Source organism: Hylobates moloch, unplaced genomic scaffold (genome assembly GCF_009828535.3).
Source record: "Hylobates moloch isolate HMO894 unplaced genomic scaffold, HMol_V3 SCAFFOLD_20, whole genome shotgun sequence".
Lineage (NCBI taxonomy): Eukaryota > Metazoa > Chordata > Mammalia > Primates > Hylobatidae > Hylobates > Hylobates moloch.
Window position 1 is genome coordinate 75380 of NW_026652295.1, and position 130532 is coordinate 205911.

At 44.9% G+C, this 130532-nt stretch overlaps 1 protein-coding gene across 11 annotated transcripts; it reads left to right on the forward strand.

Annotated features, from left to right (window-relative positions):
• Window positions 1-51582: 51582 nt before the first annotated feature.
• On the forward strand, window positions 51583-120469 carry DUSP22 (dual specificity phosphatase 22). Of its 11 annotated transcripts, none has more exons than XM_032140373.2 (8): window positions 51763-52268; window positions 65462-65495; window positions 72653-72735; window positions 95054-95103; window positions 105431-105505; window positions 107681-107852; window positions 108314-108386; window positions 120142-120469. In XM_032140373.2, exons 1-8 carry the CDS (start codon window positions 52248-52250, stop codon window positions 120183-120185), a joined length of 552 nt encoding a protein of 183 aa, XP_031996264.1. In that variant the 5' UTR covers window positions 51763-52247; the 3' UTR covers window positions 120186-120469. The 11 variants fall into 11 exon arrangements, with proteins under 11 accessions (XP_058288269.1, XP_031996264.1, XP_031996263.1 ...); XM_032140372.2 differs by lacking the exon at window positions 120142-120469 and adding an exon at window positions 110353-110897; XM_058432286.1 differs by lacking the exons at window positions 51763-52268; window positions 120142-120469 and adding an exon at window positions 51583-51595 and having other exon boundaries at window positions 108314-110897.
• The last annotated feature ends 10063 nt before the right edge of the window (window positions 120470-130532 follow it).

Consider the following 130532-nt stretch of genomic DNA (forward strand, 5'->3'; position numbering starts at 1 on the left):
GACCTGCTTTACTCATTTGTCATGAAAAATCGTGAAGGATTTTGAAATGTGAAAGAAAGTGTGAGTGATGTCTATAAATCTATATATCTACAGTTGACCCTTGAACAACGTGGATTTGAACTATGCAGTTCCACTTATACACGAATTTTTTTCAGTGAAAGTTACACGGACTGTGCCTGACTCTCTTGCCTTCTCTTCCACCTCCTCTACCTCTTCTGCCCCTGCTAATCCTGAGACAGCAAGACCAACCCCTCCTTTTCCTCCTCCTTAGCCAATGCAAAGATGATGAGGATGAAGACCTTTATGATGATCCACTTCCACTTAATGAATAGGAAATGTATTTTTTCTCTTCCTTATGATTTTCTTAATAATGTTTTCTTTTCTCCAGCTTACTTTTTGCCAAGAATACAGTACATAATACATATAACATAAAAATATGTTTTAATCCACTGTTTATGTTGTTAGTAACACTTCCAATCAACAGTAGGGTATTAGTAAAGTTTTGAGGGATGCTTAATTTTACCAAACATTTAAAGAAAAAGTAATACCAATCCTACTCAAACTATTTTGAAAAACAGAGGAGGAGGGAATACTTCCAAAATCATTCTATGAGGCCAATATTACCCTGATAACATAACCAGACAAAGACACATCAAAAAAAGAAAACTGCAGGCCAATATCCCTGATAAGCATTGCTGCAAAAACCCTCAACAAAGTATTAGCAAACTGAATTCAACAACACATTGAAAAGATCATTCATCATGATCATGTGGGGTTTACCCCAGGGATGCAAAGACGATTCAACATAAACAAATCAACCAATGTGATCCCTCATATCAACAGAAAGAAGGACAAAAACCATATGATCATTTCATCTGATCCTGAAATAGAATTTGATAAAATTCAACATCCTTTCACAGATAAAAACCCTCAAAAAACTGGGTATAGAAGGAACATACCTCAACACAATAAAAGCCATATGTGACAGACCCACAGCTAGTGTCACACTGAATGGGGGAAAACTGAAAACCTTTCCTCTAAGATCTGGAACATGACAAGGATGCCCACTTTCACCGTTATTCAACACAGTACTGGAAGTCTTAGCTAGAATAATCAGACAAGAGAATGAAATAAAGGGCATCCAAACTGGAAAGGAAGAAGTCAAATTATCCTTGTTTCCAGAGGATATGGTCTTATGTTTGGAAAAACCTAAAGCCTTCACCATAAAACTATTAGAACTAATAAATTGAGCAAAGTTGCAGGATACAAAATCAACATACAAAAATTAGTAGCATTTCTATATGCCAACAGTGAACAATTTGGAAAAGAAATCAAGACACTAATCTCATTTACGATAGCTATGAATAAAATAAAATACCAAGAAATTAACTTAACCAAAGAGGCAAAAGATCACTACAATGAAAACTATAATACATTGACGAAATAAACTGAAGAGGACACAAAACAATGGAAAGATATTCCATGTTCATGGACTGGAAGAATTAATAATGTTAAAATGTCCATATTGTCTAAAGCAATCTACAGATTTGATGTAATACCTATCAAAATACCAATTACATTCTTCACAAAAATAGAAAAACTAATTATAAAATTTATATGTAATCACAAAAGACCCAGAATAGCCAAAGCTATCCTAAACAAAAAGAACAAAACTTGAGGAACCACATTAACTGACTTCAAATTATACTACAAAGCTATAGGAACCAAAACAGCATGGTACTGGCATAAAAACAGACACATAGACCAATGGAACAGAATAGAGAACCCAGAAACAAATCCATACATCTAAAGTGAACTCATTTTCAATAAAGTTGCCAAGAACATACATTGGGGAAAGGACAGTCTCTTCAATAAATGGTGCTGGGAAAACTAGATATCCATATGCAGAAGAATGAAACTATACCCCGTTTCTTGCCATATACAAAACTCAAACTGAGTCGAATACTTTAATCTAAGATTTCAAACTATGAAACTAGTAAAAGAAAACATTGGGGAACTCTCCAGGACATTGGTCTAGACAAAGATTTCTTGAGTAATACCCCACAAGTACAGGCAATCAAAGCAAAAATGGACAAAGAAGATTACATCAAGTTAAAAAGCTTTTGCACAGCAAAGGAAACAATCAACAAAGTGAAGAGACAACCCACAGAATGGGATAAAATATTTGAAACTATTCATCTGACAAGGGACTAATAACCAGAATACATAAGGAGCTCAAACAACTCTATAGGAAAAAAAATCTAATAATCTAATTTAAAAAATGGGCAAAAATCTGAATAGATGTTTCTCAAAAGAAGACATTTAGATGACATACAGGTATATGAAAAGGTCCTGAACATCACTGATCATCAGATAAATGCAAATCAAAACTACAATGAGATATCCTCTCACCCCAGTTAGAATAATTTATGTCCAAAAGACAGGTAATAACGAATGCTGGTGAGGATGTAGAGAAAAGAGCACCCTCATACACAGTTGGTAGGAATGTAAATTAGAACAACCACTATGGAGAACCATCTGGAGGTTCCTCAAAAAACTAATAATAGAGTGCCATAGGATCCAGCAATCCAATCCCACTGCTAGATATATATCCAAAAGAAAGGAAATCACTCTACTGAACAGATGTCTGCACTCCCATGTTTATTTCAGCACTATTCACAATAGCCAAGATTTGGAAGCAACCAAAGTGTCCATCAATAGATGAACAGATAAAGAAGATGTGGTGCATATACACAGTGGAGTACTATTCAGTCATAAAAAAGAATGAGATTCCGCAATTTGCAACAATGTGGGTGGGACTGGAGGTCATTATGTAAAGTGAAATAAGCCAGGCACAGAAAGACAAAGTTTGTATATGCTCACTTATTTGTGAGAACTAAAAATTAAAAAAACTGAACTCATGGAGATAGAGAGTAGAAGGATGGTTCTCAGAGGCTGGGAAGGGTACTAGGGGGTGAGGGGAGTAGGAGGGATGGTTAATGGGTACAAATATATAGTTAGAATAAATAAGATCTAGTATTTGATGGCATAACAGGGTGACTATAGTCAACAATAATTTATATATTGTTAATAATTAAAAGATTATAATTGGATTGTTTGTAACACAAAGATATGATAAATGCTTGAGGAGATGGATGCCCTATTTACCCTGATGTGATTGTTACACATTGTATGCCTGTATCAAAATATCTCATGTACTCTGTAAATACATACACCTATTATGTACCCACAAAAATTAAAAACTAAAAAAACAAACAAAATATTTTGAGGAAGTCAGAAGTTATAGGCAGATTTTTCACTCCACAAGGATCTGCACCCTGACCCTTGCATTACTGGAGGATCAACTGTACGTCTATATCTGTACATCTCACCCACTGACGGTATCCTCACTATTCTTTTACAACTCTGTAAGTTGTAGAAAATGGATAATAATGTGAATTACTCTTGTTCATATAAATGCAAATTAATTGTGTCCCCATTGGGATACAATTGACCATTGCCCTATGGAAGAGCAGTTTTATGGCTATTTGTAAATTCATTTTATAATTCCTTATTCCTTGTATATAAATGTATGGCTCTCAGAATTCTCAATTGAACCCATTGCAACGTTTAATTAATGAGTGAAATAACATCTTTGACATGTGTTCATTTTATATTTACATAAGAGTCTGCAAATCACCCTTTAACACATTTCATCACTACTCTTGAGTTCACTCTTCCCTCCTTCATAAAGCCGCATCACCTTCTGACATGAAGCAAACCCTGAAACAAGGTCTGCAAATCACAGGCTCATGATGGGCCCAGATTCTCTGCAAAAAAGAAAGGACATCAAATAAGATAGATGTCATAAAGTGATTACCTTCATTATGAGCAGTCTGGAAACCCAGTCTTGGTAGTGGTTTGAAGTCATCAAATGTATATACTCCCCTTATATAAATTTTACAGTTGTGTAGGTATGTTAGGTTGAACCATATGAAATTGCTGTTCTACAGGTTAAAGTGTTCAATATCAGCAAATCCCCATGGTTTGACCTAATAAATATGTATGAAATTATAACACTCATACGGATGTGTATGTAGAGATACACAAAGCACGCATTCATACAGAGTAAAACTACATCATGAGTGAAAGTTATGGGCTAATTTAGGTGTAAGCAGAAAATCATGTTTCTTAGTGTATGTGTTTCTGTTCCTTTAAACTCTAATTTCTGGAAGTTTATGTGAAATGAGGAGAGGAGTCTGTGCTGTATTGTGGGAAACTTATGAGGCCAGGAATTAGGAAACCTACAGTCTCACTTGCTCTAAGATGTACTCATCCCTTTAGTGGACATTACTTTAGTAAATTTTTCTTGGATTCTGAAGGATTGTACAGGGTCTCATCTGTTTTTTCCTGAGGATCCAGAATAGATAGGAGATTGGGTTGAGTTGAAGCTTAAAATTACCTGTTTTCCTTGTGTTTTGTTTCTTTCAGTTTTGAAGAAAAATATTTCCTGATATAACCTTTTTTTTCCTGATTGGCCTCTTTCTACCAAACTAAGAGAGCAGCAAACACAAAATGCGGCTGAGATTCCATTTGGCAGGAATCCAGTGATTCTGAGTTTGACTCTCCACATTTTGCAGAACACTCCTCCTGACTCACAAACCTACACTCCCCCATGTCCATCATGGTGAAGGTGCCAACATGACGCTAATGACTCACACGCACCAGAGGAGGGTGACACTAGACACACTCATGGAGCCACTCGTGCTCGGTTTCCTAATTATGGGAAAGACTTGTGTTGAGTCATCTTCATGTTCCCACCTTCTCCTCTGCAATGTGTGTGACCTTCCAGCACAGGCACCAGCCCCTAGAAATATGTCAGCCCATTTGGCCAATATGGTGAAACCCCGTTTCTACTAAAAATACAAAAATTAGCTGGGTGTGGTGGTGGGCGCCTGTAATCCCAGTTACTCGGGAGGCTGAGGCAGAAGAATGGCTTGAACCTGGAAGGCGCAGGTTGCAGTGAACCGAGATCACGCCACTGCACTCCAGCCTGGGTGACAGAGCGAGACTCCATCTCAAAAAACAAAGAAAAAAGAAAGAAATATGTCAGCCTGTAAAATCTGTCTCCAGAGAAAGGGAAGAGAAGGAATTACCACATCTTGGCATGGGTTATAGTTGGTGAAGTTTACTATTGTGTACAGAGGAACTTGAATTTTCTGTAATCATTAGTAGTAAGTAAAACATGCTTCTTAATGGAGTGACTGTTGTGGAGACATAGAGAAATACAGAAAAAAAATTATATATATGTATATATTTATATATATACATATATATGGAACAGGGTGAGGGAGAGACAGAAGAGAAATAATACACACTTTTTTACATAATAGCTTTACAGAGGTATAATTCATACCATAAAATCACTCGTTTAAAGTGTGAAATTCAGCATTTTTTAATACTTTTGAAGAGTTGTGTAACCATCATGACTACGTAATTTAGAACATTTTTATCACCTTCAAAAATAAATATCCCACACCTATGAGCAGTCACTCCCTATTTTCTCTTCCTCCCAGCCCCTGGCAATCACTAATGTAGTTTCTGGCTCTGTGGACTTCCCTTTTTCAGACATTTCACATCCATGGTCTGATACAGCATGTGGTCTTTTGAGCCTGGCTTCTTTCACTTCACATTTTCAAGGTCTTTGGGGGTCATCGGTGCTGTGCCATGGATAAGAACTTCATTTGCTTTTGTGGCTAATAGTCTCTTGTATGGATGGACCACATTCTGTTTAGTCACTCATCAGTTGATAGACATTTGGGTTGTTTCCACTCTTTGGCTATTACAAAAAATGCTGCTACTAAGAACATTTATGTACAAATGTTATGTAGACATATGTTTTGATTTCTGGGGTATAAACCCAGGAGTAGAATTTTTAGGTAATATAAGAACTCTGTTTAATATTGTGGGTAACCGACATACTGTTTTCCAAAGTGGCTGCACCATTTTACATTCCCATGGTAAACTAAGAGGGTTCCAATTTTTCATGTCCTTGCCAATACTTACTATTTTTTTTGAGATGGAGTCTCACTCTATTTGGAGTGCAATGGTATGATCTCGGCTCACTGTGACCTCCATCTCCCAGGTTCAAGCGATTCTCCTGCTTCAGCCTCCTGAGTAGCTGGGATTACAGGCAAGCACCACCAGGTCCGGCTAATTTTTGTATTTTAGTAGAGATGGGGTTTCACCACGTTGGTCAGGCTGGTCTCGAACTCCTGACCTCATAATCTGCCTGCCTCAGCCTCCCAAAGTGCTGGCATTACAGGCGGGAGCCAGCGTGCCTGGCCAATACTTACTATTATTTGTCTAATTATAGCCGTCCTCATGGGTGTGAAGTGATGTCTCATTGTGGTTTTGATTTTCACTTCCCTAATGGTGGATAATTTTTGGGCATCTTTTCATATTCTTATTGGCCATTTATATATCTTTCTCAGAGAAATGTCTGTTCAGATCCTTTGTGCATTTTTTTTAAAAAGTTTATTTTTCTTTTTATTATTGAGTTGTAGATGTTCTGTACTTATTCTAGAAGCAAGTTACCCTTCTATTCTGAATATATTTGATCTGCAAATATTTTTCCCATTTTGTGGGTTTTTTCTTCACTTGATGGTGTCTTTTGCAGAACAAAAGTTTTTAATTTTGATCAAGTCCAATCAATCTTTTTTTTTCTTTTGCCACTTTTGCTTTGTTGTTTTATCTAGGAAGACTTTACCTAACTCAAGGATATTAAAATTTACCTTTAGTACTTCTTCTAAGAGTGTATAGTTTTAGCTCTCACATTAAGGTTTATGATTTGTATAGATTTAATTTTTGTGTATGTAAGAAAGGAGTCCAACTTTATTCTTTTGCATGTTGATATTCAGTTTTCCCAGCACCATTTGTTAAAAAGATCTAAAGAGAGGAGGGTAATACTGGACCTACTCATAAAACCACCTGTGCTTGATTTTCTAATTTCTAATTTAAAATTATATCTATGAGTCTAATAATTTTCTAATTTTTAAAAATATTTTAATTTTTAATTTTGTGGGTACATAGTAGGTGTATGTATTTATGGAGTACATGAAACATTTTGATACAGGCATATAATGTATAACAATCACATCAGGGTAAACGGGGTATCCATCTCCTAAAGCATTTGTCATAGCTTTGTGTTACAAACAATCCAATTATAATCTGTTAGGTATTTTAAAATGTACAATAAATTATTGTTGACTGTAATCACCCTGTTGTGATATCAAATACTAGATCTTATTCATTCTAATATATATATAAGAATACATACGTATATTCTAATTCATATATATACATATATATAATAGAAAAGAAATATATATATTTATTTTTTTATTTTTTTCTTTTTTTTTTTTTTTAGATGGAGTCTCTCTCTGTCACCCAGGCTGTAGTGCAGTGGCATGATCTTAGCTCACTGCAACCTCTGCCTCCTGGGTTCAAGTGATTCTCTTGCCTCAGCCTCCCAAGTAGCTGGGACTACAGATGCATGCCACCATGCCCAGCTTATTTTTGTATTTTTAGTAGAGACAAGGTTTCAGCATATTGGTCAGGCTGGTTTTGAACTCCTGACCTCAAGTGATCCACCTGCCTCGGCCTCCAAAAGTGCTGGGATTACAGGCATGAGCCACTGCACCCACCCATTCTAACTATATTTTTGTACCCATTAACCATCTTTCTATCCTCCCCACCCCAACCCTTACTACCTTCTGGGAACCATCGTTCTCTTCTGTATCTCCATGAATTCAATTGTTTTAATTTTTAGCTTTCACAAATGAGTGAGAACGTGCAAAGTTTGTCAGTCAGTGCCTGGCTTATCTCACTTACCATGATGACCTCCAGCCCCATCCATGTTACAGGATCTAATTCTTTTCTATGGCTGAAGAGTACTTTACTGTGTTTATGTAGCACATATTCATCTATTGATGGATACTTAGGTTTTGCTTCCAGATCTTGGCTATTGTGAATAGTGCCGCAATAAACATGGGCATGCAGACATCTCTTCAGTATAGTGATTTTCTTTCTTTTGGGTGTATGCCTAGCAGCGGGATTGCTGGATTCTAGGGTAGCTCTATTTGTCAAAATTGATCGGACACAAACATAAGGATTTATTTCTGGACTCTAAATTCTGTTCCATTGATCTACATGTCTGGCTAGTACCACACTGTCTTGCTTACTGTCACTTTGTAGTAAGCTTTAAAATCAGGAAGTGTGAATCTTTCAACTTTGTTTTTATTTTTCAAGATTGTTCTGGTTATTCTTGGTGCCTTGACTTTCCATATGAATTGTATAATAAGCTTGTCAGTTTCTGCCAAAAAAAAAAAAAAAAAGCCAGCTGGGATAATGATAGGGATTTTATTGAATCTGTAAATCAATTTGGGGAGTACTGCCATCTTAACAATAAGTATCGAGTATTCCAATCTATGTTCATGAGATGTCTTCCATTAATTTAGATCCTCTGTAATTCTTCCAATGATGTTTTGTACTGTAGTTTTCAGTGTAGAAGTCTTGAATTTTTTGGTAAAATCTATCCTTAAGATATTTTATTCTTTTTGATACTATTATAAATGGAACTGTTTTCTTACTTTTATTTTCAAATTGTTCATTGCTAGTGTATAGAACCAACTGACTTTTGTATATTGATCTGCTACCCTGCAACCTTAATGAACTAATTTTGTATGCCTAATAGTTTATTTTGTGGCATGCTTAGAATTTTTAATATTAGATCATGTCATCTACAAACAGAGATAATTTTACTTCTTTCTTTCCCATCTGATGTCTTTCACTTCTCTTTCTCGTCTAATTGTCCTGGCTTGATCCTCCACTGCAATGTTGAATAGAAGTGGTGAGAGTGGACTTTCTTAGGGTGAAAGCATTCTGTCTTTTACCACATATGTAACGTTAGGTGTGGTTTGTTTGTAGATTCCCTTGATCAGGTGGAGGAAGTTCCCTTCTGTTCTTAGTTTTTGTGTGTTTGTTTTATGAAAGATTGTTAGATTTTGTAAAATGCTTTTTTCTCCATCTCTTCAGATGACCATGTGGTTTTGGTGTCATGCTATTAATACAGTGCATTACATTGATTGATTTTTCAAAGTTAAAGCATCCTTGTATTCTTTGGATGAATCTCACTGGATTCAGTTTGTGTTTTGTTGAGGATGTTTGTATTGATATGTATAAGGGATACTGGTTTGTACTTTTCTTATGATATCTTTGACTGGTTTTGATATCAGGGTAGTACTGGCGACATAGAATAAGGTGAAAAGTGTTTCCTCTTCTTCTCTTTTTAAGAGTTTATGAGAGGGTCTGGGCATGGTAGCTCATGCTTATAATCCCAGCACTTTGGAAGGCTGAGGCAGACGGATCACTTGAGATCGAGAGTTCGAGACCAGCCTGACCAAAATGGGGAAACCTCATCTCTACTAAAAATATAAAATTAGCCAGGCATGGTGGCACATGCCTGTAATCCCACCTACTCAGGAGGCTGAGGCAGGAGAATCGCTTGAACCCGGGAGGTGGAGGTTGCGGTGAGCCGAAATCACACCGTTGCACTCCAGCCTGGGCAACAAGAGCGAAACTCCATCTAAGAAAAAAAAAAAGAGTTTATGAGAGATTGGTGCTAATTCTGCATTTGATAGAATTCACCAGTGAAGCCATGTAAGTCTGAGCTTTTTGGTAGGAAGTTTTTAATTACTAATTAAATCTCCTTACCTGCCACGTGTCTATTCGTATTTCTTATTTACTCTTCTCTCAGCTTTAATAGTTTGTGTCTGGTATACACATGTTAAAATTAAAATGTTAATTTGAAGTTTCTCCCCATTCCTGTCATCTACCTATCCTCCTTATTACTTGGGCTCATCTCCTTGACAGCAACTATAGGAAAAACAAGAAAGCAAAAATACTATCTCTTTACGTGTGACAGATTCCTTTGGATTTTGCTCCCCCATGGCTTCTTTTGATACGCTTGGTCTCCTAGCCCCTCCTCTTTAAAACTTCTCGACTCTAGAAAAACACAGAAGAAAAAGACTGAGCGAGAGAAAGAGAAAGATTGCTCTAGTGAGATTTGAATCTTTTCTGTAGTGCCACATGGATAAAAAGTAGGCCTATCAAATGTCACAAACGGGCTTGACCCACTTGGCATCTCAAAGCCCTTACGGCATGTAACTGAGAGCAAAAGTGTGATGATTCATATCTTCAGCAGAACTGAGAACGTGAAACTCTACATTGCCTTCCTCCTTAGAATTGTTCAGAGGAAATGTTATTTCTTCCCTGAAAGTTAGTTGCAAGTTTCTTTCCTTTCTTACTGAATCAAATGTCACATATATTGATAGATGACCACCTTCACACAGAGCTAGGTAAATAAGATTATGATTCTTATATTAATTCCAGAGTGATGATTTGAGAAAGAGAGGAGATAATCCATCATTTCATCCTTGCAACAGAAGTCTCAATTTTGTTGTTATTAGAAGGAGATGAATTATTTTTCCTTTAATATACTTTAAAAACAAAAACCAACCACCATCAACAACAAAAATACTCTCTAAGCTTGTGTTTAAACTGCAGCGGAAAAAACTATTTTAGCGAACTGAGCATTTTCCTAGTATTACCTCGCCTCAGGATTTCAGTTTTCCGGTGACTGTGGCAGTGCCTTGTTATTTTTAGGGATTCGACAGCCTTTTCTGCAAACCGTTCCCTTAAACTCTCCCTCATCTACCTCTGCATTATGATATCTCATTTATCAAAAAGTTTCTTTTTCTCTAAGATGAAGCTGGCTTATCTTTATTCAGTCTAGAAGATTTGATTGCACAGAAATGATCTAATAGTTGCCCACTGAAGGATTTCACTGCACCTGAACTCATTCAAAATGCTTCTTGCACTATTGGGTTATGAAAGGAAGACCAACAGTCTCTCCACAAACTGGACTGCAGCTTGTGATTTTGCAGTTAACTCCCTGTGGAACCCTGAAGTAATAATTTAATCTCAATTCTAGACTTTTTCTTATCTTCTCATAAAAGCTGATATTCTTTGTCTCTATAAAAATAACACTTGATTACCGATAGAAATGTTTTTGAATGAGCCTTTCAAACATTGCCAGTCTTGCTCCACCAGCATTCCGATGCCTGTATTGATTTTTTGCTCTATTTCTTTACTTATAAACTTGTTATTTTGAAATAATTTCAGACTTACAGAATAGTTGTAGAAATAGTACGTAGGATCCTTACATTTCCTATGCCCAGAATCACCAGATGTTAATATTTTACCAGATTTGCCTTCTCTGGATTAATGTTTTTGATAAAGCAGTGATCTCTACAATGGATTATGGAACACAGATTCCCATTCCATCAAGTGGCAGGCAGTCAGCACTTTCTTAGTTTGTTCCTGTTTTCCTTCTAAGTTTTGCATGCTTCTTAAACCCTGTTTCAGAAAGTCAAAGAAACATACCTTCTCATTCATTTAAACAACACTGAAGGACCTGAAAAAGCCTGTCCCTATTTCATAACTGAAACAAAAACACATTTTAGCATGTCAGTCTGATATCGTAAGCCACACACAGGAGACCCGGGGTCGATGTAGAGTGTCTAACTCTAGAATGGTAAGCCAGGTATTATCATTTCTATTATTCTATAAATTACAGCTGACATGCATGTATGACAGCTTAACACAGATATTAAACAGACCAAAGAGACTTTCAATTTCTACCTACAGTGACATTTATCTCAATGGGTAAAATCGTAATAAATCCAAAAATCTTAGAAATGCCATGAAATATTTATTTTCCAGTTGGAAAGGAAATTATATTGACACCATAATTATGCTTTATTTTCCTTTATCATTCATGTACCTCAGTTGCACAGAATCAGATGATTCACAATTCTTGTTTCACCACACACTTCCCCACTGGTCCATGCATGGCCCTTTTCTATTAATTTACTCATTTATTTATTTCTAATAATGCAAAAAAAACACCCATGAACCCACCACCCATCACCACTGATCCATAAGCCAGGACTATGAATTTTTTTTTTTTTTTTTTGAGACACAGTTTCACTCTGTCGCCCAGGCTGGAGGGCAATGGCATGACCTTGGCTCACTGCCACCTCTGCCTCCCAGGCTCAAGCAATTCTTCTGCCTCAGCCTCCTGAGTAGCTGGGATTACAGGTGTGTGCCACCACACCCAGCTAATTTTTGTATTTTTAGTAGAGACAGGATTTCACCATGTTGGCCATGGCTGATCTCGAACTCCTGATGTCAGGTGATACCCCCCACCTCAGCCTCCCAAAGTGCTGGGATTACAGGTGTGAGCCACCGTGCCCGGCCAGACAATGACAATTTAACTAACATTTTCTGCTCCTTTGTGATCTTCTATCCCTGCTTCCCCCCACCTGACTCGCAGGCTGGTAACTGTGACCCTAAATCCTTGTCTATCATTCCCTTGCCTCCCTTTTTAACATGGGGTTTTCAGTTTGTGTCTCCTGATTAACAAGCCGATTTGTTTTATTTTTAAGTTCCTCCCAGATCCCACTCAGATATGCCTTTCACATCTTTGTATTAGAGGGAATGGCTTGGCTCATCCATTTTGGGGAAATTACTTCTTCATTTATTCATACTTAATTCTTCATTTATTCAAACAGGGTTTAAGAAGCACGCAAAACTGGCAAGGGCAGAGAACAATCCCGTCTCAAGGGACAATAAAACCAAGAAGTCCTTTTGTGGGCTGTCTCGGTGTCTCTGTGACACGCCAGCACTGGGCGGCTCCTCCTCCGTGAGCTGGATCGTGTCTGTGGCTGGCCAAGCCCATGGTGAGCAGCATCAGGAGTTTCCTTTCTGAGAGCTTTTCTGCATGATGGCTAAAATACGAATCTGTATTAAGGAGGTTTTAAAGAGGGGAGGCTGACTTTGGGGGCTTTTTGCCTTCTTGAGGTCAACGAAAGTTGGTTCGGCAGGAAGGGGGCATCCCAGGATAGTGGAAAGGACATTGGATTTAGAGCTGAGAGACGTGAACTGTAGTTTCAGTTCTGCTGCAAATAGCTGTGTGACCTTGAGCAAATGATTTCTACCTCACTGGACTCGGCTCCTCTTCTGTAGAATACACATTTGAACCAAATTATTTCTTTTTTGTTTGTTTTGTTTTTGAGAGAGGGTCTTGTTCTGTTGCCCAGGCTGGAGTGCACTGACCTCCTGGGGTCAAACGATCTTCCCATGTTGACCTCTCAAGTAGCTGGGACTACAAACACACACCGTCACACCCAGCTATTTAATTTTTGTAGAAACAGGGTCTCACTATGTTGTCCAGGCTGGTCTTGAGCTCCTGGGCTCAAGCAATCCTCCCACCTCGGCCTCCCAAAAGGCTAGATTTACAGATGTGAGCCACCGCCCAGCCCCAAATGATTTCTAAGGGTCCTATCAGAGAAGGAACTTGGGGAAAAAAATAGGTCAGGGTCTCACTGCGCTTCCTTCATGCATTTGGTTGTGGAGTCAACACACACGCCATTGGGTTCCTACAATGTGCCAGGGATGCAGGAACTGAGTCCTATCACTCTGTGAAGTACAGTGTCCTACAGTGTATTTTTCAGTCTGTCTGACTAAGCTGAGATCTGCTTATGAGCGAGGACACTGTCAAGCCTCCACTGGGACTAACTTAAGCAAAGGGGTAGATTTGCTGTAATACTACAGGAGTTGGAGTATTTCATAAAAGTCATAAGCAGGAATAAAACTGGGCCTCAGTAAAAGGCTAGAGACGTTACCCTGAATGTGGAGGGGAACCAGAAAGTCACCTCTCCGTTTCTGTTTCCATGTCTTTTTGGCAGCCTGCTTTGTTCTTCACTTTCGCCGTAGCTGCTACTTCATGGAAAATAGCCTCTACAACCACAGTATTTTATATAGAAGGAGACAAACTCTTTCTAAGTCTCCATTCTGAATTCCTAGGGAATAATTGTGATTCCCATTCCAATCCACTCTACGGTGGCCTGGCTGGCATGGAGGTTGGGGAGGTTAAGGTCAAACAATGGCCTTTCATCCTTCCACCATGAGAATGAGATGGGAGAGACACACCTGGGAAGGTTTCGTGTCCTCCAGCTCTGGTAGGGCCTGTGATCAGTGCTGGTTTGCTCATCTCTCTGGCCCGGTGCTAGCCCAGAGTGGGTACTCAGAACCTACATTCTGAATGAATGAACACGTGAATACAATCAACTAAGAGTGAAATTATAGGTAAAGAAAAACATACCAAGTGAACCCCACTCTTGGCTTTAAGAGGAAATTAAAAGAATATTAGCAGAAGAGAATAAGCCACACAATTTTGAAACAGAGCCTCCTGGAAGGCATGAAACTCGACACGTGGCACTATGCATTCACAGTTTACAGCCATGTGTTAGTATCGTACAATAGAGAGAACGCGGTGTGTTTTCTTATAAGGTATCAAACAAGTAGGAAGTGATGACAGAATGACATCTCGAGTTTTCAGTGACTTAGAAGTCTTTCTCAGAGCTTTACATGTCCATTTCAAAATACTGATATCAACAAAGAACGACCAATGAGGACAGAGAGGCCCGTTTGCATTCTCATAGCCATGACCCTAAAATCCAAAGAAAGTTTCTAACAGAGAATCGTGGCATTTTAGACTAAAGTGAGCCTGTCCCAGCATCTCATTCTTTGCCCCAATTTTACAAAAGAGGTTAAACTACTTGCTGCCAGCTAGAGACAGAGGGGACCCCTGCCTGGCTCAGTGTTTTGGAGAATCTTGAGCTTCAGTTGTCACCAAAGCCATGTGTGGATGACCTCGAAAGCTGCACCTGATTTGTGCGTGAACACTTCATTCTCCCAGGCCTGGCTAACAAGTGCTACGTCAAAGTTAGGATGCACGGGTCTGAGCCTTGCCAACCAAGTCAGGGCCCCAAAGAGGCCACAGGTTTATATTGACACTGTCTGCCAGGCAGGCAGCACATGGAGACACAGTGGTAGGAGAGTGGGAGAGCTGTCATTTTTTTTTTTTTTTTGAGACAGAGTCTTGTTCTTGTCGCCCAGGCCGGAGTGCAGTGGTGTGATCTGGGCGCACTGCAATCTCTGCCTCCCGGGTTCAAGCGATTCTCCTGCCTTAGCCTCCCAGGTAGCTGGGATTACAGGCATGCGCCACCACACTTGACTGATTTTTGTATTTTAGTAGGGTCAGGGTTTCACCATGTTGGCCAGGCTGGTATCAAACTCCTGACCTCAGGTGATCTCCCTGCCTCGGCCTCATAAAGTGCTGGGATTACAGGCGTGAGCTACCGTGCCCAGCTGAGAGCTGTTATATTTTATGTCAAATTGTATTTATTTCATATATACTTCTATAAATTTATCCCATGATTTTGTTTAATATTAAATTATATTTAACATACATTATACACACACTTTTGTGACAGTGTTATACTTTCCATAATTTATCTATTTCATATCTCATGGAGACTTTTTAAAGAAAGAAATCTTTGACATTAAAAAAATGTAAGCTGATCATGATCTTAAATCAAGTCTAAAATTTTAACTTAGATCTAAAATTCCTTGAAGAATAAAGTTTGTAAGAAATTTCTCAGCTGACAATTCCACACGTGTTATTGAAGGACAACATATCTATTTACAGAGTCAACACATTCTCCTCTAAAACACTAAATGTGTGCTAGAAAAAAATACTTCCTGGAGAAGTGGTTTCCTTTCTGAAATAATTTTATCTTTTTCTGACTGCCTTTGGTTGACTAATCATGAGAAATCTCCCCTTGATGTGGTAATTCTAATTCTGACGCTATCTCCATGGGGAAAAGAAAACTTCCAATTTCTCTTTAAGAGGAAGTCAGTGCCTCAGACAGATAATCACTTCCCTGGAAGAACATCTCCACACAAGTGGATTTTTTTAAGTTTAAGAAGTTAACTTTGTAATGTTTAAAAATGAAAACTGCTGCTAGATTTAATAAGCTTAGGAGGGAAGCCCAGTACACCTTCATCACTACTCATCGGGCTGATTGCTTAGTTCCAGCCTCAGGTGGGAACGGGAAGTGCTAATTAGGCTTCCAGGAGGACACCCACACTGACAAGCGTGCATCCAAGTCCTCTGCTTCTCCAGAACTAAACCTGGCATATCTTGATTTCAGCCTTGCCAAAGCCCTGCAGAACTATTTTGTAAGGGTATTGGCTAATCTTTGTTTGCTCACTTTTAAATGTCTTTCGTGCCTAAGGAAAATCAAACCCATTGTTGTTGGGGTTTGAGAAGGTAAATTTACCACACCTCTGCCAGTTACAGCTTTAAGACCAGGTACAGAAAGCAGATATAAGGCAGTGTATTCGCTTTATTTCTGGTAAGGCTGGGTTAAAAACTCTCCACTTGGACCCAAGGTCTCAATGGTCTTCCACTGAACTTAACCAGGCCCACCCACCCACAGGCAGGACAGCTGTGGGCCTCCCCCGACAAGGGCTGCACCTGGCTCCTTGGGCTCACCCCATGGAGGGGAGGAGGGCAGGTGCATCCTGTGACCAGGCTGTTCTAAAAAATGATGAGAGAGAGAGAAAGCAGACCAAGGGGAGGGGAGTGGTGAACCTTTACACAGTGACCCCAACCCTTAATGAGCAGCAGAATTAATCATCTATACTGACGAGTTAGAAAGGGGTAAGGAGAAGAAAAATGTTTTTTCCAATATCTGAAAAGTCAGGCATTTCCTTTTTCTTGGCAGAAGCAGGAGCAGGTGGGGACAAGAGAATAGGTCTCCCTTTGGTTGGTCACTCCAGTGGGTCACTGCAAATGCTGTTGTGCACACTAGGCTTTGCCAAGTGTAGCTTTGCCCATAGGGCATCAAAATTTGAAAGCCCAGAAAAAGCTTTATTTGATTTTATAATTTCAACTTGTATTTTAGATTCAAGATGTACATGTGCATGTTTGTTACATGGGTTTATTGCATGATGCTAAGGCTTGGGGGTGTGAATGATCCCATCAAACAAGTAGTGAGCATAGTACCCAACTTGGTTTTTCAGCCTTGTCCGTATCTCTCTCTCCTGCCTCTAGTGTCCTCAGTGTCTACTGTTCCCATCTTTACGTCCATGTGTACCCAATGGCCAATGCTTAGCTCCCATTTATGAGTGAGAACATGCAGTGTTTTGTTTTCTATTCCTGTGTTAATTAATTCACTTAGGATAATGACCTCCAGCTGCAAAGGACTTTTTTTTTTTTTTTTTTTTTTGGTAGAGGTAAGATTGTGCTCTGTCGCTCACTGCAGCCTTGACCTCCTGGGCTCAAGCAACTCTCCTGCCTCAGCCTCTTGAGTAGCTGAGACTACAGGTGCATGCCACCACACTTGCCTAAGTTTTTATTTTTTACTTTTGTAGTGACAGGGTCTTGCTATGTTGTCCAGACTGGTCTCAAGCTCTTGGCCCCAAGTGGTCCTTCCACCTTGGCCTCCCAAAGTGCTGGGATTACAGGTATGAACCATTGCACCTGGCCAAGTTCATTCTTTTTTATAGCTGCATAATATTCCATGAAGTATACGTACCATATATTTTTAATCTGCTCCACAGCTGATGGGCACCTAGGTTGATTCTATGTCTTTGTTATTGTGAATAGGGCTGTGATGAAGTTTCAAATGATCATTTGAAAACTCTGTGAAAGCCATTATATCTCACCTCTTCAATAAACACTCTGTTCCCAGTACTGCCAGCATGGTCCCACCAACAGAGGCAATGAGCTGAGCTCCAACCTCAGACCAGGATAGGTACCAGCAAAGATGAACAGGACTGGGGACCCAGTACCCCTCTGTGGGCATGGGGGCAGGTAATCGCTTCCTCCTCCCCTCTTCCCTTTCCCTGCTGCTGACACTGGTGCCTCTTTTGTTTTGGGAGTCTTTCCTTGTTGCTTGTCCCTAACATCAAAATTACAAGCTAAGAAGCTGAGACAGAAGGATTTCTTTCAAATTAGTGTTCAAATTCTTTCAACGGTTATTTATTGAGCACTTACTATATGCTATTCTAGTAGCTAGGCATGCAGCACTAAACAAAATAAAATTTACATTCTGGTGGAAAGAAACTGTGGTGACCAAGTAATTAATCTCTAGAGAGAATTTCATGTATGTGTGCATTTGCCTTTTATGTGCTTCCACATAAATCAAGCTTGTCCAACCCATGGCCCATGGGCCACACGCAGCCAGGATGGATTTGAATGCAGCCCAACACAAGCTTGTAAACTTTCTTAAAACACTATGAGATTTTAAAATTTATTTGCAATTTTTTTTTAGCTCATCAGCTATAGTTAGTGTATTTCATGTGTGCCCCAAGACAATTCTTCTTCCAATGTGGTCTAGGGAAGCCAAAAGATTGGACACCCCTGCATAAATCAACATATTTATAAGGCACATTACAGGTACTTTGAGGATTCTCATTGAGACAGTTTTTCAAGGGACAATTATTACAAGAGGGCTTAGGTGACAAATCACAAACACCAGCAAGATTTACGCAATGGATTTATTGACCATCTAGGCTGTGCAAGAGACGCTTTCGTTTTAAGGCTTTACTGTATTGCAGGAAGCATATTACAACCACAAACTGATTGCTCTTTAATGGTCAAAAATAAACCCCAAACTTGCATCTTGGTTTTGTTTTAACCAGTTAGCTAAAAAGCAAAAATGAAAGTTTAGATAAATTTTATTGTGGTAAAAGATACGCAACATAAAATATACCATTTTAACAATTTTTAAGTGTACAGTTCAGTGGCATTAATTGCATTCACATTGTAGTGCAACCATCACCACTCTCCATTGCCAGGACTTTTTTCATCTTTCTGAACTGAAACTCTAACTAATAAACAATAACTCCTCCTTCCCTCCACATTCTTGCCCCTAACAATGACCATTCTGCTTTCTGTCTGTGAATTTGCCTAACACAGTTACCTCACATAAGTGGAACTGTACAGTATCTGTCTTTTTATGACTAGTTTATTTCACTTAGCATAATGTCTTCGAGGTTCATCCATATGTAGCATGTATCAGAATTTTATTCCTTTTTAAGGCTAAATGATATTCCATTGTATGCATATACCGCATTTTGTTTATCCATTCACATACTGATGGATATGGGGTGTTTCCATCTTTTGGCTATTGAGAATCAATCTGCAATAAACATCATACAAGTAGCTGAGTCCCCACTTCCAGTTCTTTGGTTATATATGTAAGAATGGAATTACTGGGTCATGTGGCAATTTTACACTTGACTTTTGAAGGAACCACACCAAACTGCTTTCCACAATGACTGCACCATTTTAAATGCCTGCTATCAACGTACAAAGGTTTCAAGTTCTCTCCACCCTTGTAAACATTTGTTTTGTGTTTTTAAAATTATGTAGGTGTAAAGTCACCTAGTAGGTGTAAAGTGGTGTCTCATTGTGGTTTTGATTGGCATTTTTATAATGGTTAATAATGTTGAGATTAATGACCAATTATTTGCAAATCTTCTTTGGAGAAATGTCTATTCAGGTCCTTTCTCCTTCTTGTTTATTGGGTTATATGTTTTGTATTTTTGTTGTTGAGTTCTAGGAGTTATTTATACATTCTGGATATTAATCCCATTCCAGATATATGATTTGCAAATATTCTCTCCCATATTCTGAGTTGTCTTTTACTTTCTTGATAATGTCCTTTGATATACAAGTATTTCGATGAAGTCAAACTTATCTAAACTTATCTACTCTTCCTTTGTTTCTTGTGCTTTTGGTATCCTGAAAATCTACTACTGAACTCAAGATTATAACAGCTTATTCCTATGTTGTCTTCTAAGAGTTTTGTTTTAAGACTTTATTATTTTAGAGGAGTTTTAGGTTCACAGCAAAATTAGGTGGAAGATACAAAAATTTCCCATGTGCCTTTTATCCTACATATGCACAGCCTCCCCCACTATCAAAATCTCTCCTGAGAGTGGTACATACAATTAATGAACCTACGTTGACACACCATAATCACCCAAAGTTTGTAGTTTACCTTAGAATTCACACTTTGTGTTGTATATTCTACAGGTTTGAACAAATGTATCCATCATTGCAGTATTATACAGAATCTTCTCACTGCCCTAAAAAAATCTTCTGTGGGCCGGGTGCGGTGGCTCATGCTTGTAATCCCAGCACTTTGGGAGGCCGAGGTGGGCGGATCACGAGGTCAGGAGATCCAGCCTACAGTGAAACCCCATCTCTACTAAAAATACAAAAAATTAGCCGGGCGTGGTGGCGGGCGCCTGTAGTCCCAGCTACTAGGAGAGGCTGAGGCAGGAGAATGGCGTGAACCCGGGAGGTGGAGCTTGCAGTGAGCCGAGATCGCGCCACTGCACTCCAGCCTGGGGTCTCAAAAAAAAAAAAAATAAGTGTCAAAGTTTTATTATTTGATCCTTAATAATGATGTGGTAGATATTGAAATCCAATTGTCTTTGCACTGTTTGTGGAAAAGACTATTACTTCCCCCATTGAATGAACTTGGCATCTATGTCAAAAATAAATTGGCCATACCGGGCACGGTGGCTCACGCCTGTAATCCCAGCACTTTGGGAGGCTGAAGTGGGCAGATCATGAGGTCAGGAGATTGAGACCATCCTGGCTAACACGGTGAAACCCCGTCTCTACTAAAAATACAAAAAAATTAGCCAAGTGTGGTGGTGGGCACCTGTAGTCTCAGCTACTTGGGAGGCTGAGGCAGGAGAATGGTGTGAACCCAGGAGGTGGAGCTTGCAGTGAGCTGAGATTCGTGCCACTGCACTCCAGCCTGGGTGACAGAGCAAGACTCCATCTCAAAAATAAATAAAATAAAATAAAATAAATTGGCCATAGATGTATGGGTTTATTTCTGGACTCTCATTCTATTACATTGGTTTATATGTTTATACCTAGGCCAGTACCACATTGTTTTGCTTTTTGTAACTTTGTAAGCTTTGAAATCAGGAAGTGTGACTCCTCCAAATTTGTTTTTCTTTTTAAAGATTGTTTTGACTATTCCAGGGCCCTTGCAATTGCCTATGAATTTGAGGATTGACTTTTTCATTTCTGCAGCAAAGTCTGCTGGAATTTTGAAAGCGATTTTATTGAATCTATGTATTGCTTCAGGTAGTATTAACACCTTAACAGTATTAAGTCTTCTAATCTGTGAACACAAAATGTCTTTCCATTTATTTATTTAATTTCTCTCTTTAATTTCCTACAGCAAAGTTTTGTAGTTTTCACTGTACAATTCTTTCACCCCCTTAGTTAAATTGATCTCTAGGTGTTTATTCTTTTAGAAGTTGTTATAAATGGAATTGCTTTATTTTAATTTTCTTTTTTGATTGTTTATGGTTGGTATATAGTAACACAACTGAGTTTTTTGTGTTAATCTTGTAGCCTGTGATTTTGCTGGATTTGTATTCCTGTCAACTCTTTAGAATTTTCTATATATAGGATCATGTCCTCACAAATAGAGATAGTACTACTTTTTCCTTTTTCATTTGAATGCCTTTTCTTTCTTTTTCTTGTTTAATTTTTGTGGCTAGAACTTATAATGTTGAATAGAAGGAATGAAAGTGGGCATCCTTGTCTTGTTAGGCAGAAATCTAAAAAATCTTACAGGAGAAAACTTCACTATTGAGTATGATGTTAGCTGTGAGTTTTTTATAATTGCTCTTTATCGTATTTAGGCAGTTCCTTTCTATTCCTAGTTTTCTGGGTTAAAAAAATCATGAAAGGGGGTTGAAAATGCCTTTTCTGCATCAACTGAGATGAGCATGCATCTTTTCCCCTTGTTATATTAATTTAATTGATCTGTTACATTGATTATTTTAAAATTTTGAGCCACCTTTGCATCCTGGGTTAAATCCTACTGAATCATGGTGTATAATTCTTTTAATGTGTCATTTGATTTGGTTTGCTAGTATTTTGTTGAAGTTTTTGCATCTCTATTCATATGGGATATGGGTCTATACTTTGCTTCTGATGTCTTTTTCTAGTTTGACATCTGGGTTATGATGGCCTTATAATATGAGTTCCCATAAAAAGTATTCCCTCCTCTATTTCAAGGATGGGAGGAAGAGTTTATAGAGAATTGGTGTTAATTCTTTAAATGTTTAGTATAATTTACCAGTGAAGCCATCTGGCCTTGGACATATCTTTGTTAGGAGGTTTTACTGATTCAATCTCCTGTTTTATATTTGTTGAGATTTTCTATTTCTTCATGAGTCACTTCAGGTAATTTTTGTGTTTCCAGAAATTCATCAATTTAATCTAGGTTATCTAATTTGTTGGCATACAGTTGTTCATAGTATTCTCTTATAATTTTTTATTTCTGTAAAATCTGTACTAATACCTCCACTTTCATTTCTGATTTTAGTTATATGTGTCTTCTCTCTTTTTGGTTTGCTGCTTTAGCTGAAGACTTGCCAATTTTGTGGCACTTTTTAACAAGCCAACATTTGGGTTTATTGATTCTCTTTTTTTTTTTTTTTTAAACAAAGACTCGCTCTGTCACCAGGCTGGAGTGCAATGGCGTGATCTCGGCTCACTGCAACCTCCACCTCCTGGGTTCAAGTGATTCTCTTGCCTCAGTCTCCCAAGTAGCTGGGACTACAGGTGTATGCCACCACACCCAGCTAACTTTTATATTTTTAGTAGAGATGGGGTTTCACCATGTTGGCCAGGATGGTCTCTATCTCTTGACCTCGTGATCCACCCACCTTGGCCTCCCAAAGTGCTGGGACTACAGGCACGAGCCACTGTGCCTGGCCTATTTTTTTCATTCTCAGTTATATTTATCTCCATTCTAATATTTATTTCCTTCCTTCTAGCTTTACAGAAAGAAGTTTAGTTTTCTTCTTCTTTCTTTAGATCCTCAAGGTGTAAAGTTAGGTTTATTGATTTGAAATCTTTCTTCTTTTTAAAGGTAGACATTGGCCAGGCACAGTGGCTCAGACCTGTAATCCCAGCACTTTGGGAGGCTGAGGCCAGAGGATCACCTGAGGTCAGGAGTTCATGACCAGCCTGGCCAACATGGTGAAACCCCATCTCTACTAAAAATGCAAAAATTAGCTGGGCATGGTGGCGTCCACCTGTGATCCCAGCTACTTAGGAGGCTAAGGCGGGAGAATTGCTTGAACCCAAGAGGCAGAGGTTGCAGTGAGCCGAGATCACACCTCTGCACTCCAGCCTGGGCGACAGAGTGAGATTCCATCTCAAAACAAACAAACAAACAAACAAATAAAGGTAAGCATTTACAGCTGTAGATTTCCTTTTAAGCATTGCTTTTGTGGCATTCATAAGTTTTTGTATGTAATACTTAAGTTTTTAATCATCTCAGTGTATTTGCTAATTTCCCTTGTGATTATTTCATTGATCATTGTTTGTTTAAAAGCATGTAATTTAATGTCCACATATTTGTAACTTTTCCATTTTTCCTTCTGTTCCTGGTTTCTGTTCCTGGTTGAAGGACATACTTTGTATACTTTCTTTTAAAATTTGTTGAAACTTGTTTTGACTCAACATATGATCCATCCTGGAAAATGTTCCACCAGCATTTGGGAAGAATCGTATTCTGTTTATGTTGGGTGGAATGTTGTGTACATGTCGATTAGATCTAATTGTTTATTATGTTGTTCAAGTTCTCTGTTTCTTTACTTATCTTTTGCCAAGTTGTTCTATCTATTACTGAAAGTGGGTATTAAAATCTCCAACTATTATTGTAGAACTCTGTCTCCCTTCAATTCCACTAGTTTGCTTCATATATTTTGAGGCCCTGTTTTATGCATATATGTTTATCATTGTTATATCTTTTTAAATGAATTTATGCCTACACTTTTCCCAACACAAGTCTTGCTATCAAATATTTTCATCTCTGCTAATGTTCTTGGTTCTTGAATTTTCATTATGATGAGTGCAACTGAGCCTCTTTTCACATGATTAAAAGTCATTTTTTTCCTTTTTCTATAAACTTAAGGCTCATGGCATTAGCTCATTTTTTATTTTAAAATTATCGTTACACATAACAATTATTTTATGCTATTGTTATAATAACATAATTATGTTATCTTAATTTACTAGAAAAGTTACTTCTTAATTCCAATCTACTTTGTAAATATTCATTTCCCAGTATGCCATTTGTTCCTTGACTTGTTCATAATGGCTTTTTCCATGCAGAAATACTTGACTTTCATGTATCTGAATTTATAAAAGTGTTCGAGTTTTGTATAATAGCTGATGAGTCTTCATTCAAAGGGTGTTTTGAAACATTTTCCTTAAATGATTTTAGTACTTTTCTTATTTCTTTTTTCATTTTTTTTCACCTATTATTAATTTCTTCAGAACGTATGCTGATACAAAGTGTAAGGAAGGGATCTATATTTACTCACCTTTCTGGGTGGTTTTCTAGTTATCCCAAACTATATAGTAACAAGCATATTCAGTTAGCTTTGATGTGATCTAATTGTGAAAACAATGTGTTGTATCTGCTGAAGCTGACTTCCACTTACCAGAGAATTTTCTAGTGTAAGACAATGCAGCTGTGTCCCACATTTCCTTACCAAATCTGTCCTTAGTAGAAAAGACATCTAAGGATTCCTAGGTCAGCCAGGTAGATAATTTGTCAACAAGTCAATATTCCTGTTTATTCCATTCTAACCTTCTGTTACAGGTTAGGAAACGGGGCTTGCTATAACCTGGACTCTATCTGCACTTCATTTCAATGATTGTAACTTTTTACAGCTTTCAGTGGGCCACTGCCTTGAAAACCTGTTAGATGCCATTAGGTTTGCTTTTTTATTTTTATTTTATTTTTTATAAATGAAGAATGCAGCCCTATCGTAATCTGCTGTGAGACCACCCCAAGATCAACCATTTATCTACTGAGTTGTATCTCTGACTGTTTTCTATTCCTATTATGATGTGCTACCCATCTAGAAGAAAATATTTATAAATCACATACCTGATAAAGAACTTGTATCTGCTATATATATAAAACTCTTAAAGTCCAACTGTAAGAAAACAAACAACCATTAAAAATGGTAAGTTTTTACAGACATTTGAACAAAGACAATCATATGAATGGCAAATAAGCACAGAAAAAGATATTCAACATTATATGTCATTAGGGAATAAGACATCACTTGATACTAATTAGGATATCTCAAATTACAGATGATGACCAAGCCAAGTATTGGTGAGGATGTAGAATAGCTGGAACCCTCATTAATTAGTGGAGGGAATATAAGTTAAACACAGTCAAATACAAACCTGCTACATGATCCAGGCATTGAACTTCTAGTTATTTACCTAAGAGAAACAAAAGCATAAAATATGTACATAAATATATATGGCAACTTTATGTGTAATCACCATAAATTAGAAACTACTTAAATGTCCATTAACAACTGCATGGATAAATAAATTGTAGTATATTCAAACACATACAAAGGAGTATTCATACTGCTCAACCATAAAAATGAATTAAGTATTAATACATGCAGCAACATGAATAAATCTCAAAATAACTATGCTGTGTAAAAGCAGGCAGACAAAAAGAGTCAACAAAGTACATGATTTCATTGATATAAACTCCAGAAAATACAAACTACTCAAGAGTTGGTATGGAGTCAGCCGGGCGCAGTGGCTCACGCCAGTAATCCCAGCACTTTGGGACGCCCATGTGGATGGATCACTTGACCTTAGGAGTTCCAGACCAGCCTGGGCAACATGGTGAAAACCCGTCTCTACTAAAAATACCAAAAAAAATTAGCTGCGCATGGTGGCACATGCCTGTAATCCCATCTACTTGGGTGGCTGAGGCAGAAGAATCGCTTGAACCCAGGAGGCAGAGGCTGCAGTGCCTGGAGACCGCATCATTGTACTCCAGCCCGGGCAGCAGAGTGAGATCCTGTCTCAAAAAGAAAAAAAAAAAGAGTTGGTACCGAGTCTATACGCAATGGGGGAGCCACTGGAGGGTGCTGCCCATGGTGCTGAGTCTATATGCAATGGGGGAGCCACTGGAGGGTGCTGCCCATGGTACTGAGTCTATATGCAATGGGGGAGCCACTGGAGGGTGTTGCCCATGGTACTGAGTCTATATGCAATAGGGGAGCCACTGGAGGGTGTTGCCCATGGTACTGAGCCTATATGCAATGGGGGAGCCACTGGAGGGTGTTGCCCATGGTGCTATGTTTTAGGGCTCTCTGGAATTAAATGTAAAACTGCATTCATAAACTGATATTTCTGGGGAAAAAATTTCAAAATATCACTTCTTGGGAAGGCTAGAATGAACTCTGTGGTACTGATGGTACTGTATTAGAGTTGGAGACATCAATATGAACTCAGGTTAGCTTAATCCAGATGGACAGATATAGAATAATTATAGCCATGTGTGTCCATGAGTTAGTGCACAATTTACATCCTAGGTCTGCCCACTGAGAGGGCCTTGAGTCAGTGAGCCCCCAGTGGCAATGGCATACCCAGTGCCAAGGTCAACAAAAGGAGCCAGGGTTCCTTGGAGAAATGGCTGACTATGGGACTGACAGGGAAAATACAAGATAGACCCGGAGTGTCTTGCAGTGCCGGCAAGAAAAGAAGTACCAATAAACAGAGCAACTGGGATGTGAACAAGGGACACAGGAGCCAACTTGGAAGAGCTCCCAACAGCCAAAGCTGAAACCATTTGAACAAGAAAATAGAGAACATACTATTGAATTATAACCCAAAGTGTAAAATAAACATCGTGAGTCCATACTAACATAAACTGCATAAACAAACCGAGAACAGACAAATCTTTCATATGGAAGGATTACAAATAATTGATGTAATACCTTGCCCTCCAGGAGATGTGCTTAGTCCTCCCTCCCCACCTCTGCCCGCTCATGCATGTGGGGCTTTGCTGGATGGCTTGCTTCTAAAGAGTAGAGAATGCCACATTTTGTTTCCCCATTTATTCATCAATGTGCCTTTGGGTTATTCCTATTCTTGACTAATTTTGAGTAATACTACTATGAACACGGTTATAAAAATATCTGATTGTGTCGTTGCTTCCAATTCTTTTGTGTATCTCTGCAGAAGCAGAATTTCTGGATCATATGGGAATGCTATGTGTAATTTTTTGAGGAACTGCCATGCTGTTTCTCACAGCGGCTGCATCATTTTATATTCCTGCCGGAAATGCACAAGAATTCCATTTCTCTGCATCCTTGTCAACACTTGTTTTCGTTTCCTGTTGCTTTTATATTTTTTATAATAGCCATCACAATGAGTGGATGTAGTGTTTCTTTGTGGTTTTCACATGAAATTCTCTAATGGTTAGTGATGATGAGCATCTTTTTATGTGCTTATCAGCCATCTGCATATCTTCTTTGGAGAAATGTCTGTTCAAGTCCTTTGCTCATTTTAAAATTGGGTCGTGGGATTTTTGTTATTGTTCTTTATATAGTTTGGGTATTAAACTCCATTAGATATGCAAATATTTTCTTTCATTAAATGGGTTGCCCTTTTAACTGTGGTTGTAGTGTTTTCTGGGCAAATTTTTTTTAATTTTGATGAAGTACAATTTGTCTACTTTTTTCTTTTGTTGCCCATGATTTTGGTGTCATATCTAAGAACTATTTACCAAATCCAATGTCATGAAATCCTTTCCCTATGTTTTCTGAATTTTATAGTTTCAGCTTTTATGTTTAGGTCTTTGATTCATTTTGAGTTAATTTTTGCACATGGTGTTAGGTAAGGGTGCAACTTCATTTTTTTTAAATATGGATGTTCAGGTTCCCAACACCATTTGTTGAAAAGATTTATTTTCCCCTTGAATGCTTTTGGCATCCATGACAAAAATCGTATGTCCCTATGTGTGAGGGTTTGCTTCTGGGCTTTCTATTACAATCCATGGGTCTATATGTCAGTTTTTATGTCACTGCCACATTGTATTGATTACCTGTAGCTTTGTAGTCAGTTTTGAAATCAGGAATTGTGAATGCTCCAACTTGATATTCTTTTTTTCCCTTAAGTTCTGTATGAATTGTAGGAGTTTTCTATTTCTCAACATAAAACAGTGTTGGGATTTTGGTAGAGATGTCATTCAATCTGTGGATTATCACTTGGGGGTAGTATTGATATCTTAACAATATTAAGTCACAATCCGTAAATATGGGATGTCTTTCCATTTGTTTATCCCTAATTTCTTTTCAACAAAGTTTTACAGTTTTTGTGTACACATCTTTCACCTCCTTGGTTAATTCCTAAAGATTTTATTCTTTTAAACGCTATTATAAATGGAATTTTTTAAACATTAATTTTGAATTGTTCATTGTAAGTGTATAGAAAAGTAAATAATTTTGTGGTTGATTTTGCATTCTGCAACTTTACTGAATTTTTATATTAGTTCTGTGTGTGTGTGTGTGTGTGTGTATAATCTTTCAGGTTTTATATGATATAAGATCATGTCATCTACAAACAGAAAGAATTTTACCTATTCCTCTCCAAATTAAATGCTTTTTATTTCTTTTTCTTGCCTAAGTTCTGTGGCTATGCTATGGACTAAGTGTTGTGTCCTCCCCAAATGCATTTGTTGAGGCCCTAGTCTGAATTGAGATGGTAATTAGAGGTGTTGTTTATCCATGAAAAAGAGTTAAGAGTTAAACTCTGTCAAATGCTTTTTCTGCATCAATGGAAATTATTGATGAAGAAGAAGATAACTAACTTCTATTCTCTATTTCCTTCATTCTGTTAATGTCATGTATTACATGATTGATTGCCATATGTTGACGCATCTTTGCATTGCAGGACAAAATTCCATTTGCTCACTGTGCATGACCCTTGTAATATGCTGCTGAATTTGGTTTCGTAGTATTTTCTTGATGATTTTTACCTCAATGTTTATAGTGAATATTCATCTATAGTTTTTTGTTGCATTCTTGCCTGGTTTTGGTATCAGAGCAATGCTGTCCTCTGAATAACTCTGTTTCTTGCTCCTGAATTTTTTGAAAGAGTCAGGAAAGGATTGGTGTTTTTTTCTCCTTTTAATATTTGGTAGAATGTATCAGTAAAGCCATCTGGTCCTGGGCTTTTCTTTGATTGGAAGGTATTTATTTATTTATTTAAGTTTTGTATTATTGATTCAATCTTCTCACAAGTTATAGATCTACGGAAATGTTTTATTTCTTTTTTTTTTTTTTTTTTTTTTTTTTTTTTTTTTTTTTTTTTTTTTTTCTGAGACAGAGTCTTGCTCTGTTGCTCAGGCTGGAGTGCAGTGGTGCGATCTCGGCTCACTGCAACCTCCGCCTCCCGGGGTCCAGCAGTTTTCCTGCCTCAGCCTCCTGAGTAGCTGGGATTACAGGCACCTGCCACCATGCCTGGCTAATTTTTCTATTTTTAGTAGAGACAAGGTTTCACCCTATTGGCCAGGCTAGTCTTGAAGTCCTGACCTCAGGTGATCCGCCCACCTCGGCTGCCCAGAAATTGTTTTATTTCTTTATGACTCAGTCTTGGTAGATTTTGTGTCTCTAGAATTTTGGCCATTTTGTCTAGGTTAGCTAATTCATTGGTGTACAATTATTCATAGTACTCTCTTACAATCCTTCATATTTCTGAAAAATTGGTAGTAATGTCTCCACTTTCATTTCTGATTTTAGTAATCTGAGTCGTCTCTCTTTTTTTCTTAGTCAATCTTGCTAAAGTTTCTCAATTTTGTTGATCTTTTTAAGAACCAACTTTTGGCTTCACTGAGTTTCTCTATTGTTTTTCTATTCTCTATTTCATTTATCTCTGCTCTAATCTTTATGATTTCCTTCCTTCTGCAGCTTTGGGGTTAGTTTGTTCTTCTTTTTCAAGTTCCTTAAAGTGTAAATTTAGGTTGTTGATTTGAGATCTTTCTTCTTTTTTAATGTAAGCATTTACAGCTTTAAATTTCCCTCTTAGCAGTGTTTTCACTGCATCCTATAAATTTGGGTATATTGTTTTAATTTTAACTTATTTATAAGTAATTTCTAATTTCCCTTGTGATATCTTCTTTGATCCATTGATTATCATATATAGTGAATTGTTTAATTATTATATATAGTGAATTTTTCAGTTTTCTCTTTTTGTTAATTGATTTCTAACTTCAACTTGCTATATTCAGAGAAGACACTTTTATAAAAATAATATCAATCTTTAAAAATGTATAGACACTAGTTTTGTAGCCTAACATATGTTCGATCCTAGAGAATGTCCCACCTGCATTTGAGAAGAGTATGTATTCTGTTTCTGTGGGGTGGGACGTTTTATACATGTCTGTCGGATGTAGTTGGTTTGTTGTGTTCTTCAAGTCCTCTATTTCCTTGCTTATTTTCTGTCTGCTTGTTCTATTGATTATGAAAGTCTGCAACTATCATTGTAGAACTGTCCATTTCTTTCTTTACTTCTGTCCATTTTTGCTTCATGTATTTCGTGGGTCTGTTATTAGGTGTGTAAATGTTTCTGACTGTTATATCACCTTGCTGTATTAAAACTTTTATTACTATCTAATATCCTTCCTTGTCTCTTTTCAACTTTTTTTTAAACTTAACTCTATTTTGTATAATATTTCTCTCCCTTCCCCAGCTCTCTTTTGGTTACTATTTGCACGAAATATCTTCTATCATCCTTTTACTTTCAACCTTTTTGTGTGTTTGGATCTAAAAAGAGTCTCTTGTAGACAGCACATAGTTGAATTATTTTTAAAAATTTATTCATCAATCTCTGTCTTTTCGTTTGATAATTTAATTCATTTATATTTAAAATATTCCCTAGTAAGGAGAAACTTATTTCTGCCATTTTGCTATTTGTTTTCCATTTTGCCTTTTGTTTTCATCTTTTACATTACTGTCTTACTTTGTGTTTGAGTTTTTGTAGTGAAACATTTTAATTGCTTTCTCATTTCTTTTGGTGTATAAGTTATAGCTATTTTCTTTGTGGTTTCCATGGGAACTACATTTAACACCTCCCATTTATAAGTCTAATTTGAACTTACACAAGCTTATGGCTCTGTCTGTACCTTTTAATTGTTGATGTTATAAATTATACATGATCAAAAACAATGACTAATAATTGTTTCTCTATGTGTTTGTCTTTTAACTCATAGAAAATAAAAGGGGAGTTACAACACAAAAGTACAATTATATTAACTTTTATAATTGCCCACGTAAATCCTCTATTGGCTATCTTTATTTCTTCATATGGCTTTGAGTTTCTTTCTAGCATCCTTTCATTTCAACCTGAAAATCTTCCTTTAGCATTTTTTACATTTATAGCCACTATATATTTAAATCTCTTTCTTTCTCTCCTCTTCTTCTTGAACTGACACAATGCATATGTTGGTATCCTCGACAGTGTCCCATGGGTGCCTTGGACTCTGTTCACTTTTCTTCAGTCTTTTTCTGTTTCTCTGACTCAGTAATTTCCATTGTCCTGTCTTCGTCTGCTGATTCTTTCTTCTGCCTGCTCAAATCTGCTTTTGAAACTAAAGAGTTTCAAAACTTCACCAAAGTGAATTTTATATTTGTTATTGTACTTTTCAACTCCAGAATTTCTGTTTTCTGTCTTTACTGATATTTATATATATAATATTTAGAATATATATGTAAAATATATATATGCTTAATACATAATGCTTAATACATTCTATTATCATAATAATTATTATTACTATTCAATAAATATGAAGAACATTTAAAGTGGATATTTCAAGTATTTTCAATGGGCTGATTCATTATTCTGAATTGTCAAGACTATTTTATTTTACATATATATGTAAAATATATATATATTCTATACTGGGGATCAGCCTGAGATGTAAACTTCAGGTTACCTCAGGTCTTTTCTGAGTCTGTATCTTTCCCTAGACATGCATACTGACTTTCTAAATTTCCTCATATAAGCAATTTCTTTCGAATGTCCTAATCCTTAAATCTCAGCCAAGCCTCTTTCTGGAAGCTAGACATCTTCAAATAGACTCCAGAGTTCCAAAACTCATTGCATCAGTCAGGTTCTGGCAATACCATTGTTGACTAGGCAGAGAGAACAATTCTTGAAGCTTCCTACTTGGCCGTCTTCCTTGCCATTCCTCTGTAGGTATGTGTGCATATACGTATGCACACTGAGACTAAAGATGAGTCCTTAAACATGGAAGACAATGAAAGTAGAGTGAGTCAGAGTGACGCAATGTGTGAAGGATTCAAGCCACCATTGTTTGAAGATGGAGTAAAGGGGCCATGAGCCAAGGAATCCTGTGACCTCTGGCCTCAATTTACAGCAACAAGAAAACAGGGACCTATGTTCTACAGCTGCAAGGAACTGAATTCTTCCAACAAATCATATGGGGAGGAAACATTCTCCCCTACAATCTCCAGAAAGGAATGCAGTATGCTGAAACTTTGATTTGAGTCCAGCAAAACCCATGTCTGATTTCTTTTTTGTTTGTTTGTTTTTTGTCTTTTGAGACAGAGTCTCACTCTGTCACCCAGTAGTGCAGTAGTGCAGTAGTGCAATCTCGGCTCACTGCAACCTCTGCCTCTGAGTTCAAGTGATTCTCCTGCCTCAGCCTCCCAAGTAGGTGGGATTACAGGTATGCACCATCACACACAGCTAATTTTGTATTTTCAGTAGAGATGGGGTTTCACCACTTTTGGCCAGGCTGGTCTCAAACTCCTGACCTCAGGTTATTTGCCCGAGTTGGCCTCCCAAAGTGCTGGAATTACAGTTGTGAACCACTGCACCCACCCCATGTCTGACTTCTGACAGACATTACAGATGTTACAGCTACAGAACTGTAAGCTAATAAATTTGTGTTGTTTTACGCCATTAAAATTGTGGTAATTTGTTATTGCAGCAATAGAAAATTAATACATACATCCAGTATTATTCCAGTAAATTCAATTTCTTTCTGCTAGAACCAAAAGAATCTTTGGTTATTTAAGAATTTAAGATTAAACCCATATATTCTCTGAATTAGAAAGAAAATGTGTTTTCCTAAAACCTGTGATATGTGCCTAGATATGCTCAGTGTTATCTTTCCTTTGTTAGTCCATACTCTACAAAGACAAAGACATTTCTACACTGCTATTGATTTTTCTTCAGAATCAGATCTGAAGTTTTATTCTGTGTTGTTATTGTTGTTGCTTCCTTTACCAACTTGGATAAACTCAGCCAAGCAAAGACAAATAGTTAGCAGATGTTCTTCTTTTAGCAGAATTAGAATTATAGCAGTTAAGAAATATAGGTATATGAAATAAAAACAAAAAGTTCTAACCTGTGATTCTACTAATCAGTTTAATTTATGGGAACTTTAATAATGCTATTAAAAATTAAAATAACTTTATTATTTGTTTTAAAAGTAATGATTAGGATTTTGGGTAGGGTTGTTCTGTGATTATCTCTAATGAAATACAACATAGAGAATGAGTGTGCATAAAAAATGTGGAGGGAGTTCGCATAGTAGAGTAGTTAAGTGTTTGCCTCTGAAGCCACACTACCTGGGTGAAAATACCACTCTTTCCACTTACTTAGCACATAATTTTGAAGGCTTAGCCTCTCTTCAGTTTTTGATCCATTGAAATGAGGATGAATATAGTACTGATTTATAGACCTGTAAGTATTAAATAAGTTAATATATTTAAATTACTTAGATGAGTTCTGGCCCATAGAAAATGCTTAATACATTCTATTGTTATAATAATAATTATTATTGCTATTCAATAAATATGAAGAACATTGAAAGTGGATATTTCAAGTATTTCCAATGGGCTGATTCATTATTCTGAATTGTCAAGACTATTTTATTTTACCTTCAGATATCAAGTAACGTCATTGCCAAAACACTTGATTTCTTATTGGTTAGGATGCTTTTCACTGCAACATAAAACTCAACTAAATGTGACTTAAACCATAAGGATATTTATTATTTACCCAACAATTACTGTTTCTTTGCCTTTCCATATAAATTTTAGAACAAGCTTATTGATTTCTACAAATAATCCTTCAGGGATTATAACTGGGATAGCACTGAATCCATAGATCAACTTGGGGGAAAACTGGCACTTTAGAAATATTGGGTCTTTCAATCCATGAATATGGCATACATAGTATACATCCATTTATTCAGATCTTTGATTTCACATCTCAGTGTTTTATTATTTTCAAACATACAGACCTCATATAAACTCTATTAGGTTTATATCTAAGTATTTTCTGTTTATTAGTGCAATTGTAAATAATACAGTTTTTAAAATTTCAATTATTACTTTTTATAGGTATTATATAATGAAACTATTGATATTTTAGTATTGACCTTGTATCCTCTGGTCTTATTAAATTCATTTGCTAGTTCCAGCCATTTTTGTATATTAGTTGAGATTTTCTACATAGATAATCATGTCATATGCAAACAGAGATAGTTTTCTCTCTTTCTTTCGATGTGTATTCTCTTCCCCACCTCACTTTAGTGTTTTGGCTAGGATCTCTAATATGTGGTTGAATAGGGTTGGTGAAAGTGGGCATCCCTTCTTGTTCCTGATCACAAGGGGAAAACATTTAGTTTCTCACCATTAAATGTGATGTTGGCAAATTTTTGGTAGATGCTCACTTGGAGGAAGTTCCCTCATATTCCTAGTTTGCTGAGAGTTTTTGTCAAAAATGGATTTTGGATTTTGTCAAATGGTTTTTCTGAATCTCATCAAATGATAATTAATTTTCTTTACTCTATTGATATGGTGAATTACATTGTTTAATTTTCTAATATTTGAACCAGCATTGCATTCATGGAATAAATTCCAGTTGGTCATGATTTATTATACTTTTATATATCATTTATTTGACTTGCTAATCCTTTGTTGAGGATTTTTGCACCTATATTCATGATGGGAATTGGCCTGTAGATTTCTCTTCTTGTATTGTTTTCATCTGGTTTTGGTGCCAACGCAATGCTAACTTCACAGAATGAATGGATAAGTGTTCTCTCTCAATTATCTGAGAGCTTTGAAAAGGAATAAAATTCTGATACATGAGTGAACCCTGAAAACATTATGCTAAGTGGAAGAAAATTCTTATGCTAAGTTTATGTAAAATTGGCACTATTTCTTTCTTAAATGTTTGGTAAATCTGCCAGTGAAGCTATCTGAGCCTGGAGATTTTTTTGAACTCTTTTAAAAATGTTATTTTAAAAATTGTAAAACATATATGTAATAATATAAAATTTACCATTTTAACTATTTTTTTATTTTTATTTTTTTGAGACGGAGTCTCGTTTTGTCACCCAGGCTGGAGTGCGGTGGCGTGATCTCAGCTCACTGCAACTTCCACCTCCCGGGTTCAAGCGATTCTCCCACCTCAGCCTCCCAAGTAGCTGGGATTATAGGTTCCTGAAACCATACCCAGCTAATTTTTGGATTTTTAGTAGAGATGGGGTTTCACCATGTTGGCCAGGCTGGTCTCAAACTCCTGACCTCAAATGATCCACCTGCTTCAGCCTCCCAAAGCGCTAGGATTACAGGTGTGAGTCACAGCACCCAGCCCATTTTAACTACTTTTAGATGTCCAATTCAGTGGCATCAAGTAAATTCACAATACATGCAACCATAAGCACCATCCATTTCTATAACTTTTTATCACCCCAAATAATAATTCCTCATTTTTACCTCCCCCAAGCTCCTGGTAACCTCTATTCTACTTCTGTATATGAGTTTGACAACTCTTGGTACCTCTTGGATAATTACTGTGGAATTATACACTAATTATCCTTTTGTTCTAGCTTATTTTACTTAGCATAATTTTTCAAGATTCATTTAAGTATCAGAACTTCATTACTTTTTAAAGCTGATTAATATTCCATTGCATGTATAAGCCATGTTTTGTGTATCCATTCATCTGTTGATAGACATTTGGATTGCTTCCATCTTTTTCTCCCAGGAAATTTGGCCTGCAGTATCTTTTTGAGTTCCTACCTTCAGTTTTGCTGTGATATACTGAGGTATATAGTATCTATCCCTGGGAATGGTTATAACTCTTCTTCTAGGTAGTTTATTTGGGAACCTGGCTCAATCCGGTCAGGAGTTGAGTTGAACTGGGCTTCTGTTGCTGCTCTGGTTCACTTCAGTGCACCACTGGCTTCAGTGGTCTCTGGTGTTACGTTGTGCTTAGGATGGCTGCTCAGGTCCTGGAGAGTTTTCCTCAATGTTCCTTCTTCATCCTCAGCTTTGGCCTCCTTGGTACTCTTGTACCACAGACATTTTTTCTCTCTGTGCTCTTGCCATCCCTCAGTGGTAGGCTGCTGCTTCTTACTTGATATGAACAATCGTTGTGGTGGGAAGCAGGAGAATTCTTTGTTGTCCTGGTCCAGCCTCAGCCTCAGGCAGGCCCTGTGTGTCTGGGACTTCAGGGTTGGGGTTTCCGCTCCTTCCCTTGGAGCTGAATTCTCCTGCATATCTTTGGCAGAGCTTGTGTGCCTAGGGTTGTCAGGGAAAATACAGGATTCCCATTTAAATTTAAATTTCATGTAAACAATGAAGAGTTTGTTAACATCACTGTGTCCCAAATATTGGAATATACTTATAGTAAAAATTATTTATTGTTCTATGAAATTCCAATTTAACGGTATTTTTATTTGCTAAATCTGGTAACCCTAGATGTTTGGTGTTTTCTACCCTCTCCCAGTACCCCAGTAGTAGGAGGCCCATTAGGGCTCTGGGACCAGGATTGTTTTATCTTCCCCAAAGGTTAGAGGGTTTCTTGAAAAAATTCTTCCTCAGACATAGGCATGTTCACCTGTGCCCTGCGACTGAATGTTTCCTGCTCCTCAAAGTGAATTAAAGCTTTAGTTCCACAGAAGAGAGGGTCTCGGTGGGACTCACGAGTGTCCGTGACAGCGCTTTCCCAGTCTACGTCTGCACCACCTTGAGGCTCTTTCTAATCCTCCAACCACAGCCCTGAAATCTCTCTCACGAGAATCTGGTGGAAGGCTGTGGGGAGAGCCTGGATGTGGCTCTCACGAGAATCTCGTGGAAGGCTGTGGGGAGAGCCTGGCTGTGGGGACAGCCTGGAAGTGGCTCTCACGAGAATCTGGTGGAAAGCTGTAGAGAGAACCTGGATGTGGCCTCTCATGAGAATCTGGTGGAAGGCTGTGGGGAGAGCCTGGAAGTGGCTTTCTCTCATACTAGCTCATTCTTGTTCTCTAGAAATCTGTCTTGAAGGTTTATCTTCTTATCTACTTGTATGGTAGCTGGGATTCTGTTTCTCCCATTTACCACTGTTGGACAAATGCTCAAATCCTTTCTACCCTTGGAAGGAATTGTCTTTTTTTTGGATTTGGAACTATTTGGTTACCCTATGACCTCAGGTATTTGATGGGCTCAGGAAAAGTTACAATTCTATGGTATATCTAGTTTTTACTTGTTAGAATGGGGGCACTACTCCTGCCATTCTGTATATTTTCAACTCCTCACCTGTCTTTCTTTATGAGTGGAAATCTCAGTAAAGACATAATAAAACAGAGCTTTAAATGTATGTGTTAGAATCTTCTTTAATTGGTCTTGCAAAGCACAGTTTCCTCTGTTGTAATAAATAAAAAAGATAGTGCCTTATCTTTATTATTATCTAAATATATGTTAGGGACATTATTTGACCAACAGTATAACTGCATGGATGTTACTGCAAAGAACTTTCAGGAGGACTGAGAGCCATCTCTCGATGAGGCTGTCTCTCTTTCATACTGTTTCATTCCTAAGGCTATCTGCTGAGCACAACTGGGGTTGTCAGAACTACCAAACTACTGGAAATGAGATGCATGATAAAATAAATTATTTCAAATTAAGATCTCATAAAACCATCTTTGAGGTTACTTATTTAGCATACATTGACTTTTAAAAATTATCTTTACAATTTAGGAAATTGCATAGTTCACTTCCTCAATATCCGTTGCCTATTTAAGCTGACAAATTTGAAATGATAGATTAGAAAGAGGCCTACTTCATGACATGTATAATTCACTCTGCCAGTCAAATTTAAGAGTCGTTGCCTTTATCTGGCCTTTACGCCTAGCATTACCTTCCACTGCTGACAACAGGACTGGAAGTGGCTCTCAGTGAGGCTGTCTGTGAGGCTGGAGGCTGGAAGTTCAAGATGCAGGTGTAGGCAGAGTCCATTTCCTCTGAGGCCTCTCTCCTTGGCTCATTCCCCCTGTGTCCTCACATGGGCTTTCCTCTGTGTCTCTGTGTCCCCACGTCTTCTTCTTGTAAGGACATTAGTCAGATTGGATCCAGGCCACCCTGATGGCCTCATTTGACCTGACTTACCAGAAGTAGCCATCATTGTCATAAAGGTGTTCAGATGGGTACCTCAGTATCTACCACGTCCATTTTGATTTTGCACTTAGCACTCCATCTTTTTTTTTTTTTTGAGACAGAGTCTCGCTCTGTTGCCCAGGTTGGAATGCAGTGGCACAATCTCGGCTCACTGCAAGCTCCGCCTCCTGGGTTCATGCCATTCTCCTGCCTCAGCCTCCCAAGTAGCTGGGACAACAGGTGCCTGCCACTACGCCTGGCTAATTTTTTTTTGTATTTTTAGTAGAGACGGGGTTTCACCATGTTAGCCAGGATGGTCTCGATCTCCTGACCTTGTGATCCGCCTGCCTTGGCCTCCCAAAGTGCTGGGATTACAGGCGTGAGCCACCGCGCCCGGCCTCAGCACTCCATCCTCTTTAGCCACCCTTTGTTTCAGTTTTGTGACTCCACCATCAGCTCTTCCTGGAAGACTCTGTCTTGTTCATCTTTCACTCTTACCTATTTATCTTCCAATGCTTATTTAAGTACTTTTTGCAAAATTAGAATTCAGCTGCTTATTTTAAAATTATTAAAGTAATATGCTTATAGCGATGACCTACTCATGGTGGCATGTGCTTTCACTGCTCCCAAAGGTGGGACAAATAATCATTTTTAGAGCAATCAAAATCTTGTGATTTTGCTGTAAGACACTTAACAAAATTTAAGTTGTTGTTGGGTTTGCTGTGTTTTCTCATGGAATTTGGCTCTGTCTTTTCTGCTTGGGTAACCCAGAGGCACCTGAAACTCAGGTGTCTGGGCAGCAGTCGTCATTTTCTTACTTAACAGGTTCCTCCTCCTCTGCTCCCAGCCTTTGGGAAGGGCCCCGCCATCCATGAAGTTCCCTAAGCCAGGAACCCAGAGTTACCCTTTGCGTCTTCCTCCTCCCCATTTCCCAAATCCAGCGAGTTTCAAGTCCTGCACATCTTGCAGTCTGTGGCTTCCTCCACCAGCACCCTTCAGTCCCCCTTCCGCACGGCCCATCTTTGGTTGAGGTCCTCATTATTTTTCACCTGGCTTTCTGTAAAGGTCTCTTCTAACTGATCTCCCCGCCTTCAGTCTTACTTGCTAGAATATGACATCCTCTAAACTGCCCTCAAGATGTTCAATCTAAAATCTGAATCCCAGGAAGGCTTCCCAAGCTCCCTGGGAGAACTGTCAGCTTCTGGCGAGGCAGGAAAGGATGATCTTCGTCTGTCCCTGCCACCCTTCCACTTGCTTCCTGCCTCTCCCTATGCTGCACTCTCTAGTCCCACCTTGGTGTACCACCTCGGCTCCCCAAAGGTGCCCATCTCTCTCGCCAGCATGCCTTTGAGTCTGCAACACCCTGCTCTGGAACTGCCCTTCACCCAGGCTTCCTCCTCTGGCTGAGGGCTTTTTCCTCATGGGATGCAGCCTGGACCTGAGTGTGGATCCCGGCTTAGCCATTTGCTCAGCCTCCCTGAGCCTAACGTTCTTATCTGTAAAAAGGAGAAACTAATACCAACCTTCCAGTATTTCTAGGAGGAATTAGATATTAGTAATATCTAATATCTAACATGAGGAATTAGATATTAGTAATAAATATCAATATGTGGCAAAAATGACATATACCTCTTATTGTAGGACAAGTAGGATTCTAAATGCCTTACTCATATTAACTCATTTGTTATTCCAGACTCCGTTCACGATTCACCTCCTCCATGCAGTCTGTCTTGATTTCTCAATACTTGATTGGATGCCTTTGCTGATTATTTTTTCCCTCCCTGTTCACGTTCCCTCTCTCTTTGCCCCACAAGTGTCCCGGGAGCTTGGCGCACATGGAACACATCAGTTGGACTCCTTTGCTGGCTTCCGGGTGGGTTTGGCATTTGGATAAGGTTGAGAAAGGCCAGGGTGTTTCTTCCCCATGCTGTCCATGATCGAGCTGTATTTGTGGCAGCGGGTGTGTCTCTCCCTGTATTAGTTTGTGAGGCACTGCAGACTCGGTGGCATAAACAACAATTATTTACTCACAGTCTGTGTGGCTGGAGGCTGGAAATTCAAGATGCAGGTGTAGGCAGAGTGCCTTTCCTCTGAGGCCTCTCTCCTTGGCTCATTCTCCCTGTGTCCTCGCCTGAGCTTCCCTCTGTGTCTCTGTGCCCCCACCTCTTCTTCTTGTAAGGACATTAGTCGGATTGGATCCAGGCCACCCTGATGGCCTCGTTTGACCTGACTTACCTTTTGAAAGGCCCGATCTCCAAATGCACTCACATTCTGAGGTGCTGGGAGTCAAGGCTTCATAGGAATTTGGGGAAGAGGGACCCAACTCAGCCCCTAGTGATCCCTACCTACTCCGCAGGTGGCCCCTCTGCCGTGGCTCCAGCAGCCACTGGGCTCCAACCAGGCTGTTCTTCCTCTACCCCTTCAGGCCTACGATGGTCACAGCTTCCCACTGTCTGGTCTCCAAGCCCAGGGCTCCTCTGGGTTCTCTTCACCCTGCCATGCTCTTCATGAAGTGATTCCTCACTGAAGGTGCTTCAACTGTCTGACTGGAGTTTCATTTGCTGCTGCTGGGACACCTGATGCTGCCTTGGCCATGAGTACCCTGGGCCACTTTCTTTCTCCTGCCCTGAACACCTGGGCGTGCAGCTCTGTGCTCCCTATGGAGGTGCAGTTTCCTTGGAGGTAGAAACCATGCCTTGCTCTCTGTGCGCCCGCAGGGCCTTCCCCGGGGTCTGATGTATGTAGAGCGGGTGCCAAGTGTTCGGTTCAATGCCGTCATTGACGATGGTTTCTGGCGCCACCCTCCCCGGCCGGCACTCTCTCCAGCCTCCCGAGCACTGAGTGTTGTGGACTGGGAAACAGCGCCTGGGGATCTCCTGCTCCCACTTCTTCCCCTAGAGTCCTGCTCTGTACATCTCATGATGCTCAGAGAGACGTGGGAAGCAAGGCATCCTTACTCGGCCTCAAACAACCTTCAGTTTCTCCTGCTCCTGCCGTGACCATGACCACTGCCTCGTGCTTTCCAGAACATCCTCCAACTCCAGCCTTTGTGTGGCTGCTCACATCCCTCCTCCCCCTGGAAGCAGTGGTTGCTGTCCTCACCTCCTGCTGGAATTGTACTCAGCCTTCCGGGGGAGATGCTCAAAATATCACGATACCATGGATACTGACCAAACACAAAGCAGCTTGGAACAGGAGTGGGGTTTAAAGTCCAGAAGGCTCCCAAGCTGTGCCTGGTGTTCACCCTTTAGTTGCTAGACAGTGGAAAGGTAGGGGGAGCCCCAGGGGAGGGGCCTTTGTAATGAGGAGGGAATCTGGACAGCAAATATCTTCTGATTCTGTCGATTTGTGTGGCCGTAAAAAATCAGTTGCTAAGTGGCTTAGACTAGCATCTGATGATCTTCTAGGGACTTTCAAGCTCTACAATTAGATTTTCTTAAATACATGTCAAATTTGATTTGCTGATTTAGCCCATTACCAACCATCCATCTCTCCAGGCTGAGTTTTCTTCAAGAAAAGGTTTCCCTTCCCAAAACGTTCCCAAACCTGTGTTCACATAATTATGCCACTTTTATAGATTTGTAGTCTTTCAAAATTCAAAGGCTTTTCTCAGAAATGGTACCCATGAGCACCTCATATAAAGGAAGGGAAGGGGTGGGCACAGTGAAAAGTGGGAATTCACCAAATCAGCTATGGTTTAGAAGCAGGGGCACAGTCACACAGCTCTTCCACTTGGCATACGGCACATGCATCACTCCCTACATATGGCCCCTTTGAAAGCAATACTGTGTTCAGAATTGGTGGGTTTTTGATTTTACTGGCTTCAGGAGTAAAGTTACAGACCTTTGCGGTGTGACAACTCTTAAAAGCGGTGTGGACCCAAATAGAGAAAAAACAAAGCTTCCCCAGTGTGGAAAAGGACCCGAGCAGGTTGCCAGTAGGGTGCAGGCAGTTTGCTTTTATTCTCTTATCTGGCCCCACCCACATCCTGCTGATTGGTCCATTTTACAGAGAGCCGACTGGTCCATTTTACAGAGAACTGATTGGTCCGTTTTGACAGGACGCTGACTGGTGCATTTACAATCCTTGAGCTAGACACAAGTTATCCACGTCCCCACCAGAGTAGCTAGATACAGAGTGTCGATTGGTGCATTCAGAAACCCTGAGCTAGACACAGGGTGCTGATTGGTGCATTTACAAACCTTGAGCTAGATACAGAGTGCCGATTGGTGTATTTATAATCCCTAGGCTAGACATAAAGGTTCTCCAAGTCCCCTCCAGATTCAGGAGCCCAGCTGGCTTCATCCAGTGGATCCCGCACAGGGGCTGTAGGTGGAGCTGCCTGCTAGTCCTGGCATGTGTCTGCACTCCTCAGCCCTTGGGTGGTCGATGGGACTGGGCGCCGTGGAGCATGGGGCGGTGCTCATCCGGGAGGCTTAGGCTGTGCAGGAGCCCATGGAGGAGGGGGGAGGCTCAGGCATGGCGGGCTGCAGGTCCCAAGCCCTGCCCTGTGGGAAGGCAGCTAAGGCCTGGCAAGAAATTGAGCACAGCAGGTGCTGGCCCAGGTGCTAAGCCCCTCACTGCCCGGGCTGATGGGCTGGCTGGCCGCTTGGAGTGTGGGGCCGGCCAAGCCCATGCCCACCTGGAACTCATGCTGGCCCACAAGTACCGCGTGCAGCCCTGGTTCCCACCTGTGCCTCTCCCTCCACACCTCCCTGCAAGCTGAGGGAGCCGGCTCCGGCCTTGGCCAGCCCAGTAAGGGGCTCCCACAGTGCAGCGGCGGGCTGAAGGGCTCCTCAAGCGCGGCCAGAGTGGGCGCCAAGGCCGAGGAGGCGCCGAGAGCGAGCGAGGGCTGTGAGGGCTGTCAGCACGCTGTCACCTCTCAATACTTCATAAACCAAGAGCTCCAGAATTGACCAAGACAGGCCAATCATATTCTTTGCCCTAAATAACCAAAGTTGTTCATCTGGAAACACATATAAGTATGTATGTTTGAAATAACTTCACAGAAGTACAGAAAGGTAAGGATGCTTGTTTTCATAGAAAGGAAGAGTCAGCTGAGGCAGTTCTAAGCATGCCTTCCTCTAAGTTCCCAAAGCAAGTTTTACAAACTCAGAGTACACTTCATGACACGGAAATCACTTATGTGTGGGTCCCTCTTTCCCATGGACTTACAAAGCAACACTGAGTTAAGGGTGGGGCAGGTTTTTATTTCTGTATCCCCAGTTACTAGCACAACGCCTGGAACATAGGAGGTTCTCAAAAAATGTTGGTTGAATGAATTAAAAAGGCCCCTTAATGCTTAGAGATGGAGAATGTGCACAGGGCTTGTGAAACACTGTTACCTGGAGAACTACCTGGGCTAAGGGACAGTATGGAGGAGGAGACTTAAAAGGGGAAATTAAAAGTGACTATCAACACATCGATGCACTCAGCCTCTCCATTTGACGAAAATCTAACAACTTTCAGGAGGCTGTCCGTCTCCTTTTAAGTAAATACTGTTTGAAGCATTGGAATTGCCTCAATTTAATGTTACAAGAAAAAGTTACTAGACTCTCATAGTTGTGAGATGTTTTCCAGGGAAAATATTCAAATAGAACCTGATACCTTATTGACTTGTTTGAGGAAAAGATCAAAATGTGTTTTTCTCCATGCAGAAATATTGACATCGACGTTTCCTCAGCCAATATTTCCCTTCTGGAAAGCATCGATTGCCCGATCCAAGCCTTGAGTAAAAATTCGTTCCTGCCATGTGTTCTAAGCAGCTGAGTGTGCCTGGCCCTGCCCAGCAATGGGAGGTAGCTGCTCTCCTTCAACATCTCACACAGGGAATCATTTGTACCTAAAGAGGATGGTGTTTTCTCATTAAAGCTAAAGTATATTTCACCAAAATATACCACAGTTGAGGGTAACCAACTGCCCCAGATTGCTCATGACTAAAGGGGTTCCTGGGACACAGAACTTTCAGTGTCAAAATCAGGAAAATCCTGGGCAAACCATAGCATAAAGGCTTTATACCAAATGGAAGAACCAAATTATGCCCCCTTTTAATGTGGTGACTGAACATTTTAGAAATAAGAAATTCTACCAAATTAAATAGAAACTAACCGATACAGCTAAAACCATATATTTAAGAAAACAGAAAAAGAAGGCCAAGGGATTATTAATGTTAAGTCTGTGAAAGAGTTGCACTTAATCCACAACTAGAAGAAAGCGTGTTTTGTTTCAAAGGAGTTGTTCTGCGATGTCTTACTTCTGCAGCCCTGTGATACTCAGATATGTAATGTTACCAATTAGAACCAACACTTACACTGACTCTGAAGTTATGGAGTTGCTATTACTAAAATCACATACTTTTAGACCAAAAAGAAGCTTCATACCGTGGCTCGAGTAAAACACCAACGATGCCGAGAGCTTCCTGTTCCTTTGGCTTAGTGGTTATCATTGCAACAAAAATAGTGAAATTTTGAAAGCAAAAATTTATTTTAAATTGTACATATTTTTAAAAGCACTACCATAAGAAAAGATGTCCACAAATCTCTCTGTCTTATATATCAGTTATCCCTCTGCCCATCCACTGCACCTACCCACCTGTTAAGCTGCCCTGCAAACCTCAACAAGCAGGAGGGGAACTGTCATTTAAAAGTTATAACATTTTCTGTCTGTAGAGATAAAGATCTCATCTCACCTTTAAGATAGACTGTGGCTTTGCTTGGGAAAAATTACCATCATGGACACTTTAATTACATCAGAGGTAAGATAGGTACCGCTTTGTATTTTGGGGAGGAAGGTCAGATAAACTGTTGTCATTTAAGCCAAATGTAAATGTTTTTACATTGACACATTGTTCTAGTCTGTTCAGTAATGCAAACTGTACATTGATGAAACAGGGCAAGCTTAGCCCCAGACTTTTCTGCCCCCCTAGTTTTTGCAAGGGGCATATGAGAGATGAGAAAGAAATCTATCCCAACCTTGTGTGATCATGCTGCAATTGCTTGAGCCTCTTCCCAGCAGTTGTCCTCATGTTAGTTGTTGTTTGCAGGGTTTGGAGTTGAGGTCCCACGTAGAAAGGGCACACAGGTGTGCAGAGAAGGTGAAAAGCACAGGTCAGACCGGACACGGTGGCTCACACCTGTAATCCCAGCACTTTGGGAGGCCGAGGTGGGTGGATTGCCTGAGCTCAGGAGTTCGAGACCAGCCTGGGCAACATGGCGAAACCCTGTCTCTACTAAAAATATAAAAAATTAGCAGGGAGTGTTAGCATGCTCTTATAATCCCAGCTACTGGGGAGACTGAGGCACGAGAATCGCTTGAACCCAGGAGGCAGAGGTTGCAGTGAGCCAAGACTGCACCACTTCACTCCAGCCTGGGGGACAGAGTGAGACTCTGTCTTAAAAAAAAAAAAGTACAGATCAACCTTCACTTGAAGGTCAATGGTCAATGGTATTCTCATGAGTAAACATGGCATCCTGGTACCAGGTTGTTGCTTCAGATGAGTTTGTCTCACCTGGGCAAGGACAGCTCCTCGCCTGCAGACCAAGTGGTGTTTGGTTAAAAAATAAATAAATAAATAAATAAAAATAAAAAGCAAGCTCTCTGTTGCAAAGAATAGAGAAAATGATCCTGGGTCCATCATCTAGCCTGAGGAACCCTTGATACATGATGATTTTTTCAGAATTCACAGGGTTTTCTTGATGAATAACTAATCAAAAGAATGATAAATATTAACACATGTGAAACCCAGTGGAGAGTTTATAATGACAGTATTATATCATGTCATACGAAATGGACTTCCCCTCTCATGGTAAGTGAAATTTCTCATGGGACATTCCATTCTCTCAGGAAAACCCCTGCTCCCTGCAGCCCCCTACCCAGACATTTTTTAGTGTCCTCAGATCCAGTTCAATTTCAGTTTTGCATGAAAGAGTGAATAACAAAAACGAACAAAAGCAGTGCAAAGCTCTGCACTAGGGAAGAGCTCAACAGTGACACTCGGCAGGCAGGCAGAAGCATCTTTAAGGAGGGCCGCCCTAGCCCAGTCACTTCTTTGCGCTGGGGCTTCCCTCGCTGTCCTCCCTCTGTCTTCACTTCTGGGCTGCCCCCTGGTCTCTGCAGGCATTTGAAGAAGCAGAAGTGTGCCTCAGAGAGGGTAGCTGACGGTGCAGGTGCAGCAAGCGCAGATGGTTAGGACCCTCTGTGCAGGGACACTTCGGGTCCATTTCCTGCTGTCCACGAGATTGCAGTCCACATGATCGTTTTGAATAGGATTTTAAGAGAGTCGGAGACCTCAGAAAGAGTACCACATACAAGGCAAATGGTAAGACCTTCTGGCCATGTCTCCTTCTGCCTAGGCAAGTTAGGCTGAGAAAGCAATGCCCAAGCTCTGTCTTACAGGAGTCCTGTCAGACACTGATGAAAATGATTATTCTCCTGAGATTAAAAAGGCATTCATGGTTCAGATTTTGTTAATTGTTTTGGGCTGGAGTCATCAACCATAAAATGTTGTTTTTGTTTTGTTTCGTTTTTAAACCATGAAAAGTTTTAAGGGCTTAGTTTGTTGTCCCAGGTAGACCTTCCTTTGTAGAGACAGGGAAGTATATGGGCCAAGTCAGACCATTCCACACACGGAAAATGAACACAAGCAACTTCCATGATGGCCACGCATAAGTCAGGCATGTTTCTTAACCAAAGATCAAAGAACAACATGATGCCAAGAGGCAGAACCACAGAGAGTATTGTGCTCTGCCAAGTACAGCTATGGCTGCAGACCAAGGGGTGGAGTACAGCAATACACGGAAGCATGTGTGCAAGGGCTCTCCTCTCTCTCTCCTCTCTCCTCTCTCTCTCTCCTCTCTCTCTCCCCCCCCTCCCCCCCCTCCCCCCCCCCTCCCTCCCCCCCTCCCCCTTCTCCTCTCTCTCTCCTCTCTCCTCTCTCTCTCCTCTCTCCTCTCTCTCTCCTCTCTCCTCTCTCCTCTCTCCTGTCTCCTCTCTTCTCTCTCCTCTCTCTCCTCTCTCTCTCTCCTCTCTTTGTCTCTCTCCTCTCTCTCTTCTCTCTCCTGTCTCTCTTCTCTCTCCTGTCTCTCTCCTCTGTCTCTGTCTCTCTCCTCTGTCTCTCTCCTCTGTCTCTGTCTCTCTCCTCTGTGTCTTCTCTCTCCTCTCTCTCTGTCTCTCTCTCTCTCCTCTCTCTCTCTCCTCTCTCTCTCTCCGTTGAGTGTGCCCTGTATCTGTTTCAGAAACAAAAGACAACAGGATTCTGGTTACTCCTAGAGAACCATCTCACATGGAAACTACGTTGCTCAAGAAAAACATGGGGAGACGCAGTATTGATGGAGTTTCTGGCATATCAAAGGATGAATTATTTGTGATCCTTATGCCTGGACAAATTCAACGACCTCCCAGATGTGTTTCTTTCCTAAATCAACAAACATCTACATGGTTCCCCACACACTGGGGACTATCTTAGATGCTGGACACTGAGATTGATTAACAACTGGTCCCTGCCCTCAGGCAGCTACCATTTGGGCGAAAACAACTGCTGTCCTGAGAATACAAAGTCATGTATGTTCTGACCTGCAGGCTGATAATAATGTGACCTCCAAATTTTAGGAACCAGGGCTCTGTCTTATTTCTCCTTTGCTTGGCACCATTTTATAATCTGCCTGATAACTTCATTCCTGCATGCCTCTGCCAGTCCTCCCAGGAACTCTGTCCACAGACTTTGCTGACTCCCAACTAAATGCCTGAGAACATTTTCCCTTTACCTGCTTGCAGATTCTCTGCCCTCCCACTCACTTACCTGGATATCCATTCCTCTTGCTGCTCTTCCCTGACCCCACACTCTCCAGATATCTGTGCTGAGATCTGAGCCCCGCGAATCTCTTACGTGAAAGGAGGAAACCATGTTTGTAATTACAAGACTGCTTGAAAGGCTGGAAATTGTGACCTTTGAGGAGTTGCGGTCGTATACCACAGGGGCCCATCCTCAGGTCAGGCTGTTCTGCATGGCCTTGAGAACTCAGGTATTCAACTGGGCAGCCTCTCTGTGGACGATGCTGGAGAAACAGAGAAAATGTTTTGTGCTTTTGCTTCCGTAGTTCCAGGTTCCACCTTTTTTCTTCTTTCCACAATTTATTAGATTCTAACTTTCTTTTACTTTTAGTCATGCTTTGGCTAGATTAGCCCCTCACTTTAACTTCTTGTTCTTAATTTAATAATGAACAATTGTGGCTTAAGAATTCTGCAGAGAACTAACATGATCTATTAGTGTAGATTTAGCTGGTTATTGAGGAGGGGGGTTGGAGACATTTCTGATTGTCATGACTGAGAGGGTGCTACTGGAGTATAAGGAGCAGAAGTCAGGGATGCTTCTGAACATTCTGCAGTGCACAGGACAGCCTTCTAGAACAAAAATGTATCCGGCCTCAAATGTCAGTTTTGCTGAGGTTGAGAAACCCTGGACTGCAATATGTTCAAGAGGCCAACGAAGATTACATAATTACTTCTCTGTTGCGTGGAGGTTAATCTCGGTGCTCTGAAATTATCACTAACACCTATAATGATTTGGCTAACTCTAATGGTTGAGCTTCTGTTTGCGGGCTTTTAAACACCGCCACCTTAAAGTTTAAGGTTATTGCTCACTAAATACACTATTAGCCAGTTATCCTTAACCAGTGTAAGTATGGACTCAGCTATCCTACACACTCTATAGACCATTCCTTATTGTGCACACATGAAGGCTTGACTTCTTTCGGAGTTGTTGCCAAAATTTGTGATGTTGGCAGAACTGAGAGGAAGAAAATAACAAGAAGAAAAGTGGAAGTAAAAATCTTACATAGTGTGAAAATCCACTGGGCTTGTGATGCCTTAAAATTTTTGTGAGTGAGATAAAGCACAAATGAATAGAGATTCTACTATGGATGTGAAATATGCCAGATTTGTTGAAGAGTTTCCTTTCTTCCTTTCTTTCCATAATCAAGAGCTAGAGAGTAAAAGTTATAGAACTGCAAGACATGAACAATTGGGAATTGTTATTATAATAAAGAGAGGTGTCCAGGGTTAGGGTGGAGGAGAGTACAGCGAGTCTTTTGTGGGAAACCCCCCAACCCCACAAAATCAATAATTTTTTTTTTTTGAGACGGAGTCTTGCTCTGTTGCCCAGGCAGAAGTGCAATGGCACAGTCTTGGCTCACTGCAGCCTCTGCCTCCTGGGTTCCAGCGATTCTCCTGCCTCAGCCTCCTGGGTAGCTGGGATTACAGGCGCACGCCACGACGCCCGGCTAATGTTTGTATTTTCAGTAGAGATGGGATTTTGCCATGTTGGCCAGGCTGGTCCAGAACTCCTGACCTTAGGTGATCGGCCCGCCTCGGCCTCCCAAAGTGCTGGGATTACAGGCTTGAGTCACCATGCCCAGCCAAAATCAATGATTTTTTTTTTTTTTTTTAAATCTTACTCTTCTGACTTCTGGTGTTAATAGTCTCCTCTTTTCCCATTTAACCAAAAAGAAAAATGTGAGATTTTGATAGGAACTCTGGGCATGTGGACCTTTTAGGCCATACTGAATGCTGATTTTGACTGTAAGGAGGAAGCCATGGCAGGTTCTGAGTTTGGGGGGAAAAGCAGATGGTCCAAGCTGGAGAAATATATCTATAAGAAGAGTATGAATAAGAGAGAAATATTCCAAGCGGATGACAGAAGAAAAAAATCAGTATGAATTTGTCATTCATGGTCAAGTACCAGTTTATGAACTGGTTGTGTTCTTAAACGTTCATCTGACTGTTGGATGAATGGCCCAAGGAGGGCAGAGGGCTGCAGAAGTAATTCATTGGTTGCTGGATAGAAGCTTCACAAATTCAGTTTAATTCTCTTGTTTTAAAGAGAAAAAAAAAAGCTAGCTCAGAAAAGTTGATCATCTTGCTCAAGACCTCCTTAAGAATTAGAAATAGAGGCTGATTACTGGGATTCCCCAGGCAGTCCACTAACTATTTATTCTGTGTTGTCTCTAAGCAGGAAGGTGGTAAAAACAGTTACTTAATGGCAGTGTGCGGCAGAGGGGAAAGGGCAGGCTGTCCAGGTGACTGAGAAGCAGGCGGGAGAAGAGGAAGTGAAGGCAGTGAAGAAGGAACACTCTCCCAAAACAAGAGGCAGAAAGGGCACTCCGGGTCTGGGTCCCATTCTACCTAGAGAAAACATGGAAGCGCATATTGAGTGAGGGCTTTCTACACGGGGGGTTTTGATACCATTTGTTGCCCAGAAGATATGGTGTACAAGGACAGAAATGGCGACAGATGGAGTCTACAAGCTCTTTCCAAACGGTCACATTCCTCAGAACCTCACCCGTTTTCTCGGCCACAAGAAATTATTAATTTATTTGACAAATATATACAAAATCACTATTTTGTGCTAGATTTTGTCCCAGGCCACATGGCTGTATTATTGAATAAGACAACTTTTTTTTTTAATCTGAAAGTTGCTGGCTAGTGAGACAGATAAAAAGAAATGTATTTTCTGATCAATAATATGGAATAATATGATAGTGACTGGAGGACCAACCTGGAATTGGGTGGTTAGGAAAAGCCTCTCAGGAGAGATGGCATTTGGGCTGATACCTCAGCGATAACAGGCAGCTATGCAGAGAGCTGGGGATCCAGGTGTCTGGATAGAGAGCACAGCCCAGCAAGCCTGACAGGTTCAAGGAACAGACAGGAGACCAGCATGTCTGTAACTCGCATAGCAAGAAGATAAAAAGAGGTCAGCAGGGGTGAGCCAGGGCACATCAGATTGACGCATGTACTCATTCAGCAAATATTTATTAAGCACCTACTATGTTCAGGACATTGTTGAGGATACATAAATTAAAAAGAAAAGCCACTGGGTCAAGGATTCTGTCGCCGGAGAGGAACTTAAGACTTTAATAACGTTGATAGAATACCCAAAACAATTCTGCTACACGTTAGAAATTGATCCATTCCAGAGAGAACCACAATGCAGACATTAAGGGACACAGATCACCTAAGGCCGTGAGGTCTGAGGTCAGAGATCCAGCCATCTGCTGCCCCAGGGTAGGGAGGTCAGGCCTCCCCGGGGTGAGTCACGTAGCCCACCTCTCCCCACCAGGCGAACCTTCTCGATCTTGGTGCACGGGGCAGGTCCGCAGGAAATCCCCCAGCCTAAATCTGCCGCACTCAGAAAACCCAGGCAGGGGAGCCCCCAGAGACCAGGCCTCTGATTAGCACCTGATTCACGGAGGCAGCCGAGGCAGGGCAGCGACTGCTGGTAACTGGCCCCCGGAGTCGCCCCAGGGGAAAAGGCCAAAGGGGATCTGGACACCCCCGGCCTTGGAGCGGGCTCCGAGACGAGCGCAGCCGCCCGGTCAGGGCAGCGCCTGCGCGTCCGCCAAGCCCCGCCCCGCAGCCTCGGGCGTCCCAGCGGAGCGGCTCGGGCCGCGCACGCGCTCTGGCCTCCGAGACCGGCCGCCTGGGGACCCCAGCCTAGTGCCTCCCACGCCCCGCGGCCGCCAGCCGGGGTCCGCGAGGGCGGAGTGGGGCGCGGCAGCCAGGAAGCCGGCTACCAGTCCCAGGGTGCGGGCGGGCGGGCGGGCCGAGGAGGGACGCTGGGCCTGCCCGGGGCGCACCGGGGCGGGGACCGGCAAGGCGGAACCATTTCCCGGCTCGGGCTCCGGCGCCGCTGCCCTGCTCCCGCCGGGAAGCTCTAGGCCGCCGCACCGAAAGCCCTGCCTTCCACGCCGGGTCCCTGGCGCGCCCTGGGGTGCCCGGCCAGTCCCTGCCGCGGACTCGTTGACACCGCGAGCGCCCAGTCCCTCCCGCGCGCCTCGTCCCCGCCCGCCCCGCCGCTCCTCCTCCCTGTAACATGCCATAGTGAGCCTGCGAGCACACGGCCGGGGCGCTAGCGTTCGCCTTCAGCCACCATGGGGAATGGGATGAACAAGGTAACGTCTTCCCTCGTCCGCGCCGGGTTTGCCTCCGCTCTCCAGCCTCCTCTCCGACGGGTGCCGGACGACTCGAGCCCGGGGTGCCCCTTCCCGCGGTGGGGACGGGCGCGGAGGGAGGGGCGGCGCCCCTGGGCGGCGACTGCGGAGTCGGGGTTCGGAGGTGTTCCCGCCCCCGCCCCACCCGGCTTCCGGGTAGGCAGCCCCCAGCCGCCTGCCTCGCCAGCCGGTGCGTGTTTGTGGCCGAAACAAGCCGTGCCCTTTCAAAGCGTTGACACTTGTTCTGCCGAGAGATCAGCTGAGCCCCGAATGGATGTGGTTTCTTTTTTGCCTTCCTCTTCGCTCCCAAACTACGCTCTTGAAGCATCACCCCCCCTCCACATCATTAGGAAACGGGTGTGCTCTGTAATTTCCTCTTTCTCCTCAGATTCTGTGTGTGTGCCTGTGAGCACAGTAAGTTTTTCTTGTGGACAGAGAAGTTAACAGAGTCCTCCGTCCTGAGCTGTTTCTAGATGAGTGGGAAGGAGAGAAAAGATTCAGAGTTGATCAGGTTATGTGACTTCTGCAACAAGGGCAACCTGTTGCTGGCTGCTTGCGCTGATGAGGCCTTCTAGAAAATCTGTGTTGCTCCGTTTGTCCCGTCAGTTTCTGGGCCCCACCCCGTGTTCTTTTGTTTCCCGCACCTCACTTCGCGGGCCGTGGGATAGCCTTTCCTGTCCAAGGAAGTTGCCAGATTCCAGCTCTGGCAGCTGAGAGTTGCCGGGGTGTATTCATGTGAATCACAAGGTTAAGGATTTTGTTACTTGGTACTTGGCTGGTTTCAAGGAAGGATTCACAAGACTTTACAAAGCTCTCAGCAAAGACTAGTACCTTTTTACAGGTCTTTGAATGGTCCTGGATTAGATGAGTCGTCTTTCTCCCTCACTTTTTGATTGTGCTCCACCCACCCTCATCTCTACATGCTGTTAGCTTCCACACGGGGTGGGGATGGCAGTGTGGCTGTGTTTTTTTTCATGTCCCTCAGCACTGGGTCAGCAGTGGTTTGGGTGTTGGGGCTGGGGTATTGCAAATGCGGATTCACGGTAGGGAAGGGAAGATGCAGGGGGTGTCAGTCCAGGGAAAACCTAGCTAACTTTTCACATGCTCATGTCATGTTTATTGTGTCCTGGTTACTCAGTTTGTGAAAGAACTATTGTGTGTTTGGGGCCTGCATATCAATACTGGGGTATTTTGGTAAAGAGAATTGTATTCACTTTTTTTTTTTTGGCGAGTGATCAAGTTTGGAAACAGACTATCTCTCTCTTGGATAAATACTTGTATTATATTCCCATGAGCACTGGAATCCATCAGCACCACGAGCCTTCTGCTTTTTAAATTAAAACAGAACACTAAAGATGGTCATCATAAGTTTGTGGGCTCCGTTTGCCTTCCCATTGGTGGTGCTCTCTCAGTTTTCCTTTGGTTATTTCTACAGTTTTTCCCACTTGAGCTGTTCACTCCCACCGTTTTCAGCATTTATAGTATTTGTATAATACAATTCGAAAAATATATTTAGGAATACAGATGGTTGCCTTTTCATGCTTTTCAACAAAAGCAGTAGTATTCATATACTTTCTACCTTTCAAAATGGGTAATAAATTTCTTGACTTTTATTATCTTCTGAATAGAGACTCACAGTGTATAAATGAAGAAATATATGTATACAGAGATTTAGAGACTTCTCTGCTTCAACACTTACTGATTATGTACATACTGTGAGCCAGGTGTTGTGCTAGTGGGTGGGGAGGGAGGAAAAGGGAGTGCAGTGGTAAATGACCCAAAGCTCCTTCACAGAACCTTCAGTATAGGTCAACACGCGTCCAGCACTAATATGATGCGAGCCATATATGTAACTTAAAATGTTCCAGTGGCCACATTAAAAAATAAGCCGGTGAAATTAATTTTAGTAATATATTTTATTTAACAATATATTAAAAATTTGTTTCAACATGTAACCAATATATAAAGTTATTCATGGAAGATTTCATGTTTTTTACTATGTCTTTGTGAAAGGAAAAATCTCAGGACCCCCAGACCACTTAACCTTCAAAGCCTAGCATGTATTTTATACCTAAATCACATCTCATTTTGGACTAGCCACATTTGAAGTACTCGATAGTCACTGTGGCTAATGGCTGCTGTGTTGCACAACACAGGGTGTGTATGTGTGTGGGAGTGAGAGAGAGAACAAACACAAGGTAGGGCTGAGTGGAGGCTCCAGAGGATAAAATAGGCAATTTCAGAAAAGTGGGGAAAGCAGAAGATGGGATGAAAGTGGCCTAGAAGGGGCGTTCAGCCCAGGAGAGGAATCCTGCTGCAGTGAACATGTTTGCCGTGAGATCAGGAGGAACTAACCCAAATCGCAAGGTTAATTAGTGACAAAATAGATCACAGGAGGCCAGTGGCTTAAGAACCTTAACTAGAACTTTCCATATATTACTGTATGACTTGGAACGAGGCTTCATCTGCAAAAAAAAAAAAAGAAGAATAGTTGATTTGCAGAATCAGTGGAAGGTGCTAATCCTAGAAATCCTTTTCTAGGAACATTTATAAATATGTGCAGTGTCTTTGGAACTAACATAACTTGGAATGTGTGTGCCCTGAGGTTACTGGGACAAGATTTCTTTCCAATCTCGTACACATTGGTCATTTTTGGCAAAAGAGCATTTCTGGTCTAAACAGTGCAGACTCCATTCTGACTGCTTTGGGACAGCAGTTTTTATTATTTCACATCCCTATGGTGGCTTTTCTTGTCAGTACATTCCGGTCTTCTGTACGGCAGAATATTGTGCTCGTGCCTGTAATCACAGCACTTTGGGAGGTTGAGGCAGGTGGACTGCTTGAGTCCAGGAGTTTAAAACCAGCCTGGGCAACATGGCGAAACTCTGTTTCTACCAAAAATACAAAAAAAAAAAAAAAAAATCGGCCGAGTGTGTGGTGGCTTGTGCCTGTCGTCCCAGCTACTTGGGAGGCTGAGGTGGGAGAATCACCTCAGCCCGGGACGTCTAGGTTGGAGCCAGTCGAGATTATGCCACTGCACTCCAGCCTGAGCGACAGAGCGAGACCCTGTTTCAAAAAAACAAAACAAACAAAAAACAACAACACAGCTGTGAACCATTTGTTTTTTTAACACTTTATAAAATCTCAGCCTCACGGTAGCCCTATGAAGTCAAACGACCTTATATTTGCCCAGGCTGGGGAATGGAGATTTGGAGAAGTTAGGTAGCATAAGTAATGCTAGGCAGGGCAGAACTGGGTTTGGACCCCAGTCTCCACTGATTTTGGAGATAGGAAAAGTCTTTCCTTTGAGCTGAGATGCTAATTCATCCCAAGTAAGTTTTAAAATTCCTAAAAAGTAACTTGAAAAGCTCCTCATAGCTTCGATTACTTGTCAAATGGCCAGAATCACCTCCTCTCTTCCTTCAAGTTTGCCATTGATAAGGAAGGGGGTAAAAGGCAAGCACCTAAAACTATTTTTTTATTGTTTTTGTTTGTTTGTGTGCAATTCCTAGGTAGATGCCCCACACTGGCCAAAATTATAATCGCCAATGAGTTTATGGTGTGTTTTGAGTACTTTACCACATGGAGTAAGCCACAACTCCATGAAGTAGATCCTGTTATTTTCATGCCTGTTTTCTGGTTGTACACAGAGGCTAAGGGAACTGCCAGGGTCACCTAGCTGGTGAGTAGCAGAGCCTGGACTCAGAGTGCCTCACCACGCTGCTAAGATACTAGTCCAGTAAATGTCTCTGGTAAGATTAGGGTTAAACTAAACAGGGTGTTGCATGCAAATGTCGTGTTCCTGTGGAACCTTTGAAAACTCCTAGTTGACTCAAAGTTCTCTCGAGTCTGAACCCTCAAATCTTTTGGGGGAGAGCCTATAAACAAAACTCCTATCCTCACTGTCTACTTATTAGTCTCCAGTACTACAATACCCCATTAAAAACAAAACAAACGACTAGTCTCTAGCCAAACATTATGTCAGAGAAGGCTGCCCCAAATGCTTCTCGTGTGCAAGAAGTCTTTATCTTGATCAGCCTAAAAGTGGGCTGAAGCCTTGCATTCTAGGGCAGGATATGAGGACCCTCTGGTTGGCATCTTGCCCTCCACTGACTGCCAGGGTTCGTTTAGCTCATCAAGCATCCGGCCTGCCTGGTCTTGCGGACTCTTCCTTCCTCCCTGCTGTGTGTCCTCTGAAAGCAGCCTGCCTGTGGGAATGGCTGCCATCCCTGTACTTCTCGGGAAGCCTCTCATGGTGCCGGGAGGCCTCACTTCAGTGGGTGCATCTTGTTTCCATGGGGAGCCCACTGTTGCTAAGAGGGGCTGGCTAACAAAAAGCCTGATCTGGGGCACCTCCACCACTGCTGCTTCATGGGTGTGATCCTGAACAAGTCACTTAAATGTTTCTAAGCTTCAGGATTTTTTTCCTTCCTGGATTCATAGATGTATAGAACTAAAAGACCTTAGGTGGTTAGCTAATCCAGTCTCTTTACTGGCTATAAAATGAGGGTAATGATACCTTCCCCAATTACTAATTGGGTTATTGGGAGAAGCAAATGGGAATTTATTAGAACACATTTTTCCAAACTGTAAAGTGCAAATACAGTCTGTTTTGAGTGTTCTTGGATGTGACTGACACTTGAGGATGGCTCTTGCCCTGTTAGGAAGATGAGGGAGTATAGTTGGGAAAGGATTATAATTCAAGGAGAATGTGTTCCCTCTAGGCATAGACTGGTGTTCCCCAATGGCTGCACCTGTAGACATTTCAGGATAATTACTTGTGAGACTGCCATGTGGATTGTGAGAGGTTTAGCAACATCTCAGATCTTTGCCCAATAGTTGCCAGTAGCACGTCCTCCCTACCTGTGACAACCAAAAATGTCCCCGATGTTGGCAGATGTCCCCTGGGAGTGAGGTCATCCCCAGTTGAGAACCACTATTGAGGGCTCTTCCTCTCAGAATTTCCTGAGCCTGTGTGATCTGGAACGGGAGAGTTATCAAAAGGTGGAATAGGGCTTACAGGGTTGAGAAGCTCTGTTTTCATACGGGAAGGGTCTGGAAGGTCAGGCACCTTTGTGCTGCTAAATTCATTTGTTTCCACCTGGCAGCAGGTGACTTGATTGCCTGCATAAGCCAGTCATCCATCCATTCACCTGTTCATCATATTATTATTGAACACAGTCAAGGCACTGTGTTAGATCCTGTAGTGAGTTGTTAATACGAAAGACACGAAGACCCTGCCATGCAGATCAGTCCCAGGCAGCTTTGCAGGAAATGAACACTCAGCCACTGCTGCAGGACAGACAGACAGATGGCCACGTGCCGGTGGGCTCTGGTTCCTTTCCTCTACACCACCCCCCGAGGGCTCTCTCTTTTCTCCATTTAATATTACAGTTTTATTTCATGTTGAAGAACAGATGTTAAAGACTGTTCTGAGGGCCCAGGAGAGTATTCTCATATTCTTCCCTTTTTATATGCAAACTGGTTAAGTCCATGGCCAAATGGCATTTAAAAAGTCTCTGTGACATTTAACCCTTCAAGGAATCCACCAAAGTTTTCCCCTTCATCCCTAGCTTTGAAACCCAGAAAGTCCTTTCTGACATAGAAAGAATTAAGATTCCGCTGCCACCCCCACCCCACACATGGCCTCGTGCAGCTGCTTGCTCAGGAATTTACTTCTTAGCATCAGTTTGGGTGGGGTTCTTAGATGCCATGCATCCTGAAGGACTAAAATAAATGTTTAAAAAATAAACTCAAAATATTTCCTGCCTTAGAAGCAGTATTCTTTTGTGCTTAAGTGCGTTTTTGTGGCTGAGGATTTGTGTTTTTGCATTTCTGTGAAGCTGGAGTTAGCACAGTGTAGTACGTGGGTGTGAAGCTATCCATCAGGAGGAACCATCAAGCGTGGAGAATCTTTAGGGTGATTTCAAAGCATTTCTGCAGAAGGATTCTGCCTGTATTGTCCATGCCCAGACAGTCTTGTAACAGGAAACAGGAATCTTTGACTTGCGGAATGCCAGAGACCGTCTTCCTCTGTGGCCTGTACTGTTTCATCACCACTTATTCACTGACTTCCTCTTAGTGTGTTAGACTCTGGGCAGGTTTTAGGGACACATTAGGAGACAAGACAGATGCACCCCCTGCTGCAAGATCAATCCGAAAGTAAGGAAATGAATACAGCCATTTAGCCGCTGATAAATGTGGTGAAGAAAATAAAACAAGGCGATATGAGAGAGAGAGAGTGCCAGGGAGTTTGGTGGTCAGGAGAGACCTGCCTGGAAACGGTCATCTTGTGGGAGGCCACTCAGGAACAGCATCCCTAGCAAAGGGAAAGAACAGCAGTTTCAAAGGCCCGAAGAGGATTAGCATCAATTCTGTGCTTATTACTTTAGCATAGTGGGACATTCCCAAGTTGCCTTTACAGACTTTTTTTTCCAGCTTGTCCTTGCTTTCTACCAGGTGGTAATGATTTCATTTTCTCTCTGTTTTTCTTGCTTCTGGCTTGAGCTCAGCACCTGCATGGGCTGACTGGTCAGCCAGGTTGTTCCAGATGAACACCTTGTTCTTCCCAGTTCTCCTCTATAAATCGTCTCTCTGCTGGAAAATTATTTGATTTTATTTCTTTTTTTTCTTTTTTTTTTTTTGAGACGGAGTCTTGCTCTGTCGCCCAGGCTGGAGTGCAGTGGCGCAATCTCGGCTCACTGCAAGCTCCGCCTCCTGGGTTCATGCCATTCTCCTGCCTCAGCCTCTCCGAGTCGCTGGGACTACAGGCGCCCGCCACCACGCCCGGCTAATTTTTTGTATTTTTAGTAGAGACGGGGTTTCACCGTGGTCTCGATCTCCTGACCTCGTGATCCGCCCTACTCAGCCTCCCAAAGTGCTGGGATTACAAGCGTGAGCCACCCCGCCCGGCTGATTTTATTTCATGTTCTCTTTCTCTGTACTCAGGGATTACAGCCACAAAAATATCATGAAAGTAGATGGGTCAAAGTTTTTGGGTTTCAAGTCTGAATTATGAAGCTGACTAGTGTAGAAGTTGAAATATTCATGGGCCTTTTATTTAGTCTCCTTGAAACCAGCCCTGCTTAATCTTGTTTGTAATTCTATATGGAAGAGAATCATACTGTGACTACAGAGAGGGATTGAGCAACCTGCTTTCTATTTCCAGTCTTGAAACTCTAGCTCAATCTCCTGGTCTGAAACATGAAGTTAAAGGTTGACTGACACAATTTGGTCTTCTCTTTACATTACTTAAAAATATTTAAAATGTATGTAAAATACTCATCTTCAATTCCTTTTAACGAGTTGCCTCCTCAGATCAGACTTCCCATCCTTGCCAGGACGCTGCTGCAGCAGCTCCTCGGGTGCTGCTCTGCCCAACACCAGGCATGTGCCACAGGTGTGGCCAGGCACCGTCTCCCATGTGGAAATCCAGTCAGGGCAGAAAGGGGCAGCGTTCCCTCTCCCTGGCACAGCTTGCATCAGGCTTCACTCATCATCATTTTTTCTCTCTCCTTTCCTCTCACCCTGTTCACATTGTCTGTCTGTTCACTCATTCATTGGAGAAATACTGACTTGAGTACCTACCCAAGGGAGAACCCATGAAGTTCAAAAATATATTTGAAAGAAGATACAGGCAGCAGGTAGAGATCATAGACTGGAGGTCCATGGGCACTGGTCAGCCCACAGATGGGTTTAGTTTGTCAACCACAGTATTTTAGTGGTTTTTAGATTTAATTGACAATATTTGAAAATTGGGCTCTTTCCCATAAAACAGCCTGGAATTTGGGGGCCCTGGCCTGCATCTCTGCATGGCCATGTTGGTTGGTTGCACCGTGGTCACCCCCTTAGGTGTGGGTGAGGTTGGAGAATGCCTTCGGGCTCGGGCTCAAGCTGAAGACATTTGAGGGTCCGCTCCTGAAAGGTCTCCCTTGCCGAGGTGTAGTATTTGGGTTTCATGCTGAAAGCTACATGGAGCCCTGAGCTGAAGAGTCACACAATCAACTTTGCACCTGGCGACGGTTTGAGGAATCCTTTGGAGGGACCACTCAGTCTGGAGGTAGGGAGGTCACTAGGAAGCTGCTGCAGGAATTCAGAGGGGAGACGCTAAGAAGCTGAGGCTGAAAGTTCAAAGAGGAGCACATGAGTGGGAGAGCTGCTGCGTGGAAGTAAATGGCAAATGAGCAGCAGTGAAGTCCAGAGAGGGCAGAGTCTCCTGTCGGAGTGATCTCTGGAGGGTTCCTGGTTGAGCTGGTCCTAGCAGGGCGGGTAGGTCTCGGTACTAGAGGCAGGGCAGGAACAGACCTGCTGTGCCTGTGACTTGCCTCAAGATCTGTGCACTCTTCTGCATTTATGCATTTTTCCAGGTTGAAAGCCCACATCAGGGTCCTTGGTTGTAAGCAACAGCATCCAAATGTGGTCACCTTAGGGAGAACAGGACAGACAGCCTGGGAGGCTGGAGAGCCACACTCACGGGCAGCCTTGGCAGGAACAGATGCTATAACTTGTCAGTGAGAGCATTTCTGGGGCTACCACAAGATGCTGATGCTACAGCCAGTGGACACTGAATGTGCCACCAGCCCTGCTGCCTCTGTTGCCAAAGAGGACACTCTAGGCTGTCCCTGCAGCCAGCGTGCAGACTTGTTAGACACGGATCACACCCATGTAGCAGCAAGGGCTTATGTGAGCAGGTATCTGGCATTGGCAGCTTCTATACTAAGAGCTGGGCTCTGCTTCCCAGCGAGACTCCCTGGGGCCAGGGTACCCCCAAACCTAGGAAAGGGTTTCAGAGACTGGAAAACCAACAAGATAAATGGCCATTACAGGGTTTGTGATTTTCGAGCATACCCAAGGGATAAAGGACCCCAAACAGTGGGAACCTCTTCCCTGTTTAGAAAGAATATTTAGGGCAAAGAAAGTGCTATTGCAAGGTGGGACCAGTAAGGGGTACTGGGAGAATGGGGATGACCTGGCTTAGCTGGACATAAGAAAGAAGTTGGGGGAAACCCTTCAGAGATAGGTTGGAGCCAACCTGCAGAAGCCATGCTGAATATTTAGTTGAATGTTTGGCCTTGATTTTTTAAGTAAAAGGGTTGTTACTGAACATTTTGAGGTAGAAAATCACCCAGGAAGAATGTGGCTTTAGAAAATTAATTTGATAGGACAGAGGAATGAATTCAGTGTTTACTACTGCAACCCCTGTGTGAACTGAGGCTCTGGGCAAGGCTGAGGAAGGAGACTGTGAGGGGCCTTCTAATTCCCAGGAGGAGGGGAGCAGAGAATTGAGAGAGAGGTGCCACAGCGGTGGGAGCCCTGGGTTTTCATTCGGGGTGACTGGGAGAAGGTGGCACCATCAGGGGCAGGAGGACTTGACAACAGCAGTGGGAAAACAGTGGTTTGCTTGAGGTAGTCCCGCAGCAAGCCAGACTCCAGACGATGAATATAGGAGTCAGAAAATCATGGTTCTACAACATTTGAATGTAGAGACGATCTACTCTCATGCCCTCATTTAATTTTAAAGATAATATAAAATTTATTAATTTGTGCTTAGTAGAGAAGGTAGTAGATGTACAAAGAAAAAAAGCAAAAATAGGCCATAATCTGTTTTCCAAATAATCCCTCTTGATTTTAAAAAAACATAAATTGGCATAGTGCATGCACAGGACTAGAGCATCAGATGGCGTAGGCAAGCTCAGAGAGAAATGCAGAAGCCTTCCTCCAGGACCCTGCTGTCGCCGTCACAGAGGTGAGCATGGTGACGAAGGGAGTGTACTTGCACACAGCTGTACCTTTCCTGTTTTTCATACCATTTTCAAGATATATTAAGTTAAAACGCGTAAGATCGTCTTCCTCACAGCCCCACACATCTTAGGCGTCTTAGTAGTATTCCATTTCATGGCACCTAACTTGGAGTCTGGATAGTGGCCAGTGGCCACAGTGTCTGCTGTGCAGGACCAGCTCCTTGCACTGGCGCCTGCCTTCTCTCCACCTCTCTCCCACTCCCCCCAGTAGAGACAGGACCCTTTCTGCAGGCTGACTGTTCCGCCGTCCCCTCCCTGTCTGCCCACTCCTCTTGGGCTGCAGGTCCCCTGAGTGTCACTGTCCCTAGGAAGCCCTCCGTGACCCCAGAGTGGTCAGGTCACCTCCACTTTCCCTATGTGAGCTGCTTCATGAGGGCAGGGTCCTGTCTCTCTCAGTCACACCTGTACCCCGAGTGCCCAGCGTTGTGCCCGGGGAACTTTAGCCACTGTGATACGTTCTCTGACTTTGGGCAGATAAACATGCTTATAGTCTAGAAACATTTTGACTAGAAAATCGCCCAGTGATTGTAACTGTAGAGATATGGAGCCATTTGCAGTCACTGCTGTAAAAAGTGATTCTGACACTTGCTTAAGCCAGCAAGGAAGACTCTATTCAAGACTATTGCAGCAGGGGAAGACTCGACTCAACATGGCATGGCCAAGGGTGGATGGAAAGCCAAGGGCAGGGTGAGGGAGCGGGTGGAATACCCCTCAGGGGAACTGGATTAGACATCGGGGTGGAGGAAGAGGAGCTCGGTGGGGTCTTGGGGGATACACTTAGCAGGTCGCTACTCGCACTGGACTCGGTCGGCCAAGGACCAGGCCTTGTTGAGAAAAGGACTCAGAGGAACCTGACTAAAGTTTGGTCAAGGAGGGGTCATTGCACTGCCAGACAAAAGAGCCATGTGGCAATGATGCTGTCTGGTATCTACTGCCACATCCTAAAAAAGGCAGGAGAGACCCTCGGGAACGAGAGACTACACACAGCAAAGCTCTGTGCAGCCAAGCATTGCCAGAGAACATCAGTGGGATCCACATCCAGGGCGAACTTGCATTGTTCCTGTGTTTCAGAATAGGAATGATAAAGTATAGACTGTTGTCCTGGAGTAATGATTAGCGGAGCCTCTTTTTGCCTGTGGTCCTGGAATGATGATTAGTGGAGCCTCTTTTCACCTGTTGTCCCGGAGTGATGATTAGTGGAACCTCTTTTCGCCTGTGGTCCTGGAGTGATGATCAGCAGACCCTCTTTTTACCTGTTGTCCTGGAGTGATGATTAGCGGAGCCTCTTTTTGCCTGTGGTCCTGGAATGATGATTAGCGGACCCTCTTTTTGCCTGTTGTCCTGGAGTGATGATTAGCAGACCCTCTTTTTGCCTGTTGTCCTGGAGTGATGATTAGCGGACCCTCTTTTTGCCTGTGGTCCCGGAGTGATGATTAGCGGAGCCTCTTTTTGCCTGTTGTCCTGGAGTGATGATTAGCGGACCCTCTTTTTGCCTGTGGTCCCGGAGTGATGATTAGCGGAACCTCTTTTCGCCTGTGGTCCTGGAGTGATGATTAGCGGACCCTCTTTTCGCCTGTTGTCCCGGGATTACGGACTTTTTCCTTGTCCTGGATGATGATAACAGACCTTTTTTGCCTGTGGTCCTGGATGATGATTACGACCTTTTTTGATTAGCGGAGCCTCTTTTTGCCTGTTGTCCCGGAGTGATGATTAGCGGACCCTCTTTTTGCCTGTGGTCCCGGAGTGATGATTAGCGGACCCTCTTTTTGCCTGTTGTCCTGGAGTGATGATTAATGGACCCTCTTTTTGCCTGTTGTCCTGGAGTGATGATTAGCGGAGCCTCTTTTTGCCTGTGGTCCCGGAGTGATGATTAGCGGAGCCTCTTGTCGCCTGTTGTCCTGGAGTGGTGATTAGCGGAGCCTCTTTTTGCCTGTTGTCCTGGAGTGATGATTAGCGGAGCCTCTTTTCATTCTTGGACTGTCCCAGTTTGGCCAATACATTACATGGCCCCTTGGCTGGTTGTCCCTCTGCACAGAGACTAGCTCGGGCCTACCACTGCTGCCCTGACGTGAGCCACAATAGATCCCCTGCAATGACTAGACATGAGCCATCGGTTTTTAGCGAGGCAGCCAGTGGTCAGGAAGATGCTTGAAGAAATCAGCAAACATGAAGAACCGTACTACAGGCTCTTTCAACTTTCTCAGTGGGAGTGAAGGAAGATAGGGGAGCTGCAGGGATGGCAGACAGGGGGGCGAGGCTAGGACATACAGGGATCTGTGGTGAAGCGTCACCAAAACGAGCTGGTTGTATGTGCTTGGAAATCGTGGCAAGTGATACAGTGAGCATACTTTAACGAGTGGTACTGTGTCCTTATTTAAATTTCAGAATGTCCATGCAAAGTGCTGGCAAGACAAGAATTTGCTTCCTATTTTGCAAATCGTGGGTGTGAAAGAAACCACCCCCATTTCTCATTGCCAATCTGCTAAATTGTTCCATATGGGGGCTGGAGGTGGAGAGGAGGGCTTGCCCAGAAATCTGTATTTTTAAGATTCTGGAGTTCTGATGGGGAGTCTGGTTTGAGAACCACTGCCTTAGAAGAAGTTGACATTTTGCAACAAAGATGTGTTCTTATTAACTTGCATATATTTGGAGGTTGGATCATTTATTTAACAACCCCTTGTTGACTGTCATCGTGGCCTGACGCTGGGGAGGCAGCAGTGAGCAACAGGATTCGTTTGCTGCCCAAGGCGTTTTCCCCGACAGAAAGATGGGCCTTCACCTGGTCATGCCCTCGCAACAGCATCGCCACACAGGGGACACAGAGGGCTACCAGCACTGAGCCAGGGGCCAACCCTGGACTCGGGGCTCAGGACAGGCCAAGGGTGAGGTGGGCGGGAGTGTAACCGCCTGCAGTGGGCACCGTGTATGCAGTGGGCACCGTGTGTGCAGTGGGCACCGTGTATGCAGTGGGCACCGTGTGTGCAGTGGGCACCGTGTGTGCAGTGGCCTCGTGCAGCAGAGTGCAGAGCTGCGGGGCCGCCAGGGCTGCGGGGCCAGGGTGGGCAGGCGGGGCAGGGGACTTGGACCCTCAGAATGCCCACCAGCACTGCAGGGCTGCAAATGAGGATGACGGGGTCGAAACCGGGCCCTAAACCCAGTGAGTCGATGGGCACCAACCCACAGCCTTCCACAGGCCGCTGGGGATGTTGGGTCACCCATGTGTCTGTCAGGGAGGCGCTGTACTGGGGAAGCGCCTGGCCTTTGCAGGGGTCCTGCTGCTGGATGAGGCCCCCTTCTGCAACACCCACCACTTAGAGTCTGCCATGCTCATGTCTGTGTCTGTCTCTCTCCTAGATCCTGCCCGGCCTGTACATCGGCAACTTCAAAGGTGAGTTCTTGCTTTTTTATTGTTGTGATAAAATACACATAACATAAAATGTGTCATCTTGACCATTTTGAAGTATATAGGTCAGTGGCTTTAAGTAATTTGCATTGCTGTGCAGCCATCACCAACATCCTTCTGCAGGACTTTTCATGTTCCCAAACTGAAACTGTGTTCCTTAAAACACCGACTCCCCACTCCTCTCCTCCCAGCCCCGGGCAGCCACCATTCTGCTTTCTGCCTCTATGAATCTGACGACTCTCGGAACCTCCTCTTAGTGAAATCATACAGTATTTGTGCTTTGGGACTGGCGTATTTTGCTGAGCACAGTGTCACAGTTCATCATGTTGTGCGTGTGTCAGAGTGGCCTTCCTTCTTAAAGCTGAGTGATACTCCGTTGTGTGCACAGGCCTCATTTTGCTTCCGTTTACTTGTTTGTGGACACTTGGACTGTTTCCACCACAAGTGAGTTTACTTTTTAAAAGATCAGCTTTAGACTTCTCGTGCGTGAGATTGACAGGCAAAGTGTAGACTCAGCCTACAGTGTGTTCTGGGAGTGGCCCCCACTTGCACCCAGGCCCCTTGCTGGGTGCACCCCAGCCCCTTGAGCATCACCTGATGGAGTGGTGTGAGGCTGTGCCCGCTCCAGCTCTGCCCTGGGTCTCCTTTGAACTCTCCACACCCGTTGGAACATTATCATCAAAAGGTGTTGGACAACAGGCACATTTAGCAGTCACGTGACTTATTTATAACCTTTTACAACTTTCATTTTTTAGTTACTGTTGAGAAAAATTTCAGAAGCCCGTTCTTTTTAAGTCACCCGGGAAACAAGAGTGACAATTTCATCTCTGGCAGATTCTTCTCATCTGGTGCTTCTCTTCTCAGACGTTTCCTGCCACTTATTCGTACTGATTGATTTACTGTCAGCTATTGAGTCTATTTCCACTCAGCTCTGGAGCGCAGTGGTCGCTGGGCTTGTCGGCTTCCAGGGAGGGGCCAAGTCCCCCTGCCAGGTGACATTCAGAGTTTGTGTAAGTGAGTCACTCAGATGAGGTGGGAAGATAGAGATGAGGGGCCCGTAATAGCATGGGAGAGACCTGGGAAGCTTGCAGGCAGGTCCCCACTCATGTTAGGTTGGACAGAGCCAGACCGTGTCATAGGCAGCTAATGCTCCTCCCTTCCTTAACAAGTTAGAACATGGCCACTCCTGTTGGCTTTCTGGATGTTGCTGAAATTTCTGAGTTCAGATTCAAATTGATTGTACAAATAATCTTTGTTATTTCTCTATAATGTCTATTTCCACACACACCCCCATATCCCCCCAGCTCACTAATAGGCCTCAAAGAGAATTGAGCACAGAGAGCTGACAGCTGCTAATTGCTACAAGAACATGTTAAAAATAGTACTGGACTTGCTAAATTAGTAAGCTTCGTCGTTCTGAAAAAGCAGCAAACCCTTTGTGGTGAGTAGGCCAGGATACATTAACGTAGCAAACGTCAGAGTTATTTAGTGAGTTATTAACTGTTTTCATGGGGAAGGGAGTGTCTTTGAGACCAGAGTTTAGAATAAGGTCTTAGAAGTAGAATTGCTAGATGAAAGGTTTGAAATTAAAAATTTTAATAAATATGAACCAAATTCAACACTTCTGACAACAGTATGTGAGAGTTTTAGCCTTAATCACGAAAGGTTACCTTTTTTGGAAGGACAGCTTTAAGGAAATATTTAAAACTCTTTTCACACTACAAGCTATACCTGTTTTCTAAATATTCAGTGACATAGGGCTCCTTGCAAGTTCCTGGATCTTGTGCTTTGTGGTTTCATCTATGAGAGTGTTGTAAACAGCCCACCACCTCTCCTTGTTCATAGGGTTAATGCTGTGTTATTACCTTAAGTTATTCTGATATTGGTATGAGGTTGTGTTTTATTCACTCGTTAGCCAAATATTTATTAAACGCTTTCCAGGTACAAAGCTTATCTAAAAGAAGGGAATGAGAGTACAGTGAATTGGTGAGTGGCTCAAAGGAGAGGAAGTATTTTCCCCAATTGTGCTGTGAATTCACTTGTTCATTGCACAAGCTTGTCGGGAACACATGATGTGCAGGGAGTTGAATGTGGACCAGCGTCCCTGTCCTCTGGCTCTCAGAGTCCAACAGCAGGTGCAGAACAGGAAGGGCCAGTGTGTGTCCTCACACGAGTTACACACCTGGGGGTGTAGACTGGGAAGATGGCGTCTGTCTCACAGGGCTGTAGCGGGGCTGACCCAGACAATGGGTGATGCCCTTGGTGGGCTCAGTGCCCAATACCTGGTGCCCTGTGAAATAAGCACCCACACACTCACTGCTACTGCCATGGGAGCCCGATAGATGCCAGTTCTGCAGTAGGCAGCTGGGTGGCATTGGCTGGCAAGGGTGGAAACCCAATGTGGAACGTGGCCTCTTTCTTTTTTCCTGGGTAGTGAATCCAGCTGTCATCTGTGCTCTTGCCTGGCATCTCATATAGTCATTTATCCTGCTCTTTTAAAATCACGACTAATATGTGTCTCTTGTAACACAAGAACCAGTAGAGTAGAAAGGAACGTAAACAGTCACTCCCTTCTTCTGTCCCTCCTCCTTCCTCCCCCCCTTCTCTTCCCCTTCCCGTTTCCCCTCTTCCCTCCCCACTTCTCTCCCTCCCTTCCTTCCTTCTCCTCTTCCCTCCTTCCTTCCAGTAGGATCCCTCGCCTGTCACTCTGCAACCCTTAAAAAAAAAAAAAAAAGCTTTATAATGAATCAACAAATGGTTTTGCAGCACCTGGTGATTTTTCCTCCTGGAGAAGAACCACAAACAAACCCAGCTCTGGAGCCCGGTCTTTGGGTCTTCGATGCTTTGGTGAGAGCCTCTCTGTTGAGGCTCCAGGGTGCAGCAGGCAGCCTTGCCCAGACGCCAGGAGGGAAGGCAGGGAGTGGAAGCCAGAGAGAGCAGCCCCTCCCTGGGCCGGAGGGTGGGTCCGTGGCTTCCTTACAACTTGGCACCAGCAACAGTGGATGTCAGCTGACAGAGGAAGCCCTCGTTGTTTGAAGTTGTCCACAGAATTCTAGAAAAGTGGGGACACTCTTAGGTACTGTGTGTACGTGGGTGGTGTGTGTTGAGGCCATGTTCGCAGTCTCGAGCTTGTGTTTTGTGTCTGCCAGGAAGACAGACAGTCCTGGTGGGTACCCAGTTGTTTGGACAAGGCCAGCCTGGTCAGAGGTAGTCTGCTGTCAGCTTACTGAGACAAAATCAGCATGCTTAACAGGTCAGCATATGTCCATCCAGACTTGTTTTTCCACATGAATTCTAACTGGTACCTTCCTGTTGGTTTTATGAATTACTAACCTGTTGCATTTGTGACTGCCAGTTGGGGAGGGGCCCATTGGCACCAGGCCAAAGGTCATTCCCTCCAGGGCTCGGTGTTAGGGTGCACACGACCTTCTGGGGTTCTTCTTAAAGTGCATGTTCTGATCAAGTAGACCTGGGGTGGGGTCAGCTCCAGGTGATGCTGTGCCGCGGCTGGAGGGCCCCAAGTTGAGCACCAAGGCGCTGAGTCCTGCCCCCTAGGTCTGCGCCGGGAGGAGCTAGTTTGAAATACACAAGCTTGTGTCTGTGCATAGTAGGAAACCGCCCTGAGCCTTACAGCTGGATTCCCAGCTCATTACCTCGCTGCTCATGGTTGTAGGTCACCTTCCAGGACAATCAATAATTTGAAGTCTGTGAGAAGTAAAGTTCCAGTGTCATCACCCAGCAGGTTTGATGAAGCATTTTATGCACTCTCAAGTAAGCGGGCAGAGCCTGAGCCTCACGGGAAAGGATGCATCAGCGAACATGGTGCCAGCGTGCGGTGAGGAAGAGGAGAGGCACTGGCCCCGGAGTGCTTCCCTGTGCTTTGGAGTCCAGCAGGCAGTGGGCTGTTGGGTGATAGCGAGTGGTCTTCTCCGTTCAGAAATGTATACTTTTTTTTCCCAGATTCACTCTGTATTATAAAAGCGTATTTACCGGGTGAAGAAAATGTTCTAAAGTTATATATTGTGATGATTGCGCAGCCTTGTGAACGTATGAAACCACTGAATCGTACTTGATCAGGGTTCATATTATGGTATGTGAATTATATCTCAATAAAGCTGTTGTGAAAGGAGAAAAGTAGATTGAAACAAATATGGATTGTTAACATTCAAATGCCAGGTGGAATGGGTGTCTGGAGGAGCCAGGTGGGAGGGTAAGATGAGCTGGCACCGTCAGGCTGCCCTGCCTCTACTGGGTCCCTGCCCCACCTCCTCCAGGTTCTGTGAGCGCCGAAGCTGTGGCTTTGTCTGTTTCACTGTTTGCCTAAAATGCCCATGCTGGTGGCGATTGGAAAATCCCATTTTGGTGTGAATGTGGGGACTGGCTGCCTGTGGCTTCCAAAACGATTCTAGCTTCTGCCTAATTAATTCTAAGCTAGGCTTGCTGGTACCCCAACTTGTGAGGGGTTCGGGGTTGGCAGTGAGTCCCCGTGTGCTATGTAGATGGCTCCCATCCATAGCAGGTGGCTTTGAGGTAACTATTTATTTAGCTCAAGGGGGAATGAAAGGAGACTGCTATTATATTATAGATGCCTTTCTTAGCCTGATAACTTAAAGGGCTCATGTTCCTCGAATAAAAAGTTTTTTTCTTTCTCACTTTGGGTCAAAAGATGAGCCGGTCAGAAATAAACTTAGGCAAAATACTTGAAAACAATAGCCCTAAATTTGAAGCTTGAAAATTTGAATCTGGGAAAGCGATAGCCTGGAATTTGAAGCCTGAGAGGTTGGAGCAATGAAAAGAGTCTTAAAACTGGTATTTTAATATTACTTAAATTTTTTTTCCTGACGTTGCTGAATATTTAGAACAACGTTTCTTGATTTCTGCTTCATCATCAAGGCTTGTTAGAAATGGAGATTCCTCAGCCCCAGGGTAGATCAGGAATCCGCCTTTCTAACTAGCCTCTTGGTAGTTCATAGGGTGTTAAACTTTAGAGCCACTGATGTAGAATACACACACACACACACACACACACACTATAGAGAAGGAAGAAAACCCTTGTAATTCCGTCTCTGAGCTGGGGCTGTCTTTGTACCAGTCCCGCCATGCTGCCTGCCGTGTGTTTGTCTCTGCATTTTTATATGTTGGGTTTGTGTCGTATTTATGGTTTGGTACCTGCTTTACATTATACCCTGAGCATTTTCCCATGCCATGAAATACTCTACAGAACCATGATAATTAAACTTTTGCCTTTGTTTGTTATTGTTGTTTTGTTTTGTTTGAGATGGAATCTCGCTCTGTTGCCCAGGCTGGAGTTCAGTGGGGCGAGATCTCGGCTCACTGCAATCTCCACCTCCTGGGTTCACTCAACCTCAGCCTCGTGAGTAGTGGGGATTACAGGTACATACCACCACGCCCAGCTAATTTTTGTAATTTTAGTAGAGACGTGGTTTCGCCATGTTGACCAGGCTGGTCTCGCACTCCTGACGTCAGGTGATCCGCCCGTCGCGGCCTCCCAAAGTTCTGGGATTACAGGTGTGAGTCACCACGCCTGGCCTAAATATTTGCCTTTCGATCCATTTCTCCTGTATCATTTAGAAAAGCTTGGCCAGGCTGGGATGGGGTGTAGGGCAGTGGACCTCCTCATTTCCTGCTGGCCCCCTGTTTTGTAGATTAGTAGAAGGGTTCCAATTCAGGGGATCACACCATTCGCCACTTTTCAGGTAGGAACATTGGAAGGGAATATAATTTTGTTATCTTCTTAGTTTCATATGGAGATAATTTAATAGCCAACTGATAGCTGATAGTTCTGTTTGGAATTTCCAGAAAAAGTTTCATTTTTTAATTGTGCTTTAAAGTGAATATAGATGATGTAAACCACAGTCCTGTCTGAATCCAGAACTGTCCCTGCTTTTGACATCTGGGGAAAGAAGTAATGGGCAGGTTCCTTTGTCTTCTAGAGTTCGTGGTTTTGTATTTAGCTTTTTAAGAATTCTCATCATTAAGAGGCCATTGAATTTAAAAAAATATATTTTAAATATCCGTAATATTATATGTCTCATGCAAAAAGACTGACCTAAGGTCATCTCTTACAAATGGTCTCGTAAATTTACCTTCTTGATGATGTAATCCATCATGATTACAACGTTTATTAATCTAAGTGCATTTCAATTTCTAGATTAACACTTTTGTTGCCTAAAAGGAAGAAGCTGAGGCAAAATTAACACAGAGAGTTTATTTGGGCCAAGCCTGAGGACTGTAGCCTGAAACGCACTTTCAGGTTGCCTTGGGGAGTGCCCCGGAGAGCAAAATAGGGGCTCAAGTTTTTAAAGAAAAAAAGACGAGTCAGGAGAGTGGCGATTACAAAAAATCGTTCAGCAGGAATTCTCATTGGTTTATAGAAATAACATTGGTTAGTGACTGGCTATACGATATTGAACTATGATGTGTGGCATTTTATGGCTACTTGGCATCAGTCTAGGGACCACATAGCAGATGGCTTCAAGGTAACCATTTAGCTCAAGGGGGAGTGAGAGGAGACTGCTGTTATATTACAGAGGCCTTTCTGTGCCTGATCATTTAAAGGGACTCTCTTTCCTCATAGAAAGTGTTTTCCTTTCTCACGCTGGGTCAAAAGATGAGAAAATCAGAAATAAAGTTAGGCAAGGCCGGGCACAGCGGCTCACGCCTATAATCCCAGCACTTTGGGAGGCCAAGGCGGGCGGCTCACGAGGTCAGGAGATCCAGACCATCCTGGCTAACATGGTGAAACCCTGTCTCTACTAAAAATACAAAAAAAATTAGCTGGGCGTGGTGGCGGGCGCCTGTAGTCCCAGCTACTCAGGAGGCTGAGGCAGGAGAATGGCGTGAACCCAGGAGGCAGAGCTTGCAGTGAGCTGAGATCGCGACACTGCACTCCAGCCTGGGCGACAGAGTGAGACTCGTCTCAAAAAAAAAAAAAAAAGAAACAAAGTTAGGCAAAATATATGAAAGCAGTAGCCCTAAATTCCCTACATGTATGGTCAGTTATGAAGTTTCAGGAAAGAAATATGCAAGTCATTTTGTGGGTTTTTTTTTTTCTAGCTAGACTTTAGGAGTAATTAACTTGCGAAGATATCAAAATGTCCACCCCCTTTCTTCTCTGACAGATGCCAGAGATGCGGAACAATTGAGCAAGAACAAGGTGACACATATTCTGTCTGTCCACGATAGTGCCAGGCCTATGTTGGAGGTAAGAGAGCACCGTGGGGTGTGTGTGGGTGTCTTCATTTGTATTCCGTGGGAGTGCCTATGACGTTAATGAAGGCAACCAGGTTCTCTCCAATGCAAACGTACTCCTGTGATCTCTGGCAGCGTTCCCATTGTGTTCAGGCCATGTTGATGTTAACGCGCTGTCTGTAGCATGGCGCAAGGGCGTGTGCTTTTTCTGATCACACTCCTGCTGCATTGCCACTTTGGCTTTCTTGGCTAAATGCCTAGGAATAAGCTGATGCTGCATTTCCTCTGGACCTTAAGGACATTTAAACCCCATTTTCATTCCTTTCAGAATTATCTCTGGTTTTAAAATCCAAAAAAATTCAGCCTGCTCATTTCCTGGTTTTGTCCCATTTAAGCTCAAGTAGCTACCACTGGCATTCAGGAGTCAAAGAAAACAGAAGGTGAATCGTCCCTGGAGGTTTCCCAGGGTCACTCTAATGTGGAGACTTTCGGTGTAGAAGCTGTTGTGTTTTAGGTTTTCGGGGTAAACAGGGTGTGTCTGCTTGTGCACTAATTCCAAAAACATCTTTAAATTTACCCTAATGGACGGTTTGAGCTGTTGGCTAGAGGTAAAATCTATTTATGTTTATTGGCCTTGACAGAGCCCGAGTTACCTCCTTTTAGAAAATAATGCTGTGTGGTTGTGATGTGTTGTGTTTTTCTATTTTAGGGTGGGGTGTTGGAAAGGGAGGGGTGGCTTGTTCTGAAAGAAATAATCCTGGTACAGGCTGTTTTCATTTAAATTTATATTAGGCAAGAGTAGGTAATGTTTTTTATTTTAAATGTATCTATTTGCTTTAGCCATTAGGGCTGCCAGATTTTAGTTAGTATAAAGCAAGCTAAAACTGACGAGAATGTAGAATAATAAATGATTCTACTAAACATTGTAGTACCAGAGAATCATAGGTGGTGTACAAACCTCAATTAATTTCTCCAGATCTCCGAGCTCCTACTTCCTTGTATTGTTTAGCTCATAATTTTTTTTTTGCTAAGGTGCTGTAATTTGTGTTCCAGCATGATTTTATTGGAAATAACAACAACAACAAAACGTTTTTCTGGAGCCCAACAGTTCCTTTGAAAATAACCACTCCATTTTTTAATCTGTCAACAATAGTTTGTATTTAAAATACAGCCAAGCTATGGCCAAGATGGTAAGTTAAACTGCAAACTGGTCATGATTGACTTCCTCTTAAATCACAAGATGAGGCTTGAGGTTTCCTTTATTTTAATAAATTGCAGAGATGCCCTCTCCACCCTCAGCCCCAGGCCTGCCTCCCTGCCTTATACTCCATTTAATGGAACACACTGTCATGTGTGCACATGACCCTTAAATCTGCTCACATTGTAACTTCTGTGTAGATGGGAGATCTGCCAGTGTTAGAAATCAAAGAGCTCCAGCCCTTATCACTCGGGAAACCACAGGCTAGCGAGTAAAGCAGGTGGGGTTGTAACCCAGGTATAGAGAGCCCGCTGATTGTGTAAAACCTCAGAACTGTGGGCAAACTGTGTTCCCAACACAACACACTACACATTCTTTTTTATTCCCTGTGTAGCTCAGTCTGTAAGGACAAATTCTGCCATTAAAAAAAGAGAGAGAAGTGCTACCCCTTTTCTTCACTGGGACGGCTTTTACTTGGAGACACCCTATTGTAGTCTCTGGGTGCTATTATTATCTTAGCTTCATAAGTACTTCCATGTGACTTTATATTTATTGTTATGCCACTATTTTGTAGCATAATGTATTAGTATTGCCCCTCTTAGCATTTTGTCAATCTTTAATTTCACAAGTAATTCATGATATATTCTTATTTTAAAAATTAAAACAATAGCCTCTGATTGTACAGTGGGGAAAAGTGAGGGGCCAAAAGTTATTTGAATTGGTGGCGTCCACAGTAAGTTGTGGTATTAGAAGTTCCAGATCTTTGTTTAGCTGTCTGCCTGGGGCATACAGGCAGCCTTGTCTTCAGTTTCAAATCCAGATCCAGAAGCCATGTCCTCACGCAGCCTGAGATGAGTCAGGGAAATGATGTGTTTGGAGTCAGTGGGGAATTCGCCTACAGGTTTGGTGCTTCGGCAGCTCTGTGCTTTGCCAGCCCTGATCCTGGGAGAGAAATGGGGCAGGGATGAAGGTGAGCGGGGAGACCGTGCGGGGTCAAGCAAATGCAGTGAGCTGACCCCCCGGCGGGTAAGAGCCCCTAAGTGAGGGCGAAGGGATAAATGGTGGGAGAGGAGACAGCTGGGCCTCCTTTATTTTCTGAGATCTTCAAAACCATACGTATTTATTGAATGGCCGCTGGCTTCTCTGGGCAGCCCCAGGCTGGGGCTTGGTAGGAAGTGGGAAGGTAGCTACTGTTTAAAATGGAAGGCTTTTAGTCCTGCTACGTCCACGCAGGTGTCCTGTGAGCCCTGCTGCTGTGAAGCAATGTATTGGGCACTACACTGTGGATACTTCTTTGGCTCATTTCCAACAAACATCTCAATGAGTTTAAAGCTCTGGGGTACTTAGCATCAATTACAAAGGGCTTTTGGAAACTCTAGTTCTGCCTTTATTGTGATGGAAACTAAGTGAGAGTGGGTATTCATATTGTTGGATGTGGCCATGCAAGTTTAGAAAACTTAGCAGTTTATTCCCCTCTGGAAGGTTCACGGTTGTGTTGTTGGAATAAAGGCTTGAGAGCCCTATTGTGCAGACATGTATCAGCCTTTGTGAGCCGGGAAACATTGTGTGTGCTTGCTTATGTGATTGCTTATGTGTGTCTCCTACTGAGACCGCCATGGAACATGTCCTGTGAAATCCGGGGGATCTAAATAAGGAGGCTCCCATTTTTACTTAGGAAGGAACTAAGGAACTTGTGACTTGGTTGCTTTTGGTTGGATTAGATCGGACCCCATTATTTGGGTAATTTGTTGGGGGTTGGGGTCTCCCAAAATAGCATTCATAGCATCTTGTACTCTTCCTAGCAGCCTGGCTGGAAAAAGAAAATAGAAGGTACTGTTATCAGGCCTTCAGAGTGGCTGTGCCTCGCCTCTGGTGAGGGAGTGGCTGGGTGGTCTCTGATGCGTCTTGGGTGGATGAGAGAAGATGTGTTTATCCACTGGACCATGATGGGTGAGGTGGTCAGTGAAGGGAAAAAGGCCTGTGTCTCCAATTACTACCTCTTCAGAAGAGTAGCTAAGGAGTAGACCTTCCAGAATGAAGATCTTAGAAACGTAATAGAAACCTGGGGACCTTCAAGCTCTCTAGTCAGCCCTAAATTCACATCTGAGATTCTGAGGAGCTGTGACCCATTTCTATGCCCCACCGCTCTCTGTCAGAGACAGAAATCCCAGCTAAACAGGGTCTAGAGATCAGCAAGCCTGACTCTATCATTGGGTGGACAAAAACCGGGACGTTGGGAGACATGAAAGGACTTGCCTGGGATTCCCATGGCTGTCTGGGTAGCTTGATGGGAAGCTAGGACTCCTCTCCCAGACTGGGGATTTTCCCAGCATGCCCCACCGCCTCTGTTCTCTCCTAGCATGACTGATGTTTCTGATATCCTTAGTGGTATCGGTAGATCTTACTAGATCACCTTTGAAAAAAGTTGTGCTATTTGTGCTTGTCCTAGCAATGTATGAAAGTGCCTTTCCCTGCCATGCCATCACCAGCACAGAGCTTTGCTCTTCTTTCCTTTTAATTAGCACGATTTTTGCTGTTATTTGCTGCAAATACCCTCTTCACACATTCCATCCCTTTCCAGATAGTTCTTCCCTTTGAAGACAAAGGGTTACTGATTCATTCATTTCTTGAGCTCCTACTGTGTTCCAGGTCTTAGGACAGGTACTGTGGGTAACAGAAATGAGTTCATCCCAAGATCTTCCCCGGCAGAGCCTTTAGTGTATGCACAAGATATGTGTTGTAGCTGCTTTATAAATATTAATGACAGTGAGAGAAGAGCTGTGGCTGGGAGCAGGTGGAAGCCCAGGGTATGAGACCCTTCTTCTGCCGTTGAATCTGGAGACATTTGACTGGGCCTTTGGCGATGCCTAAGAATTCAGAAAATGTGATCCCTGGCATTCCAGCTGGTAGAGAATGCCAGGACATGACTTCCTCTGAGAACTCTGAGTCCAGCAAAGTGGATGGTGTTATTTGGTGCCTCTATGGCTTAACCAGGCTGGTTCTCACATCATCTGTCAGCAAGTGGCAGGGCCAGGGCTGGAACCAAGGCCTTCTCACTACAGAGGCAAGGGTCTTCCTGCCAGCCACAGCCCTTCAGGACTACACTTTTGGTATCAAAACTTTGGAGCACATGATGCTAGTAAAATGGCAGAAAATCATTGCCATGTATATTAATTTCAATAGAAAGTAAGCCCAGACCTGTTTAAGAGGAAAAAACAAAATCCTCCTTGGCCTGTTTCCATGCTTAGGACTTTGTCAGGGAGTTGCTCGTGTTTGCTCAAAAGTGTTCCCTTATTTGTGGGGATGGGTGGGAGCAGTGTCTTCAGCGTCTGCTGATGGCTCCAGGTTTGAGGGTTGGTGAAAACTCCTATTGCAAAGACAGTGCATTTTCAAATCAGAAACCCGATATTGTTTGTAGTTGCTGAGAAAATAATATTGAACAATGAAAGGTTTCTCCCTTCCCCTGAAAAAAAGAAACAGAACTCTTTCTAATGTAAAAATTTCGGTGTTTCATTTTTCATTTTGTGTATTTAACAGAGCACCTGCAGGAAACAAAACTATTTCTCACTATTAACAAAAAAAAAGTTTTAAGAAATATTCTCATGCCTTCACTAAGCTTCTAACATGAAGAACCTTACCCTTTTAAAAGTGACACATATTGTAAGATGATAGTGTAGGATCAAGTAGAGAAAAAATGATTTATACTCATTTATGAAGACCAGGGTATTGTATGTATACCAGGTAGATTTTGTGAGCTAGAGTTCAGCTTGGATATTTTCTGTTTTCAGTGTGAACCATTTATGGTATTTTTAAAAGAATGGGATGTTTTCATATGCAGATATTTATTCCTGGTGATTATGTTTATATTTCTTTTAACATTGAAGACATTTTTTGAAGTGTTGGTGCCAAGACTTTAATTGTGTTAGTTCTGTTTGTAGTTGGCTTCTTCCTCTGGTTGTTATCTGTGTGCCCGTACTTCTGTCTTTGTTTACCTGCTTATTGATGAGGAAATTCACCAAGGTGAGATGCCCAGTCTGCTTGGACGGCCCCATCCTTTTTCCCCGGGTCAGTGCCCAGCGGCCACGTGGCCCTGAGGCCAAGGGCTCCTGGAGGGACCCTGGTTTCCTGCCACATGTTCCTCTTGCTGATCCACCCCATTTCTCTTGAACAAAACTTTTGTTGGCTTCCCAAATGTAAAGCAAGCCAGAAGCAAGATGATAAAGGGTGTTTAAAGTTGAAGAAGGCATGTATGTATTCTCTTTCGTCTCTTCCCACCCTCTCTTGCTCACATGAATTCTCCCCTCCCTCCGAGCTCAGCCCCAGCTCTCCTTCCTCTGAGAGGGACACCGTCAGGGTCCTCCGAGCTCAGGACTTCGGCCCCTTTTCTGTAATATCTTCAGTTTGTACTCCCAGTTGGGCCATGAGTCATGTATGCACTGTCACTGCTTCTGTAGGATATTAAGCATCCATTTAACCTGTGCTTGATGACGTAAGTGTTCCTGGCCCATGTCGGGCTCCTGAGCTGGCCTGCAAGCCCACACAGGCAGCTGCCATGCTGGGGTTTCTCTGGCCCTTGCAGCACTCAGCTTGGATCCAGCACACAGGGGCCCCTCTGCAGACGTCTGCTGATGAAAGGCGAGATTTGCACCATTTAGCCCCATTCCAAAGTGAGAAATCATGTCTCATCACGTCTTTGACCACTTGTGGCTCATTAGGATGTGAAAGTAGAGTGGGGTCAAGAGTAATTTCTTTATCATGAGCAATTTGTGAAGCCAGAGGATCGGTTAGTGCAATGCAGCCTCGCTTATTTGGGCAGTCTGTGTAGTTCCTCACTTCCTTAGTAAGCAGCGGTGCCTGTGGCTGTCCTGTTCTACAGAGCTGCTGTGGCCTGTGGTTCAGAATGATCTTTTCCTAAGTTATTACAACCAGTAATGCCCTGTGCAGCTCCTGTGACTTTCTGATTGATCTCTAGAGAGCTACCTTTGCTTGGCATTAAAAGCTCGGCTCTACAAAGAGGACCATGCATCCAAGACACAGACAGTGACAGTCAATTAAAGGAGGATTTGCCATGGTCAAGCCCCATGCCAGGGTTGGGACACAGCTTGTGGAAACGCTGTCACAGACTTCATGGAACTTATCCTCATTAGGAAAAGCTGAGAGGACATTCAGGGCACAGGGACTTGTGTTCTGGTTGTAAAGGGAGAGCCTCATTGCCTGTGGCCCTCCTCCAGCAGCCACTGAGGTTGACATGCAGGCCGTCACCTCCAGCCCTACCTTTTCCCCAGGTGACCACAGCAGGCCTCAGCTCTCAGGACCCCAGGGCCTTTCCCCAGGTGACCACAGCAGGCCTCAGCTCTCAGGACCCCGGGGCCTTTCCTGTCCAGAACCTGCAAGTCACAGAAGCTATAGGTTGCCCTTCTCCAGGCACAAGGAGGATAAAGCCCCAAAGCCACACATCTCATACACACAGATGTGTACAGATGTTCAAGTGTGCAGCCATTCATGGCAGCCCTGTTTGTAATGGCAACAAATTGGAGCCAACCCACATATTCAGCAGAAGGGGAGTGGTCAGTGCTAGTTCATCCATATTAAGGAATACTCGGCAGCAATTCAACAAGAAAAGGAAGACGTCTGTGTGTTCACAGGGTTAAGTCCACTGTTAAGAAAAAGAAGCAAGTTATAGGATGATACCCATCATATAATCACATTTATGTAAAGTTTAAATTCAATGGTGTATTTCTGTATTACATTTATATGCATGATAATGCACAGATAAGGGTTTGAAAGGACCAGGCCAGACTCCTCAAACTGGTGATTTCCTAGAGAACTAGAATGGGAGGGAAGGGAGGGAAGGATGATGCCCACTTTTTCCTCTATTTAAAAAAAAAAAAAATTATTGAATTTATTCGTCGCAATAAGATCATGTTCAAGTATCTATTCAAGTGAAGAGAGGGGGAGAAAGAAGGGAAGGGGGTCTGTGGGCCATGCTCTGGGTGTCTGGTAGTGACAGGTAGATTTCATCTGAGTGTTCAGGCCTGTCTGGAAGGCGATCTGTGTTTGTCTGCGCTGCGTTCATAGATGCATGTGTGATGCGTGTTGTCAGGCATGCTACATCCTGTTGTCCACGGCCGATTGGTACAAAGCAAAGTATGTCATCCACTTCATTTCAGTCATCTTAATCTTCAATCTTCAAAGGGAGAAGATGGCCCAAGACATGTCTTTACTGGTTTAGACTTTATTTCCTGTGTGCTCTATTTCTACCTGAGTGATTGGACACAAAATGAATCTGTGCCCTTTTTTAGGACTCACAGATCCCCGGGGGATACACCTTGAAGCACTGGGCAAGATTTCCTATTTGCGTTGGCCGTTGTTTCCAGCGTGGGTGAATTCAGCTATCTTACCGAAAAACACTGTGGGTGTCAAGTTGGTAGAAAGGTCCAAGTCTTTTGAAAACCAGTTGCTGTTTGACCTGGAATGGTTTTCAGATTGACGGTTGTTTCCAGCACACCTCAGTTGTTTTCACCTCTCTAGGAAAACCTCTTTGAAGCCACCCAGAATCAGTGGTACTTGCTGTACCAGAAGCTTACAGCAGCTTTCTTGTGTTGAGGCAAATTTGTTTGAAGCCAACCCCAGATTTAAATAGATATGACTCAAATAGAAATGATTATAGCAGGGATCGAAAACTGTCTAGTAATCGCTGTTTCTTGAAGCAAGCTGTATCGAGGTTTCTTGTGTGGCAGTCAGGTGTGTGAGAGCGGCCCTCCACCGGCTGGTCCTGCTGCCGCAGACTCACTTGCAAATGGAGCCCTAGAACTCCTGCATGGCTGGACTCAGAGGGCTTGAGATCTTCCAGTACTTAACTGAGTCTAGGGAGGACACGGTTTTTAAAATTTCTAAATCAAAGAACTCTTTTGGCCTGGCTTCCTAGAGGTGCCCTGTCCTTCAGCTGGGGACCTTGTCTCTGGGGCTCATGCTCACTGACCAGCCTCTCCTTACAACTGAAGACTTCTGCAGGGCGCTCTTCCTAGATGTTGCCTTCATGTTGAGTCCCGGTGTCTGAGCGTTTCCTCCTGACTGCTGTACTTGAGCAATCACCTGGCACAGGTGTGTGGAGGACTCTGCGTTCTTGGAGTGGGTTTCCTGGTTTGCATCTCACCCTGTCCACGGTGGGGAATGTGTGAGGGGCAAGATCTGCCAGGATCTCCAAACCAAGGTCTTGGGAGAAGCATGTAGCGCGTGGGCTCCTCCATGTTCCGACTGAGTGTAGTGTGCATAGACACCACTGCAGCCAGGTTGCCTTTGGGTGCCAAAGTGCCTATCATAGATGGCACGGGCTCTGCCAGTCCATGCAAGGGCTGCATGGCCATGGGCTGGGAGATTTGGGGAAGACTTTGTAAAGAGAGGGGTCTTGAGGCAGCCTCATAGGACTAGTGCGGTTTGACTCAGTGGGGAGGGAGGGTGAGGGGTGTGTCTTCTGTAGGGTTAGTGCTTCAGGGCAGGTCAGGGACGGGGAGATGAGCCCCACCTGATGACAGAGTGGAGACGGTGGTCAGTACGGGTGAGGGTGGTGCTGTCTTCAGTTCTCCTTTTGGCTACGTTGGAAGTTGTTATCCCTCCAGACTCAGCAAACATTTATTGAGCACCTACCTTGTAGCAGGTATTGGGGATAAAATACAAAGAGAAGTGAGATGTGTCCCAGCATTAAGGAGAGACAGGCGTGTAGATCCTTAAAAATGCATACCAGAGGCAAGGGCCCTGGGCACCCAGAGGAGGCGGCTAACACTGCAGGGCAGACAGCAAGGCTTCACCAAAGATGAAAATTTGGTGTGGTCCTAAATGATCATAGAGGTTTGCCAGGCAGTGATGGAGATGACAGTTGAGTTGGAGGTGGGATTCTGGGTAGAGAAAGCAGTGCGTGCAGAGGTACAGGGTGCACTAAGGGATGGGGCATGCGAGGGGAGGTGTGTCCTGGCACTCTTGAGAGCTCACCGGGGTGGCCAGACTGGAAAAGCAGGCTCAGAGCAGATTTGCAAAGACATTGTTTGTTAAGCTGTGGAGTCTGAACTTCATCTTGCAGTAAGCAGAGACCCAGCAAAGATTCATGAACAAAGCCAGGTGACACATTCCGATTTCTTTTGCAGGATGTTGCCTCAAGGTTAGAGTGGAGTGAGGGAAGTGGGTACCGCAGAGACCCTCGAAAGCTCTTGAAGTAATCCTCGTTAGAAGTGATGAGGGTCTGAACCGGGATGCTGGGGACTGGATATTTTTTAGAAGTGAAAGAGTCAGATTTGATCTGAAAATCTCCCATAAAGTGACATAACAAGGTTGAAAATGAAAGAAGGGGAAAGATTCTCTAGCAAGAATCAAGCAAAAGGAAGATGGCATAGCGATAGTTTTTATGAGATAAAATGGAATTGAAAGCAAAAGAAAAAAATAATTAAAGAGGGAAACTACATTAAAAAAAAAGGGACAATCCATTAAGAAGTTACAACAGCCATAAACTCATCAGACATCTTCAAAATACAGAAAGAAAGTCATTTCTCAAGCTGGGGAGTCAGGGATGCCTGAAGGTACAGCTAATTAGGCTGTAAGTACCCATGGCTCTGCCACCCAGGGATGTGAGTGCTCCAGGAAACAGCCGGGTGGAAGAAAGGGACCAAGCTCAGTCATGGGTGGAAGGTTCATGTGATATTCATCAGTGGATAGAAATACAGGTCCAGGGCTCAGGAGAGAGGTCTAGGCTGGACATGAAGATTTGAGCATCACAGTATCACAGTGTATCTACATAGGAAGCTAAGCCATTGCTCTTAAACCATGCGAGAAAATGCTAGGGCAGCATGACTGGGGAATGACAGTGGGGCCATCCTCCAGCGTCTTGCTTTTATGTGGCATTATGCGATGGAATTTGCAGCCTGTGAACACATGATCTTGGAAGACACACATCTTTGTTACTCCTGTAACCCCTTGTGTGGGTTCTAGTTAGTCTCAGCTCTTCTGAGTACAGTCCTTGGGGTTCCCTCAGGGCACTCTGGCCCCAGTGTAGAGCTTGTGTTTTGCTTCCCCCAAGCTGAGATTCTGCAGCTTCTCATTCAGACTCCAACCCGAGAAGACCCTCGTGTTTGGCTGTTTTAGGTGCTGTGGACACTGGGAAGGGGAGGCTAGGTGACATGAATAGCAAGTCTGGAATGCTTTCAGAGGAGGTGCAATTCTGTAAGGAGTTTGAAAGAGAAGACAGGCTTAGCTTGGTAGAAACAACCAAGGAGAATGTCCGTGGAGGGCATCCACGGAGGGAAAGAGTGTTTCTCGTTCTGGGTCAGGACAGCACCGTGTGTGGCTGGCCAACTAGCAGAAAGCTTAAGCGTCATGGTGGTGGTGGTGACGGAAGAGGACATCTACTCCAGGGAGATTCCGTGGGTTGTGGCTGCTTGGTGGGGAGGGCCTTCGAGTCTGCAGTCAGAAGTTTGAATGGGAAGTTAAAGGGGTAGGTTGGTTAAGACCCAAAGCCGGGTTAAAGGGCTCTCTGGGCACCATTGTTGTTTTTAGCTGTAGGAAAATGTGCCCTAGTTTACCAAAGACTGGTTTAAGCAAACTGCTGTTTTCAGGTGCTCTGAATAATCACTGCCTGCCAGGCAATGCAGGTGGACCTTGTGTCTGCCCACACCTGCAAGGGAAGTGCTCCAATCTTATTTTAAAACTCTGAGAGTGAAGCAATAGCACCTAGCTAGTTTCATCACCTCATTACAGGCTGTGAACAAGCTCTGTCCATGCTTTTAAAAATGTGTTCCCCTCTGTGTGGCCAGACTCCCTGGGATGTTTTAAAGACGTGTGTGTGTGTGTGTGTGTGTGTGTGTGTGTGTGTGTGTGTGTGTGTGTGTGTGTGTGTGTGTGTGTGTGTGTGTGTGTGTGTTGAGGTGGACACTATCAAACCCTAGGTTTGAATTGAGAAGTTATTTCCCTCCTTTCAGTTGTCACCGCAGCTACTGCCGGCGTCAAGTTTCAGCATTCATCACTGAGCAGGGGCATCGCCAGCTAGCTCTGGCCTTCTTTTCCCGTGGGAGAACAAACGAAATGCATGGTGACAGTTCTGGGCATGGGAAGGAAGTAGGTGCATCTGAAATCTGAGTTACAGCTTCTTTCTCTTGAGGTCCAACTTTTCATTCTCAGATTTTTCCCCGGCTAGTGGGGGTTAGTCCACAAGGCCCTTGGCTCCTTCCGTGAGAGGTGCAGCCACTATCAGTGCAAGGAGAGGACGCGGGGAAGTGGCTCTTAGGGTGTCCCTTTGCCATCTTAGGATGGCTGCAAAGGCACAGATTTTCCTGTCAGTTTGTAACTCTGGGGTGAACAGAGCAGAGCTCAGACCTTGGCGTGAGACTCCTACTGTTGGAAATTATTCCTAAGCGGAGTTCAAGGATCATTTCAGCTGTACTGACCTGGGAGGAGGCAGAGCCTAGCTGGGGTAGAACAGGTACACATCAAATATATCTATTTTATGAAATACCTTGTTCCAGGAGATCAGCCCCACAGCACCCAAGTGGAAAGCAATTCGAAATCTCCTTTAGATGATTGTCAATGAGAGTTGATCTAGAATGCAATTAAATTGCACTATGGAATGGCTCCACCCCATGCCCTGAAGAAGAAAAGATCTCATAGCTAGCAAAGGAGGATAACATTTCCAAGTGTTTTTGGCTTTTGGCTTCCTGGTTTTTAAAAACTGTTCCTTGAAGCTGAGGTTTCTGCCTTTTCGGATGAAAACCTCTGCAGCTGCCCCTACTTCAGCAGTGGGCTTGCAGCCGCGTGGCCACCCCAGTGAATGTCCTCTAGCCTGCTTGGTGGCCGGGGCACTCTCTTCTCCTGTGCTTCCACATGTGGGCTCTGACTGAGGTGACCTAGGGCCTCCTTCTGTGCCATGGTGCAAGAGGATGCAGCTGTCAAATAAAAATTGCCCATCAGACTGCTAGCAATGGCAGGCAGGGAGAGGGTGGAGGGCTTGGAGGAGTGCCGCCCTTCCTGGGTAGGCCTGGGAGCAGTGACCCGCTCATCCTTAATCAGAGCAAGGAACACGCTCCCCCACCCACACCTGCTGCCGCGAACATCAGGCAGTGGGTGCCGCAGAGCACAGGAATGCAGCACATCTCTAATATTAACTTGCTGCGTAACAGAGGGGTGTCCCTCCTGGTGTTGAGGAGAAACAGAAGAGCCGCTGTTCTCACTTCTCTCCACTCTCCCAACCCACGGACATTCTTTCTGCCCTGAACTCCCGTGGCCCTCACCACGTCCAGCCTCTGCATGTCTTGAGCCTCAGCCCTGCCCATGCAGAACTGGCCAGCCCTGGAGGGCAGCACCCTGCTCTGGATCAGTGTTTGCCTCTTTCTCAAAACAGCTTCTAGAGTGTGTTCCCAGAGGGAGGATGTGGTGTTCAGCTGGAGGGATCGTCCGTGCTGTTTAGAAAGGGCTTCCTAGATGCTGCAGATTGTGTCCAAGCCTGAAGACAAGCGGCAGTCTACAAAGCCCGTAACCCATCTGCAGCTGATGGACCCATTCCATCACCAGCGAGGGGCTCTGAGAGCTCACTGACTTAGCCAGCTGCAAAACAGGCACAATGTTCCCAGCAGCACTGTGTGCCTCCCTGAGGGAGGGAGCTGTGTTTAAGGCAGGCTGCCGCATCCTGCCGGGAGGGGGAAGCTGGCTCAGGGAGGTAGGTACAGCATACAGCTTGAAGAGCAGTGTGGCCCTCTCCCTGCTGGTGCCTGGAGAGCCATCTGCCCTGGGCTTCTGCATCCTGGTGTGTGCAGTGCTGTATCTGCTGGTAATTATGCAGATGGGATTGCCCTTGAGGGAGAGTTGCTGGCAAATCCTGTCAACTACCATTTATTGAGCATCTACTGTGTTCTGGCATTGCACTTAGTATTTTTCACATGTCACATTGACTTTCCTTGTTTCAAGTCCTGTGTTCAAGGGAAATCCTTGTGTCCCTCTCTGCATCAGAGCAAAGGAGAACTGAGCACAGCTGCAGATGGCTCACGCTTGTAATCCCAGCACTTTGGGAGGCCGAGGCGGGCGGATCACGAGGTCAGGAGATCGAGACCACGGTGAAACCCCGTCTCTACTAAAAATACCAAAAAATTAGCCGGGCGTGGTGGCGGGCGCCTGTAGTCCCAGCTACTCGGAGAGGCTGAGGCAGGAGAATGGCGTGAACCCGGGAGGCAGAGCTTGCAGTGAGCCGAGATCGCGCCACTGCACTCCAGCCTGGGTGATAGAGCGAGACTCCGTCTCAAAAAAAAAAAGAATGCTGCAATTCTAAGAAGGTGGTGTGCTGTATCAGCTGTCATTTAAATGGAGAAGACAAATGGGATGTGCAAAACAAGCTGTCACCATCAGAATGACTTTGTGCAATGGGACTGTCTAGACCGGGGCTTGGCACGCTTTGGCTGTCAAGGCCCAGGGAGTATTTGGGGCTTTGGGGACTTCTGCTGCAGCTACTGTAGCCTCCACCATGAGGTGAGGGGCCACAGACGATACGTGAATCAGTGGGCACAGCTGTGCCCCGTGAACATGGGCCCTAGTTCACCCACCCTGGGCTTCGCTGTTGGGAGCAGGAGTATTACTGAGAGGAAACTAAGAGCTTCCGGGAGCCCAGCCAGGTCGAAGCTTGGGGCTGGGTAGCCCCCAGTTTAATGCAGCCCCAGAAATGCCCAGCATCTTTGCCTTGTCTTTGCCTGTCATGGTTTTCCATGTGGGAGCGTGCACCCACCGCGTCCAGCAGAGCCCCATTTACAGCTGGAGGAGAGTGAAGGTGGAGGCACGGGCCTGATGAGGCCTGGCACTGGCCAGCCCGCACTGGACGGTGACTCCAGGGCTGCCTGCAGGTGCCGTGGTCAGCCTGGGAGCAGTGCTGTCGGGGCGCATTGGGTTGGTGGCCACATGTTTAAAATTCTGAAATGGCATGTCCCTCCTCGTGCATTCCTTTCTTCCTTTGGAACCGTTTACAGGAGAGAGGTACCAGGAGACTGACAGACGATGACCACAGCCCTGGGCGTTCGAGGGATCTGGGTAGTCTAGTGAGAGACACTGGCCCTTCACACGCAGTGCCAGTCCTCTGTGCCCGGGCCATGCACCTGTGTGCTGCTGGTGGTCTGGGGGCCCAGCGTGGGGCTGAAGTCTGCTAAGGGGGAGGTCGAGGAGGCGAGGGAAGGCTCCACAGAGAGCCTGGTGGGTATGTCAGGGAGGTTTTACCGAGAAGAGCCACACAGAAAGCCTGTTCCAGAGAGAGAAGACCACAGGGACTTGGGGCAGGAAAGCACAGAACGTATGGGGAGACTAACAGCAGCCCAGGGTTGCTGGAGTTTGAGGAGCGAGGGGTGGTAGGAGGGAGATATCATGGATGTGAGGTCAGGAGGGGGGTTGTGGACAGATGTTGAAGCACTGTGAAAATGGGTCTTCCCTACTTTGCAGACAGAGAGGAGCCACTGAATATTTTTCAGCAGCTGAGATGTGTGATCAGATAATGTTTGTAAAAGATAAATTTTTCCCTAATGATACATACAGAGAATACTCCTGGAATATCTACTGCTGATTTCTAAGCAGCAGCTTTCACTCATGGCAATTTTTTGAGATGGGTTGTTCAGGATTCACCTTCATTAAGTAATACCACGGAATGCCTCAAGTGACTGCTGAAACTGGCCCAGTTTTCATGAGTCCCAACTGTGTGCATCAGCAAGTCCTCCAGCTGAACCGAAAGCACCTGATAGGGCTTTCAGTGGTGAGGTGGAGCTAGAGTGAATCTCCCTTGCTGCCTTCCCATAACCCAGCCCGTACTGGCTGGAGGAAATCCAGCATTCTGACCGTGCCCACTTTAGTCTTGCACTGAAATATCTTGAACAAAAATAAGCTTTTGAGTTCTCATCTGTTGATCTGACAAGTCAAATGTATGTTGGTTTTTGACTAACCTGAAAGAAGTCACAGGTGTTGGAAGTTTCTCATTTGCATTTTTGTCTCACAGTATCAAACCAGAGGCTAAATCTTGTCTCTCCACTCTGACCTCCTGCTCCCTCCCCTCCCCATCAGTACCACAGAGTTCTTGGAAGTTATTATTTGTAGTATGGTTTCCTAAATTTAGCTGATGCAGAAAGAATCAGTGGCAAATGGGCACTTTAAGAAAATACATCTGCAGTTTAGAACCTGGACTTAAAACATGAATAATGCAGCCTAACTAAAGGAGCATATTTATCTGCCATGGCAGCTTTCTGCAGTAATTTATTTGGGACTTTTGCTGTGATGCAAACAAAAAAGAGAGGAGAGGTCTTGTCTGCTGGACCTTGCCTATTTTTTTGTGTTGACTTCCAGTACTTAGTCCATAGGCATACATAAGTTTTTCCAGGTGTAATCTTCCTTGGGATGGGATTTCGAATTCTGCTTTTTCCCTTTAACCTTACATAATTTCTACAAATGTTATAGGCTATGTGAAAGTCATACCTGGAGGAGAAATAATCAAAATGCATGTGCCAGGCACCGAGGTGGGCTTCCACGCACGTAAATGAGCATTTTCACATGCTTTCTGTGGAATAAAGACACCTTGCAAAGAGGAGACAGCTCATCAAACCTGCAGTGTGCATCGAAAAGCAATTTCAGGTCCGTGATTGCCATCTCCTGGGTCTACGATCTTCAAGAGTGTGGCCAGACGGTTTTCACAGTTTGCTTGCCGTGAGGTTTATATGAAAGTGCAGTAGTCAGATTCATAGAGATAGAAAGGTGAAAGGCGGTTCTCAGGGGCTGCGAGGAATGAGGAGTTATTACTTAATAGGTGCAGAGTTTTAGGAAAATGAAAATGTCCTAGAGATGGGTGGTGGTGATGGTTGCACGACAGTGTGAATGTACTTAAGGCCACTGAACTGTACATCTTACATGGCTACGATGGTAAATCTTTTTTCTTTTTTTTTTTTTTTTTGACACAGAGTCTCGCTGTGTCCCAGGCTGGAGTGCAGTGGTGTGATCTTGGCTCACTGCAACCTCCACCTCCCGGGTTCAAGCTATTCTCCTGCCTCAGCCTCCTGAGTAGCTGGGATTACAAGTGCATGCCACCACGCCTGGCTAATTTTATTTTTTAGTAGAGACGGGGTTTTACCATGTTGGCCAGGCTGGTCTCGAACTCCTGACCTCGTGACTCACCTGCCTTGGCCTCCCAAAGTGCTGGGATTACAGGCATGAGCCACCACACCCAGCCTACGATGATAAATCTTACATGTATTTTACCACAAAATAGTGTAGAGAGAGGTTGTCTCCAGTGAGAGAGTCTCTTCTGCTGTGTGTTTCTCATCATAATGTTATAAGCTGTGAACTTGCTTCTGATCAAGGAGGAGTGGTTCAAATTTAAATTTGGCTTTTAATTCTTTTTTTTTTTTTTTTTTTTTCAGGGTCAGGCTTCTGGGAATGTGGTGAAAGTAGCTCTTGAGAGGTCACTGGCTGGTTTCACTCAGTTGTTAATTGTGGTAGAGGGTCAGTGTGAATACAGAGTGTTTGTACAGGGGCCACACAGGCCGGTGCAGCAGGGCACCCGGCACCTCCCTCATGGGACTCATGGTCAAATAGCAGACACCACTGCTGGAGGAGGCCCCTCCTGGGCTCGCTCATACTGTCACTGCTGCCTCACAGGCTGAGATGAGAAACCGGGGCTTCTAGTGCTGACATGTTTATTAGCAGCCAAAATGACGTTTCCATTGCATGGTTTCCTGATCGTGGCCCTTAAGAACTTGCTCTCCTCCTCCTTGTGTTTTGAACAGGCTCCTGCAGGGATCCAGTTCTGTCCTGTAACTGGTTTCTGTTGGCTTTGAGGGGAGAGAGACATGGCTTCTGAAGGGCTTACCTTCTTGTGGAGAGTAGAATGTCAGCTGGGCTCTTGAGAAGACTCTCCTTCTTAGAACGCCTCAGAAAGAAAAGAACAGTGAATGTTAGAATCACACTTGAAACAAGCGAGAGTTTGATCTCTTTCTTTACCAGTCGTGAAATCAGAGCCTTGGCCCTGCTTTTCAGGGACCTGCCTCCGTATCGTTTTAAGTGTAATCTTTAGTTTCAGGCCCAAAGAAAGGTGAAAACCTTAACTTTTGGTGGTTACTGTGCTTGTTGAAACAGAAAACTGAGAAGTATTTAGAACTTTTGAGAAGATGGACTTAGGCAGCTCTAAGCTCTGGTTTGAAGAGCCTCTGGAATACTTTCTGAACTTTCTTCTCCTCCAAATGATGTCTGTTGTTTCTTTCAAAACGTAAACACAAAACCTTCACTAGAAAGCTTTCCTTAGCAGATCCCCCATCTCTCCTGCCTCTTTCCTGCATCTTCCAAATTTTTACATCACATGGCTTTATACCAGTTGTTTTATACATGCTGCTTGGCATAGTAGTATTCAGTGTACACCTGATCCCCTCAACACGGGTAGAGACTGTTCCTTACTTCTTCCCCCTTGTCCTCTCTCTGGTGCTCACTTCGTCATGTTACGCCACTTAAAGTGCCATAATCAGCTGCTGTTTCTTTGTCCTCATAGAAATCATGATGGTCTTGAAGCAGACACAGAGCCTGTTTTTCTTAACTGAGCTTGTTTTTGCATTTCAGTGTACTTGAGATTGAAGCACCATAACTTGACATTTAATAGCCTCATAAAACTGTAACGTTAATTGACTTTCCACCAATCCACTTTTTTGGAACATCATGGAAAGTGCTGAATTCTTATTTATTTAGTGAGAATTTTATTGCAACAGGGAGACAACCCATTTTATCTTTACTTTTTCAAATATTAGAGGTAGTATGAAGGAGTGAATACCTTATAGCAAACACTGTACTAATGGAAACATTGCTGCTATTTTTATTACTTACAAATTTTTCAGCTTGTTCTAGAATTTTTTTTTTTTTTTTTTTTTTGAGACTCTTGCTCTGTCGCCCAGGCTGGAGTGCAGTGGCGCAATCTCGGCTCACTGCAAGCTCCGCCTCCCGGGTTCACGCCATTCTCCTGTCTCAGCCTCTCCGAGTAGCTGGGACTACAGGCGCCTGCCACCACGCCCGGCTAATTTTTTGTATTTTTAGTAGAGACGGGGTTTCACCGTGGTCTCGATCTCCTGACCTCGTGATCCGCCCGCCTCGGCCTCCCAAAGTGCTGGAATTACAAGCGTGAGCCACTGCGCCCGGCCTGTTCTAGAATTTTTATTGCTTTTTTTAACCTCCAAGTTTGTTATACTTTCCATAATTTATCTAAACATATCCTATCCTTTATTTCTATTTCTAGAAACTTCAAAACCGAGAGTGGTCCTATCTCGAGGACCTATTTGGTGAAACCTCCTATTCCACATCACATTAAAATATTTGCAGAACTTATTCATTAGTACTAGGATACTTTTAAGTGGGCCCAGCTTTCTTGTGGCACTGGGGGACTCATGCTGCTTTCTGAATTAGTAATTAACTGTCATGTGTAGTAATACACGTGTGCAGGTATCTGAAGCTGTTTTAAGGTAACTCAAATTCTGTAGTCTGTGGCTTGGAAGAGACTTTTCATGCTTTGTTAATAACTAAACCAAGATAAATAGATGTTCTTAGGTGGCGAGCAGCTGAACCTTTTTGACAGTTTTGACTCCTTCCTTGACTGAGTTTGCATATTCTTATTGCGGATCACGCCGACCGGCTCTCAGCTGCGTCCTGTTCCAGTGACCAGGAGGAGGGACGCTGGTGTCCCTCGAGCATGTGTGGATGGCTTGCCGTTTGCATGGTGTGGGCTGAAGCCCAGCTCTCGTGTCGTGGTCACTGGGACAAACAATGGTGCTTTACAATATTTTTCTTTCCTCACACTCATCTCGCATTGTGGTCTTTGTGTCCGTTGTTCTCATCCTCTGTCTCATCACTCCGCAGACATTTCAGTGAGTGCCTGCTGTATGCCAGGCACCCTTTCAGGGAAGCTTGTTGTCATTGCTGTTGTGATTCTGTCTTGGGCAGAATATAATCTTGACTCAGGTTTTCTATTTTTATCTGTCCTGCCTTAACAGCAGGGGGTCCCCGAATTGTGGTTGGGAGCCATTTTGTTCCTCTTTAGAGGATTCACAGATGGGAAGCTGCAGCTCCACACGCCCACCCCAGCGAATGTGGGCAGGGGCCAGCATGGCCAAGAGCTGCCTCCTCATCCTGGGAGGTTCCCAGATGGAGAGATAGCCTTTGCCATCTTCCTGTGGGTAGATTCTCGTGCCCACCTGACAAGGTGCTCCTACCTCATGGGACCAGCCTGAGTTGGTCCTTTTGTGCATCAGGTGCCACAAAGGGGAACACAACCACACATGGAGACTGCCCATAGGAAGCACAATACTGTCCAGTCCCACAGCTGGTATTTACAGCCAGCAAAGAGCTATTCAGCAGACCCTCTGTCCATTCTCTTCCTGTCCTTCTTTTTTTTTTTTCTCCTTCCTCTCGATATATAGACTAGGCTGATTTTAGATTCTGCTAGAATAAAGTGGCTGTCAGTCAACATCTGTGACAGGCGGGCATTTCCATCTTGTCTTAAGCTTCCTTGCCAGATGGAAGTCGCTGACACTGAAGATGGCACCAGAAGGGAAGGTGGGAACTTGAGACTCCTTCTGGTCTGTCTGGAGGTGCTGGTCTCCAAGGAGGGTGGAGGAAGAGTGTGGGAGGAAAGGATTTCACAAGCTTCTGGACTGATCGACTGCCAACTCTCACTTAAGAGTAAAAGGAAAGAAGTGAATGAGTCATTTCAATGGTGGCTGCAGGAGGTGATCAGTGTATGTGCATCTACACCAACAAGCTTGTTTGGCCTCCACAAAGAAAAGGACTGAAATTACTTTTAACGATAATATTTCCTGTTCCGTTTGTTTTCCCTTGAAGTCCCAGCTGTAAAACCTTCTAGATTTGAAGATACTTTCGAGTGTGTTCCCAGCAGAGCACAGCCCACAGGCCCAGGAGAAATAAGGACAGAGACAGGAAGAGGCAACTGGGGATGACAAAGTGAAGGCAAAGGAGGGAGAAGCTGCTGCCTCACTTTCCTCTTCCACCAGCAGATTCTAAATTAACCCTTGGCATGGTCGAAGCCCATTTGGTCTTAAGTGAGATGTTCCCATGTGGGATAAACAGCAGTAAAACTCATCTCCTTCAAGACCCAAAAGGGCCTTTATTGGAAGGTGTAAAGATTGATTCAAAGCTGGAAACAAATATACAGAAACTGGGTGGGGGAATGTTTTTCTGACCCCTCATCATTGTGGATGAGGCAAGCGGGAATTCTCTCACTTAGGTCTTAGTTGCGGTGAACAGATCCTGCTCTGACCCAGTTTCAGCAGGAAACTGAGCTCTCACTAAGAGAGATTCAAAGCTCATGGTTCCCTCAGAATAGGTGGAGAACAGGCTTTCGGCTGAAGTTCAGGAGCGATTCCCAGAAAACTGGCCCCAAGCTCAGCGCCCACTTTGCCCTGAGCCAGCCCACCCCTGCCCCAGCAAAGCACATGTGCTCTCCCCCGCCCTGCGCCCACGGAGCCCACGTGCGCTTCCTGGATCCCACTCAGTAGCTGCCGATCCGACTCCTGAGGGTGTATCCTTGGATCCATGAAGCCAGGTGGGGAGTTCCTAATCGCAAGGGAGGTTGGAACATGAAGTGTATCTGGCACCTGTATTGGAAAAGTAGGACTCACAGTGTCAGGAACTGTTAAAATGTGTAGAAGGCGTGGAAGGATTAGGGGCAGCTACACATTTAGTTGTTCCTATTAGCAAATACAGCACAGAAATTCCTAACAATAGGAGTTCATGGTAAAAGTTTAATTAAATGCAAAAATTATTTGTGACTCGTTACTGAAGATGTGTTGCGTTGTAACTCCATCTTCTGGGAAACCTGAGGTTGTCTGTGTGACTCTTCTACCTATCTGTGCTTTTATTCTCCAAGATTGGTTACTTTTCCAGTGTCTGATGTGCACCCCCAATATTGTCTGTGACGTGGTGGCAAGATGCTGTGAGATTAGGCAGTTAAGAGAGGAATAACTTAAAAATGATTCATCTAGGCCGGGCGCGGTGGCTCACGCTTGTAATCCCAGCACTTTGGGAGGCCGAGGCGGGCGGATCACGAGGTCAGGAGATCGAGACCACGGTGAAACCCCGTCTCTACTAAAAATACAAAAAATTAGCCGGGCGTGGTGGCGGGCGCCTGTAGTCCCAGCTACTCGGACAGGCTGAGGCAGGAGAATGGCGTGAACCCGGGAGGCGGAGTTTGCAGTGAGCCGAGATTGCGCCACTGCACTCCAGCCTGGGCGACAGAGCAAGACTCCGTCTCAAAAAAAAAAAAATGATTCATCTAATTCTTCATCAGGCTATAATCTCTTACAAAGAGAATATCAGATTTTTATGTTTTGTGTTTCTACTTGACAGAGCTTTTGAAACATTCTTTCAGTCCCTCTGAGCCAGTTTTTTTTTAATACATCTCAAATTTAGCATGCCTGTTGTAGCATGGATTTACATAAACCTTTTTCTGAGTTTTATAGAGGAGTATATGAAGTTTATTTTTTTCAAATTTGGCCATTCTTTAAAAAAGAAAAAAGTATTTTTGTTTGATATATAAACCTTTATTGTCCTGAAAAGCAAGCAAAATAAAACAAATTATCCCTAGGGTAAAGGTTGTATTGGTGCATCAGTGAAATTGTAGCTGTCGTGATACTAAAATTGATGCAGAAAGCTGTCATGTGACATTATAGTTTTCACTCATTATGTTAAGGTTTTTACGAACAGCACTTCCTTTTTGAACATTCAGAATCCTAAATGAAATATATAAAAAATTTGGAATATATAAACTAACATCTGAGATGCTGGTTTTGAAAGTAGTTGAAACTTACTGAAAAGTACTCAACTATTTCACTTTTTTGATGTGCCCTTTGAATTTTGCGTAAACCTACAAGCTGTTTGCAAACCAAAGCAGGATTATTTGTACGCGTGGTCACGGAAAATAACCAGGAACTTTAATTAGTTTTTCTGCAGTTCCTTGGCAACAAAAGACGAGTGAAAAACTTCTCCTTTTTATTTTTTTATTTTTTGACCTGAGTAAATAGTTCCTTAAATACTTTTCTCCACTGAGTTTCATGTTTTTATTTTTATGTATTTACTTTTTATTATTCTGCAGGGAGTTAAATACCTGTGCATCCCAGCAGCGGATTCACCATCTCAAAACCTGTAAGTTTCTTTTTTTCTGTATTATTTGGAGACATTTAAAAAAATGAATAGAGGATGGTAAAGTCAGAGAAGTAGAAGATTGTGAAGCCGTCAGAGCTCATGGGACCCTTGCTGACCCTGCCAGGGAAGAGGCTGTGAACCTACAGAAGTCAACGCTGGGCAGGCTGGGATGAGCTGTGGCAGGAGGCTCCTTGTGGTTGACTGGTCCTTCCGTTATGCAGAGAGACTCATGGGATGTCCACAAGAAGGATCTGATGTTTAAAAAGAATACCTTAAACCTTTAGTATGCTCATCTTTCCTCTGGAAATAAAACCGTAAAGGATTTGTTGGGTTCTGTCTAAAGCAGCGCTGTCCAATAGAAATAGATAGTGAGCCACAAATGGGCAATTTGAAATTTTCTAGGAGCCACATTTTAAACAGCAAACAGAAACAGGCAACATTAATTCTAATAATATATTTTACTTAATCCAGTCTATCTAAAATATTATTTTGATATGTACTCAATATAAAAAATTAATGAGCAAGTTTATGTCCTTCTTTCATACGAAGTCTGGGGACTCTGGTGTGCTGTTTCATACTTAGCACATCCTAGTTCAGACCAGCTGTGTTTCCAGGGCTTGAGAACCCCAGGAGGCCGGCGGCTGCCTTATGGGACAGCGTGCTGCTAAGGCCTGGCTGAGTTGAATGACTAGGTCGTTCTGGCTTAGGAAAGTCCAGTCCTCTATTTCTTCATAGCCGAATAAACCTTTGATGTCATTTTAACTCTGTTTGCACCTGTAGAGAGATTCGTAATTGCTCCCTTTTCCGTATTGGGGAAACCGTGTGGAGACAGATAGGGTTAGGATTTGGCAAGATAAGGGATAGGGCTCTGGAGACCCATGGCAGCTACGGCTTTAGCAATCCCTCTTGGCTGTATAGAAGGGACCTGGAAATACCATGATGTGGAGTAGATTACAGTTTTCCTGAAGGACAAATTTGACTTGTGCAGGCTGAAAGGCTGGGGTTGGAAGTAAAGTACTTAGCAGCCCATGCCGCTGAGTCCGGCTTCTGATTCTCAGGTTGGCCCAGTGCTATATGCCACAGGTCAAAGACACAGCAACCCTCCTAGAACTATGTGTTACTGCATTTCACAGGGACGTTGTAGGCTGTGGTGAAGTTTGTGAATTTGGGAGTCCTGAGGCTTGTCTGGATTCACCTTTTATGCCCCAAGCATGCACACCCTACGAATCAGGAGTGCAGACCGTGTGCCCCGATGTTCAGGATCCTCGGTGTGCCACCACCCTGGGAGTCACTGAACGCCGGCCATCAGCCGACCTTGAGTCTTCACTGGGGCAGAGCAGAGAAATCACAGGTTATGCAATAATTTTGTGAGATCTACCTTTTTGGGAAAAAAGAATAGAGCTGGAGTAAGATGGGTTGACATGGGAAAAGTGAGGTGGTAGATCAGGAGGGGAATGGGAGGTGGGAAGCTGGAGCCACTGTGTGCTCCCCAGGGGCTGTGCTGCCACATGCCCTCTTGATATTTCACAGAAAGGTGAACCTTTAAGATTGAGGATGGTGGAGGAGGGATTTTCCTAGGAAAACAGAGTAGCACTCTAGGCCTGGAAGGAGGAGACGCAGCATTAGAGAACTTCCTTGGTTACTAGTCGTGTCAAGAAACAGAAGTGGTTGGAAGGCATGGTGCACACGGAAGGAAGTGAGCCACGGCCTTTCTCTGAAGACCATAGCAATCTTCTGCCCATGTTTTGGTGGCTATTTTTAGAATGGTTGCTTTGCTCTTATCTCAAACCGAGATTCTGACATGCTGTTGAACTTGTCAGTACCTGATTGGCAATTTGATTCTTTAGAAGAAAAACTCAGATGTGACCCACTCTGGGCTCTGGACATCTGCTGTCAGTGCAGGTGGCTACCTGTCCTTGAGCTGTCCCCAATGCGTCTCAGCTTTGCTAGGAGCCGAGTGCCGTCTTTGTCTGTGACAGTGACCTGATTTAAGCGTGGAGTGGCCCCTTGCACTATAGACAAGTAAGCAGTAGGTGTAGATGTTAGAAAATCTCAACTGTAAAGCCAGTTACACCTATCTTGGGCGGGTCATTTTAACCCATCTACACCCCATTCTCCCACCTGGAAATGCCTGCCCTCAGGGGTTTTGGAGGCAAGGTCATGTATGTGAAGGTGTTCTCTGTGAACCCTGAGCACTTGTAAAAATGAGTCTGTTTTTACTCAGCGTATATTAATCTATCTTGAGAGTTACAGAAAAGGTAGTTGCAATAACAACTTTTGGTGCCCAGGAAGCCTGCTTCAGTTACTTGGGAGACGTGCTGACGTGGAAGGACAGGGGAGACAGAGATATGCCAGCTTCTTCTCTGAGTTCCAGGTCTCGTGGGTCACTTCGGGTCATCTGTCAAAACCAGCCTAATTCCAGGCACCTTTGGTGCTGAAGGACTAACCCATACTTTTTCTTTTTAAAATACGTATAGATTTAGGGGGTGCAGGTGCAATTTTGTTCCATGGATATAAGGCTTAATGGCAAAGTCTGGACTTTTAGTGCATCCATCACCCGAATAGTGAATGTTTTACTCTTTAAGCAATTTTTCACCCCCCACCTCCTCCTACCCTTTTAATTAGTTCTCTCCTATCCCAAATATGGAAAGAGGTCCCGTTAAGTTATGGTTTGCCTTTGTAACTCTTTCTTTGTATCTGGATGACTGGCTCTTGGCCTTTGATGTATCTGGATGACAAAGAGAGAGTTACAAAGGCAAACTATAAATGTAGGTGGGCTTAGGGGTTAGGTAGGTGTGGCAGTGCCGTGTCTGGGGCTTATGTGTGGAGGATGCGCTGTGCTGCACTCTCCAGTGAAGCTACGACAGTAAGACTTCTGTTTCAACGGAAAAGGAAGTCAGGACCGTAGCTCACGAAAAGGCGGAGAAAGGTGGACACTCTGCTGTTGGGAGTCATGCTGTTGTGTGATTTTTTGGGGAAACGTTTATTTTTAATCCATTAGTAACAGCAAATCTTATGAATAAGTAAGGCTTCGACACACATATGTCCATGACTCTAAACATTGCTTGCTGTACTAAAGTTATGTGGAAATGGTGGAGTTGACTTCGGAACTTTGAGTGACTCAGCTTGTTAAGAGGCAGGCGATGAAATAGCTTGAGTTTCTTTTTACCTGTTACAAGTGTTCTACTGGAAGGCATAGTGTACTTTTTAATGGTGAGCATATTTTCACCATGTAATCAAATGACTCACCTCAAGTTGGCAGGCAGAAAACCTACCTCTCTCAGGGTATTTATTAAGGTGTTTATTACCAAGTGTCAGGTGCTGACAATCAACTTTTGCTTTCTGTATCATCAGCCAATGAGGATGGTCAGACGACAAATATTCGTATTTCTCTAGTTAACAAAAGCAAAAGAAGTCTTACCTGTCACTTGGAAAATGTGTTCTGCAGGACCTAAACAATTTGAAATAGTAGCTCTTCAGCCACTTAAAAAATTCTTGATGCTTTTGAGTTTCTCTATTCAATGATAAAATAAATTCTGGAAAACTATCTTGCTCATTGTTTTAAACTTAAGTACAGATTTTAAAAATGAATGCCAGCTTTGATGTAATTTAACACTCTATATCTTAAAATTTTCCCCACAAATCCCTGCACTAACAGGAATTCTGGCTAGTTATGCTTAGTAAGAGATGTGTGACCTTTGAGACTAGCTGTTGTCACTTGACATTCAGTTGCTGCAAACTGCCCAGAAAGGTCAGTTTTCTGTCTTGGCCTATATGCTCTCAAATCTCCCTCTCTGATCTTCCAGGAACTTAAAATGCAGAAACCTGGTTTGAGATAACATTAACATGTTAGAATTTCAGCTCAGTTCCCCAACCAGCTAACCTTGCCAAGTCAGGAAATGTAAAAGTTCAAGTTCTCAGAGTTGTAATAACCCCACAGACCTATTGTGGTGTGTTTTGCATGATTTTGTCATAATCAGAGGCATCCTAGAGTTTGTATCAAATGCACGCACTGCGTGTTCCCCAAGTGGCCAGCGTAGTATGGGTTAGTGAATTGAGGGCTTTGGAAATACTTATTTGCTTTTGCTTTCTCTCTGGGATTTCTTAGAAAAGTCATTTTAACCTCTCTTCTCTCTTCTGTAAAATGCCTATCTCACAGGGTTTTTTATAGTATTAGATGAGATGATATAAGTGAAAGTGTTTTTTATGAACACTAAGCATTTCTGGAAATGTGATTATATTTTCTGTCTATTCAAGTAAAGAGTATTAATGTATTTTGAAAGTGAATGGTTAGATGCATATTAACTTATATTTACTCATCTTGTTTTAATATATATTACATTGGCATTTTGTACTTTGACATCATGAAGCAAGTAATTATAGATTTTTTTTTTCTTTTTCTGTGAAGTCCAAGGGCATTTGATCTCTGCCAGGCTATGGAGTCGGTAGGGTTGCATCATTGCAGTAGCGCCTTTGTGACATTCAGTGGTTTTAGAATCTAGCAGGTCTGTAAATTTCTTGAGGTTTTTGTGGGGAGAAGAAGCATTAGCAATACAGAGAACCTATATTGAAAACAGGTAAAACGTCCTTGCCTTATTCTGTCTCCCTATCTTTTTGTCTGTATTTTCTTTAACTGACACCTTCTGTACTTTCACCTCCCTTTTTCTCTCATTTATGTTTTTCTTTATTTTATTATAAAGGAGCACTTTTGCAAGATTAGAGCTAGATGGGCCCTTGGACTACTGTGGTCCTGCTTCCAGACAGTTCCTGAGGGCTCTGCCAGCCCATGGCGACGTTCTCCTGCTCAAGGAGAAAATGGGAGCTGAAAGTGGCATTCAGTTTTCCATAAGACTTCATTTATCCAACTTAAAGAACTACCGTTTAGTCTTAGACTATGTCCTTCTTTTTGTTGTTGAAATATTCTTCTGGGAAATGATGTTGAGGTAAGTGGTAGAGAGGCCTTTCTTTGTTTTAGTTTGCTTTTAAAAAGACCTTATCTGGCAAAATGAAAAGTACAATATATGCATCCCCCAATTTTATTTTTAATGTTGACAGTGCGTGAAATATCAAAGTCGGGGAATCACTGATACAAACGTGGGCTGGTTTTGTGTGTAATGCTGTGCACTGACAGAGCAGCTCCACCATGTCTGTCTGGTGAGGAACGTTCTTCCCACTTACCTCTGGGTGGAGTGGAGGCTGCACCATCAGCTGGAAAGCTGGGGCGGGGCCTGTGGGTGGGGGCCGTGGACAGGTTCTGCCCGAGGAGGAAGCAGCTCTCTCTTATGAAACCACCTTCCAGAGCCTGGACCCAGATAGAAGACTCTACTCATTTGCTGTTAGAAAACAAACAAACAAAAACATTTTTTTTCTTAGCAAAAACATATATATTTACATATGTATAAAAATACAGATTTTTTACATATAAAGATGCTTGCCGTTTTTGGATTTGTCCTTTGCTTTCATTTGTACATACACTTTTGTATCATTTGAAGGAAGGAGGAGCACCCTGTGTTCCTGTGGCCTTTGCTGCTGTTACAGCCTGGTCTGGTACCGTGGGCTTTTGGGGTAGGACCAGCTGCCCATTCAAGGTGCTCAGCCAGATCTCTGGGCTCCCACTCCAACAGGCAAAGTCCTTTTGAGCAGGACAGGACCATCTTAGATCCTACAGTGGGGATTGAGGCCTCCAAATCATGCAGTCCTGGAGTGAGAAGCAGTTGTTCAGCCTCAAAAGTGAACACCATGTAGTGTGATTTACAAGCTGACCCACCATCTTTTCTTAGACCCTCTGAAGTCAGTAGAGCCCATCTGGGCACTGGCTCTTGGCCTTTGATGCAGAAAGGAAGGGACCCAGGCAGAGGGTGCTGGTCTGTGAGGAGGGAGGGAGACAGCTGCGGGTGGCTGGCCTTTTGCGAGTCCCCTCTCCCTGGAGGTGCCCCTGCTGCCCTAGGTGTGCTCCAAGGACCGAGGGCAGGAGTGGGCATGATAGCCCCAGGCGCTGTTTGGTGAGTTTCTAACGCAAGCGTAGTCCTGTCCGTGCTTGCTGGCGCAGCATTCGCTGGCTCTCTGTGGACCGAGCCTGTTCCACATGGCTGTGCATGGACGTAAAGGTGAACTGTCGATGAAACGGAGAGCAGGAACAGGGAACTTGTGTTCATCGAAACAGCTTGCGGTAGGATAGTGCTTCAGGCTCGCGCTTCTGCTTCTAACTGCAGTTGAGCAATAGGAGGACCAGGACTGTGGGTATTTCCCACTGTGGGGGAGGGAGTTTAATGACCAGAGTTGGGGCTTCTGTCATCAGCTTCCCTGGAAATAACACCCCCACACACAGTCCTGCACCAGAGTGGCAGTGTGCTCGCCTGCCTCTGGGCTTTTCTTGGAAAAGGCATTTCTAGGAATATCTCTCTCTGGCTTGGCCTTGTGCCGAATTGTGTCCATGAGTCAAGTTGCGCCGTGGGGCTCTGAGCAGCCGCCTCGTTGGCATCCTTCCGGCTCCTGGGCTGGCGCTGCGAATGGCTCCGTCATGATGCCTGCACAAGGGCTCCGCAGCCCAAGCCCCCAGTGTGGTGGTGGATTGGAGCTATGTCCTGTGGGCTCTACTGGACTTAACTCTTACCACAGACGGAAAGAGCTACCGGGGGGTGGTGGTGCAGGGTGGGGTCACCTCTCCATAACCTCCTCAGCTCCTTCACACGCCCACTTGGCTCCCTGGGCACGGGTGGGTTTGGATGGTGCCAGGCTGAGCACACTCCCCTCTTGTATTTGGAGATGTGGCAAGGCTGACTCTTGAACCCAGGTTCGACCCCACAATATGTAAGAAGCCCGGTTTCATTGTGTCTGTGGTTGGGGACGTGCAGATGTCAAAGCCAGATATAAGAAGTGGTTCCCACTCCAAGGTTTCAGTGAAGGGATTCAGTTGTCATCTTTACAAGACCTTGATGACGTTCGTAGAACTGAATGTGACCCCAATCCTGTCCCCACTCAGAGGGGCACCTGCTAACTTTCATGTTGCTGTGTGGTCTTTGCAGTGTGTTCTGACATGCTCTGTGGTTTTTCATTTACTCAGGCGGTCGTCATTCATTTCTAGATTTGCTTTTGCTTTTTTGGCTGCTGTGCGTACAGACACGGCTCTTTCTGACCAAAAAGAGACCCACACAGAACAGACCAGAGCGGGCACTGCAGGCAGGGACAATGTCTCGGCACCCTTGGGGGGCCACAGCAGCGTGAGCAGCCTGGGGGACCAAGGAGGGTGCCGTCCAGCTGCACCCCTGCAGCCAGCCAGTCAGCTGCCCCAGCCTGTGCACTGGCCTGTCTACTGTGGCCTGCAGGGAGGGCAGGCACCTGGTGTAAACCACCAGGCAAATTGCAGACCAGCAGTCTGGAGCCACTTCTGGGCCAGATGAGTTGGCTCAAGGTTTTAAACATTGTTGAATTAGTTGCTGATATCAGGTAGCATGAATCTGGCCATGAGTAGCAGAACACCGTGTTTGATTGACACATGGCATTCTAAGGGAGAGAGACACTTGGCAGCAGGTGGTGCAGCTCTGAGCATGGCACTCGCTCCCAGCTCCATGGCCGGAGGTCAGGGGCAGAGATAGATCACTTCCCTCTCTTCGGGAAGGGAAAGGTTTTCCAGAAGTCCCTACCCATGGCCTTTCCATTGCTTCGACATGGACAGAACTGCAGGAAGACAGGATGTCCTTCCCAAACAAAATCAGTGCAGCTGACATGTCTTGTCCGGTTCCAGTACCTCCAGGCCAGCAGGCTTCTCTGCCAACTGCAGATGGCTAGTTGTGCTGAAGGGGTGGGGAGCTCCCAGCTGGCTGCCCAGCTCTTTGCTGGGGGCCAGGCTCCTGCCCAACAAGGCGCCCTGGGTGCCCCACTCTGCTGTATACTTGGCTTCACGGCCTGGCTGTAACGGGTGTCTGCTCTGGAGTCTCCCTCAGCACTGATACCTTGGATTTCGGGATTACAGCAAGAACCCTTTCTTGCCTGCTGTGTACGAAGCCACCTTATGAGTTTACATCTGGGAGCAGTTGTCCCTGGGAAAGTTAACAAAAGCGGATGTGCTAGTGAGAGACGTCAGGTCAGAGTCCAGAGTCCTTGATTTGGTCCCCTAGGGATTTGCACTTGTGGTGACCCTTGCAGTTGTTGCAGAACATGTGTGTGCATGTTTGCATGTGCATGCATGCACATGGACAGTTGCTGCTGCTCCCTGGCTATCCTGTCATCTCACTGAGCACCTACCATGAGGCCGCTGAGTTTCTTCTGCAGTCAGTACCTGGGTGAGTTGGTTAGGCCGTGCCTGAATTTCTCATTCTTATTACATTCATGTGCCCTGGCATTCTGAATGTCTTACAGTTTATCAGAGTCCCTGGCAAATTGTCAGTGCTCAATCAGTGTTTAAAGAGAAGTCAGTTTAGTCCACGGGCAACTTTTGCTGCTTTATAAGCCATTCAAAGGTAGAAGACATTGGAGAGGTACATGTGCTATCCGTCCCCTGAGGTGTCTGCACTTAACCCACAAACCAGTCCAGAATGAGGTCTGAGTGGCAGGGGACACACATGCTGGCTGGGAGTGCACCAAAGTGGGGCTTGAGTCCTGCCTGGCTTTGTGCCTCAGGGACTTGGCACAAGGCCGTGCAACCAGGCACTCCCTGAACGGTTAGGGGCTGAATGAGTGACAAGAGAAAAGGGCAGTCTGAAAAACTAAGAGTTAGAAGAAGAAAGGGTTAAGGCATGTGTCGTCATTTAGAACTTATTTCAATTATTTATTTATTTATTGAGACAGGGTCTCGCTGTGTCGCTCAGGCTGGAGTGCAGTGGCATGATCTCGGCTCACTGCAGCCTCGACCTCCTGGGCTCAAGAGATCCTCCCACCTTGGCCTCCCAAGTAGCCGGGACTACAGGCATGCACCACCACACCCAGCTAATTTTTTTTTGGTATTTTCTGTAGAGATGAGTTTTGACATTTTGCCCAGGCTGGTCTCGAGTTCCTGAGCTCAAGTGATCTGCCCACCTCAGCCTCTTTAAGTGCTAGGATGATAAGTGTGTGCCACCGCGTTCAGTCCGTTTAGGACTTCAGAGTTTGCAGAGCATATGGGCCTGTATTACCTCATCCGCCCTGTGAGATACCAGCCCCACTGTATAACTGAAAAGATAAATGGCTTGTCCTGGGCCACATGGTCCAGTAAATGGCAAAGAGGGATTGGAGCCAGAATTTCCATTTCCCCACAGCTCTCCACTGAGCTGCAGACAGGACTGCCCAAGTCCAGGGAGACCAGTTTGAGAGAATGCTTTTAGATTTTCCAGATTGCCAGGAGTAAATTAGCTTTTAGGACTTGGAAAGCCCACACGACGTGGACACCTTCCTCACCTGTGTCACAGTGGCCTGCACCATCCACAGCCGGTGTGAGGGTTCCTGTGTGCTGCTGGGGCATTGAGGGGCTCAGATTGAACATGGGGGTCTGTCCAGAACCTCCCCCAACCCCAGTCTGTGGTAACTGTGTGTTCCAGGGATTTCTTACAGAGAAATTCCAAAAATTCCAGACAACCCACAGCCTTCCCTAGACCTCAGCATTGTAAATAATGGATTCTAAGGCTGAGACAGCTCCAGCCACAGACAGTATGACCAGGTTTTGATGGTATGTGACTGGGAGAGCTTTCAGTAAACCACAGGAGGAATAAATTCTGGTTTCTTTCTTTTTTCTTTTTTCTTTTTTTTTTTTTTTTTTTTTTGCTCTGTTGCCCAGGCTGATCTCAGCTCACTGTAATCTCTGCCTCCTGGGTTCAAGAAATTCTCCTGCCTCAGCCTCCCCGGTAGCTGGGATTACAGGTGTGTGCCACCACACCCAGCTAATTTTTGTATTTTTAGTAGAGACAGGGTTTCACCATGTTGGCCAGGCTGGTCTTGAGCTCCTGACCTCAAGTGATCCGACTGCCTCGGCCTCCCAAATTGCTGGGATTACAGGTGTGAGCCACCGCACCCAGCCATGTTCTGGTTTCCATTACCTGATGGATTATTTGATTATAGCAAATAATAATGTAGTATATGTTTCAAGATAGCTACAAGAGAAGCTTTTGAATGTTATCACTACAAAGTGATAAATGTTTAAAGTGATTAAGCATTTATCAGGTAATTATCCTGATTTGATTATTATACAATGTATACATGCATTGAAGTGTCACACTGTAGCTCATAAATATGTAGAATTCTGTGTCAATTAGACAAAAAAATCAATTCACATTTTAAGAAAGAAGCCTCAGGTAGAATGTTCTTTTCATCATACATTGAGTAGAGAGATGTCATTTCTCTTCTTTTCTTTTCCCAGGACAAGACATTTCAAAGAAAGTATTAAATTTATTCACGAGTGCCGGCTCCGCGGTGAGAGCTGCCTTGTACACTGGTACGTGTGTCTCTTGCTTTAGCATGTTCCGGTCAGCTTGGCTTCCTATCAAGTGTTTTTCCATGTGTGAATAATGGTTTCTGTAAACCCTAAATCTCAAACGCGTGCTCCGTTTGTCCAGTGCTATGTGTTAGTCGCCCTTTCCTTCTGTTGAAGGAGAACCCTAACTCGTTTTGCTTTTGTTTTTTTTCCATTTCCGCTGCTAGGATTTCTGTAGGGACTGTGAAGGTTACTGGACAACAGAAACTTCCCTTCGCTGGCTTTTGCCTCCAGCATTTCATCAGAACAGCCTCTTACAGATGACCCAGATTCTGTAGGCTCATCCTTGAAACCTCAGTGGCTTTTTGAAGACACTGTTGTTTTTTCTTCAGGAGACTTGATTGCAAATGTGGATTTTCAGTATCGCACTACTGTAACACCAAAATGACCCAGTTCAGGGACAGCTGTCTGTTTGCGTCCTGCTATATTTTGTGTAGATACACACACACACACACACACAGACACACACACACACACACACAGACACACAGTGAAAAGAAAGCTACTGTATCACACTTAACCCGAGGATGATGCATCTGAAGCTCTTGGCAGTGTGCCTGGCACATAGAGAGTTCTTAGTGAAAGTGGGATGGCATTTTTATGACCACTCGTAATCATACTAATAACATGGCTAATTTGTTCAGGGAACCAGTAGCCAAAATTCTGGAGCCAAGGCTCTGTTGTCTAAGTGCTGGGCCGGACATGTCCCCTCTCTGTCTTGAATGAAGTGTGTTATTAATTAACTGAAAGCCTAACAATCTTTTGACGTTCCCCGAAACAGTTACTCTTGCACTGTAAGCTCTGTAGGCCTGTGAAGTGATAACTCCTGGGGAATGTTGCTGCTGAGGTTGGTGGCAGCCCTGCCAGGACAGAGGGGACCCAGGGACCCAGTGCATGACATCCGGAGAAGCCACTTATGAGAACTGTATTGTGTTCTGAGGGCCGATAACCCATAACAGGGAGGACACTAGATAATTGAGGTGTTTTTAGAATGATGTCTGCAGTTTCGTACAGTTCTTGAAATCACATGATTTTTCATCTCACTTTTTTAAAGAGTAGAAAGTGTAATAAATACAAATTGTAGGATTTTAACGTTCATTTCTGTTTGGCTTTAACATACCTTGGGGGTTCAGTTGGAGCCACTTAAAGCGGAATTCTGGAACTCCCACTGCTGAGTTTCTCCTGGCTCCTAGTGAATGTGAATCTCCAGGGTTGCAGCCCCAGAGGATCTGTCTTTTAAAATCTCTCCTAGTAGTTCTAATCTAAAACCCTAGTGAAGAGCCACTACTTGAGAGTGGGGTTTTAAAATTATTATTTATATTTGAATATGTGTAGGCCTGATATTCTAGGAATTAATACTTCATACAGTTATGTACATCTAAAGATAGGCTTTTCTAAAAGTGAGACATTTGCTGAACTTCCCTATCTTAACCTGTTGCTAGAACTCTCTAAGTCTGATGAAGCACAGCCTTTCTGTGACCGCCTTCATTTGCATGTACATGTAAAACGGGTCTCACTCAGCCTGCTCCAGGTACCTGACCCTAACCGTTACTGCCTGCAGGGTGCCTTGCTCCTACCCTGCGGACGCAGCGTGCCTGCTCTGTACTCTGCATGTTTATGTCAGGAAGAGTACAAAAGTAAGACTGGCTAAGGGCTTCTCTACATCATGGGCTTCAAAAATTATCGATCTAGCCCTCATATAGCTAAGAAAACTAGACTTTTAAGGAACATGAAGCATTCTAAGCAAATGTAGCTTGTAAATGGGTTTGTCGCGTAGGCCCTGGAAGCCTCAAGTTTCCTTGGGGTACCTCAGTTACGTCGTTTGTCCAGGGAAATGGGAAAGACCTGAGGAGGGGCTTAGGAGCAAGGGAGCATCTGGAGCCACAGCCCGTAGAAAACCAATAAATGAAGCTCAGACAGCGGAAGAAAGCATGCGACTCCAGTGCCAGGAAGCAGAGGAACCTGGTACGTTGAGTGCTGAGTGGCTTCCTGGTAGTGAGCTTGCTGTCCACACAGAATCCAAGGCAGGAAGACCTTCTAAACAAGGTCCTTAGAATCCCCTGCTCCACGTGGATTGGGCGATGGACCCGGGGATCTGAAACTGCCCTCACATGTGTGCTTCTCTCGGCCCTGCAGCCTGGCTGGGGTCTCCAGGAGCGTGACGCTGGTGATCGCGTACATCATGACCGTCACCGACTTTGGCTGGGAGGATGCCCTGCACACCGTGCGTGCTGGGAGACCCTGCGCCAACCCCAACGTGGGCTTCCAGAGACAGCTCCAGGAGTTTGAGAAGCATGAGGTCCATCAGGTAAGCAGTTCTTAGGGGACGTCAGAGATGCAGGCAGGTGCCCCTGAACGGTGCCCACAGTCTTTCCGTACACAGCCAGCATCGTAGCATTTGGAGTTGAAAGGCCCACAGAGGACATCGGCTCCCAGGGCGCCCAGCTGCACTCCCTCAGAAGTCGTCACGATCCCTTGTGCACCTGCTGAAGCCACAGGCGCCTACCCTTTGTCGTTTTCCTTGTGCCTGGTACCCCCTGCTAGCTTGTTTCTCTCCCTTTGGGTGACCCTAGGCCAGCACCTTGAAGGAGCAGTTCCTTCTCTTGCTTGACCCTGGCTGGCCAACCACAGAGCTCTGATTTCCCACTGCTGTTTGTTTCCCTGGTTATGTGTGGCACCATCTCTGCGGTGAAGTCACAGGTGCAAGCCCGCGTGGATGCAGGTGTGCACGTGTGTGTGACCTTTCGGGTTTGTTTCCATCCTCTCCAGTATCGGCAGTGGCTGAAGGAAGAATACGGAGAGAGCCCTTTGCAGGATGCAGAAGAAGCCAAAAACATTCTGGGTAAATATAAGGAGCAAGGGCGCATGGAGCCCCAGCCCGGCGCCAGGCGGTGGAGCAGTTTTCCGGCACTGGCTCCGCTGGCCTACGATAATTATACGACGGAGACCTAATGCGAGGGACCTGCTGCCTTCCTTCCCACCGCTTGTCTTCAGGGTGCCCGGCTGGGCGGGGGTGCGGCGGTGTTGGCCTCTGAGGACAGGAAAGGGAGATAGCCAGGGTGAGGTGGGGCGCTCAGGGCTCCTTCCAAGCAACACTGCCCAGCCCTGCTCCAGGCCCCTGCGCTCCGCCCACCCCCACCCTGGCTGCACCTGAGCTTGCTGCCCCCGGGGATGTTGCCCAGTGGCTGTGCCCCGCTCTGTGCACGTGGGTGTGTGTAAGTGTATGGATGCATGTGTGTGCCTGTGTGAGTGAGGGTATGTGCACCTAAGTGTGTACATGTGTGTATGTTGTACAAGTGTGTGTGTGCACATGAATGTGTGTGTGTGTGAATTCTTCCTTACTGCTGGAAGTCACAGAATTCATATTGCTGTCTGGGTTGGTGTGGCCACCTTTCCCTTTGTCCAAGACTCCACATGGAAGGCATTTGAGCTCGACCTCCGAAAAGCTACCCAGCAAAGAGCAGTCTGTGCCTGTGAGCAGACCGTGAGAACTCAGGGGATGAGTGGCTAAAAGCACGGCCTCTCCCAGAACCCACCCAGGGTGGTGTGGTGGGGGCAGCAGGGGCCAGACTCCTCTAGATGGAGGGTGGCTCTGGGGCCCTGGAAAACGTGAGAGGCTGCCCTCAGCTGGTCCAGTGGGCCAGTGCCTTATACCAACTCAGCATTTAAGGGAAGTATCTTAGATTGCCTCAATCTCAATGTGAATGCACCAGGCTGAGGGTTCCCTAGCACCTCGAGTCAAGGCCACTTTTCAGCCCATCGAGCCCTGAGTTCTACTTGGTGTTTGTTCTCTGGAGCTGATCGCACTTGAGCTCTGTGGTGGGCAGGCGCACTTTAGCCTAAGTGGGGTGCGCCAGGGCGCCCCCTCCTCTCTGCTCCTTGCCAGCTTCATTCACTCCCAGCCTCTTGCTGTGCTCACTTTGCAGGGGCCCCTCCTCAAGGTTCGCATGCACCTGCAAGAATTGGGAAGAAAGAGCATTTATTAGGCACTGTAGCAATTTGCATTTTTAAATGTCTGAGCATTTATTAAGCTTCTTGGTGTTCACTTGGGTTTGATAACTGATCTGAGCTACCTCATTGAATGTTTTTGGAAAGGTGTGTTTTGGTATGCGAGTCAGCTTTGCCTCGCAGTTGAAAATGTTTGGTCATGATTGCTTTTGAAACCAAAGGGGAAGGTACCAATATCATTGAACTATTTAAAGTCGCCAGTTTGGGCTCCAGTAATGCTTCCTGGTGGGTAAAACTCCACATTCAGGCCACGAGAGCATCTACAGTTTGTACTTTGGGGCTGCAGGCATCCTGGGACACTGTACACAATTGGGTGGTCTAGTCCTTTATACCGACTCAAATTCCTTAAGCATGCAGAGTCACTCGAACGAAAAAACGTGCTCGACCTCTCCCTAAAAAGATGTTGCAACCCAGTTTCTCTGAATTCCACCACAAAAAGAGCCCCTGAATAAGAAGAGCAGTTCTCCCGTGCATATAGAGGGTGTGTCAAAGGTGAGCTTTTTGGGAACCAGAAAAACAAAGTTGCCTGATTCCACGCACGTGCACAGGCCCCGGATGTGCACCCAGAAAGGGGAATGTGGCTGTAGAATCGTCCGTCTATCTACAGCTAAAACAATTTGCCAATAAAGTACATGTTTTTCCTAAGCCAAAAATAAATATAAATATGTTAACAGAAAAATGATTTAGGATATTAGCTTGAATGCTTAAGTATGTGCACCTTTACAAACCTCTCAGTGTGCACTTGGAGTTCTTGAAGTGCTGTTTTAATATTTGTTGCCAGTAATGTTCTTTCTTCACAGCCGCTCCGGGAATTCGGAAGTACTGGGCCTTTCTCAGAAGACTGTAATGTACGTGAAGTTTCTGAAATGTTGCAAACCCACAGAGTTTAGGCTGGTGCTGCCAAAAAGAAAAGCAACATAGGGTTTATTTTTAAGTATCCAGTAGTGATTTATAAACTTGTTTTTCATTTGAAGCTGAATATATACGTAGTCATGTTTATGTTGAGAACTAAGGATATTCTTTAGCAAGAGAAAATATTTTTCCCTTATCCCCGCTGCCGTGGCGGTTTCTGTACCTCGCCTGGATGCCTGTAAGGATCCCAGGAGCCTTGCTGCACTGCCTTGTGGATGGCTTGGCGCTCGTGATTGCTTCCAGTGAACGCCCCCCAAGGACGAGCCCAGCGTAGTTGTGTGGCGTGAACTCTGCCCGTGTGTTCTCAAATTCCCCAGCTTGGGAAATAGCCCTTGGTGTGGGGTTTGTCTCTGGTTTGTGTGCTCTGTAGTGGAATTGACCGAAAGCTCTATGTTTTCGTTAATAAAGGGCAACTTAGCCAAGTTTCAGGTCATGTGCGATGCATTCTTCCCTAGCCAAGGGGCAGTCACCACGCACCCTTCTGCCTGTGAGGGATTCCAAGGCAAGTTGAAGCCTACTCCTGGTGTTATTTTAGAGGCTACTGTTTTCCTCCAGAAGGCGCTATAGCAGATGCTACAAAAGGTGAGTTCATGTCTCCAGGAAAGAAAAATAGGCCATCAGTGTGAGGTGAAAGAAATTTGGACATGAGAGTTAGTTATGTTTTGCCCGCACAGAGTGGGAACCGCATATTTGGCGCCTGGAATGAGCTGTGTTTGCACAGGAGCATGCAGCCAGCCATGCCGTGTACGTCTGCTGCACAGCATTGAATGCAGTTACTCTGATTCCATCTTCAGCTTTTAATCTGAAGGAACATCACCTGACTCGAAGAAAAGTTTAAGTCAATTTGTAAAATTTTCCTCCTCTGATCTGGTGGAGGAAAAGGGAGATTTAACTCTGCTAGGTTAAGTTTGGCTCGATCTAAAGGCAAGTGAACTCATGAGCTGATTGACTGTAGGTGGCAGACTTTGTGTAGTTTCTTATGCCTTGAAGCTCCCGGCAGTGGCTCAGGGGAGTGGCTGGGGGCCACAGGAGAGGCAAAGAGAGGTAATTGCCAGGTTCCCAGAGGTCCGACTCCTGAGCTTCTAGCCTTTGCAGCAGTCCGATGAGCGTGAGGGGACACTGATCAGTTTCAGGCAGCAGAAACACCTCGGGTGTGACGATGCTTATCCTGATGCAACATGCGTGCCTGGTATGGTACAGGTGGCTCTGTCCTCGGTGCCTCGAGTGTTTTCATGGGCCAGACCAGCGAGCCCTGGATGTGTCTCCTGTAGGACCCACTCAGGAGGCAGCAGCCAGGCCCCAGCACAGCCCAGGAAGACGTGGGTGTGTCTCCTGGGGTGTGAGGCAATGGCCACGGCAGGAAAACAGGTTTTCATCAACAGCCGCCGTCTGCAGGGTCACCCAACTCTCAGCCAATGTCACTTCCCACTACCATGTCTCACTGCAGGATTGTATCTGACACCAACACCCATCATCTCATAATTGCGTGCTGCTCTGCAGGTCCCCAACTGTTGCCCCTAAGCTTTTTAAACCGACGGAGAAGGTATTTCACTCACTCGAGGCTCAGAGGGGCTGTGAAATGCACCCCGGAATGCGCCTGAAGATGTCCACATTGCTGGGACTGGAACCTGCTGGATCTCTTGGTCCCAAATTAGTGGGCAGGGAGGGAAGGAGTGAGGGCACGAGAGGCTGCCAGCTGTGGCTGGAGCAAGCAGCTGGGAGGAGCTCAGCAGAGTCAGTCATGGGCTCCGGCCGGTTCCACTGAGGCAGGGCCAGGCCCATGCAGCGGTGTTGGCACAAGTGTTGAAACCAGGAACCTCTCCTTGCCTTGCCCTCTCCAGTCTCTGGGAGTTCGTTTTGGGCCATCCAGTGGGGGCAGTCAATTCCTGACCTCTGTCTGGAAGCTCAGGGCCATGTGCTGAGATGGTATTGACCATCTTAGATGTTACAAGCCAAAGATCTCAGTCTGTTCACAACCAGGCCAGGCCTTGTGGGCCACCCTGGAGGTGGGAATTGGCAACCTCTGAGCCCCCGTGAAGACCTGGGTGTGTACAATGAGGTGGGTTGAGGTCCACGGACTTTCCGTTATGCTGTTTTTTCTTCAGTTTCTTTGAACACAGATCTTTTCTAGCCTGAAACTCAGAATCACAACCTATAAGCAGAGGAGACTTAACTAGGTCAGCTGCCTCTCCATGCATTCATTCATTCATTGACTTGACAAATTTATATTCATTTTAACAGGCGCTATGGGATCCAGCCAGGCCTCAGACACACTCCTGATTCTCAGAAAGACTGTGGCCTGGTAGGGTTGGCAGTTAGGAAAGTTGTCACTCACAGCAGGGTCCCCAGCCCCTGGGTCACAGACCGGTACTGGTCCATGGCCTGTTAGGAGCTGAGCCACACAGCAGGAGGTGAGCTGCGGGCGAGTGAGCATTACCTCCTGAGTCCCGCCTCCTGTCAGATCAGCAGTGGCATCAGATGCTCATAGGAGCACAGACCCTACCGTGCACTGCACACACAAGGGATCTAGATTGCATGCTCCTTATGATAATCTAATTAGTGCCCAGTGATCTGAGGCGGAACAGTTTCATCTTGAAACCATCCCTGCCCCACTCTGATCCATGGAAAAATTGTCTTCCACGAAACTGGTCCCTGCTACCAAAAAGGTTGGGGACTGCTGACTTATAGGACAGCATGGTAAGGACTGTTACAGCTGCCCCTGGTGCCATGTATGGGGGAAAGGGGTGAAAAGACACATTCCAGTGTGAGGAGATGGGAGCATGTGAGGGAAGTGTCTTAGAGAACACAGTACCTAATTTAAGGCCTGCAGTGTAAGCCCTGGAATGAGCTGGGCATGGTGGGAAGGAAGGAGAGTTCAGGTGAAGGCCCAGCACGTGGGCTCCCAGCAGGCATGAAAGACCTTGGAGTCAGGAACGAGAGCCACTGCAGAACTAGAACAGCCTTCCCAGGACTGGGCAGTGCTGAGATTGTGCCAGCAAGGCTGTGAGCACAGCCAAAGCCTGACCAGCCAGGTTTACTTCTTAGGCCAGCCCTTGGAGCTAAGCAGGCTCAGAGAGAGGCCGCACCTTACCATGTTCTCAGAGGTCTGACTCCTGAGCTTGTAGCCTTGTAAGTGGTGCGGCTGCAATTCTGCAGACGGTGGGGGAGTGGGGGACTTGCTGAAGGGTGCTGAGCCGGTGGGATGCATGATGGGTGTGCAGGCAGAAGGCTCACTCAGGTGCCCAAGTGGGGTGGGGCTGCATGTTGGGGCCAGTCAGGAGGCTGCTGCTAGGACTTTGCTGGTGAGGAAGAAACAGCAGCCTGACACGGGTCATGGTGGTGGAGAGGAAGAGGGGCCCAGCAGGCAGATGGACTTGAGGGAGGGTGGGGAAGGACACGCATCTGTTCTTGGTGACTGATGTGCGTATTGGGGAGTGAGGGCCCAGTGCCCTGCCTGCTCCCTGGGATCTTGCTAACAGTGCGGTGGCTCTTTTGTCCCAGCATCTTCCTGTACTGTGTGGTGTGTGCGCCTCTGCAAAAAGGTTTAAGGAAGATGCTGCAGAAGGGGCTGGCTGGGTCCCAGATCAGGGGCCTCCAAGCGGGGCTATGCTTGGGTGTAACCTGGCTCTGCAGTTAGGTACTCATGTTTGTCCATCATCCAGGACACATTCCCAGGGACCAGACTCATGAAAATGAAGGTTGAATTCAAATTTCCAATTTCCTATTTTACTGTGAAGGATAAAATATTGGCTCCTCAGAGACTAATACCATCTCCTGGTCAGGCTCTGTTTCTGTCATTAGCAAGATTTGGGGAGATCACCTTAGTCCTGCGGCGTGTGCAGTGAGCATCAGTGGTCAGGACCTGAAGCTGGGTAGCCAAGGCTCTGTCCATACCTGCCGTGTGCCCGGGCCGGGGCGCTGCTGGTGCAGCAGATGAGGCACATGTGGTCTGAGAGCAGGGCTGCCTTTCCTGGGTCCCAGGCAGACCCCTGCTGCCCACCTGTTCTCTCTGCCCGTGGTGATGATGATGATTATTTTGTGTGTGTGACAGAGTCTCACTCTGTTGCCCAGGCCAGAGTGCAGTGGTGCAGTCTCGGCTCACTGCAACCTCTGCCTCCCAGGTTCAAGTGACTCTCCTGCCTCAGCTTCCCAAGTAACTGGGACTACAGGCGTGTGCTACCACGCCTGGCTAATTTTTGTATTTTTAATAGAGATGGGGTTTCACCATGTTGGCCAGGCTGGTCTCGAACACCTAACTGCAAATGATCCACCCGCCTCAGCCTCCCAAAATGCTGGGGTTACAGGTGTGAGCCACTGCGCCTGGGCTGCCCAAGGTGAGTCTTTTCTCAGATCACCTTCCTTAAACCTGAGTGTTTCCACATCTCCTCAGCACCATTTGTGCTTTTCCCTGGGTTCCTGCTAGTGGCTTGTTTTGCTTATTGGGTGCCAGCTCTTTCTAGTTTCAGTCTCAGCGGAGAATTCTATTTCCAACTTCTGGAGCTGCCTTATGTTATTTGGACACAAGACAGCCATAAATTCTGCTGACTAGGGTGTGCATGTGTGGGCAATGTATATTTTATTGTTTAAATTTTATTTCAAAGAACACCTTAGCCTCCAGGAGAGTCACGTGTGCAGCATCTCAGAGCGTGCTGAGCTCAGGTTCCTGGCCATTCAGGTAGCTCAGGCAGCAGGTACCTGAAAGCACTCAGGGAGATGGCCAAGCCCTCATCGTACAGCCAGAGCTGGTCACGATGCTGCTCTGCACACCAGCCTCTAGTCATAAAAATAAGGAACACACTAAGAATCACACCCCTGTGATCCCACATCAGATGTCTCCTCCCATCCTGAGTTATTAATAATTTTATTAAGAATATGTTTCCAACACGCTTGTATTTATATATGTACTTAACAAGAAATCACCAAGACTGCAGTGGGCAGTTCCTCTTCCCTTTCCTTTTCATTGTCCAGAGAAAGGGAGAAAAAACACACACAACACACAACACAACACACACACACACAACACACAACACACAACACCGCATTTGACTTGTCGCTTGGAGGCTTAATTCCCTTCTTGCAGGCAGCGCGGTCTCCTTCCGCCCTCAGGCACAGCTTGCTTTGAGACTTGAAGTATCACAATTAGTGTTCTCCTGCAGCTTGGACTTGCATCTGACTGAAGGGTGCAAGTGCTTGGTCTGCATGTGTTTCTTTCCATCGGGGGAAAGATTTGCCAGTGCGTGTTTGAACATCTGCAAGTTTGGGTTTATTTTGGCTCCAAATCCGTATGCAAACTGTTGGTCATAAAGAGTTAGCAGTTCACGGCAAACCTTCCTGAAGCCTCTAGTTCAGTTTTTAGAGCTTGGTGTTGGAAGAGATCTATTTCAGCAGGTGCCTGAAAGTATGGGGAGTTCAATATTCTAATTGTGTGTGCTGGCAGCTATTGGTTTAGGGGTAGGTTTAGCAGAAAAGACATTTTGGATGGGGTCATTTCTGTGCATGTCCTGTGTACACAGACCTGATTTTAAAAGCCATATAGGCCAGGTGGGGTGGCTCAAGCCTGTAATCCCAGCAATTTGGGAGGCCGAGGTAGCTGGATCACTTGAGGTCAGGAGTTCGAGACCAGCCTGGCCAACATGGTGAAACCCTGTCTCTACTAAAAATACAAAAAATTAGCTGGGCATGGAAGCACGTGCCTGTGATCCCAGCTACTTGGGAAGCTGAGGCAGGAGAATCGCTTAAACCGAGGAAGTAGAGGTTGCAGTGAGCGGAGATCACACCATTGCACTCCAGCCTCGGCAATAAGAGTGAAACTCCGTCTGGAAAACAAACAAAAAAACCTAGATGATGGGGGTGAGGTTGGGGGATGCTTTTTGGGTTAATAATTCCTTCAAGGAATAATGTTATGGAGGACAGGGCTTGGAAACGTGCTAATCCCAGCAGGAGCCACCTTCCCACCTTGGCCCGATCAGCCACATCATCACGCAGCAGCCCTGCTGCTTGAGCGCACAGCCCCCACCATGCACAGTAGTGGCAGAAAGGTTGGCCCCTCTCTCCCCACAGAGGCACGTCGTCCATTGTTCTGCCCTGGGCCTCAGGCACCCACCCCCAGCAGCGGCCCCATCAGCACAGACAGGAAGTGCACCTTGCCGGTGAGCAGGTTTGCTGCTTGTCAGCCGGCGCTGGGTTTCCCCAGACACTGATGGGCAGCCTTTTTGGAAAATAAGAATCAGAAGACTCCAACACATGCACCCAAGAAATGTCACCTTCTGCTTTACGAAGGGTGTGCCCTTCATGGCAACAGGCCCAGCCCCACAGAGCTTCCTCAGAGCCAGTGTCCTGGGGCCTGTCATGTGCCAGGGTCAGCTGCTGGGATTCTCCTGGGTTTTGTGTTAAGCCGGGCCGATGTGGTGTCACAGGGAAAGCCGGGAAGGTGTGAGAGGAGAGGAACCGAATCTTGGCTGTTACAGCGGCTGTTTGCAGGCTCAGGTGTGGCCGAGGAGGGTGCAGAAGGGTGGGCTGCCATCATTTCATGCCTGGAAAGTCACTTCCACAGCAAGAGGCCCGCTCCATGCCTTGCCACGCCCTCCCGTCACCGTGACCCTCCAGCTCCCAGGACCACCAGGAGCACAGGTTGGGATGGAGGTGGTATCAGCAGATGAGAGCCTTGAAGTGGCTGGGGCCAGGCGGGCCTGGCTGAGGTTCAGTTGGGTCCTGATTCTCTGGAATACTTTGGGGAAGTCCCCGAGAAGGCAACACACTCATGTGGGGAACTTCTCCCCTCCACTGCCATGAAAAAAACTCCCTAGAAGGGATGAGGGGTGCAGACAGCACCCTGTCTGCTGGCATTTGATGTGGCCAGAGCCAGCCTCTGGGTGGCATTTGATGTGTCTGGGAAGGCCCCTCCTATCCCTGAAGACCTTCCATTAGACGGCAGGGTGGTCAACCTGAGCATGGCCAGCAGCCACTGGGCACTGATGCATGGCGAGAACTGGCAGAGGACCTTTTCTTTTGAAATCGCATCCTCACGACCATCTTGTGAGATAGGTTTTACTACGATCCTCGCTTTCAGATGAAGACACTGAACTCTAGTCTGATAGCCAGGAGGCAGCCAGGTCAGGACTGGAATGCAAGCAGGCTGACCCCAGTCACAGGCAAGGTGCGCCTGCAGTCACCCCAGTGCCTTTGAGGTGCCAGTACGGTGTGGAGGGTGAAACCCATGCAGTGCAGCCATCACGTGCCACCGCGTTGAAATTCTTTCCTGAGAATGGGCGTGCATTCGATTACAGGCCTTATAGAGGGTGGGAAGGTAAAGGTGGAAGGCAGGGAGTGACAGAACGTGATTCACTTCTTCTTGCAACCGAAGGATGCTCGTATGTGCAACAGGACGACCATGCACGCTTCTGCCTGGACCTTTCTGCCTTAGCCTGCAGTAACTCGCTGAGCGCTGGGTGTCCTGGGCCCCGGGATGCCCCCCGCAGTAGTATAGAGTTGCCTGTGTGTGCAGTGGTGGGAGCTTTCTGTACTCGATGCTCCGTCTCTGTGAAAGATGAGCTCTGCATGTCCCACAAGGTATCTTCAGAAGCACAGAGATTTGCTGTGCTTGTCCAAGAAAGCACCCTATGTGTCCAGAGTGACCGAGGCAGGACCTCTTCCACAGCCTGGCACCAGGTCCTGGCAGGAAGCAGCTCAGCCTGAAGAACTCAAGACGAAGAGAGGCTCATCAAGACCCGGCAAGAGAAGCAGCAGTGGGTGTCAGAGCAACCGGACGGGCGGGAGCTCCCTCCAACCCCTGAGGCTGAGGGGCAGGGCTGGGCGATGGTAGCACCTGAGCCCATTAGGACCTGAACCCTGGAGGGAGCCAGCAGGCCCTGGGCAAGGCAGGCCTTAAGAAATGCAGCGAGGGAGAGTCTGTGTGGGGTGGCCTGAGTGGTGGGCACAGAGCGGGGTGGTTGCCTTTCACGCAGGCAGCCCTGGCCCTCAGCCATGGGTGGGGCTGGCACCTCAGTGATTGGACGGAGGAAGTGCTACCAGCTTCTGAGAAGCACCTGAGTGTCCACAAGCTGACACTAAAAGGGGGTCTGAGTGGGGAGTCTGCTCTCCTACACGATGTGCTCCAGAAATGTGCTATTTGGAGCTTTGCCTGTGACCCCCTGCTTTCGAAGCATTCCTGCCCATGTGCCCCACTGATCTCTGCTTTTCCTGGCAGCCTGTCTGGAGAACCGACCCCTCCCAGGGAAGGTCATCTGTGTTGTGGGCGTGGGAGCATTTGCTATGAACTGTGTCCTCGTAAGAGACCCCCATGAAGAGGGGTGGCCTCATCTGCGGCCCCATCAGCCGTTGTGCCCACAGCCCACGGTGAGAGCAAGGTTGGCACCACACAGATTGCCATGAGGGAAAGGAATATTTAATCTGGGCAGCCTCTGTTCGGAGGAGGTGGGGAGAAAAGGCAGTCACTCCGGAACATTCCATGAACAGAGTGGAGCCTCGAAGCCTGGAGCACAGGCAGGGAGTTGCACAGGACCCACTCTGTGGAGAGTGCGCCAGGCGGGGAGGCCCACAGGGGCTGCTCGGTGGGGGGTACCCTGGGCGGGAAGGGGGGTCTGGGAGGAGGGGTGAGGGCACCGGGGCATGAATGGCCTCTGCAGGTAAAGGCCCAGAACTGGCATGGCCTTGGCATCACACTTGCAAACGCTGAGGACCTGTGCTGGGGAGACCAGAGACTAGAAGGCAGGAAGGGCTGGTTTCCAGGTGCCTGCCCAGGAAGCTCCTGTGCTGTGAGCTGTGGGCGGCTGTGGAAGGCCCTGGGGCTTGATTTAGGCCTGGTGAGGCTGGGCTGGCGGCTGCGAGGGAAGAGCAGTCAGGAGCAGGCAGGAACCACCGCCTGGACTGGACGCCTCAGGGACCTCTCCATAGAAGAACTGAACAAATGAGGCGACGATGTGGGGGCCGTCGCCATCCTCTCCTTGTTGTGACTGGCTGTGGTGGCTTGGGTTCCCCAGAAGCAGAAGCAGCACTGGGGTGCAAACGGCACACTGGGGGGGTTACACCTGTGACAAGAGCAGGAGGCCGCTGGGTCCTCCAGCTACAGCTCGGTCTCACCTCTCCACCAGCCCCATGGGCGCTGCCAGCAGGGACTGCCCTTCTGAGGAGCCAGGGTTGGGGAAGGGTGCAGAGATGCCCGGCCCTGTACCCCAACCTCACCTGGGTGTGACCAGAGTAGCACGTACCGCCAGAATAGGGTGGAGCTCAGGGGCACCCACCATGCTCTCAAACTACCTCTACTGCAAAAACAAACAAAAGACAACCACAGTGCTCCTCTGCTTAGCGATATGATCTGATTGAAATATTTGTCATGCAGCATGCCCTCTTTCTGTGCCAAGAATCGCCACGTGCATATCCCTTTTTTACTGTAGTATTTATTTTCTTGGTTTTTTTTTACTGGTATGATAAATATAAAATTCAATAAAAGAAAAGTTTTACTGCATGCATTTTTTTCTGTCCCTTATTTATTTTATCCCATGATTATTAATGATTGTCATATAGAAGGGTGTCATTAATCAGATTTCCCTGACGCCTGACACTTGCCAACTGGTTCCATTTCATTTTTTCTACAGAAACAGAAGTGAAAAGGTCTTGAAAATTATCTGACTTTTCACAGCTTCTTTCATTCTTTCTAGTCCTTTCTTCAAAGATAACTGAAGATGACTTTGGTGATTGTTGAGGACCCTGGATGAGAAAGCTGCTTTGTTTTTCCTGAGTGTGTTCTGTGGGTATCCCTCCCGCTAAGAGACTCAGCATAGGAAAGTCTGCGTCTCACGGGAGGCCGATAGAGGCGGAAGCTTCCCCGTTGCTCTTTGTCAAAGAAACCCCTTTAGGGTGTCTTTAAATTACTGTTTCCCCGAGTGCGTTTCAGAGTCAGATTTATAATAACGTGTAATAATTTATGTCGATACAACTTGTGAAGACTACCTCTACTGCAAAAAAATAAAAATAAAAAAATCACAGAACACCTCTAGTTGATTATGTGATCTAATTTAAATATTTGTGAATGTTTGATGAGACCAGTCGTGCAAATGCCTCTTACTGTTTAACTGAGAATCACCATTGTACAGTTTCTCTAAGGTGGGGCTCCCGCTTTCCTGCCAAGAGACCTTAAGCTTCTTGAGGGCAAGGCCTGGGGGTTTTCTGCCACTTAGAAGGGACTGGTGTGCAGTAGGTGCTGGGTCACTTTCCACGCGGACCCTCGGACCCTTGTCAAATCATTGGTCCTGGGCATGTCTCTGCTCCTCCCTCCCTTTGCCTGTTGTCAGAGCCTCCCTGTGGCCTTGCTTGTTTCAGGAAGTTGCTGCACCCCGCGGGCCAGCGAGGACAGCTGCGGGGGCCCAGCTCATCCCTCAGAGCTGTGGATACAAAGTCTGTGTATCCTTCACAGAAAGAGTGCAGTCTTGGAGCACGTCTGCACCACGCTGTTACCAGCGTGCCAGCCGAGTGCCTGGCTGAGCCGTCTGCCTGGGAACGAAACTCCTGCTCCCCAAGTCCTCACTCACCCCACCTTTAGAAATACGCTCAGCCCTTCCTTGCCCCTCACACGCTGTGGAATAGGCAGGGCCAGCTTTATCCGACCTGGAGCTTCGTAAGCTTCTCCACATGTGGACATCATTTGTTTCTGGGACTTTCTGTTAAAAAAAAAAGTTTTAGGAACTGACTCTTAGCCTCTTAAGCTTTCTTTTTTTGCTTCCTTAAGCTTAAAAAAAAAATCATTCTGTCACGTTCATTCCCTTTTTCTGCATTTAAATCAGATCATCAAAATTACTGTTGGCCCCACTGTGGTCCCAGCTGTGTGCCGTACGCCCACCCAGCTGATGCCACGTACCCACCTGAGAGGGTGGGGTTGCATTTGGAGGCGAGGGAAGCCTGGTGTCAAGCTCATTTGTCTCCACCTGTGTGAACTGCGCCTGCAGCTCCACCCTCTAGCTTTGTCCACCTTCTGGTTTGGGTTTTTAAACTATTATCTCTTTCTGAGCATATCATTGACCTGATTCTTGTCACCTTTCACTCAAATCCGTGCACTTACTATCTGATAGCCTTGTCCTATTTCCTGGATTTTTTCTTCCCCTACCTTTCTCACAATGTATGCTCATTTCTTGGAAGAGTTTGATGTTGGCTGTTTGCTGTGAAACTAGCTCTGAACAAAGTTCACTGTAGCAATTGAAACAGTTGTTCAAAGCAACTTTTCTTCGAAAGATGCACAGCTTCTGATACCAGACTCCCGCACTGCTCTGTAAATTGCCCAAGTTAACATTGAACAACTTGAGCCATCAATCCCAAGCCACTGGACTGACCACCACATCCCTGCTGTGGACTCCCGGCCTAGACTTCACAGTGCCTTTGTGAACGCTTCAGGGCCACACGTGGCATTCAGGTTTACAAATCTGTTTTAGTTTGCAGCATCTTTTATGTAGTTTCTTAGGGGGAAAAAAAAAAAAAAACAGATTCTCTAGATTTTCTGTCCAATAGTTTCTTTCTGAGATTACAAAAAAAAAAAAAATGTTCCTTCACCTATGTCAGAATCCAGAAAACTACTTTTATTTGGCCAATTCTAGAATGCTTTCAAAATGTTTTCTGCTTACAGAGCACTTTCACAAAAATAACTCTTTTTCCCAACAAACCTATAAAATAACTAGCACACATTTAGTTCTGAGCAGCAGAGCCTAATCTAGCACCGTGGCCTGACTCTGGGTCCGAGGCTCTTTGCCCTAGACTGCATTGGAACCCCCGGAAAAACGAGCTCTCCAAGTGAGCGAAACAAAGCCCTTTCAGAGTAATTTAGAAGCAAAGGTCAAGATAGTCTAAACAGATGACATAACTGATTTGAAACGGATTTGTTTATAAGTTAATAAAGACGACGAGTGGAGGGGACCACAGTTACCTAATCACAAGACAGTGTTGTCACCACACAATACAGTCATGCAGGAAAATGGTTTTCCGTGAGGATATGCCTTGAGGCTGTAGGACTTTGAAGTCATCTTTGAGGCTCGTAGTAGGCATGAACTGGCGGTGTGTGGGATCCCACCGAGGAAGTCTGGACACACAGCTGGGTGCCATCTTGATGAGATGGCAGTGAGTAGACATGGATTTGTCCAGGAGAGACATTGCTGGAAGAGGCAAAGACAATTCCAAAGTCTCCCAAATTCTTGGAAGATTCAAGAAAGACAAAGGTACCAAAAAGAAGCAAGAGGCCCCGAGAAGCTTCATGGGAGGGCAGATGAGGCTAGTGGCCCAAGCACGGAGCAAGCAGGGAGGAGGAAATTTGACCTGGGTGACTGCCTGGGAGCAGGTGCAGATGCTCCAACAGAAGGGTGTGCTCTGGGGAGCACTTGAGGTGGACAGAGGGCGCTGCTTCATCCATGGTTGGACAGACCAAGCACTGAATTATGTATTCTAAGAAATGCCATTCTGAACCAGTGACTGCTGTTCAGTCTAATGCAAGTCATCAAACACAAATGAATATACTTTTAAGGCGGTGCAGCCACTGTCCTCTTGCCCCAGAGGTAAGAATTGTTTTGCCCCAAAACTTTTACAAAAAAAAAAGAAAAGCTTGCAAGTCCTTGGAAAAGAATGATCTTCAAAAGAAAAATTGCAATCGGAAAAGAAGCAATGGGGCGATTAAAAAGTGGCTGTGACAACCACCCGTTTAAAGAGACAGTGATTCAGTGGAATGGTGGGCGTCCTTCTGACTTTCTGAGCCGGGCTGAACTGAGCACACCACCACCACCACCACCCTCTTCGACGTCTACCAGCTTCAGACTCAAAGGTTAGGAAGCAGAAAACCATGACATTCTTTGGAAGTAAAAAACAACTTGAGATTTGGGGAATTAGCCTGACTGGCATCACTTGGGTGGCGAAGATTTTCTTTTGTCCCAGATGTGTACTTTCTGATCTGATAATAGCACTAGACAGATGTTCATATGTGGAAAACTTTTCAAGACAACCTCTGAAGCTTATATTTATTTATCTATTTGCCAAAAGGAAGCAGGCAAGATTTAAGGTAAAAAAACTGTGGCTTCTGTAGTGACATCACCTTTTTCTTACTTGCATATTTTATGAGACCCGTGTTCTTAGTGTGCTTGTTGCTCAAATCTCTCTCAAGGAGACGTCACTGTAAAATCCCCGATGTGTATTTCACAGAATAGACACTGCTATCCCGTGACGCTTCAGAGCCTGCTGGTCAACAAAAACCAAAGAGAATGTTCTACACGCCGTTTTCTAGGAAACGAGTGGGATCTGATCAGGTGGATCCCGACCTCCCACTTGGAATGATTTGTGACTTTCGTAGCTTTCCCTGCAGTGTGGCCAGGCGCTGCTGGGCGCGTCCCCTGCGTCACTGTCCTCCTGCCCAGGCTCAGTGTAACCCCACAGTTTCCCAGTCCTTAGAGTAGGGGCAGGATTTCTCGGAGTTTTCTCTTCTGTAACATATCAGGTGGAGAGTCATTAGAAGATAGAAGTCTCTTTTTGATGTGTGGCCTTTGGGAGAAATTAGAATCATGAGAACTATTTCCGCTCTTCATTGTCGCCACAGCAACGTGTCTCGAAAATGATAGAATTTTCTATTATCACCTTTCTTTATCCAAAACTTTGCCAGATTGGGGTCCCAGGATAATTTATCCCAAAACCCCAGTTTCTAGCCCACCTCTCGCGGTGCTTGGCTCCATAGAGCTGAAGATTCCTGAAACGGCACGTGTTGCCTCCCTCAAGGCTGTGTGTGCAGCCACCTTCATGTTTATAATGTGGCAGGAAACTCAGGGCTGTGTGTTCAGCCACCTTCATGTTCCTCAGGAATCTTTTAGAGTAGTAGTGGACAGACACCCACCTGGTGGCTCTCCAGACAGGTCATGAACCCCCTGAAAATCTCTAGGTCTCTAAAAGAGTGGATATTTTTTACAGTAAATTAACAGCAGCTGAATTCTCCAAGAAGACATGGGTTACCCCATTTACACTGAGTCCTCAGAATTTCTTTGAATAGCAACAGCAGCTGTTCTGAATGCAAACCAAAGGACAGAGAAACTTTTTTTTTTTTTTTAAACTATGGTAGGGTTTTGAGTGGGCAATGGGGAATTCTGGGTGTCTGAGTGGTTTCAAGCCTTTTTCCTCTTTAGACAGCAGGTCTCACTGGGCATGTTTCATCGCTGATACCAATTGTTTTATATCCTAACAGGCAACACAGGCTGCCTCACAAGACACGCCCGTGCTGACCCCCGGCCCCGCCCGTGGCCATGTTGAACTTGGGTGACCATGCATACACATTATTTTCCACAGAAAGATACACACCAGAGCTCATTAGACAGCCCATTGGGTTGCATCAGGTGCTAACAGACACTGCAGCTGTCTGACCAGCAAAAATATTGTGGGCTTGCTGTAACGGTCATTTGGCTAGCTAGAATGTGGGGAATGTGATCTCTCTGTTTTTAGGAGATTATTTCCCATGGTTGAAGGAAGTCACTGGGATTGTTTTAACTCCTATTTTGATTTTCTTCTCCTACAAAACACCATCCTGTCCTAATTTTTTTAATGCTTTTTGAAAACAGCTTTATTGAGGTAAGATTTACATACCATAAAATTCACCTGAGGTCAGGAGTTCGAGACCAGCCTGACCAACATGGAGAAACCCCATCTGTACTAAAAATACAAAATTAGCGGGGCGCGGTGGTGTGCATCTGTAGTCTCAGCCACTCGGGAGGCTGAGGCAGGAGAATTGCTTGAACCCGGGAGGCAGAGTTTGCAGTGAGCCGAGATCAAGCCATTGCACTCCAGCCTGGGTGACGAGCGAAACTCCACCTCAAAAAAAATAAAAATTCACCCGCCTACAGTGTACAAGGATTTTTAGTAAATCTACTGTGGTGTGCAGCCATCTCCATCATCTGGTTTCAGAATATTTTCATTGCCCCAATAAGGTCTTGTGGCCTATATGCAGTGGATACAGTGAATTCCCGTTCCCATTCCCCATATTGACAACCACCAATCTCCTTTTTGTCTCTATCAGTTTGCCTTCTTAGGACATTTCATATAAAAAGAATCCTGCAGTCCTTCATGTCTGGCTTTCTTCACCCAGCATACAGTTTTTGAGATTCAGCCCCCTGGGGCACGTCTGGGCGGATCTTTCCTTTTGATTGAACAGCCCGGTTTCTTATTGGAGAGCAGGACTCATCACCGTGAGTTGGTTCTCAGCGGTTCTCCACTGGGGCCGAGTGCCCCCTGGGGACATTTGTCTGGAGACATTTTTGGCTGTCACACCTGGGGTGGGGGCTGCTCCTGACATCAAGAAGATAGGGGAAGCTGCCAAGCCCCCTGCGAAGCTCGGGGCAGCCTCCGCAGCTGGGAATTACCCGGCCCAAGCATCACGAGAGCCAAGGTGGGGGATCTTGTGTTCGACTTCACCGAATTTTCACTTACCGTCCGGGTGCCTGTCTAGAACCAAGTGGTGCTTGGTGTAAACCTCCTTCCCTTTGAGAGTGCTGCATGCCACTGTACTGGAGTTTTTGTTTAATGTCTACATATACTTGAAATACAAACTCTTTTGTGGAATTGATGACTTTTCTTACCATTTGGGTAAATTCTGGAATCTCCTAAAATACTATTGGTAGTATGCACTGTCCACGAGAGGAAGATGAGGAGGAAAACAGTACAACTCTTGCCTCCTGGTTGCGATATCCACGCAACCTGGTTTTAGCAACAGAAAAATAGCAAGTGGTTTGGCTAATGCAGGCTAAGTTCCCATGAAGCTGCAGAAACAGATGGGAAGCTTAAAGTCATCTAATAAAGTAAATTCAGTTTATTCAGCAACAAGTTGCATTTCATTTGTTTTTGTGGTGTGAGGACCAGTGTTCCACGTTCTGGTTATATTTTGCCAGTGTGCTGCTCCAGAATTTTGGATCTAATGTTATTCTTAATATGAAGGAATGAAGTTCACAGTGGGGTAGAGGTTAAAAGGAAACAGATCTAAAGAAACAAAACTAAAGAAGTTCTTATCATCCAGCATTTGGCACAGCATAAAATCCCTTTAGGAGCAAGAAGAAATCAGCTTGAATTAAAATATTTTGTTTTATCTGAGACCAGGGACTGGCTGACTGCTCACTTCTTTTTCTCTGGGGTGGCTGAGATGCCAAGACATGAAATTCTATCTCTCAGTTCTTTGGAGCTCTGTGTGTTGATGAATTAGAAACAAAGCACTCTGTTTGGAGCTTAATAACATAAAAGGAGACTGCTGTGATGTGAGTCGGTAAACTGTGGTTGGCAGAGGGTACCTTTGGGGATTTGACAAATAAACAATGTGGCATTTCAGGTGCCCAGGCAGTCTCCTCTCCTGACCCCTCTTTTGCTCCAGTGGTCAAGTCTGCCTCGGCCCTGGGAGGAGGACATGGGGAGGTCGTGGGACGCGCTCCTGCCTCGGCCCTGCGAGGAGGACATGGGGAGGTCGTGGGACGCGCTTCGGGGGCTCTGCTGCAGCCTCTGGTCCCTCATCAGCCCTCCTCTTTGTTTTGACACAAAGAATAACCGCACCAGAAATATATGGTGAGAGTAAACTGAGGTCAAAGCACACACACACACACAGAATGCATGCATGCACATGTGTGCACATGCACATATACACATGTACACACAACACATGCATATACACATACGTGTGTGCATATGCATACACAATACATGCAGATACACAATAGCATGTGCACATATGCACAGATACATCTACACATCCACATGTACAGAATGCTTGCATACACATACTATGTGTGTACACACACAATAGCATGCATACACATATAGCATGTGCACACAATACATGCATACCCACATACATGTGTGCACACACATGCAGGCACAGACATACATGATGCATGCATACACATATACAACGTGCACATGTGTACATATACGCAATGCATGCATACAGACATATACGATTCATGCACATACACAAAGTGTGTATGCACACTCCTACAGGACTCATACACACACACACATTCTTCAGAGTTATTGCAGGCACTTGGACACATTCTTTATTCATCACTACCAGATCAATATTGTGTCCTGTGTTACAGAGGAGGAAGCTGATGCTAAAAGAGGTTAAATAATCTGCTCCGAGCCACATAGCAGGTAAGTCATAGAGCCTGGGTCGAAACCACGTTCTCTCCAAATCTGAACTCCAAAGAGAGAAGCAGCACAAAGGAAGCATTGCCTTTAAAAAGATGATGCGCCTCCACACGCGGGTGTTCCAGCCCAGCCATCCCAGCACCACTGAGCACGACTTAATCTCTCTCTCTCTCTTCCCCCCGCCCCCCTGGAAAGAAGGAGATGAGCACAGGAGTCTGATAATAGACTTGATCGCTCTCTCTCTTCCCCCCATCCCCCCCGGAAAGAAGGAGATGTAAGAGAAGCCCCCTGCCCCCCACCACATGTTTCTCTCAACCATTCCAGGAATAAGTAGTTTGCTTTTTGGCTGTGGGAGGTGGTGGTGATGGGAGGGCTTCTGAATTCTCTGTGCACATCTCCTGTCTCCAGAGTCAGTGAGAGGATGAAGCTCTGAGGATCCCAGGGAGGAGAGTGGTTAGTGGGTGCTGTTACAGTCCCCTCAGGAGTGTGTCCTTCCCTGAAGGTGACATTCTGTCCCCCAGAAATGTTTGCGGCTGATGGAGGCCTGCGGACTCTCCAGGAGCGGGAAGCTCCCAGCTCTGTGAGAAGCTGCTACCTGTGAGAACTTGACGCCCCAGCTCTGCTCCCTGAACCCACAGGCTCCCTGGGCAGAGCTGGGCTTACGGCGCCCAGGACGTCCCTTCTCTTTGTTTCTGTGATCGCATTCTCATCCTTGGGTCTTTGCAGACATTTTATTTTGTAAATTCGAGGATTTCAATTGCTATTATTATTATTTTTTTTAGGTGAAGTCTCACTCTGTTGCCAGGCTGGAGTGCAGTGGCGCAATCTCGGCTCACTGCAAGCTCCAGCTCCCTGGCTCAAGCAATTCTCCTGCTTCAGCCTCCGGAGTAGCTGGGACTACAGGTGGGCGCCACCACGCCCACCTAATATTTGCATTTTTAGTAGAGACGGGGTTTCACCATGTTGGCCAGGATGGTCTCGATCTCCTGACCTGGTGATCCACCCACTTCAACCTCCCAAAGTGCTGAGATTACAGGCGTGAGGCACTGCACCCAGCCATTACTATTATTTTTAAAATGAGGACTCTGGCACTCAGGAAATGTTTATCCCAACTTTGGAGACATACTGTGGCCTAGTGCGCAGCCAGGGAAAAGTGACATCAGCCCTAAAAGTAGTGAAATTCCTCAGGCCACTTAGCCCTCGCCAGACAGTGGCTTCCTGCACGGCCGAGTGGCTGGACTGCGAATCTATTCCACGCTTATTAACCACCTTCTCTACCAATGAACGCAAAGCATTTCATTTCTTCTTAATTTCAACAAATTTTAATGGACAAAAATTGTATATGTTTATGGTGGACAATATATTTTGAAAATATGTCAACATTGTAGAATAAGTACAAGGCATCCATTGTACAATTCAGTGAATGTAATAATGTATTGTATGCTTGCAAATTACTAAAATAGTGGACTTTAAATATTCTCACCACTAAAATATAAGTATGTGTGGCAATGCGAATGTTAATTAGCTTGATTTAACCATTGCATGAAGCATTTTGATGAGTTTTTTAACCCTCGTCCCATTGTCCTTAGGAAGAAGGGCGCTTTTCACCCTTCTGAAAGGAAAGGAGATATGTCTCATTTTCACTCCAGCAGGATGGCCACTAGAAGAAGGCAGCAGCTGCTGCCTCCTCCCTGCCTGCCCACTCGCCAAGGATTTTTCAAGCCTCACGTCTTTCAGCGTCAGGCTGAAGCTGCGAGTTCCGTCCTCAGACTGCTGGGAAACTTGCTTAGGGTCACAGAGTTAGAAATGGCCTCGCCAGGTCGCAAACAGAGCCCTGGTCCTGAAGCTGTCTGTGTGGTCCCGCCTGGCAGACCCCAGGTTTTCTGTGGCTTGCTGCCCTGTGAGGGTCCATGGAAGCCCTCCCCAGAGGGGCTGGTGGAGAGCGTTCTGAATTCCCGGGCTCTGGGATGTGAAGGGAGCAGACTGCAGGTGAGGGGCTGTCAGATTCCAAAATGCTGCCGGCATAAATGTTACTGAATGAGTGATTCATTCTGGGAGTGTGGGGTTTGGGTGACTCTGAGTCCCTGTCCTCCAAACATTTACACACTGCACCTCCATGTGGGCAGGGGGCATAGGTGCTCACCTCCCATTCCCTGAGATAGGGTTGACAGCACTGGCTAAGACCTTAGGGTGAAACAGACGCCAGCATGGGGTTCAGCGTTGAGGACTGAAGATGGAAATCCATATTCAAATAGCCGTTCTGAGGATTTCTCTTGCAGAGGTGATTTCTGGTCAGATCTGGTCGGCACTTCATGGGTTTGGCCTGGACAGGCAGCTGACCAGACCCGTGCTGGGCCGGGGCCTGGCTCACCATTTTTTGGGTGGCTCTTTATTGTATTATATTTCTTTCAGTTTTGTTGCTGAAAGTTCTTTTGGGGGTTTTCTGCTTAAAACTAGAACCTGCAAATCCACATAAAGGGGCTCCCTACAGTGGGCTGTGGCAGTGGCCGGGAAGGTTCCCTGCACACACTGCTGTGACTTCTGATAATATGAGCACTACTAGCTGGCACTCTAGGCTTAGCATGGCTTCAGCTCATTTCTAATATTCTAGATGCAAACGCATAAAGACGGATGCTCTGACATATTATTTTGGAGACTCTTCTTGTGCTCTGCCTGCCCCGATGTAGGCACTGAGGGGACCCTGGAGCCACCTTCCCCTGCTGTACCCCAGAGCAGTGCTTGGCACAGGGTGGGCACTCTGCATATGCCTTTAGAGGGAGCAAGGCCATTCGGGTTGGAATCACCTTCTCATGAACCCAAGGCTGACACGGTGGCAGGAAGTAAGTACATGCGGAGTCACAGCCTCATGGTTGGCTGTGAATCGGAGCCTGCCCTCTCCACGCTAGAGTTCCCTACA

Excerpts from the sequence above, each read along its gene's own strand:
- DUSP22 (XM_032140370.2), top strand. The coding sequence starts at position 52,248 with ATGGGGAATGGGATGAACAAG. Across the intron at positions 52,269-65,461 it reads TGGGGAATGGGATGAACAAG|ATCCTGCCCGGCCTGTACAT; the intron begins GTAACGTCTTCC and ends TCTCTCTCCTAG. Across the intron at positions 72,736-95,053 it reads GTGCCAGGCCTATGTTGGAG|GGAGTTAAATACCTGTGCAT; the intron begins GTAAGAGAGCAC and ends ATTATTCTGCAG.